Source organism: Microplitis mediator, chromosome 6 (genome assembly GCF_029852145.1).
Source record: "Microplitis mediator isolate UGA2020A chromosome 6, iyMicMedi2.1, whole genome shotgun sequence".
Taxonomy (NCBI): Eukaryota; Metazoa; Arthropoda; class Insecta; order Hymenoptera; family Braconidae; genus Microplitis; species Microplitis mediator.
Window position 1 is genome coordinate 8,166,486 of NC_079974.1, and position 143,231 is coordinate 8,309,716.

General features: G+C 32.6%; 3 protein-coding genes across 6 annotated transcripts; 2 read left to right on the plus strand and 1 right to left on the minus strand.

The window, feature by feature from the left end:
• Nucleotides 1-40,189: 40,189 nt before the first annotated feature.
• LOC130670477 (uncharacterized) lies at nucleotides 40,190-40,756 on the plus strand. Its single transcript, XM_057473884.1, has one exon. It carries the CDS (start codon nucleotides 40,190-40,192, stop codon nucleotides 40,754-40,756), a length of 567 nt encoding a protein of 188 aa, XP_057329867.1.
• A 27,479-nt stretch (nucleotides 40,757-68,235) lies between these two features.
• LOC130669489 (uncharacterized) lies at nucleotides 68,236-104,824 on the plus strand. 4 transcript variants are annotated; one of them, XM_057472429.1, is made up of 4 exons: nucleotides 68,236-68,634; nucleotides 70,479-70,720; nucleotides 84,916-85,106; nucleotides 104,327-104,824. In XM_057472429.1, the coding sequence occupies exons 2-4, from the start codon at nucleotides 70,540-70,542 to the stop codon at nucleotides 104,762-104,764; spliced, it is 810 nt and encodes a 269-aa protein (XP_057328412.1). In that variant the 5' UTR covers nucleotides 68,236-68,634; nucleotides 70,479-70,539; the 3' UTR covers nucleotides 104,765-104,824. The 4 variants fall into 4 exon arrangements, with proteins under 4 accessions (XP_057328412.1, XP_057328410.1, XP_057328411.1 ...); XM_057472427.1 differs by lacking the exons at nucleotides 84,916-85,106; nucleotides 104,327-104,824 and adding an exon at nucleotides 83,884-84,761 and having other exon boundaries at nucleotides 68,277-68,634; XM_057472428.1 differs by lacking the exons at nucleotides 68,236-68,634; nucleotides 84,916-85,106; nucleotides 104,327-104,824 and adding exons at nucleotides 69,805-70,043; nucleotides 83,884-84,761.
• Nucleotides 104,825-109,254: 4,430 nt separating this feature from the next.
• On the minus strand, nucleotides 109,255-112,207 carry LOC130669614 (uncharacterized). The gene is made up of 4 exons (XM_057472601.1): nucleotides 111,564-112,207; nucleotides 110,901-111,470; nucleotides 110,520-110,803; nucleotides 109,255-110,258 (listed from the first exon to the last, which is right to left on the minus strand). The coding sequence occupies exons 1-4, from the start codon at nucleotides 112,090-112,092 to the stop codon at nucleotides 109,419-109,421; spliced, it is 2,223 nt and encodes a 740-aa protein (XP_057328584.1). The 5' UTR covers nucleotides 112,093-112,207; the 3' UTR covers nucleotides 109,255-109,418.
• Between the last annotated feature and the right edge of the window lie 31,024 nt (nucleotides 112,208-143,231).

The following is a 143,231-nucleotide window of genomic DNA, read 5'->3' on the forward strand; positions in this document are numbered from 1 at the left end:
AGACTGGTGCTCTTGTTTAAGCCAAAGTATTTTATGATGATAGAAAAATAGTTCTTTCACCTACCTTTCGATGTCAATTCTTCTAGTGCGGCAGCTATTATCCCTCCAGGACTAAACAGCTCACTCGACCTTCCTGAGGGTTGGTAGAATGGGTGCGGCTGGGTTGGTAGGATGATATCTTATGTACTACTTTCGAATGAAACCGCAAGGTTGAAGTGATGAACTTGATCTTTTATTAATTATTTCAAATTACAACGTTTTTACTGAACGTCACTTAATCACTCTAAGTTTTCACAACTTTATATTTAATTTATATTATAGGATTATTTATCCTTAACAGATAATTTTATAAGATTTCAATTTATTTTTAATGCGTCCTTTTTCACACCCGAAAAGTGGTTTTATGCGCAAATTAACTCGGCACGAGATGGAATCGCAAATTCACGTGATTTGCGTCACTGGTTCGATCGTACCGGATGGTTTTTATAATCCGACAAATATTGTACTAGACGAACGATTACTACAGTTGCGTCAGATCGAATTTTAGATCAATATTTGAGGATTTGTAATATAAAAATTTAAATCCCTTACTGACTTTTCGACGCCTAGGGCGGATTCCTGCAGTAAGGTTAATAGAATTTAGCAATCTTTGACTATTTCTTATTGACTTTTCGACGCAGATGCGGATTCCTGCAATAAGAATTAGCCTAGATTATTTAAGAAGTGCCCTATTGACTTTTCAACGCAGAAGCGGATTCCTGCAATAGGGTTTAAGTTAAAAATTATTAAAAATCCTCTTATTGACTTTTCAACGCCTAGGGCGGATTCCTGCAATAAGAGTACACGAAATTTCAACGTTCGAATATTCGCGGACCGTAAGTTTTATGAACCGACTAGCCCTGAGCTATGAGTGCTCAGGCTTTTTATAAACTTTGGTTGGTGATTTGATGGGGAATTTATAATCATTGTCATTGGTGGAAAGTGACGACAGTTTATTATTTATTTGTTAAACTTATTGCAGGTGTCTTCCCACTATTCTTTGCCGCATAAAAAGGTGAAAAAGCTGACGCTGCGTTTTCGCGCGCTTTTCAAAGAGGAGCTCAGAAATAATTATTTTAAAAAAGTTTGGAAAATCCAAATGAGCATGCCTTAAGCGGTCGTGTCATACACGAATTATTTAGATTAAATGTTTACGTTACGATTTATTAATTTTTTCATAAAGACTCCTATTTTTCTCTTTTTTTTTGCTTACATTGAAGGAATTATTAAACTATTTTATTACAATAGAAAATTATTATAGAAAATATTTAAAAATTCCCGCGGATAGAATGGAAATCTTTGCTAACGCCATCTAGCACGCTCCGATAGAAGAAGCAGGTCTTCACTAACTCTGTTTATATATTTTTTTTATATATGGCAGCCTGAGATGTAAATTTTTGAGCTTCGACAGTGCACATTTTATTATTTTATAATTAAACGAATAATGATAGAGTTGTGGATTTTTAATCAGTTTGTCACAATGAATTTACGGATATATTGAAATAAAATTTGAAAGAATTCGTTTTGTTTTTCGAAAGTTATGGTGATTACAAGAAGAGTGTTACACGTATTTTACAGGATTTTTTTCTGAAAAATTCATTTTTTATCTAAATTGTGGGTTGGACCAGCTGTTTATTGGTTAGAAAAATGACCATTGATCTTTTCATTAATTGTGGTATGAAGGCTGACCTACTGTGACCACTATATTATTATTTATTTAAAAAAAACTCTGACGGAACCCAGTTTTTAATTTTTAGGCGAGAGTAGAGCATACCTACGCTCGCGCTTAAGGCATGCAATAATGATAAAAATGAAAAAAAAATTATTTGGACATAACAATCCCCCGGAAAGTAAGAGGGTTGCAAAATTCTCTTGCTTTCCTAAACATATGTCCTCTCTTTTAAGAAGCTCGCGATAACGCTTACAAATTTAGTTAAAAAGAACTTACAACTAGATATATGAAAATATTTAAAATATAGAAGATTACATTTGAGTTTCCCAATATTTATGGTGTATATGTATGTATATATATGTTAATATGAATTTTATATAGTTTTTTTCTTAAAATATATCATTTCCCATTACCAAAATAATTATAATTATTCTTAAATATAAGGATTACATAGTATGATTATCCCAAATTAGGATTACAATATTATTTATTTCAACTTTTCACACGCATATGATGCGTACACTTAAGCATATTTATGACCTTGAGAAAATAAAGGCAAAGTGAATTTCAACATGTTTTACAATTTAGTTTAATAGTTTTAAGAGTGACTTTTATCATTTTATTCATAAGTTTAATTCCATGTGATTTTAACAAACACTCTCACAGCTACCGCGTCTTATTACCGCTGACGGTGCGTTTATACGTTAAGTCGGGCATTCAGTCATCTGATTTGGAACTGGCACAATGTGCACGTCTTTCGATCAAAAGTATGACCTTGGGGATCCCATTTATTATTTTATAAGATTTTACGCCGAATTTACTTGTATTCGGAGGAATTTTTTTTTCAATTTGGGATCCCAGAATTCACATTTGTGAGTGTTATTACTCGTGTGGTGTGTGTAATAATCTGTTACACGTAAGTGTTAAAGTGTCAAGTCTAGTTGATTGTGATTGTAGTGTTTATTAATTCGTCTATTTATCCAGTTTTATTCAAGTCTGGGTTCTCTACCGTGCTGTCCATCCCGGCTAAAGCGTGAGCTTTTCCTGGCATGGAGTAAACATCTTTGGAGGGAAAAGGACGAGGACTTGGATGATTGGATGAAGGACTGGATATCAATTTCCTGGCTTTTTAGGGAAGATGGAGGTGATGAGCCAGAAGAGTAGGAATTCGAGGTAGCGGAAGAAAATGGGGCAATTCGGCCATCACCAGCGTTCGCTGGGTAACCGAAGTGATGTTACCACTTGCAAGTCAAGTTCACCTGTCGGTTTTCTCTTTTTAATAAAGAGAAAATGAGCTTAAAGATCGTGTGTTCCTTCTTTTAACTCAAAAATTCGCCCATTCCGTCAAATAACCATATACAACTTGGATATGGTTAAATATGCAAGTGTATACGTCAAGAAAACTTGGTTTTCCCGTTTCTTTTTGAGTTTAAAGTTTTTTTTTTTTTTTTTTTATTACGGCGCAATTATCTAAATTCGCCAGGTAAGTGTTCTTAGTTTATTATGGAACTTATGACTAGTCTGAGGTGAGTAACATCCTGAAGTTGGTTTTTGAAAGAAAAATTTCTTTCTATTTACTGCTTCCATTTTCTTGTTATAGGTGGTGAAAAGGAGTTTTATTAAGGAGTTTCCATGGGGTTTAAATTTTCAAAAGGAGAATTTGGCAGAGAAATGGCGTCCTGTAAGAAAATTTTTGTTAAGGCTGTGATAATATTTGTCAGCGGCTGTCATCTGCGTTTGGATTCGCGCATGCGCTATGAAAGGTAAACGTTTAAATAATTTGCTTTAATTTCAAAAGTAATTTCGCGGTTTTTAACAGGAATTTACCAATTATCCTGTTTCCTCGAATGTTCAGGTGATTTTAAATTTCTTTAATAGTTAAAATGTAAAAATCTGTTATTAAATTTTCCTTTCTTTTTCCAAAATCTATCTGGTAAACTTAAGTCTAGTAGTATGTTTCTTAGTTAAAATTTTTTCTCTTTTTTTAAAATAAAGTGGAGGTAAAATAGGAATCTTCCTCAAAGATAACTATAGATATGTTTAAATGAATCCAAAAATTTGTAAATGTTTTCAAAAATGGCCCCGAAAATTAGTTCGGGATCAGTTCCTAAATAATTAGAAGAAGATTGCTATTTTTACCACGTGAATTTTTTTTTGGTTGATTATACATTATTCTTATCTTATTTAGGTTGATTATATTGGTGCGTTAAAGTCGGAAAGACGGAGACCTCTGGATGTACGAGTTAGAGTTGTTCGCCGATTTGCGGAGAAGGAGACATGAGTTGGTGTCGACGGATGATCTTGGAGTTCGATGACCTCTGGTTGGTCCTTAATTTGGACTGCCTTTGGTTTGAGATCGGAGGTACGTTTGGCTTCTGTTATTGTCTTATGAAGTACCTCGACTGGCTGCTTGTTTTTCTTGTAGGTGAAGCAGCGCCTCTTGCCTGAGCAGATACAAAACTTGAGGAAAACTGGCACGATGAGAATGACACACAAGATGACGAGGATAGACATATTTCCCGCCGTCATCGTTCGTTGTATCTCGTCCTCCTGATGATGCAGCGCTATTTCAGACATCCGGTTTTCTGTTTCTTCTAGTCCTGCTCCCCAGGGTTGAAATTTATCGATTGTGTTTAACGGGTCGATGGTCTTTTTGAAGAGAAACCCTGAGACTTTGGGCTCCGCTGTTAGATTAGTTGACAGTGCTTCCAAGGTTAAATTTAACTTCGGCAGCGTGATATTCAGCTGGGTGATTTCCTCATCTATACTTTTGATTAAGTATTTTCCGTTTTTCATTTCGCATCTGCCCTGGATATGGATCATCCCTGTTCCATTGATGTAGTAGTCTTTTTCGACTGGGTCCAAACATTTGAGACTTAATTTTTCCTCTTTGCAGGTCGAGTAAGCCCAAGAGTTTGGTTGATTGAGCTTTATCCATGTAGCTTTGCAATCGGGGATAATGCGGATGTTGCAAGTTCTCGAAATGTCTTCTGTCGATTTCAAGAGCAGCTTCATGTCGCAGTCGACTTCTTCAGGATCTTCTGTAGATTGAAAAGGAATATCGGGACGACACGATAGATCTTCTCCGATGGTTCTGCATTTATTTATATATTCAGAGTCTGCCAGGAAAAACCTTCGCAGGCCTGGATCTGTAACCAAGAACCTTTTGGATGGTAAGATGGTCAAAGTTTGAATTTTTCCGTTCACGTTTTCTGGTTTTGGCAACGGTCTCATTTCATACGATAGTAGCGGAATCTTGTGGAACAGAGGCAAGGTTACTATAATGAGCAGATAACCTTTTGCCCTCGCTACCTTTACTGTCGATACTGCTGACAAGGTTGAGAGGTCCATCCTGTCAATCGGCTAAGGTGGATTAAAATCAGGATGTTTCCACATGATGTCGATCGTTGCTTTGTAAAGTTGTTTTGGCGATATCGCTTGAGGAGAGAGTCTGCCGGCTTTTGCCTCTTCAATGATGGTTTCGGCCTCTCTCAGGACTCGTAGGTGGTGATTGGCGACTTCTAAGCGCTCATCCCCCAGCATGAGAACTTTCGTGACGTAGACGACTTTTTCTAAGGAGTTTAGCGTTGCGTTTATGAATGCGTGAGTGACGTCCGCGAGTTTGTTCAGATTTGACTGCATCTGAGCCTCACTCTGAGGGATGGTATTAATCTCACTCTTGACGATGTGAGTGGCGTTCTGTACCAGGTGCACCATTTCGGCATTATCTTGGTATAACTTGTTGATTTCCTTATTAATGTGTTCCTTGTCTTCATAATCCATGGTCCCAAACAATTCTCGAGAAATCGTGCCTATGAAACCGAACCATGGAGCTCTCTGGTTACGGTCAGGTGGCGGTGTTTGGAAATTCGTTTCGTCGAGGAGTTGGTCTAAGCGATGCATGGTCTGATATGTTTGAACCTGTACCTCATTTATCATGTCGATTTTCAGATAATGCATGCAGGACCCGACGTCGATGATCTTGGCACAAGCGAGCATGGTTGAATGTATATGTTCCAACTCGAAGGGGTACAGGTCTACCAACCCTTTGACGTTAATGGAAGAAATGATGCACCAATTTTCTTCAATCAAGTGAATCCTCTTAAATGGGTCATACAATAACCCTGGGTTGTCCGCCAATGGTTGAATGGTCATGACGTCCTTGGATTGGCTGCCTTCTATGATGATGATCAAGAATATCAAAACCGCCTTCATGGTGGTAAATTATTTCCTTGGATCTGAAACAGAGAACTTTATAAAGGTTTAGCCTTTTGATCGACAGCAGGTTTAGCCTTATTAGGGTTGACCAGTTTTCGGTTCCCTTTGTCATTCAGGTAAATAAGACTTCCAAATTCGTTAATTTCGACAATTTCATAAGGCCCGGTGTAATAAACATCGAGTTTATTTTTCCTCGGCTCTTTTAGAACATAAATAAAATCACCTACTTTAAAGGTTCTGGCATGTATGTGTCGATCATAACGAATTTTGGAATTTTGTTTTGCCTTATTGAGACAATCAGCAGCGATTTCTCTAACTTCTGATAATCTTCCCATAAGGTCAGCGAGATAATCAGAATACGTTTCGATTCTGGAATAATCAGGGAATTGGGTTGGCAATCGAGCTCTTCGACCAAACATCAACTCAAATGGAGTGAATTTGGTAGAGGTGTGCACGTTTGTATTGTAACTCAACGCAGCAAGACCCACATATCGATCCCAGTTCGGATACTTATCTGAAATTACTCGCAAAAAGTCTATTAATGGTTGAGGGCTCCGTTCTAAGGACCCATTCGACTGGGGGTAGTAACCCGAAGTCGTTAATCTTTGTATTTTTAAAGCTTTTGCAAGCTGTTGTATTATTTTCGAGGTAAATGACGTACCTTTGTCTGAGAGGATGACTCTCGGACACCCATAGTAACACATATATCGATCGACAAGGGCTTCTGCCACTGTTGTCGATCGGATATCGGGTATTGGGATCGCGGTTACGGCTTTTGAAAAGTTATCCTGGATCGTCAGGATATGGACATTTCCACTTCTGGTCATTGGAAGTGGTCCAACGGTATCGATGGAAATTATCTCGAAGGGCTCGAAGGGAGTATCGGTGATCATCATTGGTTGTTTAGTTTTTATTCGCGTGAGTTTGTTTTTCTGGCAAATTTCACATTTCTGGATAAATCTATAGATTTTTTCCTTCATGCCGGGCCAGTAGAATCTCTCGCGGATTCGCCAATAAGTTTTCACGACACCTTTGTGGCCTGCTATAGGGCTACAGTGGTTTTCTTCGATGATTTTATCTTGTAATTCTTCGGCAGGAACTTCTATATTTCCTTCGCAAAGAGTTACCTCGATTGGACAATCGCCCAATTCTTGTATGAGATAAGGCTTTATGTTCAAATCGTCGAAGTCATCCCCCTGTTTCGCTATGCGGAACGTATAAATCTCATGTTTGAACATGGATGCTCGTAGATTTCGTAGTCCTTTGATTAAATTTGTTAAATCAATTTTTTCGAAATGATTCTTCTTAACGAAGACAGTAAAGATAAGGCATTGACCCAATTTAGTAACAAGTACGTCACCCATTTTTGGTTTAGCCACCTTCAGGTCTTCCCGATTGATGAAGGTAAGATCTCTCAACAGACGTGAAACTGGTTTCATCATCTCGCAATCCAGAGACAGGAAATGCACCATGTGATCTCTCACATACGTGATTCAATCTCGACTGTCTTTGAATTTAATTCGATTTTCAGGCAGTTTCTGAGGTCTGTCAGATTCAGAACTAGATAAAGAGGAAACTTCAGGCGGTGAGTAGTTTTTACCACTCAAATCTTCGGCTATGTCTGAAGATGGAGGGTCGAAGACGCACCATGGAGCTTGATTCGGAAATTTAGGTGGCAAATCGTCATTCACAGCCGGCTCATCCCCCAGTTGTTCGTCAACAACTTCCGGATGTGTCACATGGCGAGGATCAGATTCGTTTGCCTGCTCATTTCCGTCGTCTTGTTTTTGGTGTACTTCTACTTGAATCACCGTGGCTTCGTCATCTTGTGTGGTCTCTGATCTGTTTGATTGAGAGGAGCTCTCTTCCCTTCTCGTTAGATCATCTGTAGAATTTTTATCTGGTGATTTGGGTCGCTGGTTTTCGTTCAGCAACGTTTTTCATTTTCATTGGTTTTTGGAGAAATTTCCTTCATTCGCTTGGGAGTTTCCTGGTGTGCTATACTGGAAGATGCAGCTGGAAAATCTTCAGTGTTTAAGGTTTGAGAAGTAGAAGGTCTTGCTGTGATGGTAGAATTTCAATTGTCTGCTTCTACATCGTCATTCCAATAGAAGGTTTTAGAATGGTCATCGTATTCCAGCCCTTTATGCTCTTTCTGTGCAGCTCTCAACACAGTGTGTTTCCACATGGGAGTAGATGGGCTTGAACCACCACTTAAATATTTTTCGCGAAGTTGGGTAGCTCGCGACAACGGTGGAGTTGCTGGATTTGTTTCAACTTGGACTTCTGGTTCAGAGCAGCTGGCTTGGCTGGAGTCTTCATCTTCTTCAGTATTTTCATTATCTCGAAGAAATTCGTCTTCTTCTTGTTCTTCTATTTCTTCGGATTCGTCCGGGTCTTTGTTTTCATCGTATTCGTGCGGAAGGTAACTCTGTTCAAGATATTCTCTGACTTCCTTGGCCACCTGAGGGCTGACTACTGGCAGTGGATTGTAGTAGTCGTCTGGATGGACAGAGCAATCCGCTTCTTTATCTGGGATGTTAACGGTTCGTTGTTCAAGAGCTCTGTTGAAACGTTCGAATGATTTTCTCAAATCTTCCCGCAATTGTTGTCGATCTATAGCCTCGGGCGAATTTTCATCCCCCTGATCGCTGGAGCTTTTATTCTGTTCGTTCATCAGATATTCTTCGTTCATGAGTCGGACTGCTTCTTCTTCCTCCTCGTCTGTTTCTTCAGAATTCGTTTCAGGCTCTGGTTCTGGAAGCACTGGAACTTGAGGGCCTGATGATGGTACAGGTTGGTTTGCTTCGAATACGTCGTCTTCGATAGACCCTGAAACGTTAGGTTCAGCAGTGCTTATTTCGCAATAATTTACCTTTTTCCGATTTGGGTTCAATTCTGTGGCTCGTCTCATTCGTAGACGAGATGCAATTGTATCACGAGGTTGCGGAGCGCTGTTAACACGGGGTTTATTCTTGCTTCCCGGTTTTCGACCTCGTTTTACTGCTGCTATTGCTTCGTCGTCAGGACAAGAATTTTTCCTGAGCGGTAACATTACAGCTTCTTTGATGGGTGTTTCATCTGAATTAATCTCTGCCGGAAATCTTCCTTCGGGATTGTAAGATAATCCTTCGGCATATTGCTCAGAGATTTTATGACGAACAACAACAGAGAATCTATATTCACTTAATTTAGATCTCCATTTGATTTGGCGTTCTGTAACGGTTTGGCTATCCTTTAACCAGGACATACAAGGACTGCTTGTTTACAAGGCGAAGGGCTTACCATAGAGGTAAGGCCGGAATTGTTGCACCGCATACAAAACCGCCAAACATTCTTTTTCGTTATGTGTATATCTGGTTTCAGTTTCTTGCAAAACTCTAGATGTACATGAGACAATTTTCTCGACATTTGCATCCGGGTTTTCAGGAGTTTGATCTTCGTTATCGAGTTCTTGGCTCGAGATACCCGAGATGCCAAAATCGGATGAACTAGTTGCTAGTATAAACGGTCGATTAGAATCTGGGTAAGCGAGGAATGAATTCTCGCACAATGCATTCTTTATGTCATCGAAAGCTTTTTCAGAATCAGCTGACCAGACGAACGGTTTAGTTTTTCTGGTAAGGTCATTGATTGGTTTCGCTCTTTCAGCGAAGTTTTCGATGAAACGTCGGTAGTAGTTAGCTAATCCCATAAATTTGCGCGCCTCCGTATGATTACGGGGGTGGGACGCATTTTTAAGGGATGAAATTTTCCTTGGGTCGGGTTTTACGCCATCTTTAGTGATAATGTGACCCAAATATTCCACCTCGGGGCAGAGAAATTTACATTTCTCGGGCTGAAGAGTTAGCCCAGCCTCTCGAAGGCGGTTGAAAAGTCTTTGCACTCGTACTTCGTGCTCTTCAAGTGAAGATGCGTAACTTACGAAATCATCCAGGTAAATGAACAATTCGGTGCCTTTTAAATCACTCATAGTGGAGTCCATCATGCGTTGGAAAATTGCCGGAGCGCACTCAAGCCCAAAAGGCATGCAGCAATATTCCCAATGGCCATCAGGGGTAGAAAACGCAGTTTTCTCAGCATCTCTGGGATCCATTGGTACTTGATGGAAACCGCTTGCAAGATCAAACACGCTGAAATATTTCGCTCCACCGAGTTGATCTAGAATGTCAATTATGAGTGGTAAGGGATAAGCATCCCCGATGGTTATTTTATTCAAATTTTGGAAGTCGATAACCATTCTCCATTTTTTATTACCTTGCGCGTCAGATTTCTTAGGGACGATCCACAAGGGCGAATTATACGGAGATTTTGATTTACGTATAATTCCTTGTTTAAGTAAATTATCGACTTGTTTCTTAATTTCCTCGCGATGTTCTTGAGGGAAACGGTATTGTTTGATTCGGACTGGCGTATCACACGTGGTTTCGATTTTACAAGTGAACTTTTTAGATCGTCCCAGGCGATCGCCAGGAAGGTGAAAAATATCATGATTTTTCTGTATGAGTTTAAATATTTGTCTTTTTTCGAGTCGATTGAGATGGTCCGTCGGAATTTTATTAAGGATCGCGTCGATACGCTCCCTTCTGGAAAAGGATTTCCTTTCAGGTGAGGAATCAGACATCTCCGAATTTCCATCTGAAAGATCTGGATGGTCGTATTCGAATTCTTCGAGAATCTGAGGCTCGATGTTGATTTCTGCTGGGTCCAATGTCGTGTTGATCACCATACACATCGCCTGGCCATCATCCACAGAAACAACGGCTTCGCCCATTAAGAGTCCTTCTTTAAGAGGAATCTTACGGAGGTAGCCTTGTCTGATTTTTGGATTCAAGACAGGTACGGAGACAGACATTCGCATACGGGGTGGAATGACATACGAACGTGATGGCTTTACCCCTAAGCTGAAGTATAGGGGTCGGGAAGGTCTGGAAAATAAATTCAGAGATTGATGATGATACGAGATTTCGGCCTGTTCCTTTCTCAGGAAGTTGTTTCCCAAAATGCCCACGCCATTGATGGGTAAATTACCCTCACAAACGTGAAATCGAATTTTGGATCCCAAAACTTTCAGTTCGACAGAACCGATCGTCTCCATGGGATGCCCATTTAAACCTCGGAGTAGCATCGTGTCACCACGATCCACTCTAATTTCGGGTTTAAGGGCAGAAGAATTTATTAGACATACGTCCCCCCCTGTATCCACGAGGAAACATTGTAGTTCTCCATGAAGAGAATTACATGAATCGAATATTTTTGGGCCTGTCCCCAGCGACAGGATATACCCTCCCTCAAGGTCGTCTTCCATTGTGAAAGGAATAGGACGGGTAGGTCGATTTTTGAGGACCAGCGTATTCCAGTAAAAGGAAATGCCAGCTCGATCTTTGATGAAAAATTCGTTTCCAAGGATACCCGGGTAACCTCCAGATGATCTGGGTACAACCTGGAAACAGACATCTACTTCAAAGACGTTGAGTGTCACAGTTCCGATGATTGGCATACTGCTGGTCGCTATGCCGCCCACTTTACCTCCGTTTTCGGGGTAAAAGATGGTGTTATCCCCCAGAGCGTCGATACAAAGGAGGTTCAGATCAGAACCTGTATCCAATAAAACTTCGCAACCACCCTGGGAGAGGTCTGGAGATTTCATTCAGACTCTCGGACCTTTACCGATTACTAGTGCGAGGGCTTCGGGCGTTGAAGGATTTTGAATTCCTTCGCGGTCTGAGGCCTCTGCTGGACACTCGTGGATCGGCGAGGCTCGCGGGGCATACTCGCAGTCGCCTCGACCTGTCGAGCACCCATTAAGTTTAAATGATCGTCGTTGTTTTTCCTTGGGGCGGATTTATTCGAATCGCGGTGAGGGCAGAACGGACAGTCGCAACATGGAGCGTTTAGTTTCAGGTGCTCCAGTTTTTCAGTGTCTATGTCATCGGGATCAAACGTCACAGTCTTTTGTCTGGCTGGAACTTGCTCATCTGTACGTGAACGTGGAGGGCTTTTCTTGTACGTTCGTGGAGTCAAATCATCGTCCCGGTTCTGACTGCGTCCCCCTTTACTTGAGGTGTAAGCGTAAGTTAAGTAGTCTGCGGACTCTGCACTGGCGTCAGAGTCTACACTGTCTTCGTCGTCTGTGTCATATTTACTCTGTCTGTGGTTATTTTTAGAGTAACTAAATGTTCGCCCTCTAGTCTCTCTACGATCGTCGAAATCGTCATAATCCCGACGAGGTCTCTGATAGTCGTCTCTCGGGTAGCGTCTGTTATAGTCTCGGTCATAGTCTCGACGGTCTTTATGAGGATTACGTGAAAACTCGTTAGAATCGCGTTTCCGAGCAGGCCGCAAACATTCGCGAGTTCGCTCTTCCTTAATCGCCTTGTAAAGCTCTTCTAGCGTTCCAGGGTTTTTTAGACGCGCAAGACATTTTGGGAGGTCAGGCAAAGCGGAGTAAAGAAGGTCGAATGCAACCTTTTCTTGTTGCGACATGATGGCATCTCGATTCTCGGCTGGTAGTGCAGCTTCCAGGCCTTTGATCATTCTGCGTAACCTGAAATAAAAATCTTCGATGGTTTCCCCGTCTTTCGGGGACGCTGCAGCTAGACGTTTGTGCCAGATAAGGGCAGGATCACCGTGACGAAACCTTTCGCCCAGAGCGTCGAGAAGTTCTTCAACGCTGTGAATCGGAGTATATTCAATGATGCTCTTAGCACGACCCGAAATTCTCTTTGCGATTTTTGCAACGAACATGATATGGTGGTCTGGGAGGATGCATGGTAACCAGCTTCGTACGATTGCGTCAAATTCTCTGAAATCTAGTTCGCAATTTGGGCCTTCACCGTTAAATTTAGGTAGCTCTCGATAGAGATCTTTGGCCGTATCGTACTGGGTTGGTGGGGTGTTTGCATCGTGCAGAGTAGCATCGAGCCGGATGAGGGGTCTCTCGTTATCAGGCATTTCTGCTTGTAAGCCGTGAGCTGGGGGAGGCGTTAGATTTCTTCGCCTCCGGTGTTGTTTATTACGAGTAATGGTGGTGACCACACCCTAAGGTGTTGGTGAAGCGACAATTTTATGAGTCGTTAAACTCGAAATGTAAATTGCTGACTTAGTCAGACAGAGAGAGAGAGAGAATTACTTCCAACAGCTCGAAGCTGTGACAATAAAGTCGATGTTTGACTTTTCGCTGACTTTGCGGTTTGGTCGCGAAGTCGCGGACTATGAACTCAGGTGTTTCGCAACTCGATTGAGGGGCAGAAAACGCTGAGTTCGCAATACGTGGAATTGCTAACCGTTAAGGTGTGGCAAGTACAAGAAAACAGGGTGTGGCACTTGCAAAAGGGCCACGAAAATATAATTTTTAAATTTTTAGAATTTTGAAAATAGGAAAATTACCACAAATCTACCTTTAATGTCAAAATTGGTAGAAAAATGATACCTGTGGCTCAAAAAGAAGGATTTTTAACTTAGAAAATCCCACCGCTGCCACCAGTGTTCTTTATGTCATGTCCGCCGCTTAATTTTTAATTATTTATCCGGGATTTCTCCCTTTGGTAGCGATAGTAATTTTTGGACAAGCGGGTTGGAGGGTGCGGACAACAATAAAGAATACGAGGAAGAAATTATCTTCCTATAATTTATTATTTATAGTGGATCTTTTCGAAAATTAAGAACCCAAACGTCTTCGAAGAGACTGGTGCTCTTGTTTAAGCCAAAAGTATTTTATGATGATAGAAAAATAGCTCTTTCACCTACCTTTCGATGTCAATTCTTCTAGTGCGGCAGCTATTATTCCTCCAGGACTAAACAGCTCACTCGACCTTCCTGAGGGTTGGTAGAATGGGTGCGGCTGGGTTGGTAGAATGATATCTTATGTTCTACTTTCGAATGAAACCGCAAGGTTGGAGTGAAGAACTTGATCTTTTATTAATTATTTCAAATTACAACGTTTTTACTGAACGTCACTTGTTCACTCTAGTTTTTCACAACTTTATATTTTATTTATAATATAGGATTATTTATCCTTAACAGATATTTTTATTAAGATTTTAATATATATTTAATGCGTCCTTTTTACACACCCGAAAAGCGGTTTTATGCGCAAATTAACTCGGCACGAGATGGAATCGCAAATTCACGTGATTTGCGTCACTGGTTCGATCGTACCGGATGGTTTTTATAAATCCGACAAATATTGTACTAGACGAACGATTACTACAGTTGCGTCAGATCGAATTTTAGATCAATATTTGAGGATTTTTAATAATAATTTGAATTCAATTACTGATTATTCAACGCCGAAACGGATTTCTGCAATAATTGGATACAAAAGATTTTAGTTTTAAATGCCTTACTGATTATTCTACGCCTAGGACGGATTCCTGCAGTAAGGTTAGTGATAAATTCACGATCTTTGACTATTTCTTATTGATTATTTCGACGCCGTAGCGGATTCCTGCAATAAGAATTAGTCTAGATAAATTAAGAAATGCCCTATTGACTTTTCAACGCAGATGCGGATTCCTGCAATAGGGTTTAAGTTAAAAATTATTAAAAATCCTCTCATTGACTTTTCAACGCCTAGGGCGGATTCCTGCAATAAGAGTACACGAAATTTCGAGGTTCGAATATTCGCGGACCGTAAGTTTTATGAACCGACTAGCCCTGAGCTATGGGTGCTCAGGCTTTTTATAACCTTTGGTTGGTGATTTGATGGGGAATTTTGTAATTATTGTCATTGGTTGAAAGTGACGACAGTTTATCATTTATTCGTTAAACTTATTGCAGGTGTCTTCCCACTATTCTTTGCCGCATAAAAAGGTGAAAAAGCTGACGCTGCGTTTTCGCGCGCTTTTCAAAGAGGAGCTCAGTAATAATTATTTTAAATAATTATTAAAATAAAAAAAATTATTTGGACATAACACCTAGAACAAACTGGGAAAAAATGATTTTGCCTAGTTATATATAATCACTTATATATGATCAGATCCAACAATTGGCCAGATCTGATTATATATGATCATTTATGATTATATACAATTATATATGATTATATATGATCATTTAAGATTATATACAATTATATATGATTATATATGATCATGCATGAACGAATCTAGTCATTTTTAGAATCTCATTTAGAATATTTGTAAATTATTAATTAAGTAATTTAGTTAGGATTTATTGTCTTCATCAATATAAATGTCGGTTAAATTTAAATAAAAAAAAAAAAATTATTATCTACTATTTTACTATGAGGTCAACCGTCCAATTAATGACCTACGTCAATGCTGCTTAACTTTGGTTATCGCGGGATTGTAGTCTGATCCTTTTGTCTGTTATACACTTATAAATAGAAAGAGTTTATGGCATTACTTCACTCAAATAATCAAATTGATACATCCTACGTAAATGATGCACCCTATGATGAATTTGGTTTTGTACATAAATTACAATAGAATTCATTAGATAGACATAATCAAATCTCTTTATCTATAAACATAAATATCCATATATAAATTGATATCGATTTATACTTCTAAATCGCTGCCAAAACCTTCGATTATTATTTAGGTATTAGGGATTTAAGTTTAATTGATAGTTGACAAAATAAAAATTTAATAACATTGATATTAAAAAATTGTCATATTATATGATATATATATATATATATATATATATATATATATTATGACGTTACATTGCCGAGGGAGTGGAGGTGAAGGTTGGAGTAAGTGTGAGCCTGTGTGTTAGTGAGAGAAAAAGTGACTGTGTGTGTTGAGTTGAGTGTAGTAGAGAATGAGTTGAGGATATGAAGTATAAATGTGTATGACCAGTTAAGTGTGTGATAGAGTACGTGTACGGTACGGAGTATGTTTTTAGAGTGTCTGTGTGATGGAGCGTGGATTTAACGGGGGAGGTCTAGCTGTGTCCTGGATAGTGGCCAAGATAACGTGCCTCCCGACCAGTGATGACGACTAGGCCCAGGCTTAGCCCTCGGGGTTGACGTGGTGATCACGGAGGTGCGACTGAGATGTCGCCGCCCCTTCGTGGCGGTACCCGAAGTTAGCTGGGGTACGTGTACGGTTATTGGGGGGATGGCAGGCCTCGTTTGCGATGCTCGAGGAAGCCAACAATTCGCTAACTTCGGATATCACGGGGAGTGACATTACGGGAAGGCCCCTGAGTCCACGACTTGTATGTTTGTGAAGGTAAGAATGGATGGAGAAGCGAGAATGTAGGATTGAAAGAGATGGAGTAGAGTAAGCGAGTTAGAGTGGGAGATTATCGTGGAACAGTTGTGCGAGTATCGTTGAGGAGGAGAGTTGAGACCTGGCGTCGCTCGTGTACGAGTCGACCCAGTAGTCGAGTTTGGAGTTTAAGGGTAAGCGGTGGTGAGTTGGAGAGTCGCCATGATGGACCTCGACCGCCACCCTAGACCTTTCGTCGTTTTGGAGCTTGTGGCTCTGTGTTTATTTACTTATATTTTAGTTTATATTTTACCTAGTAGTGTATTAAGTTTGTGATTCGCCGTCGTCTAGAGGTTCCCGATGTCTTGCCCAGGTATTTATTTGCGTGATGTACCGAGAGTATTGGACCGCGGGTCGTTTGGGCCCTACGCGTCACTCTCGCGTCATCTTTATGGTATTTTATTTAGTTTTGTTTTGTTATTTTATGTCTTTTGTATTAGTTAATTAATCGGCTTCTTTCGCATTGAAAGAACCGCGACCCTCTCTCCACAACCTAGCATACTGAGCGCACCAGGACATGCCGCTACCACCGGTCATGTCTCTCATCTCCAAAGGGTATAGTTTATAGGTTTTAATATACGTGTACGTTTAGACCGGTTGCCGATATCGGGGAAATAAAAGTCGGCTGGCGCCCGTCAGGATCTGAAGGAGATGAGAGGGGTGATTGGTGGGCGAAGTGTAACGTAGCCCGATTGGGAGTAATTTGAGTTTTGAGTTTTTGGAGTAAATTTATCGAGTAAGAATTTTGTGTAATTATTGGGTTTAATAGAGTCTTAAGAAATATTACGTTACAATATGTATATTAGGGTGCTTCATTTCAGAGCAACATTTTTTTTTTAAGTGCTTGTGGAAAAAATCATAGTTCAACATAAAGAAAAATTTTCGCGCAAGAAAAAAAATTCTATGTCGATTGCAGACCTAGCTCATCGAAAAATTCGATTTTCCTATTTGAATAACACGGGAAAAATTTTTATTTATTTTCAAGTATTGTTAACTCATTAAACAAATCAATAGATCGAATAGACTGATACATATTTTCGTAGGAAATTGAACGCTTCACAAAAACGGTCTTTTATCATTTTTTGATAAATCCATCTGTTCAAAAGTTATTGGAGGTCGGAGTAAAGTTGGAGATCTTTTTACTTCTTCGGCGGAACTATCAGTCTTATCACAAAATGTTGTAGAATCTTTTTTTTTTTGACAATTTTATTCTCTACAAATTACCATCAGTAAAGTTTTTTGAAATACAGCATCGTTTTTTAGTTATTTCCATTTTAATGTCGAGCTCTTAAAAAAGTGGTTCTGGTCGATTTCAAGAGCTTGATATTAAAATGGAAATAACTAGAAAACGATGCTAAATTTCAAAAAACTTTACTAATGGTAATTTGTAGAGAATAAAATTGTCAACAAAAAAGATTCAACTACATTTTGTGATAAGACTGATAGTTCCGCCGAAGAAGTAAAAAGATCTCCAACTTTACTTCGAGCTCTAATAACTTTTAAACAGATGGATTTATCGAAAAATAATAAGAGACCATTTTTGTAGATCGTTCAATTTCCTACAAAAAGATCTATTAGTCTATTTAATCTATTGATTTGTTTAATGAGTTACCAATACTTAAAGCTAAAAAAAAATTTTTCCCGTGTTATTCAAATGGGAAAATCGAATTTTTCGATGAGCTAGGTCTGCCATCGACATAGAATTTTTTTTCTTGCGTGAAAATTTTTTTTTATGTTGAACTATGATTTTTTCCACAAGCACTTAAAAAAAAAACGTTGCTCTAAAATGAAGCACCCTAATATATATGTATATATAAACATTTATAGGTTTCATATCAATTGAGTCTGATCAGATCTAATCATCCATAGACATATATATCTGCATATAAGTTTATTTTATTCATGTCTGATCAGATCTAATCATATATAAACTTATGCACGACTATACATGAATTTATATCGGCCATGTCTGACCAGATCTAATTATATATAGGTCTATATCTTATTATATATGGGTTTGTATCAGTCATGTCTGATCAGATCTAATTTTGTATAGTCTTATATCTGATTATGTATGTGTTTTTATCAGTCAGATCTGATCAGATCTAGTTATGTATTAACTCATATATAATTATATATAAGCCTATATATGATCATACATAGGCAGATATAATTCAGATCTGATTATATATAGACCTATATATAGCTTTATACATGGTTCGAGACATAATGTATTAGTCAGACATGATCAGATCAAATTATATGTATCGTCGTGCATAATTATGTTATGTCCGACTTTGCAAACTTTTTAAATTCATGTTGAACGCTCCAAAGGAATAAATATTCCATTTTCTCATAAGAGAAACCAGGATGGGTTCAATTGAGCGATACAGAATGTCATACCAGATTTCTTTCTTCTGTCTTTCATTCCCTTATCCTTCTTAAGTTCCCCACTTACTTTTACAACAATTATTCTAATGCGTGGTAACACCCACAATTAGCATTGACTTAAATTAAGTTCTGTCAACGGGACATCTCACACTATGAAAGATATCAAAACCCCCTCTTTTCCAAACTCGGACCTCCATGGTTGCATCTACAAAATTTTTCAAGAGCAATCACTCTACCGAGCACCGGTTTGCTTTTCGGTTATCAGTTGATTAGTTTCAGCGAAGAGTCGCAATTTGGTACATAGTATCTTTTCAAATCTCTCAAATAATTTTATTCGGGAAATAAAATTATCAAAACCAATTAAATAAATATATATACTATATATTTATAACAAATATACAAAACAAAGCAATCACTCTACCGAGCACAGGCTTGCATTCCGGTCACTAGCTGAATTCAAAGTTTTCAGCAAAGAGTCATCATTCGGTACATAGTATCTTTCGAAAAAAAAACAAATCGCGTATAATTTTATTCAGGAAATAAAATTCGCAAACCATTAAAAATAAATATATATACCATATATTTATAACAAATATACAAAAGTAAAAAGTCAAGAAGTGTTATAGCAGTGAAATAAAGAAATATATATCTATATAAAATATACTGCTCAAAGAGAGCAAAATAAAATCGCATCGCGAAGAAAATTTTATAAAGAAAAGAAAAGTTTAATAAAGAAAAAGTGTTATCGGTTGTGAGTCAGTAGTTAAGTGTTAATAGCACTGCTCAGTGCATTAAAAATTGAAAAGCAAATATTGTAACTTAAAGTGAATACATGCTCAAAAATAAAAGAAATAACCTTTAAAGAGTATCATCTCTAATTCCTTCGGGAAAATTAAAGGAATTTAGTTCCATTAGAACGAAAAAAAAAAATTAACCTAATAAAGAGTAAGAAAATATCAGTGTATACTAAAGTGTAACAAATGTTTATGCATAAAAATAAAAGCCTTGAAAGAGTATCATCTCTAATTTCTACAAAGAAAAATAAAGGTATTTTTGGTTTGTAAAGGATTAAAGTTTAATAGTTAAATAAAAGGAAAATAAAAGTGAAAGACCGTTTTTGTGCTTCATTAATTGAAAATAAGTTAATATTGATCACCCTTTCTCGCTTGTTCATCGCTTGCACGAGAGAAAGAGAAATTGTCAACCAGTCCAAGGAATACATCTCAGGAGTCCAAGGGCCTACTACAAAGGAGTCTTCAAAAGGTGAAAAATAATCAACGAGAACTATCACAGCAAAGGTAGGAAGTTTTTAAGTGACTATTTTATCTTTTAAATTCTTTAACAAATTTTCGATCGGCCTCAAAATTTAATTGAAAATAAGGATGCTATAAATTCTAAATCGTATGTATCAATTTGCATATTCTATATTTATCGACTTATGAAAATTAACTCATTTTTACTTAACAAAGAATTAAAGGAAAAACTTACATCGCAACGTATCCCTAAAATAAAATAAAATAAGGCTTGAATTAAACATTTAAGCCGAAAATTGCATGTGTTAGTCCGAACGCCCCCAATCCACGCAACCAAATATTAATTAAAAAAAATAGTCGGACATAACAATTATATATGGAGGTAGATATGATTATATATAATCATACATAAATTCATATATATTCATACAAAATTATATATAATTATACAAAATCATTTTTTCCCGGGAAGGTTCGCCTTTATTTTAGAAGTGGAAGTGAAAAAAATAAATTTTCGACCACGAAGGCAAAAATTATTTTCTAGCTTCCGTAATATATAAACAGGAAATAATTAACTCATGCAACTCTATGAATTATATGAAATAGTCTTTGATCAACCCCAAAGACGAAAAAATATTTAAAACATTGTTTAAAAATATCAAAAATCATACTTAAAGAGTATCATCAAAGCTAGTATTGGAGAGGAATACATGTAAAGCATCTTACAGGATACGAAAAATTAATCAAACTTTTATCTGCTTTGGTACGACCCCTACGCATACCACAAAGACTAAAAAGATAAAAAAAATTTTTGGTAACAATTTTTTAAACAAGTTCTAGTCAGTGTTACGATGTGGGATCGTGCGCCACCGTTTAAGCTCGGGTAGTGATTGTCACGTGCTCCAATATGGCGTTGCCGCCTATATAAGCACGTGCAATCAGTACCCTAGTGCTTTTTACTTCCGGCTTTTGCTATAGGTACTACTCGCAGTATATATTGCACAGTAGCTATTTGTCGTACGTGCTTTTGCTGCCACCGTATCAGAGTCAGAGTTAATTGATGTTATAGTTGATTACAGTTAGTTAATCAGATCAATTAACCAGTATAATTATTACATTTAGTTAATAGTTATAGTAACCAGTTAGTGTTACACGCGTATCGGTGAATTATCCGATTATTTGGAGTAATATTGGGTAGGAAGCCCTGTGTAGTTAGTCACAGTAACTTTGATATCACACACAGTTAATTGAGTGATTATCAGGATTGTACCAGTGTGCTTGTGTTGTGGCAATTAGATAATTATTAGTTAAATAAATAATTATCTAAACTATAAACTGAACCAGTGTTTGAGTGAATTCACCTGATCCAGTCCACACTCCTATAATTAAGTATAAGAGAAGCAGCACCAGGTCAACCACGGATCCAAGGAGGAGATTTCCAAGGGTCAATCAACGCCAGTTCACGATCATCAAGAACGTCTACACCGAACATTGAGATTAGGCTAAGTACCTAGGTTTAGCTTTTAGTCTTGTAAGGCCAGTTCGGGTAAAAATTTAAGAAAGACGAGTCTCAAATTGAGCTTAGCTGGGTCAGACTCACGAAAACTATATCCAACACCAAAAATATAGTTTGTACGTTTACCCCGACGTTACAATGGCGCCCAACGAATTTTAATTAGTTAATTAATTAATTAAGCCTAAAATGAACATCTTTTAATTGCATAAACTTATGCTAGTCACTTTGTAATTAAAAACATTCCAGACGTAAAAACCAGTAAATTCCAAGTCATAGTCTGCGAAATAAAATAAAACATCGGATAAAATTTATCAGTTATCCAGCAGGTTCAATTACAAAAATTGTTCCCGGAAAAATTCCTAAAGCCTTGACTTTTTCCGCGTTTTATCAGAAAAAAAAACGCGCAACAATTATTTTTATGTAGAACAGTTTGTTTATTAATTATAAATTTATTATTTTTATTTGCATTTTTTTGTATAGTTTTTGAAAAAAAACTAATTTTTTTTGTTTTATTTTTATTTTAATTTCCAAAAAATTGGAAATAACAAAAGAAAAATTACCCGGGATTAATTTTTCTAAGAATTTCTTTTTGCCCGGGAACAGAAAAGATAAAGATATTGTAACAATAGTTACAAAGTGCACATTCCTTCGGTAAGGAATTAAAAGAAAATACCAGAAAAATAATAGATTAAGATTGTTTAATTTAATATTTAAGTGTATATAAATAATTTTGTAAAATTAATTATAAGTGATATTTATATGTAAAATTAGTAATTAAGCATATTTAATTTATAAGTAAAAGCTAAAAATACAAAAATTTATCGAATAATTGATCAAGAGATTTAGTACATAAACCGAAAGTGACAAAGCAAAACTTAAGTATTATAAAACAAGAAAGTTCTGAGGTAAAATCTTTGTGAGAAAATAAAAGTCAATAAGGATTATAAATCCATAAATAGATTGAAAATAATAATAACAACTCGCTTAGTAACAGAGATTTAAGAAAAAAAAAAAACTTAAGTTTTGAAGAAAATAAAATAAAATAAAATAATAATAATAATAATCCGCTTAGTAACAGAAAATAAATCAAAACGACAAATACCCGGACAGCCAGGGAGACTCATTGTCGCGATCGAATTATTATTACTATACACGAATAACAGATCATAAAGAATAAGTGATAACCCGCAAAAGCGGCAAAATTTTTAATTTAAAATTGTTTGTTACAGAAAACTGCCTGAGAATTCATCAGCCTTACAGTCGGTAATACAGAAATTACCAGATCAAATATCCACCTAATAATTTACCGCCATCTGTAGAGTCAATAAATAACCAGACTCGATAAAAAGAGACGCTAGTAAAGTTGTTGACAGTAAAATTTATTACGCATCACAGATTTGCATAGAGAGAAATAAAAGTACAAAGTAAATAAATTTTAATATAAACGTTTTGATATAAAATGAAACTAAAGTTATACAGTAAAGTATATAAATTCAAATACCAGTAAATAAAAGGGATATAAGAGATATACCCAGAGATAAAAAATTTTAATAACAGGTTATCTACGCACATATATACAAGCATTGGTTTTAATATATTTTATATTCAAGTAACAGAAATAAATAATAAATTACTAAATTTTAAATATTCAAAAAATAGTTAGTATAACATTTTGAGAAAAAAATATAGTTTTAAAAAAAAAAAAATCAATACATTTAATCCCAAAACGTGACCGCGAATAATGATACTGATTTATTGTAAGTCAACAGGTGTAACAAGCGGCAAGCGGAGGATTCTGGTCATCGTATATCTTGTTTGATTTTTATTTTTTACATTTTTATTTTTTGTTTTTGTTTTTTTTGATATTTTTTCGCTTGTCCAATTTCCTGTTTATTCTCTCCCCACGGGTAAAAAAAAAAAAATATCAAGATGGTCAAAACAAGAACGCAAGTGGGAAATCTTCAAAAAGAAGTGCAACAGTGAAACGAAACAGTTGGTAAACTACAAGAAAAATTATCAGAGAGCCAAAGGCAAAACCAAGAAAAAAATGAAAATGCCAGAACACCGGAAGAAATTAAACAAAGTTGTTTGTGGGAAAATGTTCCCTTTATTTTTATTTTAATTTTATATTCTAAAACTAAATTTACCTGCAAATGAAATTGAATTAATGATCTAGTTTTTAAAATTAAATAATTATGAGGATGGATAGGATGAATAGGTATTATTCAATGAAAGTCGTGGTTTGGGTATATCAAAAATGAAGAATATATTTTGACCCAAAAAATTAGGGATAGCACTACGGCATAAAACCTTTTAAAGAAGTACAATGAGAAAGATTAAGAAGATTGAGCTATGATAATGAGGGTAACTCGTTGAACAATTGACACAAAATGAAATGTAGAGATGTGTGGGTGTGTGTGTGTGTGTGTGAGTGTGTATCGTGATGATATGCACGAGAGTTTAAGTATAGTTGACGTCTATGTGATGTTAAATCGTCCGAATTTGTTGTGAAATTGTATCAGAATATACGTCTGTGTATGCGATGATAGAGAGTCCACTGCGGGACAGTTAAATAGTACTTGGTACTAAAGAGCGAGTGAACGAGTGAAAGCTTTCAATGCGCTGAAGCAATGTTACCGATTGATCAGATCGGCGATATGAATTGAAACGTCAAAATTGTAATGGGATATTCCAAAGACAATATGACGTGACTAGTCGTTAATTTGAATGAAATTGGTTTAAATTGGACTAATCGCCGTTGTCATTAAATTGAATGAGAACTGTTTAAATTTTGACTATCGCTGTTGTCGTTAAATTAAATGAGAATCGTTTAAAATTGAAGTTAAATATCAATTAAATTGTTAGACGCCATTAGCCATGCGGCTATTGTATAAATGAGGTTAGATATGCTATCTATATGACAACGGCAAAGTGTGTTGAGCATAATTAAGGCGCGGACAAATATCAAATTTAATTTTGTCTGGATTATGATTATCGCGTATGTATAACAATTATTTATGTTTAATCACTGCAAGGTAATTAATATTTAAGATGTAAACGAACAAATCGATGAATTGACTGAATTTAATGCAAGTTAATAATTATTAACTATTCAATACCATTCGAAGCGATTATTATTTGATATTAATATGAATATTAATATTAAATATCAACTTCAATCCTATTGAATAATTAATAGTAACACGACTAAGTATTTGAGATTTAATGGGTGAGACCCACGCGCAACAAGTCCCGGCTTGTTTTTACTACGACGTAATAAAACACCCGGTCTTTATTCAATTCCTGAAATATTATTGAAACTCAACAAAATAATTAGCAAAAATTATGAAACCGTATTAATTAATACTTATCTTGGCACGATGGCATGAAATCGTAATTGATAATCAATTAATTAACAATTATTGTTAATTTTAATATTGGCTTGGCAATTTAGCGGATAGAATGTTCACAGCAAGTGTGTACAGTATGAAGACTTGTGGTCAACTGACGAAAAGACGCGGTGACGCCGGGTCGTCGTTTCGACGGAACGGAAAAATCAGACACCCAAACGACAGAGATATACTGAAGGCGTGAGTGCAACGAAGATGCACAGAGAAACCGACGCTATGTTTAGCGCGCGCGTTCGCGATGCGACCCGAGTTGGCAACGAGATGAATTTTAGCACCGTTAGATGGAGACCAGTTTAAATATTTAATTTTTAAATATAATTATGATGACAATTCATTTTAGGACTTCCGTTCTCGACGGAACAAAAGTAAAAAAACAATACCGGTAATAACACAAGATAAAATTCTAAAAAAACGACTGGAAATAAGAAGGGACAAAATTGAACAAGGCTGGAAATCGGCAGAAAAATTCGACTTTGGTGAAGAAGCTGACGATGAAGAAGGAGATGTAATAATACACCAACAGCGAAACCAATACGAAGAACAGATGAAAGGGAATATCACATTTCTCACAAAAGAAGAAAAAAAATGGTTGCTGGATGAATATAAACGTAATATATAGTGCAATGTTATCAGTGTTTTAATCTAATTATTATTTAAGTTTTAATTTTCGTTGTTCGAATATCTTATCCCAAATTAAATAATTAGTTTTTCAATTTTAAACTAAACATTTTAGATTAATTTGGTTAAAAAAAATTAAATTTATAGTCTACTGCTTAATTTTGTTCACTGAGCAATAATTTAAAATAGCACCAATTTTTCATAGTTATTTTTAACAATAAAATTAAGCTTAAATTCAAACAAATTATTTAAAACCTGCAGTTACCATCAAATTATAAATAAATGATTAATTGCTTTCAGTGCAATGTTATTAGTATATAAATCCAATAATTTTCAATTTGTAATTATCGATATTTGAATATCGACAATTAAATATCTGCATCAACTGACAAAACATGTTGCCTGCATAGTTGGCAAATGAATATCTTGCCCTCATTTTTTGCAGTAGCCAGCATCCTGTTGTGGCACTGAAAACAAAAATTTCGATGTTGGCATGGTAAATAAGTGACCTCAGGAACCCCATCCATGCATATAATGCACATATCATCCACTGAAACATAACAATAAATGTTTGAAGTTTATACTTGAATATATACTGAAGAATACTCTCTTCAGTATATATTTAAATGAAACTTACAGACATCTTACTGAACATTGGTGTCGTCTACGTTTCCATCCTTCACTTCTGCTCTTTCTTCATCATTTAGAAGTTGCTGTAGGTGTAAATCTAGAAATAATATACAATGTACATAATGTACTTATGTAAGTTATATATAATAATAATAATAACTATTATGATAATAATAACAATGTATATAACACTTACGTATACGGTTTTCAACGTTGACTAATTCAACAATTTTGAAGTCCGTTCTTGCCGGTGGATTCATATGTATGATGTCATTTATGACAGGAGTAACCAGGATGCTACACTTGTCAAAAAATCTTGCGGCTGTTATTGTATTGTCTTCTGAAGCTTGTTTCAGCCTTTCAAATTTTGTTAAATGAATGAGCTGGCTTGCTGGTAAAGTACAATTGATGGTTCTTGATCTATAACCATTGGAAAGCTTCAGAGAATCTTTGTAGTTGTCACCATTGTTTTTGTGACGCTGCCTGTAATTAAACATCAATTAATTTAATTATGCTAACATGTTTAGAATCGCATTTGTTAATTTTTTAATGTAATGTTTCTGGGGTAAATGGATTCCAAAATTTATTTGATAATTACAAGTTAAATTGTTGGCCAAATTTATTTTTAAGAACATGATGCTTAATCTATCTATTATCTTAAGAAATCTACTATATCCTTCGTATCGGAACATAGCTACTGTCGGTACTATGAAATGAATTTCGTTTCAAACCGCAACTTATTCACCATTCTACATGTTGCAAGGTAGTTTTTATTGATAGTAACTATTTCTTCCTGGTTACTTTTCCAATTGTGACGTTGGTATGAACAGTCATTTAGCTAAACAGTCGAATTGACAAATGTTTATTTTAATAAACGTCATTTTCTAAACACTGTAAAATATTCAAAGTATGCTTAATACAAAAGGCTACATTTTTAAACGTATTTTTATATTAATGGTGTGATACACACATCTCCTTTTTGTTACAGTCATATGTTTTTCAAACTGTCCGTTAGGACTCTCTTATGGCACCTGTAAAATATTAACTTAAAAACTACATTAAATATTTAGTTTGCTGGATCGGGATGGTGAAAGAAATAAAAATTCACTTATTTGGTGTATTGTCCATATTTAATAAAAATAAATCACAGATAATAGCGTAGAGTACAAGAGTCGATCACGAGTTCATATTAGAGCACTTATTAAACATAATTCGATTGTAGTTGAATGTAATTGAGTTTTATATAAATTGCATGGCACCGTACACATGAACATTATATTATATACATATAGAGCGTAGTTGAAGATCGAGTTTGTTGAGTTTAATGACTACGAGTTTATAAATTTACACGGCACCATACACGTGAATTAATTTATACAAAAGAGCGCAATGAAGAGTAAATTATTAACAATTAATGATTTACAAATATCATCAATAGTTCGAGTATACATTTTTGTCACAATTAATTTTGATACGCGACATTGAGAACGAGTAAGAGCCGAGTATGAACTTAATAGATGCTTAGCAAGCCGAGTCTGAACGTATAATAATTACTTTGCAGTCACAAATAATATTTGATATTGATTTTTGAGATTAAGATTACTGGATGACTGAATGATGACGTCAGTCATACCAGTTGACATCGAGTACGAGTAAATAATTAAGCAATGAGTAATAAAGTAAATTGCAAATTGCAATAATTATTTGTGGCTGCAAAGTCACGTGATGGCGAGTATGTGAATGAATATAGCCCGCACGTTAGTTTAACACGCGGTCACCACAGCAATGAGCACAGAGTTTATATATGAAAAACCGGATATAATTGAAGAATATAGATGATAACAAATACATGGTGTATCAGCGAGTTACAATTAGAATGATGTACTTGATAGTGTAGAGTAATTAACACGATGTAATTGAATTACAATAAAAACTGGTAGCACGTGGTGTTCTATCACAAGTGTTGTAGAGTAATGCCAGTTGCCGCGTAGCTGGCTATCGAGTTGAAATTCCGAGTATCAGAGGGCGCGTCGATAGCAGCACCTCTGGTATAGTAGAGCGTAGAGTTGTCAAGTGTTCTGGCGCGAACATTTGAAATTTACGCAACAGCACCCATTTAACAGATTGCATCAACAGGCGGTAGAAGTTTTTCAAAAATATCGTAATCCTCTTAAGGGGAAATGCCAACAGATTTAGATACCGCGGTCGGTAATCAATTTTTCAATACAATTTTTTTAAAGTTGTAATTAATTTTATGCCATAAAACTTTGTAAGAATGTTCAAAATAAAGTAGAGAAGTGCTAAACAATTCAATTTTGTTAATTTTAACAATAAAATTTACAGTTTCTTATACCGATCGATTGGCGATTTACTAATTTGTAGTTATTTAAGCATTTTCCACTTGGAACGTAGAAACAAAATTGTTTAGCCCTTCTAAATAATTTATATTATCAAAATAATGCCTCATTTACTAAGTAACTACTTTAAATTTTATAAAAACTTTAGAAAAAAATTATATTATAGTTTTGTTACCAATTAATTGATGAGCATCAATAGTTTCGTTCTGTTATGACAGAGAAATGGCTGTAGTAGTAAAAGCCGCTCGTTTAGGCTTGATACTATAGATGGCAGCCACAATGTCATATAGAGAGAAATATAAGTTTTACTGATTTAGACTCAAAACAAGCACGCAGGATGAAGTACGCCCCCCCCCGTCATCTACACATACCACATTGGCTGTGTAAATTATTTATTTTCAAATTAAGAAATTATTTACAACTTTACGTTGCGTCAAAAAATTAAAAAAATGTGAAAATTTCTCGTCAATCTAACTTTAGCTTCGAATTACTTTTAAAGTAATAAAAATATCGAAAAATTATAAGAGACCTTTTTTGTAGAGCGTCAAATTTCCCATAATAATATGTCTTGAACATTCAGAAGTATTGGTCCCACCGTGAGTTACAAAATTCCAAAGCTTAAAAAATAAATTTTCTCATGTTATTTAAACGGGAAATAGAAAATTGCAATGCGGCAGTTGTTAATATTAATGTTAAGAGCTCAAACATTCACAGTATTTTTTTCTCGTCATTACCAACAATGTTTTCGATATAATGAAGAAAAAAAAATTAGTCGATTTTTTTGAATCATTCTAATATATATATGTACAAGATACACGTCTGTTTAAGATGGTGTACTGGTAGGAACTAACTACTATAGCTAAATGGACAAAGGCCATTAGTATATGCTAATACATTTGGGAACATTCGGGAATATACAAGCGCTATGAACCTTGCTCCTCAATACTTTCTCTCAAGGTACGTAGTGCGTGCACACTAATCCAAGCTCTCACACACACTATTTACAATGCCTATGTTACTCACACATTTTTTGTGTTTACTATTGCTCAGACCTTTCGTAATCATATCCGCTGGCATTCTTTCTGTACACAGATATTTTACATCTATCACTCCACACGTATACTCATTCCTTAGAAAGTTATGTCTACATCTATATGCTCAGTACACTGGTGATACATATCGTTCTTGACCATACTGATCGCACTCTGGTTTTCATTTGGTATCGTGACAGTTTCTGGGTCTTCCTGTATACCTCTTTAGTAGCCTCTGCTACTGCCATATACTCTGCCTCTGTACTTGAGAGCGCCACTTTTTTCTGTTTTCGCGCCTCTCAACTAATCACAAATCTCGCCAGAATAAATCCATACCCCGTATACGATTTACGATCCGTTGAGTCCCCTCCCTAGTTAGCCTCTACAACAGCGAATAGAGCTAGTCTGGTCTGCTCAAATCTCAACCCGTAGTTGACTTAAATTTCAACCCGTAACTGACTTAAATAATTAACCGCGTAAATTCTATCTGGCATAGTAGTTATCGCAAGATACAATAACGTTCCGAGCAAACTCTAGTACAGATATTTATTCATTTCTGACTCACTCGCACATTCTGGTTTCACTAAATTTCGTTTAGACTCAATTGGTGTATCTATCGGTTTACACTCTTCCATCCCAAAACGTTTAAGTACGGCTCTAGTATACTGTCTCTGTCTGAAGAACACACGTGACTTTTCGTCCCACTTAAACTCGATACCTATACAACTTTTAGCTAATCCGAGATCTTTAGTCTCAATTGACCTTGACAACGCTTTTTTCATTTTACCCATCCAGGCCTCGCCGTCATTAGCTAATAATATATCATCTACGTATATTGCTATAAGCATCATTCTGCCACCTTTCCGGTTAACAAACAGACATTTGTCCTGTGGCACTACATTAAATCCTAATACATTTAGTCTATCTTCTCATTTTCTATGCCAGTCAGCCCTGGCTTGACGCAACCCATACAACGACTTTTTCAGAGCACACACACTGTCACTCCTCGCTTTCAAGCCCTCTCTCCAGCGCTTCGCGGTTTCTATTATTTTTTTGTGGCGTATTACCTTCTCGCCTAAACCGATGGGCTCACCCATAATTATCTTTTCAATAATTTCATGCATACACTCGGGCAATTCCATGTATACGCTTTCCCGCAATTCACCATTTAAATACGCGGTCACTATGTCCATCTGGTAAATTTTCAGATCGTATTTCACTGCTGTCGCAGCCATGATCCTCACAGACGTTGACCTCACTACTGGTGAAAATGTCTCTGTGAAATCTTCTTTTGGTCTCTGAGAACATCCTTTTGCTACTAATCTGACTTTTCTTTTGCCATCAGATTTAGTGCAAAATACCTAGCGACTTCCGATTACTTTTCTATTCCTGGGTCTCTTTTCGATTTCCCATGTCTTGTTCTTTATCTGGGCTAGCATTTCTTCTTCTTTTGCTATCTTCCACGAGTCAGCATTTTCTGTCTTGCTCGCCTGTTTCCACGTCGTCGGATTTTCTGTCACTGTCAGATATGCAAGTACATCTTCGTCCATTGCATCATTTTCTGTTCTTACATTCTCTTCTTCGCTACCAGCTCCGTGGTTTTCCCAACTCTGTTCGTCTGGTACTGTGACATACTTTCCTCGGTCTTCCTACCGATCCTGTCTGAATATAGATCGGACGTTCCCGGCCTCTTTTGCTGGGTAAATTTACGCCTTCCCAAGATTTTGTTGCCCCTCTCTCTCTCTCTGGGGTCTCTCTGGTTCTCTTGCTGGTTCGGGCTTCTCCAGCTCTTCGCTCGGCATCTCGAGTTCTTCGCGCCGCTCCTCAATTACCTCAGTGTTTCTCTCGGTCTCAAATATTTCCTTATGTTCACCCTTAAAACCAATCTGGTCGACAAACTTCACATCCCGTGTAGTTTTAACAAATTCATCTCACGGAAAGTAGATACGGTATGCCTTCAAAGTAAGTGCATATTCTACGAACGCCCCTGGTACTGATCTGGAATCTAGTTTCCCACGCTGTTGCGTCTTATCCAAGACGAAAGCCTTTGTCCCAAAGACTTGCATGTGTTAAACCGTGAGAGGTTTTCTTTTCCACACACAATAAGGTATTTCTACGTTTAACGCACTGGTCGGATATCTATTCTTCGTATAATTCGCGTTTTTTAACGCCTTGACCCACAGGTAGTGGGGTGCCCCTGCCTGCCGCATCATACATCGTACAATCTCTATCAGTGTCCGGTTTTTTCTCTCTGCTATGCCGTTCTGTTCGGGGGTATGAGGTGCTGTCAATCTTTTCCGAATTCCATTTTTCCGTAGATATTCGTTGAATTGCCCGTTAAAATTCTCCTTTTCGTCGTCCGATTTTAACGCCTTTATCCTTTCTCCAGTCTGGTTTTCCACCTCCCCAAGTAAAAACGCAAAATAGCCGCATCACCACTGCAACAGCACTGCACGGACTCTTTATGCCCGCAACACCACATCAACACGTCTGTGATGATTGTAAAAAATTTATAATCGCCGCAGCACCGCTGCAACACTATCACGCCACAGCAATAATATTTAAAAAATATTCTTGTCGCTGCAACACCACCGCACCATAGCTGTGACACCCAAAAAAATAATCTTTGATTTTAGATATTACATAAAATAATACTTCAAATTATATAAAAAAAATTAATACCACTGCACTGTAACCACACCATAGCCGCACGCACAAATCACGACATATATATTGTGACATTTGAAATTTCACTTTATAATTCGACGCCGACACGTGGTCACTTTATTTATCTAATCCTTACATTATTATTAAATAATGTAATGTTGTGGTTGTTTTGACAGCTACCGTATTTTGACTTGACCGATCACGACTGTTGAAACAATTTTCACGCGTATATTATTAATTTCATCGTCCAGTTGGCAGCTTGGTACGAGAAAGATCCGATATTCAAAATACTGATAATAATAGCAATAGTAATAAGTTAGTTAGTAACTAAGTTAGTTCAAGTTGGTATTCACGTAGTTTTAGAGATTTAGGTACTCGTTTGCTGGCCACCAGAGCCCAAGAGGACATGACCGATCCGACGACAATATTCCCAACGCTCAACCCGATGACAACAGCCGACAATGGCCGAGAGACGACTTCCTGTATTATTACCACCAGCGAAAATTTCTGAAGTTGACATCGTCCAGCAAGTTAGCCGGCAGGACGACCAAACATCCGAACAAATTGGCCAATGTCCACAAACAGTCGTAGCAAAGGTTTATACATCATATAGGACACTTGCACGACTTATTTACGGTTAAAACCAGACTGACATCGAGCAGCTCAATTAGTATGGGGCATCGTGAATTCCCAATGGACTCGAGACGCTATCGAGGCGCCATCGAGTGTAGGATCCTGGAACTGAGAGCTAGATTAAGCAAAAAGAAACCTACGACGCCATTCTGAATCGTACCTCGTTGTGACTGTTTTTTTTTATATAATCAATTATCCAAATTAATTACTTCGTAATACGTTTCGAAATTTAAAAAGTCAGCAATTAAGTATTCAAATTTTCTGAGACTTAATTTAACGTTCTCCGACTCAAAATTAATTATTTATTGGGTTAAATAAATTTACAAATCGACGTGAGAAATCCGTGCAGAAGATTTCTCGTACGACACCGATACCGGTGATAAAACTTTCCGCGTGCGGATATACATTTTGGATTGATACTTGGTCAATTACTTGATCATCACCGACGCAGTCTAGTGATCGATCAAGCTTAATACGTCGATCAAGGAGTTGTTGGGGGTTATCCATTACCTCTTGGACATTGCGACGCCGATCCCGGTCCGCTATATTCTAAATCACTGACCGGGTGGAGACTCAACAATTGGACTTTGAGAACTTCGACCGGTGAGCAAGTCTAATTGATTTATTTCGAGGAATAACTCGAGGTGACGCCTGATTTCTTATTGTCGTGTATTAACTAATTAAAGTTAGACTTGTTAAATGGGAATTGTTGCGAATTTACAACTCGAGTAATTCTACTGGTACGACGTTTGAGTATGAGTAAGAACTGAAACTTTACATTGATTTGATACAGTGATTGTATGTAATTGACAACGTTAGTACTTTACGTTGTGATTTTGATATTGATTTGTTATTTTTTTTTGTTATTATTGGTTACTGCGTATTTCTAGTCTCGTTATTCGTGATATTCTGGTAATGACCGAAGCCGGATTAGATAGTATTACTATTTTAGTTTTTAAGGATAAATATTTTGGCGTTAATTTGTTTTGCGAACGCCGAGTTACCGACGGTTGCGGATGGCAAGTGAATTGACATCACTTTGCCGTCAAGTTGCGATACAGGGTAATACCCTGGGTTTTTTTTTTCGTTTACATTATTTAACTCGAGTCATAATTATTATCGATATTTTTATTTTGTTATTGTTTAAATTATACCGATGCAATAAAATTCTTTTTTTGGTTTTTCCATTTGTAATCGAGTCCAGTGCCGAAGCCGGTGTGTAGTTATTTGTAGCGGGTTGTATCGTTATTCCGTGCAACTACGACATATTACTTTGTTTTCTTTGAATAATTCGATTTATATTATCTCGAAGATACCAACAATTTACTAAACGTAGTTTATGTTCCTATCTTACTTCCGATCCGCCACCCTGAGCCGAAGACAACGACGAGCGAAAACTTCGATGAATAAAACTCACCTAGCGCCCAACCACCGCAGAATCCGATTAGGTAAGCCAATTTTTTGTAAGGGGAATAGTTCACCTGACGGTTACCGGGCGAATTAAATAACCGGTCACAATATATGGGGCATTCCACGCCGAATCAACCACTTCTGAACCCGACCCCTTTAGATTTGACTGAAAATTTTTTCTCTTTTTCTATCCCATCAAAAACGTTTCTCATAATTTTTTCAAATTTTTTCACCCAACCGCAAAAAAGTTGTAAATTTTTGAAAAAAATGGCTTTATTTATTTTAAATAGCTATAACTTTTTCCAAATTCGACTGATTGAGACGTTTTTTTTTTCAAAATTTTTGTTTTTAAATGTGTTTTTTGAAAAAAAACACAAAAAAATTATTGCAACTTATCTTCATTGTTTTTTTGTAGATTTTTAGGAAAAATCAAAAATTGTTCGATGTTTGCCGATTTTGATTTTTGATTTTATTTTTTTATATAAAACTTTAACATTTTTGCAGATCCTCAATTTGAAAAAAAACGTCCCAATCAGTCGAATTTTGAAAAAGTTATAGCTATTTAAAGTAAAAAAAGCCATTTTTTTCAAAAATTTATAACTTTTTTTCGGTTGGGTGAAAAAATTTGAAAAAATTATAAGAAAAGTTTTGATGGGGTAGAAAAAGTGAAAAAATTTTCAGCCAAATCTAAAGGGGTCGGGTTCAAATTGGTCGATTTGGCGTGGAATGCCCCATATATATTATAGTATTTCAACTTATAAATCAATATCACTTATACACTACGATAATAACACACTTAAAATAGAAATAACGGTAATGGTCTATAATCGGGGCTCCACCTGTTTATATCAAGCAAAAATCCAAATATAGACAAATCGCTTTGAAACCAATTTCATTCTCAAGCATTTGTCGGCGGATTGAAGATATAATTGCATCTTTAGGTGTTATTTGAGCCTTAATAAGTTATAAGTGTATACCAAAGGTATAAATTATGCTTGATTTAGATGTTAGATCATGAATTTTCAGTTCCGTGCAACACTGCATTATTTGACATATTTTTCATTTCATTCTGTGTATTGACTCTTAAGTCAAACACTAAAATTTAAGGCATATGCCTAATTGCCATAATTTCTGTAGTTTCGTCCTAAGTACGTTAACGGACTCGTCAGTAAGGCTATGTTAACGCACTCTTGCCTTAGACTACATCTCTTACCAGTACGAGCCGGCGTAAAATTGTGTTGTGGGTTTCAGCCAGACACTATACTAGCAAAGGAAGGCGGATACCGTCCAAACTACTTGCAACTAAATGTTAGGTGAGCTGTTGTACACCGTTTAAGTATTGAAATAACAGAAATATGCCAATTTTCACTGTACAAGAGTTCAAAAAATCTTTGTAGCTCTTAGTTAGACCTTTCTATCACCACCGTCCATCTTACGGTATTAATAAAATTAATTATTTATATTTATTAGAAAATTTATTAAAATTTATTTTGGAAAATTTGCATGATTTTATGTTATCAATTTTGTACACTCTGATTGCAAGGTTCAGATAGATATCCAGTGTTGGAGACAAAAACACATACAGAAAATTTAATCCGCCGTGTAGCTGAACACGTGGAAAAAGTTTAATTATAGATATTTAAGGTGTAAGCACTTGGAACTTTGAAAAATAGCTGGAGCCCCACTTCTAGACCATTACCTTTAATTCCTATAATTAATAATTATTTAATTAATTAGTTATTTTAATAAAGTGTGCAGCTATGTTGCGGCGGTGGTGCAGCTGTAAAAAAAAAAAAGTGTGCAGCTGTGCTGCGGTCGTGGTGCAGCCATGCTAAAATTAAAATAAATATCGTGCAGCTGTGTTGCGGCGGTGGTGCAGCTATACTAAACACTAATAAAAATTTTGCGTGCAGCGGTCTTGTCCTCCAAACGGCTGTGGTGTAGTGGAGTTGCGGGAAAAAAGTGTGGGCGCCGTGCAGCTATGCTGCAGTGATAAATAAAAATTTATTTTTTTTAAGATGAAATTTTTATTTTTACTCGGGTCGTTTTATAATCTTTGAACTTCTCCAGGACTTCAGATTTATTTTTCATAAAGTATATTTGACACCATCTTGACTTATCATCAATGAAAGTGACGAAATATCTCTTCCCTGAACCAGGTGCATGTCACATTGGTTCACATACATCTGAATGAACTATTTCTAATAATTTCTGAGTTCTCTATTCACTGGTCTTAGGAAAAGGTAATGTGGTCTAATTCTCTTGGATGCACACCTCACACTCTGATAACTTTTCACTGTCGCTTATTTCCAAGCCATACACCAATATATTTTTGGCATGTGACAGAGACTTTGTGACTGATTTACCGATCCATCATACAAAGAGAGTAAACTGCAACTTTAATTGGTCTAAAATTGACATCGTCGATGTAACTAAGAGCCTCCACCTAACTTTGTCAAAATCTAAGGGGAAAAGCCTGGATGAATTAGATCTAAAGTGGCTGAAGGACCATTTTCCGCAAATCTCTCTTTATCTACCTGCTGTCTTCAATCGTTCATTGGATTCTGGTATTTTTCCTGAGGCTTGGAAGTCTGTTTTCATTATTCCATTAAATAAAGTCACTCCACCTAAATCTATGTCGGACACTCGACCCATAGCTAATCTGTTGCATGTTGCCAAAGTTTTTAAACGCTGTGTTGCTAATCAAGTGGTAGACTATCTTGAAATAAATAACTTGTTGTATGAATACCAGTCTGGATTTCGGAAACATCATAGCACTCAGGCCGCACTTCTTAGATTGACTGATGAGATTCGTAGAGCTATCGACAATGATGATCTTACGTTTCTAATATTATTGCACACCTCAAGCGCAAAAGCGCAGGTGTGCTTTATGGACGGTTTTTTTTCTTCGACTATTTTACTCACACAAACCTATTTCCACACTCTTTTAATTACACCACAATAACTCAAATTGTATACTAGCATATAGAAAATTTAATAAGGAAAAATTTGAACCTAATATTAAGTCCATTCGTTATTTTATTAGTTTAAAATAAATTATTTTAGCTAAAGACATCAGTGCTGTCAATTGTTACGTATGAAACTTCGTAAACACGATAAATTCCGAAAGACATAATCAATCGGCGTAATTTTTTATTTATTAGCTTTGTAATTTTTTTTTGCAAGAACCCTTATGAATATCACGGCCTAAATCTGTCCCGTTAAATTACAATCAATTTAAATTCTAATCAGATAATGCAACATTAACCCTTCGTTACTCGCGCTATACGGCGATTCCCTGCACAACACTACTCAACCTATTAAAGTTGGCGTGAATACAAGTAAGACACTAGAGAAAGTGTGTGGAACGGAAGGTTAACAGTATGTATACAAAAAAAAAAAAAAAAAATGTTAATGTCTTCTCTTTCTAACATATATTCATTTCTGTTTTTTTTCTCTTTTCTTGCTATTTTCTTATACCTATCTGTTTATCTCACTAGTACTGACAATAAAAATTGGCGTGACAGTCGTTTAAAAAGTTGTGACATCTACGAAAAAGGCGGCCTATTAAAAAAAAACATTAGGTATCTGGTAATTACCGTTCTTCTACTTTAGCCATTTTTTTTTTTTATTATAATTTAATGTTGTAATTTTGTTCATTCTAAATTACTAGAAACATAAAGCAAAGAAAATGAAAAAAAAAAGTTTAGAAAAATCAAGAAATAATAATAAAATTTAAAAATAAAAAAATAGAATAAAAAAAAACCTAAAATATAAAATTTAAAAATTACATCGCGATAAGTCAATAAAGATTAAGAAGTCGTTGATAACAATAAGAAATAAAAATAAAAGAATAAAAAAAAAATTGGAATAATAAAAAAAAAATAATCGAAAAGTAAAATGCGGTGAATTTTTTTTTTTCATGTTTTTTTTCTTATTACCAACAGAACTGATTGAATAGTTTTATTTGTATCATTGGTCGGTAAGACAGACCATTTTTTGTTAAAAAGTTCATGCTGTTCAAATTTTCCCTTAGAATGACGCTCAATGTAAATTCACCACCTATATTTCATTCTCGGAACTCCCAGATATTAGATGCCGCGTTATATATATTGTTTATAAGTTGACCATGCGCCATTTTTTGTGAAGCAACTGTGTTTTTTTTAAGTTTATACCGAAACCGGAAGTGTTTGATCAACGAACACGGGTAAGTAAAAAATTTTTTACAGTAAAAATAAATGTCCTGAAAATAAAAAAATAAAAAAATTGAAAAAAAATAGAATTTTTTCGTTTTATCGATTTAATAAAAAAAAATACAAACATTACTAATTATTTGTTAATTTCAAGATCATTTATTTTAAACAAACTGAATACAACAAATTCTTTGATCAAACTTTAACCTATAAAATTCCTATTTCTGGTTTTTTTTTATTATTTATTTTTTTTTCCAATATATTATTACTAATAAAAATTAAATAAACAAAACAAAACCAGAAGTACAAATTTTGTAGGTTAAAGTTTGATTGAAGAATTTGTTGTATTTAGTTCGTTTAAAAGAAATGGTCTTGAAATTAACAATGAGTGTGAATGTGGCAGACATGAGACAAATATTAAATTACAAGTAAACGAATTAAGTAATTGAAAATATGAAATAAAAAATAATGCACATACTCATTTTCAAACTCTATTGATGTGGATTTTTGTTTTAATTTTATTCGATTTTTATTTAATTCATTTATGTCGAAATTTTGAAAATTTACATTTGTCAGTTACATTCACACTCATAATTAACAGACAATTAGTAAAAACTGGATTTTTTTTTATCAAAATCGATTACAAAAAAAAAATAGAAACTAAAAATATTCACTTCAAGGAAATTAAAAAAATGTAAATATGCAATTTTTTCAAATATTTTTTTTTTTTTACTATAATTTATCGTTTTTAAAAAATCGGAAAATCATTAGACGTTGGCTAACTTCAGTATTATTCAAAAATTGTGAAATTTTTTTTTTATTGTCTATATCTTGGCATAATTGTATTTACGTTGCTCTTTTTGAAATAATGCTTTAATTTTTTTTTAAGACTTTTTTTAAGAAAAAAAAAAATTTTTCGAAATTGCCTACGATGTCGCATTAAAGTAAGTTTATATATACATATATATACAATTATTGATGGTGACCACATTTTTGGAAAACTTGGAAATATCAGGGAATTTTAAATATACTGGAAAAAACAGGGAATTTAATTACAAAGGTGGAATAATTTTTTTTACTTTCTTTTTTTGATTGGACTGAAAAAATCTGATAGGTTTTTTTTTTTTGTCAAAACTGTTTGAAAAGTGGCACGGCGCAAATGCAATTGTAATGCCATTTTGGAAAAAAAATAAGTAAAAATTGATTCCTATAGCGAAAATATGAAGCAGTTAGAATTTGAAAGGCTGTTCGAAAAAAAAAATATCCCACTAGAAACGAATCGTCTGGAATTCCAAGCTACTAACATGCATATTGACATGATAAATAACCAAATAGTTTAAAAATATACATAAGTGATTGAACTAACAAGTTTCACTATATTTATTATTCGCGTATTTCATTAACGTTTCATTAATATTCTATAAAATGTTTTTATTTACGAAATTTACTCTACTGAAAATGAACATTTTTTAAATTTTATCATAGAGTAAGTTTTACGAGAATATAGATGTCAAATCAAAAATAAAAAATTATTCATTCAATAATTAAAAAAACATATGATGATTGACAAATAATAAAATAACGTTGTATTTAACGACAATGACTGATAATTTATTGAACTGAGTTATATCATTTAATTTTAAATTAAATAAAAATATTTCTCATGATTTAATATTACTACATATATTCAGGGAATTTTTGTTAATTATTTGACTGGGATACCTAGAAAAAGTCAGGGAATTTCAGTTTAAAAAATCCATGGTCACCAAGTTAATACCTTGCAATGCATATACTTTTAAAAGTTCTCAATAATTATTAATTTTTTTTATTATCATTTAGATAACGTGACCCAGCAGCTCAATAACCTGAGGCGCTATGTAGCTCAGTTGGAAACGGAAAATGTACGTATGGAACAGCGATGGGCGCAGCGTGAGCGGGAACGACTTGAAAATTACAACCAAGCAATGGACAGGCTACGGCAACCTCCAGCTGCACTAGTAGCTCCACCAGTAGCTCCAGCCGTACCGATAGCTCCAGCCGTACCACTAGCTCCAGCTGCGCCAGTAGCTCCGGCTACGCCAGTAGCTCCAGCCGTACCGATAGCTCCAGCAGCGCCAGTAGCTCCAGCTGCGCCAGTAGCTCCAAACGTACCAGTAGTTCCAGCCTCACCGATAGCTCCAGCCGTGCCAGTAGCTCCAGATGCACTAGTGGCTCCACTAGTATCTCCAGCCGTACCGATTGCTCCAGCCACACCAGTAGCTCTAGATGCACCAGTAGCTCCAGCAGCACCAGTCGTTCCAAACGTGCCAGTAGCTCAAGCCGCACCGATAGCTCCAGCCGTGTCAGTAGCTCCAGATGCACTAGTAGCTCCAGCCGCATTAGTAGCTCCAGCTGTACCAGTAGCTCTAGTCGTACCTCCAGCAGCTTCAGTTAACTATTCAAGCGATGACGATGGCAAGCGCGAGGTCATATAGCTTGGACCATATTTTCTTTTACCCAGAAAAAAAGGATTTTTTGATACAAGAATTCGTTTGCACCATGAATTTAAGACAAAAATTTTCTTAAAACTAGAAAAAATGTCTTGGTGCAAGAATATTTTCTCGCCTTAAAAATATTTTTGACGCTCCAAAAAATTTTTCTTGCCTCAAGAAAGATTTTGTTTTCAATTCATAATGCGAAAAATTTCTTAGGGCAAACAAAAATTGTATTAGGGGAATTAGAAATTTTTAAGCCCAGAAATTTTTTTGTTGTGGATATTTTTACACCAATTTTTTTGTTTACTTTTTTTTGTGATTTTTTTTTAATTTAAAAAAAAATTTTTTTTTTATGTTCTTTTATAATATCTTTAAAATTTTTTAGACAAAGAGTCACAAAGAAATCTAAATAATAAAAAAAGAAGAAAGAATGGTGGGAAACAGAGGCAGAATTGGCGAGGCGGTCGCGAGAATAACAAGAACTACAGAGGTAGAGGGCGTGGTGACAACGGTAGAAGCTTCGGCAATTTTAATATCTATTACAACAATAAATATTAAAATTCATGTTACGGTGTAACACTTCAGCGATAGTATTGCACCCAAAAGTTCCCATTGAATCGACTTGAATCGGTCAAAAATCGGATAGCAACCGATAGATTTGGTTTCTATACGGTTTCTGACCCAATTGATTGGATTCTGTGGGAACTATGGCATAAAGTATTACAAGTAAAACATAATCTAATAATATCGTCAATTACGTATCGATAGTGATTTGAATTATGATTATCTTCAGTTACTTCATTATTTTCTTTTATTTTTTGTGAAAATTATTTTTTTTTTATTTCCATTATTCAAAGGCACTTTGTAGTGTATTTGAGTAGTGGTAAAAGTCATATACTGTTAATATTATGTCAAATATTTATTGAGAATACAATTCTGTAAGTGGTTACGCTTGTTGTGTAAAACATAACTCGAAGTGCTTTTGAATAACTGAAATAATTTTTTTGTTTAAAATCACTTGATTATGATTTTAAATGAAATATAATTACATGAAATTTTAATAACATCACATTACAATCAACTGTAATGACAAATAATTATTCAATTTGACTGTACGCTTACCCGAAAGTTCCCATAGAATCCACTGAAATCGGTCAGAAACTGCGTAAAATCCTGTAGACCTCTTGATTTCTGTGTGGTTTCTGACCCATTTGATTGGATTCTATGGGAGCTTTCGGGAAAGTTATCGCGATGAATTATGTTGATACATACTCTAATAATATCATATATTACATATAATTATTTAATTCATTTAAATTATAATTATCTTCAATGATTTAATTATTTATTTTTTATTTTTTGGTGGAATTATTTATAGTTTTTTCATTTTTCCATTATTCAGAAGCACTTCGTAGTGTATTTGAGTAACAATAAAATACGTGTATTGTTAATATGATAAGTTAAATATTTATTGAGGATACGATTATCTATGTGGTTAAACTTGTTGTGTAAAACATAACTCGGAGTGCTGTGGAATAATTGCAATAATTTATTTATTTTTTTTTTTGTTTATGATTATTTTTTGTTTATGACTACATAATTATAATTTGAAATGAAATATAATAACATGTAATTTTAATAATATCACATTACAATGAACTGTAATGACAAAAATTATTCAATGTGACTGTACGCTTACCCGAAAGTTCCCATAGAACCCACTAAAATCCATTCGGGTGCGCACCCGAACCAGTCGTTTCTAGCACCGTCCTCAGTCTGGTGCATCACCCGAATTGCAGCACCGTAATCAGTCGTGTGCAGAACAATACTAATTCGTGTGTGCACATGAACCAGTCGTGTCTAGCACCGTACTCAGTCTGGTGCTGCCGTTGTTGCCATTCGGGTTGCGCACCAGACTGAGTACGGTGCTAGACACGACTGGTTCGGGTGCAACACCGTACTCAGTATGGTGCTGCTCACGACTCATTCTGGTGCAACACCGTAACCACTCGTGTACTACACTCGAACAGTTACTGTTCGAAATTATAGTAATCTACACAGTTACATGATTAACAGTATGATTTTTGCAATTTTCACCAGCAAAATTTAACACTGCCTTTTAGTAGCGTTCACGATTATTATATAAAAGAGGTTTTTATGATAGGAATTAGATGAAGAAAATTGACTTAAACTAACTAATTGTAATTTAGATTGTTTGTCATTGAAATTTATTCATAAAATACATAAGATTATTACAGTGTTGCACCAGAATGAGTCGTGAGCAGCACCAGACTGAGTACGGTGTTGCACCCGAACCAGTCGTGTCTAGCACCGTACTTAGTCTGGTGCGCCACCCGAATGGCAACAACGGCGGCACCAGACTGAGTACGGTGCTAGACACGACTGGTTCATGTGCACACACAAATCAGTATTGTTCTGCACATGACTGATTACGGTGCTGCAATTCGGGTGCTGCACCAGACTGAGTACGGTGCTAGACACGACTGGTTCGGGTGCGCACCAGAACCAATCGTGTGCTTGCCCTTTTTTTTTCTTGCACACGACTCAGTCGTGTGCTGCACACGAACCAGTCGGGTTTCAATTTTTCCGTGTACTACTAACTTTTTTTTGAACCGTTTTAAATTCAGAATTATTGATTGCAGCAAGTAATTGCATAGTGCCGCTTAAAGCCGCAAAATGAATTTTAAAAAATACAACAATAGGATTATTTTTATCGTTACAAAAAATGTTTTTCTTTACGTCTTAAAATACTCTTCATTTATAGCTGAACTAGCTGTCATTATTGAATTAATATTAGTTATTTTATTTTTATAAAATAATCTTGGTTCAATAGCAGTCCATAAAGTAAAATATTTACATAACTCTAGAAGTCTATCTCCAAAATCTCTATTAACATATTCATTAATAATTGAACTTTTTATATTTTTATCGCATTCAATTTTCAATTCCATTAAAAACTTTTTAATCGGTCGCACTATATTTTTTTTTTCGCACCTTTATTATCTTTTTTTTTATATTGCTCATCTATTGACGACATGTTAGCAAAGAAATGTCCAGTAGAAATCTCAGGTAATTCTCCTGATCCACTCTTCATGAAATTCAATAATTTATTCTTATAGTAATAACATGGATTAGTGTAATCATTTTCTTCATATTCAGAGTAACAAACAGTTAATGTAGCTATCAAGTTTTTTTTTAAAGTTTCGAAATCAACAGAATCACGCAATATGTTGAGAGACCGCATATAAAAGTCTTTCAGATGAAAATTGTTTTTGTTAAAGCAAGGCCATAGCGAAACAAATTTAAAAAGATGAGCAACATCAATTCTGAGAATAGTTTTTTTATTTATTGGTAAATTATGAATTAAATTCTGAAAACTCTCATCATAGTACTGCTATAATGACATGTTATTGAAAGCTAACGATCCTGCATTAAGTAAAGCTAATGAAAAATTAGTCACAACCTGCTTGGAAGCTTCAATTCCACAGCGCAACCATTCCCTTAACCAATATGATAAAGTATTGGAATCATGTTTCTCAGTTATCAATTGGTGAAGTGGTAGAGATGATTTTTCATATGAAGCAATCACTTGATAGTATAACAAAACACGCTTTGAATTGTCATTTGTTGGTAAATTTTTCACCAAACTGCCAGTTGCATCGATGCAAATACTGCCAACAGGATCTTTTTTCATAAAAGCTTTGTAGAGTGCAATTTGTTCCGGTAGCCAATACATTAAATACATTTTATCTGCACAAACTTCTCTAATAGTCTCAAAGTATTTGGGATTACTTTTCAGATCTAGTAGAGCCAAAATCGGATGAGGAAACGACTTTAAACTTAAATCTTTCTTTTTTTCAGTGTATTTAGCGATTCTAACGGTACCTTCTTTCGGTAAATCAGCAGGTTCATTATCACCAAAATTCATACAGCAGTTAGCTTTTTCCCGGCGCCACATATATGTTGATTTGCACTTTACTTTGTTCACAGTATCCACGAGAGTATTTCCACGTAAATGTCTTTTTTTTAAATGTTTTATATTTTTAGTATCATGCGTAGATACATGGATATCAACTCCATCGTCTCCTGGTTCTTCGTAACTGTATAAATGAATTTCATTATTACACTCACCACAAGTGTCTTTGATTGAAAGAAAAATATTTCCGTCTCTGTTTATTTTAGGCGATTGGAATGAAAACGGACAAGAGAGTTTAAAATTATTCCAAACAGAACAATAAATTTTGTCGGTCCAACCGGGTTCAAAAGTTTCATACTCTCTATCGTCATTGTAACATTTTACTTGAAGACCTAACTTCTTCCATTCAGATCCAGTTAAATGAATAACCTCATTAATAGGAGGTGAATGTTTTGGAATTTGATCCATTGACCAGTTAGAATGATTTATGGTTTTCTTCTTTTTTTTTTCGCTTAATAGGACCGTGGATTCGTACTGAAATATTGTTACGATTTCTTGTGATGTATAGCCAAATATGTTCCATAGTCATTCCAGGTAACAATTTTAAAGCATCTTTCCATATTGGATTTTTATAATCTAAATATTTTCCATTTTCCATAAAATTAAAGTTCTTCAACTTTTTGTACATATCGTCAGGTGAATATAATGGTTTTCGTGGCATTTTGAATAAAATAATCAAAATCCCCGTGTCAATGAATAATTATAAGTATTCATTTTGTTAACCCTGTAAAAAAAGAAATTATTACAGAAAATGATTTTATATTTCATTGACAATGTATAAACAAATTAAAAGAAAATTTGTAAAAACATTTTAAATGTCTGAAGTTTTTTAAGAGTATTTTACGTCTTCGAAGATATTATTCATAATTTAACTAATCATTTCCAACATTTAATTGAATCAATTTGCAGTGATTATTGTTGTCTATGCAGATTATATATAAGCAATAAGAAAATTTATAAAAGACTGTAGCAAATAATTCCATCAAGAATGATCAAGTAAATAATTCAATACTAAATAAAAAAAAAGTACATTAATTACTTACCTATAATTTTATAAATTTAAGAATATTTATTATTTAATCATCGTAATTACGAATTGTATTACAACATTGAATAAAAATCTTGATGATGTATATAACGTAATACAAATCTTACGGTTTTAACCTTAAAATAAATTTTCTCCAAACGTGAGTATTATTTATCATCACATTATTTTTTTTAACTTATTAGTAGAGTTAAAATAAAACTGTCGATTAAAATAATTATACGTGATTATGGCTTCAATTACAAAAATGTTGAAAGAACAATATCAAGTTGATAATTAGTCAAGAATAAAACGATGTATTACTGAAAGGGGAAATATGAATAATAACATGAACACATAGAGGGCACCACCTTGGTGTTTCAAAGCGGAAATTATAGTACGGAAAGCTATTAATCCATTTGCAATCGCTAACACAAATCTTAAAAATATTCCCCTTGAACAATTAACCCTTTAATAAAAAATACATAAAAAAAGTATAAAGTCACAATATATTGACACCACCTAGGAGGAGCATAACATATTAATATACACAATTTACACGATAATATACATTAAAATTATAATATGTATAGATGGCAAGCTTACAACGCGTGTCAGCGCGCTCAAAAAAATTATCCAGTCCGCGGTGCAGACTAGTCATATTGTATGACAGTACTATGCAGTTATACTGAAAATAAAAAATACATTATATTTGATCTAAGAAAGATCCTGTGGGGCAGAAATCATCAATATTCCTCAGGTTTCACTTGACACTGAGTCAACCCTAATTCAACAAAACGATTCATTCAATAATGAATGTATATATATATATATATATATATATATATATATATGTATATAATAGTGAAATAGAATTGGTTTGAATTGATTTGAATCGTTTCTATTATTCAGACGCGCAGCCAGACACACATACATATCTACACAAACATACGCACGCACATGAACACACAGAAGCATGCATACACAAAAATATTCACACACATGCATGCGCAGACAAATAAGAAGAGACACAGACACACATACATCCATATCAAAGATCGAATGCACTGGTGTTCAAAGTTACCAGAAACTTCTTATTTATGCTTTTGTCACTACATTAATCTACAAACGATTGTGAAAATAACTCAATAAATGTTGAAGTTTGATTGTTCCATTATCAATGCGCTGCTCTTATATACGTTAGTAGTAGCTGCTCGCGGACACTACAAACAAACGAACGCTACTCCAATCATTGTCCTTGTTTCGAGTTTTCAACCTTACCATAGCATATTGCGAATACTATTTTAATCCATAGTTCACGCGACCGCGAGTCTCCAATGGAAATAGAGAAATAAAGAAATTGTTCTTACTCGTTAAATTAGGGCTCCTCTCTTGCCCCTCCCTCTTCTGCGTTAGAAAGCGAAGTGCCGGTGTAGGGTAAGCTTAAACCAAGAGTAAGTGTATCTAGTGTATACGTAGATTTGAATATGGTATTACTCTGTACGTATCAACAATAAAGTATGTATATTTAGCGACGATACTTTAGGATTAGATTGCAATAATCACTGCCTAAGTCGCCAACTACCAAAGAGTGAAACGTTGTGATAGATAATGAGAAGAGATAGAAAAAAGTATTTGTGGGGAGAGAGGCGCTTCGTCTAAGTATACGATAGCTGAGACTCCTCAGTTAGGTGTGTCTATCGTATACCCCACCTAAGACGCCATGTTGGAAGTTACATGTTACCACCAGTTATATATATATATATATATATATACACTAATGGAAAAAATTAAAGGATCAAAAAAAAATTCTAAATTTTTAAGCGATTTTCAACAGGCTCTAACTTTGAGAGAAATGGTCGTACAAGAAAAGAAAAAAAAAGGAAATTGTAGCTCCAAGTATCTACTTTTTGGATTAGAACTTTAAAATTTTTTAGCGTCAGCAGTATTTGAGTAATCTTAGAAAAACCAACGACAAAAAAATTTTCAAATTTTTTTAATTTTTTTTTTTTGGTCTCCGGGCGTGGAAAAAATTATTTTTGCTTAACCACTATAAGGATCAGATACCTTCATTATTCAGCTTTAATTTCTTTTTTTATGGACCTTGATACGTCCACTTATCGCCGAGATATCGGTCTTCAAATGGAAAAGGATCCTTTTGTCTTTGATTATCGATATCTCAGAAACCAATGATCGCACAAAAAGTTAATGGTGGGTTTTAAAAACTTGAATAAATTCCCTTCAATGATTAGTCATTGCTTATTCGAAAAAAAAATTTTTTCCTATCGTCAGATGAATTTAAAAATGCAACAAAAAAAGGGCTTTTTGTGGTTTTTTGGAAAATCAAGCGCTGAAACGAAAATATTGTGGAAATCGATAATGTTGACTGTGCATTTTATAGTTCAATATGTCCACAAAAACCCTGCAGAAAGCCAGATTAATCCAACCAGCCGTTTTTTTGTTTTACGCGATCAAATTTTTAAAAAAATTAAAGGATCACGTTTTTTGCTCTGAAAAGCTCATAATCTTTAACAAGATGAAAACAAACATTTCTTCGGAGCTTTGTCCACAATTTTATTGCAGACAGTGCTTTAATTTCCAAAAAAAAAAAAACTTTTTTTTTCGAAACAAAATTTTCAAAAAAAAAATTTTTTCAAAAAAATTTTTTTTTCCACGCCCGGAGACCAAAAAAAAAAAATTAAAAAAATTTGAAAATTTTTTTGTCGTTGGTTTTTCTAAGATTACTCAAATACTGCTGACGCTAAAAAATTTTAAAGTTCTAATCCAAAAAGTAGATACTTGGAGCTACAATTTCCGTTTTTTTGTTTTCTTGTACGACCATTTCTCTCAAAGTTAGAGCCTGTTGAAAATCGCTTAAAAATTTAGAATTTTTTTTTGATCCTTTAATTTTTTCCATTAGTGTATATATGTATATATATGTATATATATGCACTTACGATTTTTGGCAACCTTGTTCAAAATTATCAGTTGGGCGCCAGGTGATGTAATAATCACCAAATAAACAATCATCAAAATCGGCTCAGGGTGGCGGATCGGAGAAAGGTCAGGCACTTAAGATTACGATAAAATAATTGATGGGAATTAACATAAAACAATAATCAGTCGTATATTGAACGCGCAAATTTTCGTAAAAAGTAGCAATTTTTACTTTAAATGACCATTAAAAAATACAAAAATAAAAAAATAAAAAATCTGAAAACCACCTGACCTTGCGGGCCAGCCCCAAAACTTTCCGCTCATTTCAGAACTCTTTGAGCTCAAAAATTTGTTAGGCCGGTAAACCATACCTTCACTGAAATATCATAATTTTTGTCCGATGATATCTTTAAAACGAATGAACCGATTTAAACGTTCTCGGTGGAAATCGAAAGGGCTCAACAAGACTTAAAACTGATTACATTTTGAGGTGAATTGGGCAAGCGGTTTATAAGTTATACGCAAAAAACCAAAAACAAAAAAAATTTTAATTTTTATTCTTCGTATAAATTGTAAACTACATGACCGATCTACCTCAAAGTCTAATCAATCCTAAGTTTTGGTAAGCTCTTTCAATTGCCACCGAGAATTTTCAAATCGGTTGATTCATTCCAAAGATATCTCCGGACAAAAAAAAAGATCACACACACACACACACACACACACACACACACACACACACACACACACACACACACACACACACACACATACACACACACATACACATACACACACACACACACATACACATGCACATGGACGTCCATCCGGGAATATTCATAATAGCTTCCTAGGACCTCAAAACGCCGACATCTGATGGAAGTTCGATTTTCGAAAATCGCACCAAAACCAATAACTTCCCTTTTTTTGAAAATTCGAAATTTTTTAAGTGGGAAGTTAATAGTCAGGGAACGTTGGGGGGAGGTTTTAATAATGCTTTGACTCAATTTCAATGATTCTTTATTTCAGATAATTTCTAGCTGAGATACACTGCTGTTGTAATAATAATTAAATAACTAAATTCCAGGACTGGTTGGTGGTTGGGTTGTTGGAAAAATACGTATATTAAAAAATATAGCAATATTTTTATTTGTCACAGCAAATTGTATCACTGGGTTACAAAATTAAATCGTTGATTCAATTTATTAATACTGTTGATTGTTTGAGCTCATGAATACTTTATAAATTGAATACAAATTCTAGAATTAAACTCGAGGTATTAATTGAAGTAAATTGAGATAATTAATTTGAGTCTACTTGAACACTCTTTGATTGTAAAAATGTCATGAAAATAAGCAACATGAATTCAGAGGTTACCAAGCGAAGTTAATGATTGAATACTTAATAATTACTTCTAAGAGCACCAAACGTATGATATGTGAGTATATTAAATCTCGAAAAAATTGAACACTAAGTTTAATTGATTGCAATGAGTCTAATAATAATAATTTACACTGATTTTAAATTGGTTATGAACACGTCGTAGCATGATAACAGAGACTACCGAACGAAAATAATATTTCAATTTGATAGCATATTGATAATTAATTAATAATAATATTGAGTCTTTCATTTATATGAACACTTGAATTAATTGATTGATGAATAATTAAGCATCTGGAATTGTTCCCGTCGAAGTAACCTCTTCAAAAACGTGGTCGTTGATCACTGGAATTCTGAGTTCTTGATATTCATTATTTTGTTGAGTTCTGATTTGTGAATTATATAAATAATTATATAATTTTGGAGCTCGATGATTTCTTGATTTATTTAGATAATTATTTCTATTTATTTTCTCGATCTGAGTGCGCAATAAAAAGATTAATTGGAGCACGTGTTAACACTTAACAGTATATATAACGAAAGATAATGGCGTCGGTCTTCTCGACACGAGGCCGGAAACAGCAAATGCGCAAACGCCGCACTGCGCATGATCGTTTAAATTTATGGAAGAGGCCCCAGGAGGTGCTGTCTCTAACTGCCGGAAGTGCAACTACATTTAAACTCAAATGTAGTTGTGATTACGCAACATTCAGCCCACCATCAGCAACAGAGTTGATGATTGATGAGGTCTTGAGTACGTGATCTTTCGTTGAGCATGTCATTGAACCATTTGAGTTATTTTTCGTCATATTTTTGAGGTTCTGGTCCAATTGGTAAGAGTGCAAGCTTCGTAATTGGACGAGTGAGTGTCGAGTTCACTGTTTTGAGTGTAGCAACCCTGGTCAATCCATCTTTGCCAAGGTGGAGTGCAATGATACGAGCCAGAGGCCATCTGGTTGGTGGAAACCTTTTGTCGGTTAGTAATACAAGTGATCCAACTTGAATTTGATGAGTTGAGCTTTAATAGGCGATTACCTTAATCAAGTTCGAAGATGGGCTGAATCGTTCAAATAGTTTTGAAGTTGTGGCTGTTTGAAATTTTCATGATTTTTCGTAAAGATCAGTTTTTAATCACTGCTAAAGCTTATATCACTGTAAAACTCATATTCATACACAATTTCCGTAAATAGTTTCTAAAAGCTTGTCGAATTATCTTTCATTTATGACCTTAAACATTATGTTTTGACCATTATTTCGAATAATTTGATAGCCTTGAAAATTTTAATGAAATCAAAAAATGTTGAAAGTATGGTTTTCATTCCACATAACTTGAGCATTTCCCATTATAATCAAATTTCGTCAGTTTTTTCTTTATTGTGAACAAAATAACCTGTAAATTTCACAGCTATTTAATATTTTAAAAGTATTTCTATTATAATTTATGATGTTTCAATCGTACCCGTACGTCCTATAATTATAACTGGTCTTGACATCGTAATAGCGATTACAATTATGATCTCATACAAATTTAATTTTCTATACTTTGTTTACATGAAGGTTAGTTTGGTACATTACCTATATAGTGTTTTGTCAAATCAACTATCTGAATTTCCCTATCGAAAATAGTCGTTGTCTTTTTTTACCCTCATTCTAAGAAAACGAGCCTAATTTCATATCATGACTATATACTAGGGTGGTCGTTAAAAATTAAATTGTCTCAGACGCCTCATAAGAAGCTTCTTTTCAGTGAAAAATTACGTGGGGAATTCGGTTTTTTCGTTTGAAGTAAAAAGAACACGTGCCGTAGGACGATCAAAGTTTATTTTTCGATGCAATCGCGGTTTTTTTAAATATCTCATGAAATATGCAGTTTAAAGGAAAAAATCGTAGGATCAATTTTGTAGGAAATTAAATTTTTGACAAAATAGGTTATATTCATTTTTTTGGAACGAAGTTCCTTATGGCGCGTTGCGGAGGGGTACCCTAGCCGGCAAAAAAACGTCCGTAACGCGAGAAAAAATATCGTAACCTTTTTATGTATAGTTTATGTATGGTGGCTATACGCTGTCTAATGTATAGTCTATAGGATGACTGTTATTATTATTGCCGTTTGCTATTATTATTATATCATTCGATAATTACACCATCTGGTAGTCAAAAGTGGAACCATCTGATCATTATTACTACGTTAAACGCAGGGAGGCTATACACAGGGTTGCGAATTCTTTAATGAGAATATTTGGAATCAAAAATTGAATTTTCAATCCGTAATTGAAATTATATCGAATAAAATTACAAAGTTAATTTTTAATTCAACAACTTGAATTGAAAAATTGAAAAATTAATTTAAATATAAACACGTGGGATTAAGAATCGAAAAACCAATTTTTAATAAGAGAAGTGAAATTAAAATTTAAAAAAGTAGTTTTTAAACTGACACGTGGATCTAAAATTTCAAAAATTAATTCTAATTCAGATACGTGGGATTAAAAATTAAAAAATTACTTATTAATTCCAACACGTGGGATCAAAAACTGAAAATTACTTTTTAATTCAGATTCGGTACGCAATCAAATAAGTAATCAAGACAAAAAATTTGACAGCACTTATAACAGGAAAGAATACTGTTTTACTTGATCTTCAAGTTTGAATATTTTTAAACTTACTGTTGATCGTCAGATATAATAGAATTTGAATTAAGAAGATCATGCATAGTTAAGACATTTGAGCATTAAATTTTTTGAATAATTTTCAGCGTAAGCAGAGAATTTAAAATTAAACCAACGCCAATCCGATGTTCGGAATAAAAAATATTTTATTTAATTTTTTTATCCAAAAATAGAAAATTTAGAAACAGAATGTAATTTTCTAATCCCCTTTAGCTATGGCTAATTAAAATTTTTGATTGACTTTTTAATTATTAGATATGGAATTAGAGATTAGAAAGAAATTTTTTAATCTGGTTTTCCGAATTGAAATTTTTTATTTAATGTTTTATTTGAAAACGTAGATTTGAAAATTAAGCCATTACATTTTAACGATACTTTACGAATTGAAAATTTGAAATTTAATTTTTAATTGACAAATGTTGGATTAAAAATGAAAAAATTATTTCCAATTCAAAGATATTCAATTAGAAAATTACAAAATCATTTTTAATTTGTTGTTTTTGGATTATGAAATATAAAGAAAAATTTAATTGAAACACGAATGCAGTTATAAATTGAATGCGCTATTTGCAACTCTGGCTATACACTATGTATAGGAATGTATTAGACTGGGCCAAAAAAAATCGACTATACTTTTTTTTTTTCGATACTGTGAAAATATTATTCCTGATGACTAAAAAAAATTACTGTGCAAGTTTGAGCCCTTATTATTGATATTAAGAGGTGTATCGTTACGACTATTAATTTTTTGACAGAAATTTCATTTTTTACCCAAAACTCGTAAATCACCTATCTGAAAAATTTAAGCAATGTATATTCTTAAAAGAAATTAAATTCCCTACAAAAAATTTATCTTAGTAAATTGACGTCAAATAAGCCATTTCCTTGTAACCGTGCCTTAAACATTGATTTGTTTTTTGAATCCTTTGATTCTATTTTGGATGTTTGTAACTACTAGAAATATTAAAATTTTTTTTACGCAAGATTCATATTCTTGAAGAAAATTTAATGCTCTCCAAAAAAGGTCTTCTAACATTTTTTCTAAATTCACTACTTCGAACGTTATTCAGGTTATTGACCTCGTTTTGACTCAACTTCAACCTTGAATAACTTTCAAAGGAGTGAATTTAGCAAAAAATGTTAGAAGACCTTTTTTGTAGAGCATCAAATTTTCTTCAAGAATATGAATCTTGCGTAAAAAAAAATTTTAATATTTCTAGTAGTTACAAAAATCCAAAATAGAATCAAAGAATTAAAAAAACAAATCAATTTTTAAGGAACGGTTACGTGGAAACGGCCCGTTTCACGGCAATTTCCTAATAGAGATTTTTTGTAGGGAATTCAATTTTTTCAAGACTATACATTGCTCAAATTTTTCAGATAGATGATTTACGAGTTTGAGGTAATACATGAAATTTCTGTCATAAAAATAGTCGTAACGATACACCTCTTAATATCAATATTAAGGACTCAAACTTGCACAATAATTTTTTTTGGTCATCAGGAATAATATTTTTACAGTATCGAAAAAAAAAAAAATAATCGATTTTTTTGGCCCAGTCTATTGTGTATGCTTATTCTCCACAGCATACACACCTATCGAAAGAAAAATCATAATAAAAATGTATACCCCAATAATCATTTTCTTTATACTTCGAATAGAACTTGAAATTAATATTTTTATAATAAGGAACTTCGTTCCTATCTGGTGTCCCACGGCACCACGCAATTTTTATAAAATGTGTATTTATGAAGATATTTTGAAAAAACTTTTTTTATATCTTATCAATCGAGCGTTTTAAGGATTACAAATTTTTAAAATGACATTTTTCTAAGTATATAAAAACTATAACAAGCATTAAGAATTAATATGTCACGAGTAACGAAGTTTTCATATTTAAAGAAAAACGCTATTTTTGACATTTGTTAACCTCAAAATGCTCAATTGATAAGCTCTAAAAAAGTTTTTTTAAAATATCTTCATAAATACACATTTTGTAAAAAAATTAATGTGACCTATTTTGTCAAAAATTTAATTCCCTACAGAATTGTTCCCATAATATTTTCCTTTAATGTGCATATTTTATAAGATATTAAAGAAAAAACCGCGATTGCATCGAAAAATGAACTTTGATCGTCCTGCGGCACGTGTTCTTTTTACTTAAAATGAAAAAACCAAATTCCCCACGTATTTTTTCACTAAAAAAAAGCTTTCCATGGGGCGTCTGAGAAAATTTAATTTTTAACGACCAACCTACTATATACTAACATGTATCACAAGATATGTATGTCTGAAACTTTTTATATAGATTAATTGAGGAATCTACCTTCCAGTTCGGCTGCCAAATGGCCTTTTTAGGTAGATTTTTTAAAAAATCTAGGTATTGTATTTGTCCTCATAGTCGATTTTTCAAGGAAATTTGTCACAACCTATCATCATTAGTTGATTAGAGTTCGAAAATACCATTCGTAGAAAAATTTATATATGTATGTGCGCACTCAGGTCAACGATTTTGATGCCGATTTTTTTCCTCAAAATTACACCTTAAAAAAAGAAGATCCTGAAAATTTGGACCCGATATAATCAAATCTGGCCGCTGGAGAATTTTTCGAATTTTTAAAAAAGTCGATTTTTCACTGATTTTCGAATATTTGTATCTCAGCTTCTATATAACTTAAAGACTCCCGTCCAACGGCATTTTTCTCAGTAGACTCTCTACTTTTAAGAAAAAAATAAGTATTTGATCGAAACTCAAATAGGGCTTAGCTGACAGCCTCTAACTAACGAACTGTTTTGGTTAAATTTTACCTATTTGTAAAACACTAGTATACGTAGTGTTCGAAGTTGAGGATCGACCAGCAGCTAATGTCTTCTATTGGGGTATACTTTAGTAGAATCTATGCAATTTTTACTTTATTGCTTCTATTAAATAAAGTTATAGCCATCTGAAACCAATCAAATTTAAAAAAATTGCAGTTTTCAGATGGCTAGAACTTTTTTCTCGGAACTTCGATTTCCTTCAATCTTTCAGGAAAGTTGCTTTATTATGTTCCTAAAAAGCCCTGAAAATCGGGGCTAGGGAATCGAGCTTGTATTCAAGTTATGAATTTTTTAATATTGCCAAAATTGCGTTGTTGAATATAATATTTGCTGATAATTTCTTACATATCTATCGAATTATTCATATCTTATAGACAAGTGAATTATTAATATTCTCTGTACATAGATATAGCTGCTATCAGTAACCATTTGAGTAACGTCTCAAGTAAACATTTTACCCTCAAAAGCGCTATCGTTCTTATATTGTTTGAATTTGTTTCAAAAGTCGCACTCGGGCTACTCTGTTACTCAATTTATCCGCTTCGTGGCGTAACTGAGGTACCAATGTTATCATACGCTCATGAAAGCATTGCAATCTACGTTGAAGTTCTCTAGGTATGAAGGTCTACAGTATTTAGAAATTTTTATGTTTTTAATTTGGAGTGTTTAAACTATCAAAACTTGAAACAATGGATAAGTGTTATATTGGTTTATTACCTGATTCAGAATGTCATTTAGTGACATATTCTGAAAATAAAATTCTATATAATTTAAGTGAATTGAGTGAAGAAAATATTTTACTTTTAAAGTTGAGGTTACAAGACGAACAATTTTATGAACAAATTTCAGATGGGAAAATTTGTCATCATCATAAGCTCTGATTTTTAGAATACTTTTCTCAATATCAATACAAGTATTGTGATCCTTTAAAAAAACATAAAAAAAAACATAATTAATTATCTTAGAACAATAAGTTTAGAGACTTGTGAAAATTTAAATAAAATTTTAACAGAAATCCATTCAATAAGCTTAATTCCTGGGGATAAGTGGTGCCGAACCTGTGAAACATCAATAAAGCAAATAGTTGAGCAACATTTGGATAACTCGGAGCCTATGGAAATTGAAAATTTTGAAGAACAGAACATTGTAAGAGGCGATAGCTCGACTTTATCACGAGGAAATTCAATATTTGAAAGTTTAACTTCACAACCGTGTTCATCTGGATCCTACTATCAATCTAATTCGCAAAATGTCAATTCAATCAACAGTATATTGAAAGAATTAGATATAGATCCTATAAATAAATGTAGGATTGTAAAATATTTTAAGTGCGCGTATATGTGTTTTTCTTATAGATTCTAAGTATTGGTTTATTTTATTTTATTTCATTTTAGAAACTTTCACTAAAGGACACTTAAGTAATAAATGTAAGAGTATGATTTATGGTGCGTAAGGATTAAGATTTTAAAATTTGTGTTTATGAGTAAACCCTCAACATCTGTTGTTTTATTGCAGTGCAAGAAAAGAGCCAAGAGTCCCAAAGAAATAAAAGTGTGAGAAAAGCAAATGCTGGGGCTTGGCTCTTAACTAAATATGAAATGTAGTTAGTCTGTAAGTTGTAGTCGACTCAGAAGGTCACATAAGTATTTATGTATTTCATCTTCATGTTCATTTTAAATAAAATTAGGAGTTAACAATATACACCCTCATAATTAATAAGACTACTATACCCTACATATTTTGGGGGCTCGTCCGGGATATAGTGCGCCATTTAATTGTGATCCGTGTGTATTGAGTAAAAGTTGTGAACAATAAGTTGAAGTGTCAGTTGTGTCAGTAGTGCTTGTGACCAGTGTATAGTATTAAGACCAGTTAAAGACATTTTGAGCAATTAACTTATAAGTTGTGTATTAAAGTTGCTAAGATAATTTGCTGCAAAATAACTAAACGGTAATACACTATGGCTGATCAAGTTGACATTAACGGCTGTAATGTTGAAGAATTACGAAGAAGATTAGGAGAGTTGGGTCTTCCTATAGTCGGCAACAAGCCGGTGTTAAGAGAGCGGCTTCGTGCAGCGCTCAATCCACCGAATGGTAACAACGTTCAAGTGAATCCCGTAGGTGATGAAGAACACCTTGGAGATAACGCTGAAAATCACGACGAAAATAACGATGACGATGAAGAAAGCGACGACAGTAACTCTGAAGACAGTGAAGACGGTGCAGAGGAAGTTCCTCGGCGACGCAGAAGAGCTATCGGGCGTAGAGATAATTATAGACAACCATTGCTCACATTCAAAGATGTTGAAGAGTCAATGGAAAAGTTTAGTGGTGATGACCATGTGAATGTTAAGATATGGTTAAATGATTTTGAAGAGATGGCAGAGACGTGTAAGTGGGTGGATATCCAGAAAGTAACATACGCCAAACGGTTACTTCACGGCTCCGCAAAATTATTTGTTCGGTACGAAAAATGTGCAAAGACATGGATAAAACTAAAGAAAGCATTAAAAGAAGAATTCGAAGAAACTGTTGATGGGTATCAAGTTCACCGAGAATTGGCACAAAGAAAAAAGAAGTATGACGAAACGTTTCAATCATACATTTATAAGATGTTGGATATTGCAAATCAAGCAGATGTAGACACTCGTTCAGTAATCCAGTATATAATTGATGGGATTCCTGATGATTCGACTAATAAAGCAATACTGTATGGTGCGAAAAATATACGTCAGTTGAAAGAAAAAATGCTGCAGTATGAAGCCATGAAAAAAAGTGAGGTGAAAGGAAAATTTAAAAATAACGGACACAAAGATGAAAAAACGAAGAACATTAGTGGAAAAGATGATAAAAAGAAAAAAGTTATAGACGGTTACAAAAAACAGAGACGTTGTTTTACTTGTGGTGCATCTGATCATCTAAACGATACGTGTCCAGTGAAAGACAAAGGAATGAAATGTTTTAAGTGCAATGAACACGGCCACATTGCTTCGAGCTGTCCAAAGGGATCAACAAGGGCTGATCAGATTCAGGAGGCGAACAGCCTTTTCCAGTCAAGTAAGAAGAAGCATCTGAAGGAAGTCAGCATCGGTGGTACTCAACTCACAGCGTTGATTGATACGGGTAGCGATCTAACACTAATGCGTGCAGATGAGTATATTAAAATAGGTTCACCTAAGTTAGTACGTAGTAATTTAAGATTTGATGGTATTGGGTCATCGGGTAATGAAACGATTGGCGAATTTGTAACTGATGTAATGATAGATGATGTTAATTTTAAAGTAAAGTTTCATGTTGTCTCAGGTACAATTTTCAAACATTCCGTTCTTATAGGCACCGATTTTTTGAACCAGGTAGAACTAAATATTAGTGCAGGTAAAATTAAGATCTCAATGATTTCGGAAGATAAAGATAGTTCTGATGATTTGCCGGATATTTTTCAAATTAATGCTATTGACGAGAACAATGTACTCAGTGTAGACTTATCACACATAGAAAACATTGATGATCGAAAAGAAGTTGAAAAAATCATAACGGAGTATAAGCCGGAAAAAACGCGAGAAGTAGGTGTAGAATTAAAAATAATTCTAAAAGATGATATACCGGTTTATTCACGACCACGACGATTACCTCCGCATGAAAGAGAGGAAGTTGAAAAAATTGTAAAGGGTTGGATCGAAGAAGGGATAGCTCAACCGTCTGATTCAGAGTATGCTAGTCCCATCGTTTTAGTTAAAAAGAAAAGCGGTGAAATACGTGTTTGCGTAGATTATAGAGCGCTGAATAAGAAAGTCGTTAAAGATCGATTTCCGTTACCGTTAGTAGAGGATCAAATAGATTTACTCCAAGATTCTGAAGTGTATACCACATTAGATCTTAAAAATGGATTTTTACAAGTCCCTGTAGAAAAATCTAGCCGAAAATATACGTCATTCGTCACGCCTAATGGTCAGTATGAGTTTTTAAAAGCGCCATTTGGGTTTTGTAACTGCCCGGCAGTTTTTTCAAAATTTGTTTGTGCTATTTTTAGAGAACATGTAAGTAAGGGGTGGTTAGTAATTTATTTGGACGACTTAATTATTCTCGCAAAAAATTTAAGAGAAGCAATAGATAGGCTAAGAGTAATTTTAAATCATGCTAGCCAGTACGGTTTAATAATAAACTGGCGAAAATGCCAGGTACTGAAGGATAGAATAGAATACTTAGGACACATTGTAGAGAAAGGGACGGTTAAGCCATCCGATCATAAAACGAATGCAGTTGTAAACTTTCCAAAACCCAGTAATATGAAAAGTGTACAGAGTTTTTTGGGACTCACGGGGTATTTTAGAAAATTTATTCCGAGGTATTCTTTAATAGCTCGACCGTTAACAAATTTATTAAAGGCTAATGTCAAATTCGCGTTTGGGGTTAATGAAGTAGAAGCATTTAATAAATTAAAATCAATGTTGGCCAGCGGTCCAGTTTTAAAGTTGTACCGTCATAACACTGAAACTGAGTTGCATACAGACGCTTCGAGATTCGGATATGGAGCTATTCTGATGCAATTAAATATCGATGATAATAAATTTCACCCTGTATATTTTGCTAGCGGTAAGACAACCGTCGCCGAAGAAAAGTATACAAGTTATGAGCTCGAGGTGCTCGCTATTATAAAATCATTAAAGAAATTTAGAGTCTATTTACTTAGTATACCTTTTACCATTGTAACTGATTGCCAAGCGTTTCAAATGACAATGAATAAGAAAGATCTATGTGTGCGTGTGGCTAGATGGGCTTTACTACTAGAAGAATTTCAGTATACAATTGTACACAGGCCAGGTAGACAAATGTCGCATGTAGACGCGTTAAGTAGAAACCCACTACCAAGTATTATGTTGTTGAATGAGTGTGACGAAACCATTTTAACTAAATTAAAGAGAGCACAAAATGAGGATGAATATTTAAAAGAATTATGTAAGTCAGTGCATGATGACAAAACTAATGGGTATGAAATGAAAAATAATTTGTTGTACAAGATTGTAAACGACGAACCTTTACTTGTTGTACCTAAGGTAATGCAAACTCAGGTAATAAGACGCGCCCATGAACGTGGTCATTTCGGCATTATAAAAACCGAAACGTTAGTGAGAAAAGATTTTTGGTTTAATGGTATGCGTGAGAAAGTAGAGCAAGTTGTGAAAAATTGTGTTGACTGTATATTGGCTGAAAAAAAACAGGGTAAACAAGAGGGTATGTTGCATGCTATTGATAAAGGAAGTGTTCCATTGGACACTTATCATATGGATCATTTAGGCCCAATACCGTCAATTAAAAAATCGTATCGTCATATTTTAGTTATAGTCGATGCTTTTTCAAAGTTTGTGTGGTTGTATGCAACGCGTTCTACTGATACCGCGAGTGTGTTAGATCGACTTCGAAAACAATCAATGACATTCGGGAATCCAAGAAGAATCATCACTGATAGAGGGACTGCATTCACCTCTACTGCATTCTCTGATTATTGTAAAGAAGAAGATATTCAGCATATTAAAATCACAACGGGTGTCCCAAGAAGTAATGGTCAGGTAGAAAGAGTGAACAGAACAATTATACCTTTGTTGACGAAACTGTCTGCTCCGAAACCTGAAGAGTGGTATAAACACCTTAGTGTTGTTCAAAGATACCTGAATGCTACACTTCATCGTAGTACAGGGAAATCTCCATTCAAATTGCTGATTGGAACTAACATAAGATTAAAAGACGATCCTGAAATACGCGAGATCATTGAAGAGGAATGGGTAAATATGTTTGAAGAACAACGAGACGAACTGCGACGAGAAGCTAAAGAAAAGATTTCAAAAATCCAAAAAGAAAATATACGCAATTACAATAAGAAAAGGAAAGAAGCAACCAATTACAAAGAGGACGATTTAGTTGCGATTAAGCGTACCCAACTGGGTCCAGGTCTGAAAGTACACTCTAAATATTTTGGCCCTTATCGTATCGTACGAGTATTACGTAACGATAGATATGTCGTTTCTAAAGTAGGAGAACATGATGGTCCACGGCAAACAACAACATCGGCTGACCATTTAAAGATGTGGGCAAAGGACAACGACGAAACCGATTCTAATGCTAGAGAGTTGAATGTCAGTGACTCTGAAGTTGAGTAACGAAACGACGAGACATCTGGGGACAGATGTCAACCAGGATGGCCGAGTGTAGGATCGTAAAATATTTTAAGTGCGCGTATATGTGTTTTTCTTATAGATTCTAAGTATTGGTTTATTTTATTTTATTTCATTTTAGAAACTTTCACTAAAGGACACTTAAGTAATAAATGTAAGAGTATGATTTATGGTGCGTAAGGATTAAGATTTTAAAATTTGTGTTTATGAGTAAACCCTCAACATCTGTTGTTTTATTGCAGTGCAAGAAAAGAGCCAAGAGTCCCAAAGAAATAAAAGTGTGAGAAAAGCAAATGCTGGGGCTTGGCTCTTAACTAAATATGAAATGTAGTTAGTCTGTAAGTTGTAGTCGACTCAGAAGGTCACATAAGTATTTATGTATTTCATCTTCATGTTCATTTTAAATAAAATTAGGAGTTAACAATATACACCCTCATAATTAATAAGACTACTATACCCTACATAAATATAAATTATCTACGGAACGTTTGCAAAGAAAAGCAGAAGAAACTCTACTGGAAGTTTTAGATAAACTTACTCAAAAAATAAATAATGCATACGATTTTAATGTTTCAAGATTCAATAATCCAATAACACAGAATTTAATAGAAGATAGTAATACGCTTAACGACATTATATTATCTTTACAAAATAAATTTCAGCAATCAAAAAGTATTTCTGAAAAGATTCAAGTACTGACAATATTACCACTATCTTGGGAATTAAAACAAGTTAAACAATACTTTGATTGTTCTAATTATATGTTCAGAGAATTTAAAAAGATCAAAGTCGAAAACGGTACAGTATATAATTTGATATATATCGCAGTCCTCCTCCAAAAATTATAATAATAAAATTTCATTTGAGTTTATACTACCAATTTTATTTCAATTTATCAGTTCTACATTTATTTTTAATTTTTATTAAAATTTTAACTACAATTAAATTTTTTTTCAGGCTTATTAACACTAAGGGAGCGGAAAAAGTTTTGGAAAATACCAGATGAAATGAGAGATATTATAAAAAATTATTATTTAGACGAAAAAAATTGTTATATTTGTCCAGGTATAAAACAATACAAAAAAAAAAGTGGAAGTGGTTCCGATTCAGGAGAATCAGTGCAGAAAAAAATGTTGTTGTATACTCTTCGAGATTTATACAGCAATTTTATTAATGATTATTCAAAGTATGACAATTTACCGAAGTTTTCTTTCTTTGCTTCATTAAAGCCGGAGGAATGTGTATTCGCTGGTGACCCGGGAACTCATGAAATTTGTGTTTGCACCGAACATGAAAATGTTAAATTAAAGATATCGGCTTTGAAAACTAACATAAAATATAGAGATTTATTCGCAGTCGCAGTTTGTAATGTTGATAATGTAGATTGTATGTTACATAAATGTCATAAATGTCCTGGAGTAGCAGGAATGAAAAATTTATTGAATGAATCAAACATCGCTATACCTCATGATTTAATTAATTACAAAAAATGGGATACAGAAGGCAGTAGAGCAACTTTAACCACTCATAATGAAAAGAAAGAAATATTTTTAGAAGCTTTATGTTCTGATGTATGGAAATTGACTGTACATCATTACATTGCAGATTCACAGAAAAATTATTTATATGATTGCAAATCTAAATTAGAGCCCCATACTTGCATTATTACCATGGATTTTGCAGAAAACTATTCTTTTATAATACAAAGATCTGTTCAATCATTTTACTACAATAATTCTCAGGCAACACTTCATCCTTTCTGCGTTTATTATAAAGATCCTCAGGAGACCGATAAAGAAAAGCTCCTACAGATGATTTTCTGTGTAATAAGTGATACGACTGATCACGTTGCTTACACTGTTCATGCTTTTCGAGAAAAGCTCATGGAAATAATAAAAGATGAGTACCCATGGATAAAAAATGTTATTTACTTTTCAGACGGAGCACCTACTCAATATAAAAACAGGAATTTTAAGGAACATAATAAAGCAACTTTCCTGAAAGTTTGAAGGAAATCGAAGTTCCGAGAAAAAAGTTCTAGCCATCTGAAAACTGCAATTTTTTAAAATTTGATTGGTTTCAGATGGCTATAACTTTATTCAATAGAAGCAATGAAGTAAAAATTGCATAGATTCTACTAAAGTATACCCCAATAGAAGACATTAGCTGCTGGTCGATCCTCAACTTCGAACACTGTACGTATACTAGTGTTTTACAAATAGGTAAAATTTAACCAAAACAGTTCGTTAGTTAGAGGCTGTCAGCTAAGCCCTATTTGAGTTTCGACCAAATACTTATTTTTTTCTTAAAAGTAGAGAGTCTACTGAGAAAAATGCCGTTGGACAGGAGCCTTTAAGTTATATAGAAGCTGAGATACAAATATTCGAAAATCAGTGAAAAATCGACTTTTTTAAAAATTCAAAAAATTCTCCAGCGGCCAGATTTGATTATATCGGGTCCAAATTCTCAGGATCTTCTTTTTTGAAGGTGTAATTTTGAGGAAAAAATCGACATCAAAATCGTTGACCTGAGTGCGCACACTTTCGTCGAGAATTAATGGATCTGCCCATATATATATATATATATATATATGTAATAGAACCAAGTTTTGAGAACACGATTGCGCCTAGAATCCTTATCGGATCGTAATGAAATTTTTTACACTTATTCTATGGGCGATTACCACGGTTAAGTTCGAAGATGGGCTAAATCGTTCGATTAGTTTAGAAGATATGGCTGTTTCAAATTCCTACGATTTTTCAAAAAAAAAAAATTTTATCCAATTTCAAGTTCATATAACTTTAAAACTAAAACTCATAGATAATTTACGTAAAAAGTATTTGAAAGCTTGTCTAATAAGCTTTAATTTATGACCTTAAACTTGATGTTTTGACCATTTCTTCAAATAATTTGATAGTCTTGAAAATTTTAATGGAATCAAAAAATGTTGAAAATATGGTTTTCATTCAACATCATTTATGCATTTTCCATTATAATCAAATTTCGTCAGTTGTATTTTATTGTGCACAAAATAACCTGTAAATTTTACAGCTATTTTATATTTTAAAAGTATTTCTTTTATTACTTATGATGTATCAAATGTACTTCTACGACGTATGATTTTAACTGGTCTTGTCATTACGATAGCACCTACAATTCTTATCGGATCATAATGAAATTTTCCACACTTATTCTATAGGCGATTATCTTGATCAAGTTCAAAGATGGGCTGAATCGTTCGAATAGTTGTGAAGTTATGGCTGTTTGAAATTTCCACGAGTTTTCGAAAAAATCAGTTTTTATTCACTATTGAAGTTCATATAATATTAAAACTAAAACTGATAGACAATTCCAGTAAAAAGTATTTGAAAGCTTGTCTAATAAGCTTTAATTAAAGACCTTAAACTTAATGTTTTGACCATTTCTTCCAATAATTTGATAGCCTTAAAAATTTTAATGGAATCAAAAAATGTTGAAAATATGGTTTTCATTTCACATAACTTATGCATTTCCCATTATAATACAATTTTGTCAGTTGTATTATAATGTGAATAAAATAACCTGTAAATTTCACTGCTATTTTATATTTTAAAAGTATTTTTTTTTGTTATTTATGCTGTTTCAATCATACCTGTACATCCTATAATTATAACTGATCTTGCCATCGTAATAGTAATTACAATTATGATCTCATACTAATTAAAATTTCTATACTTTGTTTATGTGAATGTTAGTTTAGTACATTACCTACATAATGTTTTGTCAAATCAACTATCTGAAGTTCTCTATCGAAAATAGTCGTTGTCTTTTTTTACTCTCATTCTCAGAAAACGAGCTTAATTTCATATCATGACTATACACTAACATGTATCACACGATATGTATGTATGAAACTTTTTATATAGATTAATTGGAAAATCTACCTTCCATTTCGGCTGCCGAATGGCCTTTTTAGGTAGATTTTTTTAAAAATCTAGGTATTGTATTTGTCCTCATGGTCGATTTTTCAAGGAATTTTGTCACAACCTATCATAATTAGTTGAGTAGAGTTCGAAAATAGCATTCGTTGAAAAATTTATATATATATATATATATATATATATATATATATATATATATATATATGTAATAGAACCAAGTTTTGAGAACACGATTGCACCTAGAATCCTTATCGGATCCTAATGAAATTTTTCACACTTATTCTATGGGCGATTATCACGGTTAAGTTCGAAGATGGGCTAAATCGTTCGATTAGTTTAGAAGATATGGCTGTTTCAAATTTCCACGATTTTTCAATAAAAAAAATTTTTATCCTCTTTCAAGTTCATATAACTTTAAAGCTAAAACTCATAGATAATTTCCGTAAAAAGTATTTTAAAGCTTGACTAATAAGCTTTAATTAATGACCTTAAGCTTTACATTTTGACCATTTCTTCCTATAATTTGATAGCCTTGAAAATTTTAATGGAATCAAAAAATGTTGAAAATATGGTTTTCATTCCACATAAGTTATGCTTGTCCCATTATAATCCAGTTTCGTCAGTTGTATTTTAATGTGCACAAAATAATCTGTGAATTTCACTGCTATTTTATATTTTAAAAGTATTTCTTTTATTATTTATGATGTATCAAATGTACCTCTAATCCCTATGATTATCACTGGTCTTGTCATTACGATAGCGCCCACAGTTCTTATCGGATCTTAATGAAATTTGTTACAGTTATTCTATAGGCGATTATCTTGATCAAATTCAAAGATGAGTGAAATCGCTCGATTAGTTTTGAAGTAATGGCTGTTTGAAATGTTCACGATTTTTCGAAAATATCAGTTTTTATTCACTATTGAAGTTCATATAACATTAAAACTAAAACTGATAGACAATTCCAGTAAAAAGTATTTGAAAGCTTGTCTAATAAGCTTTAATTAAAGACCTTAAACTTCATATTTTGACCATTTCTTCTAATTATTCGATAGCCTTTAAAATTCTAATGGAATCAAAAAATGCTGACAATATAGGGTTCATTCCACGCAACTTATACATTTCCCATTATAATACAATTTTGTCAGTTGTATTTTATTGTGAACAAAATAACCTGTAAATTTCACAGTTATTTTATATTTTGAAAGTATTTCTTTTATTATTTATGATGTTTCAATCGTACCTGTACGTCCTATAATTATAACTGATCTTGCCATCGTAATAGCAATTACAATTATGATCTCATACTAATTAACTTTTCTATACTTTGTTTACGTGAAGGTTCGTTTGGTACATTACCTATGTAATGATTTGTCAAATCAACTATCTGAAGTTCTCTATCGAAAATAGTCGTTTTCTTTTTTTACCCTCACTCTTAGAAAACAAGCCTAATTTCATATCATGACTATACATTAACATATATCACAAGATGTGTATGTATGAAACTTTTTATATAGATTAATTGGAAAATCTACCTTCCATTTCGGCTGCCGAATGGCATTTTTTTATATTTTCTTTCGAAAAGTACATGAAAAAAGAATAGTTTTTTATTTAGTGAGTATTTTGATTTGAAACATTCCCTAAGAAGTTATCAGCAAAACACCATAAATGAGCGGTTTTTTGTCGAAATTCGATATCTTTTGAACCAGTTATCAAAAAAATCTCAATATTTCGGAAGAAGAGTTTTTTGACGGGTACAAAAAAATTTTAAAAAATCGAGGAAATCAAAAATTACAATTTTTTAAAACGTCCGATTTGGCGTGAAATGCCTCATATGTAAAGCCTATTTTTCGAATACCTGATTGGATAAAGATAACATTAAGTTGTACATAATTTACACAAAAATATCCACTAAAATGAATCTATAAAAAGCATTACGCGAGCACTTGTGCGTAAAAAAGAAAATCTATTTTGTTAATTAGCTTTGATGTGACATATGTTTTTAATTAAAGAGAAGATTCAACTTTTTTTGCAGGTAAAGACCTCGAAGCTCTAAACAATAATGTATTTTGAGCTTTTCGAGTTTGAAAGCCACAGAAAATTTTGGGGCTGGACCACAGAGTCAACATTTATTGACATTTCGTGTCTTTCATTTGTTTTATTTCTCTCGAAAATCGTTTTGATCTAACTTTATTGATGTTAAGTAAATTTATTCTCCTTTGGAGAGTTACGTTTAGATTAAATGACAGGTGGAAATAATAATGCCATGGTAAATTTAACGAAACAGATTAGTCATTTAATTTTAAAATAAAATAAACTAAATCTACTTAGATTGATTTAAATCTAAAAAACTTTTTTTATCTGAGAGATATATTTATAATAAATATCATAACTGTGATACCTTTTAGTGCGAATGTTCACAAGGTTTGTTCAGGCTAAATGTATGTTAAGTCAGCTGTTCTAAAAGTAAATCGCTCTGTCGTCACGATCTAGTTTATATCATGGTTAAAATAAAAATAACAGCTGAAATCTTTACTATAGTAGATTATTTTAGAATTTAATAATGAACACAAAGTTTAAAATGAAAATAAATATGATAATCTATAGAAAAGTATTTACTCTTATTATTTATAATATACAATAAGTCTTTTCGAGTCGGTACTACGAAGAATGCTATCTATCAGATCTCGTTAAGAAATTTTTGCTGATATATATTTGAAAGTAATCTGCATACTTTTTTGTATGAAAGCAGTATACACAAAAGCAAACAAATAGGAAATTTTTATAGAAATTATTTCGGTAATTATTTATGTAGTTCTACTGGAAGGGGTAATGACAAGGGAGTGGGAAAATGGAAGCAAGCGTCGCGACGTTCGTAAGAGTCGTGTTAACACTTCCGTAGACATCACATCTGAAGAAATAGACTCTGGAGAAAAAACAACGATAGCATAGGTAAGTGTATCTTGATCTGAGCTTCACTATTGTATTGAGCAAATTATACGATGATATACATAAGCTTCATTCCTACTAAAATAATATATCAATCACTTCATTGATATCAACTTTAACAAGATTTCATGCATTGAATAAGGATCGTATATCCGTCTTCAGTAAAATTCAATTCAACATGAACGTAAGATTGTTATAGTATGTTAATGGATTCAAATTCAGCTGGTATTTTATTACCTTGAAATGGTTCCTAATTTAAATTGTCGATATCTTATTTCGAGTAAAACCACCACAAAAAATAAATAAGTAGTTTCATAATAATTTCGTTGACTTCAGAGCTATGTACGGTATAATCAATAATCATGAAATGAATTTGACATCGACGACATGAAACAAATCTGATTTGATCAGTTCTTTGCTATCGCTTTTGTTTTGAGGACATTATTGACGTAATATAAATGATGCAGCAATAAACTGACAACACCCTGACTATGCTTTCAAAACTTACTACAAAGTAATGTAATGTTAAATTATAAAAATGATAATGTTCGTACTACTATTTTCACTAACTGACATTCAATAATGAGTGAATATCGACAAAAGACAAAATTACAAAATTGTAAAGTTGTTATTTTATAATACAGACAATGATTCAATCGATTCTAATCAAAAATAAAACTAGATTTTCATCTATTATTTATAGTCCAATGAAATAAATAACAAAGAATGACATATTATTAGAAATATTTCTAGCTAGTTAAATATTAAATAAATAAAAATCGTTAATATGTACAATAGTTCTGGTTTAATAATATTCCATTTGAAATGGACAGTAATTAGCAATTAAATACTTTTACTTTATCCTGAATAGTTAAACCTGCTTCAAAATAAAATTTATGTAATTCGATTGCTTTTTTATGTTTTACAACGTTTTGATTAAAGATAAAAAAAAAATCGAGGATTCAATTTTTTACTGTTATTAAATCATACATTGGCTGCCTAGCTACCGTAAGCTGTAAGCTGTATTGAAATATCACACAGTGGCAGTCTACAGGCACCGAATTAGATCGGAGCTATTTTAACGTCAAGCTAAAGCCTAGCTAGTTACTTATTGGTAGATTACAACTCGCCTTCTTCTTTAGTGTTTTCGTCTTTCCCAATTGTATATCTAAGTTACGTTGCGGAATACAGGAAAATAATAATAATTATACAAATAACAATTACTGCATTACTAACTACCTTCCATAATACTCGGTCTCAAATAGATATAACTTAGATACTACGTACAATATTCTATAATAAATGAATAATTAACATGTTATCTCACTCACATGAAATAATATGATGCAAAATTAATATTATTACATACACATTATTAGAAACATGCAACATTCTAATAACAAAAGAAAAAGGTAAATTATTTCATTTAACTCTATATAACCTCACCTCACTACAATTTGTTCTCTTATAGTATTCTAATTTCACATTTACAAGTGATAATTACTGTGATATATCAAAATAATGAGATACGAAAATGTATTTTACAAAAAAACATATAACAAAAAATATGAACTGTTTAGAAAAGTATTTTTATTAACATAAATTTAAAACATAAACGCTCATTAATTCATAAGGTAATAATTGTAATTTATTATAAAACAAACATTATATAAAATAATTTATATTGACAAACTTGTAGATTATCAGAGGATGCTATGAGTATATCATAAAGAAAAGTTATAAATAAATGAAAATCGAAATAGCCATACATAAAATAAGAAAAAATTCATTGATAACTAAAAAAAAATTAATAATAATAATAATAATAATAATAATAATAATTTCAGAAACCACATGATTGTAAGTCTAAACGTTTGATCAAAACAAGGGAGTAACCAATTGCACGCAATGTCGAGACCTATTTTAAGTAGACCGCGCACACGTGTTTACGACTGTAACTATGACAAAGGAGAATCTTACTACAAGCCAATGATGGATCATTTGGATAGAAAATACAGTGCACGACCACTCTTTCCGGAATCAAGAGCTTCATTTGCTGATGAGATTGCTGCAAGACGTAGCGACATCGGTAACATCTTTAGTCGTTTTCCAAAATGGTTTTGAATATTATGGAACATGTTTTTTATGAACATAATTAATTATGAATAGTTTTGCTAACAACCTAAATCTAAAAATATGAACTTAAATATTCTTTTGTATTCCTAACTCAACTTCGCTAATATTCTTTTTATGAATTTTCTAATAGACCATGTAGCAATATTTAATTAATGGTCTCCTTTCGAAGTTTATAGTCATTATATATAAATGAATACTACCTAAAATTCTATAAACAAATCTATTCAAAAATTAAATTTCTGAAACAGAATGCGCAGTTGAGTTAACTCAGTCGACGAATAATACTGGATGTATTGATGTAGAATTGTTCGATGATGAATATTATCGAAGTTATTCTATCATCAGTCATCTACCGGTTCTGTGTGTATGTCAAAATCTTTGTTTGCTTTCTTGGTTGCATCGTGATTATTGCATTTTGAGCGTTATACCCTTTTGTAACTTTTTTTTTTGTGTTTTGATTTGTTCCGTATAATAATTTGTGTCCAACATTGTCAATATACATATTGTGAAATAAATGCTCAAGAATGTAAATATCGTGAATTAGTTTATCGATAGTAATATCAATGTAAGAAAACAGTTTGTGAACAAATATATGTATTATTTAGATATCTATGCACAAATATTATTTTCTCGTAATGAACTACATTGACGAAGACTCGTTTTTACTAAAGAGGATTAATTAATTTTCAACTTCTTCCTAACAACAATTAAGGTATTTTATAAATTTAGGGGTTATTTCTGTAGGACTCATTTTAAAAAATCGAGTTTTCATCAAATGTCGACGTTTTGAGGTCCTAGAAAGTTATTCTGACATTTTCAGAGGCGTGTGTGTGTGTGTGTGTGTGTGTGTGTGTGTGTGTGTGTGTGTGTGTGTGTGTGTGTGTGTGTGTGTGTGTGTGTGTGTGTGTGTGTGCGTAAGCTCTCTTCAACTATTTAATAAAGCAACTAGTCGGGATAGTTCTTGTGGCATTCGGCAAAACTTGTCAGTCGTCAACTCTCATGAATATTCCAGATTATTCAAACAAATAAACTTTGAGATAATTTAGAAATATGAAAAGAAAACCATTTTCTCCAGTTCTTTGTTTTTAATTACTCAAAACAGACTCTATCAATCAATTCCAATATTTAATTAACTCTAAAATTCAATGACACGTTGATTGCTACAAGAATCATCTTAATGTTAATTCATTAAAGAGATATTGTTAGAAAAAGAAATGGTATAAAACTGTGTCTTGTAAAAATTTTTGAAACGACTAAACTGATAAATTTCATAATCATAAGAGCTTTAAAAGTTAATAATGCACTCTGATTGCCATATCAATCATCGTAATCGTTTTGTTTATTGGAAGATACTGAAGTTGATAAATTTCAGAAATCTCTCTTTCAATCACTCCATGTTTCTATAAAATTGGTTTAGGAAGTATCGTCAACGAAACATTCTAAAATAATGTTCGCTGAAACTTTTTAGAATACTTCATGCTGCAACTTTTCGATTTTATCTAAAACTTTTTTCACTTTTCACCATACACGAAAAAAAATGTAGCTCTTTGAACTATCTATAGTATAGATACTCGTAGATCATTACCACAACACTACGTATACTTATGGTAACTATACAGAATCATTCCTGTCACTATTTATTAGATAGCAGTGAGACGTATATAACTTTTCATAGTCATCACTCTATAAGTCATTGTAAGTACCGATTTTTGTCACTGCATAATCTGATTACACATGTAATCCTGAGTATGCTTTTAAAATAAGCGGAGGTTATTTGTTTGCCATTTATTGAAATGTTACAACAAACACCTAAATGAAATTTTAATGTCCCCTCCGGTCATCATAGAGAAAAGTCCCAAGTGCCATCTGAAAATACTTTTTTAGGAAACAATTAAAATATTATCAAAAAAATACGTACGTTAAATAATTAAAAGAAAACAAGTAAATTTTAGAATGAATTTTTAACAGTGACTCATTTCAAAATAAATAAAATAATGGCTTAATCTTATAAAACTTTTCCTTTTTAAGTACACTTTTGTAGAAACCTTTTGGTATCTACGTAAACGTAAAACAGATGCCCAAATATGATTTTAATGACAAAATAGTCATTAAGAAAATAAATTTAAATAAATAATTTTAAACGAAAGAATTTCAACTGAAAGAATGTTTAAATAAACAATTTTAAACGAAATAAATTTTAACTAAAAGAATACTTAAATAAAGAATTTTTAAGCGAATAACTTTAACTAAAAGAATAGATAATAAATAATAAATATTAACTCAAATAATAGTTTTGCCGAAATATTAAAATTAAAATTTATACAATTCAAATAATAATCAAATACTGAAATTAATAATTCTTAAGTAGTAAAAATTTATAACAATTAATAAATGAATATGCTCCACGTCATTAAATAGTAAATATTATATTCAAACATTAAAAATTTGTAATTATATAATATTATGAATAAATTTGAAATATTGTTTTAAATAAAATATTGTACATGTGAGCGTGTGTGATTGCGCACGCACATAGGCCCACATCGGGGCATGCCTTAACGCTCTCCTAAGGTAAAAATCATAGAGAAAGGGAAAGGACCCATAGTTAATCAATTCCTGACATAACATATGTGTCAAAAAATTCCACCAAAAGCTATTTAATTTCAATTTTGAATCAGTAAATAATTTTCCTTTTATTAATTTAATCCAGTCACTAAAATCAGAAGGGGTCAAATTGATGAACTTCGGAAAAATTTTTGACAAATGTTTTATTTACAAAATTACTAAAATCCCTATATCACGTGAACGAAGAACTTGAGCCACTTAACTAAGAGGACCTTTTTTGTAGCGAATAAAATTTCCTAAAAAATCGTTATTTGCGCTTTTTCTGTAAGTTTCGTTAGTCAGTGAATATCAACTAAAAACCCAAATTATTATTAAAAAAATTATTTTCAGAACCAATACAGGAGAAACAATTAGAGTCCTAGTACAATTATTAAGGAGACTTTTGAAGAGTATTAAATTACCCAAAAAATGCCGCAATCGACGACCCAATAACTTGAGATGCGGCTGAATTATAGGGAATTAAAAGAAAAATCCCAACTTTCCTATGTACTTTAAATGGGGAAACTTCAAAATCAAATATAAAGTACTGATAATTGAAATTAAGGGCTGAAACTTGCAGGGATTTTTTTCCTCAATGTCTATAACAAAATTTTCAAATGGGAGTGAAAAAAAATAGTCGTTTAAAACGAATCACCCTAATGGCCATATATGACCATACATAGCCATGTATGTTAATTGGCCAGGTATGGTCATGTATGCCCATACATAGCTTGATATGGCCATATATGACGATATGACTAGTATCGAAATTTTAACTAAATGAAATAAAATTTTCAATTTTTTTTTTAATTATTTTGGCGATGCAGAGATTATCAGATATGCGAATAATTGGATTTCTAATCGAATAGGAAATTTTTTATTCAGAGAAAAAACGCTAGACTAATGACCGCACCCGCTTCAGTAGGATTCGAACCCGGGACCTTCCGTATTAGAGACCGACGCTTTGATGACTAGGCTATGCGACCGACAGTTACAACGAAGCTTAGTTGTGCTACATAAGATTGAAAAAATAATATCCCTTACGAAAAAGCAAAATATAATCATCAATATGCTGTTAGTTATATCGAAAAAATTTCCTATTTTTTTTTACACTACAAAATCCTGTTTACAAGTAATTGTAATAATCAGCTCAAATTTTTTATATAAAAAATCTGTATGTCTATATATGGCCATATATGCCCATGTATTAACTATATACGGCCATGCATGGCCATATATGTTTCATTTTCACGAGTAAATATATGGTTGAAATTATATTCAATTTAGTTTAACAGATTTCCATTTTAAGAAATGTATATTATACACGGAAAAAACAATATACACGGAAAGAAAATTATGGCAGCGGTTTCCATAAGTTTGTGAAATTTTTTCCTATACCAACATAGGAATTACGACCATAAATTTTGGGAGCGGTTCCTATAATTATAGGAATGTTTCCTATAATTATAGGAATAGTTCCTATAATTATGGGAATGATACCCATAACACTATAGGAATGGTTCCTATAATTATAGGAATGGTTCCTATAATTTATAGGAATACTTTCTATAATATTATAGGAACCATTCCCATAATATTATAGGAATGGTTCCTATACCATTATGGGAATAGTTCCCATACTATTATAGGAACCATTCCTATAATATTATGAGAATGGTTCCCATATTATCATGAAAAAATTAATTTAAAGAAGTGTGGTAATCACTTCTACAATACACAGAAATATTATTAAACATAAAAACAAAAATTCAAAAATTGAAAAAAAAATCGTATTTGGCAAAAAAACATTAAAATTTTTAACAAGAATTTTTCGTCAGCACAAAACATTCAAGAAAATTCAAATTTTGGGAAATTTCTACACTATTGTGCAAAAAAAGAATTTTATGATATTATAGGGATGGTTCCCATAACATTATGGGAATAGTTCCCATAATATTATAGGAATAGTTCCTATACCAATATAGGAACCATTCCCATAATAGTATGGGAACTATTCTCATACTATTATGGGGATGGTTCCTATAATATATGGGAACCATTCCTATAGTAGTATAGGTACTATTCCCATACCATTATGGGAACCATTCCCATAATGCATAGGAAAACTTCCCATAGTTTTCTTTCCGTGTAGTAATGGCAACTCTCTGGGATAGTGCTGAGTTCTTTCTGTAAAAGAAAAATTTTAGACAGTACTGTATGCTATCTAGACTGTATCCACTACTGTCCGGAAAAGTACTCAACACTACAACTATGCATCACCGTACATGCCCATACGTGGACTATGTACGGCCATATACGACCATATATATTTAATTAATCACAGACATACATGGTCATATATCGTCATACGTTTCTATGAATGACCATATATGCCTATACATGGACCATAAACGGCCATATATGGCCATATATGTTCAATTAATCACGGGCATACATAGTCATATAAAACCATGTATGGCCTTATATGATTCATACATGGCCATGCATGACTGCATTAAAAGGTTGGTATGCCCAATGGGTGGTCCGTTTGGAACGACTATTTTTTTTTTTTCGCTCCCACTGAAAAATATTGTTGTAGACATTGAAAAAAAAAGTCTCTGAAATTTTTAGCTCTTAATTTTAATTCTAAGTACTTTACATTTGATTTTGAAGTTTTCCCATTTAAAATACATAGGAAAGTTGGGATTTCTTTTTTAATTCTCTATAACTCAGCCGCATTTTAAGTTATCGGGTCGCCGTTTGCGGCATTTTTTAGGTAATTTGATACTCTTCAAAAGTCTCCTTAATAGTTTTACTCGGACTCTAATTGTTTTTTCTGTATTGGTTCTGAAAATAATTTTTTTAATAATAATTTGGGTTTTTAGTTGATATTAACTAAATAACGAAATTTACAGAAAAAGTGCAGATAACGATTTTTTAGAAAATTTTATTCGCTACAAAAAAGGTCCTCTTAGTTAAGTAGCTTAAGTTCTCCGTTCACGTGATATAGGGATTTTAGTAATTTTGTAAATATAATATTTCCCAAAAATTTTTCCGAAGTTCATCAATTTGACCCCTTCTGATTTTAATAACTGGATTAAATTAATGAAAGGAAAATTATTTACTGATTTAAAATTGAAATGAAATAGCATTTGGTGGAATTTTTCGACAAATATTTTATTTACAAAATTACTGAAATCTCTATATCACGTGAACGAAGAACTTGAGCCACTTAACTAAATAGACCTTTTTTGTAGCGAATAAAATTTCCTAAAAAATCGTTATCTGCACTTTTTCTGTAAATTTCGTTATTTAGTTAATATCAACTAAAAACCCAAATTATTATTAAAAAAATTATTTTCAGAACCAATACAGAAAAAACAATCAGAGTCCGAGTAAAACTATTTAGGAGACTTTTGAAGAGTATTAAATTACTCAAAAAATGCCGCGAACGGCGACCCGATAACTTAAAATGCGGCTGAGTTATAGAGAATTTTAAAAACAATCCCAACTTTCCTATGTACACTGGTCACAGAAATTAAGGGATAGAAAAAAAATCCGAAATTTTTAGGTGATTTTCAACATGCTGTAACTCGGTGAAAAATGGTCGTATAAAAAAACTAAAAAAAGCAAATTGTAGCCTCAAGTTTCTAGTTTTCAAATCTGGACATCAAAATTTTTGATCATGTACGGTTCCGGAGTAATCATAAGAAAACCAACGAAAAAAAAATTTTCAAAATTTTTGCTGGTCTTTCAATACCTCTATGGGCGACAATAAATTTTTTTGAATAATCCGACTGTCTGACTTTTCTCGGAAATTTTATGCCCTTTAATTTGGTGGCCTTAAAAAGTCTCTACAACGATTTGGCGCCGAGTTATCATTGATCAAAGCAAAAAAGTCCATTTTGGCTTTGATAATCAATAACTCCGGATGTATTGGTCGTACAGAGAATGGAAGTAGGGTTTTGAAAACTGGAAAACATTCTCTATAAGGCATAATTAGTGGCATTTGATAGAAAAATTTTTTTTAAAGCGATATTGTTTGGTAAAAAACAGGTCAAAATTCACAAATTTAAGGATATTCGGAAATCTTGCTATAACTTTGGATATAACGGATAAACAAAGGATATCTTCGACTTTTTTTCAACCTCAAAGTGTCCTGAAAAAACCCTGAAAATTTCAAATCGCTGCGATTTTTCTTTCTTAGTACCCCGAAGCTTTAAATTTATCGATTTTGTCAAAAATCACCATAATTGGTAGTTTCTCGGTTTTTGTTCATTTTTTCGATTTGAAAATGTTTTTTTTACCGATAATCTTCATTTCTTTGATCAAAAAGATCGATTATCGAAAAAAATTGAAAAAAAAAAAATTTTGAAAAAAATTTTTTTTTTTTAAATTTTTTTTTCAAAAATTTTTTTTTTTCAAAATTTTTTTTTTTGTTGTATCTGCAATGATTTATCATTGTCAAAAAAAATTCCTAAAATTTTTTTTACCGCTGTAACTGCATCTGCTTCAAATGTCAACTTAAGAAACATACCCTTTGGGTAACTCTAATGCCGGCGGTAAAAAAAATTTTAGGAATTTTTTTTGACAATGATAAATCATTGCAGATACAACAAAAAATAAAATTTTTGAAAAAAAAAATTTTTTGAAAAAAAAATTAAAAAAAAAAAATTTTTTTCAAAATTTTTTTTTTTTCAATTTTTTTCGATAATCGATCTTTTTGATCAAAGAAATGAAGATTATCGGTAAAAAAAACATTTTCAAATCGAAAAAATGAACAAAAACCGAGAAACTACCAATTATGGTGATTTTTGACAAAATCGATAAATTTAAAGCTTCGGGGTACTAAGAAAGAAAAATCGCAGCGATTTGAAATTTTCAGGGTTTTTTCAGGACACTTTGAGGTTGAAAAAAAGATGAAGATATCCTTTGTTTATCCGTTATATCCAAAGTTATAGCAAGATTTCCGAATATCCTTAAATTTGTGAATTTTGACCTGTTTTTTACCAAACAATATCGCTTTAAAAAAAATTTTTCTATCAAATGCCACTAATAATGCCTTATAGAGAATGTTTTCCAGTTTTCAAAACCCTACTTCCATTCTCTGTACGACCAATACATCCGGAGTTATTGATTATCAAAGCCAAAATGGACTTTTTTGCTTTGATCAATGATAACTCGGCGCCAAATCGTCGTAGAGACTTTTTAAGGCCACAAAATTAAAGGGCATAAAATTTCCTAGAAAAGTCAGACAGTCGGATTATTCAAAAAAATTTATTGTTGCCCATAGAGGTATTGAAAGACCAGCAAAAATTTTGAAAATTTTTTTTTCGTTGGTTTTCTTATGATTACTCCGGAACCGTACATGATCAAAAATTTTGAGGTCCAGATTTGAAAACTAGAAACTTGAGGCTACAATTTGCTTTTTTTAGTTTTTTTATACGACCATTTTTCACCGAGTTACAGCATGTTGAAAATCACCTAAAAATTTCGGATTTTTTTTCTATCCCTTAATTTCTGTGACCAGTGTATTTTAAATGGGAAAACTTCAAAATCAAATGTAAAGTACTTAGAATTAAAATTAAGAGCTAAAACTTTCAGAGCATTTTTTTTTCAATGTCTACAACAATATTTTTCAGTGGGAGCGAAAAAAAAAAATAGTCGTTCCAAACGGACCACCCTAATGCCCATGTATGGCCATTAGGGTGATTCAAAAAACAAACAAATTTTTTTTTTCTTCCAAACAGGTTCAAAAGTTTCGTATGGATAAAAAAAGACGCCTGAGAAAATTAGAGCTCTTAATATTAATATTAACGTTGTCCGCATTGCATTTTTCTATTTCCCATAAGAATAACATGTAAAAAATTTTTTTTACTTCTGATTTTTATAAGTAGCTAACGATGCGTCATAGGAATAATTAGCAGTCATATTTTTGTACGGAATTGAATGCTCTACAAAAAAAGATTCTTATCATTTTTTGAGGAATTGCTTTGTTCAAAAGTTATTTGAGGTTGAAATTTTGAGATTTTCTTACTTTTTCCGGCAAAACTATCAGACCTATTACAAAATATCATTAGACTTTTTTTGTAGACAATTTTATTCCCTAGAAGTTATTCCGAATAAAGTTTTTTCGAATCCCGTATTGTTTTTCTAGTTATTTTCATTTTAACGTCATGCTCATAAAAAAATAGTCTTCTGATCGTTTTTAAGAGCTTGACATTAAAATAAAAATAACTAGAAAAACAATACGGGATTCGAAAAAACTTTATTTGGAATAACTTCTAGGGAATAAAATTGTCTACAAAAAAAGTCTAATGATATTTTGTAATAGGTCTGATAGTTTTGCCGGAAAAAGTAAGAAAATCTCAAAATTTCAACCTCAAATAACTTTTGAACAAAGCGATTCCTCAAAAAATGATAAGAATATTTTTTTGTGGAGCATTCAATTCCCTACAAAAATATGCCTGCTAATTATTCCTATGACGCATCGTTAGCTACTTATAAAAATCAGAAGACGTAAAAAAAATTTTTTACATGTTATTCTTATGGGAAATAGAAAAATGCAATGCGGACAATGTTAATATTAATGTTAAGAGCTCTAATTTTCACAGGCGTCTTTTTTTATCCATACGAAACTTTTGAACCTGTTTGGAAGAAAAAAAAAATTTGTTTGTTTTTTGAATCACCCTAATGGCCATATTTGCTCCACATATGGCCATATATGCATTATATATGAACTATATACGGCTATACATGGTCATATATGTTTCATTTTTACGGATAGTTTATTAATGAGCATATATAGAGCATGCATGGTCATATAGTCATACATGACTATGTATGCCCATACATGGACTATATACGGCCATATATGTTTAATTTATCATGGGCATATATAATCAAACAAAACCATGTGTGGCCATACATGGTCTTGTATGGTTCATATATGGTTATGTATGACTGTATTAAAAAAGTTTGTATGTCCATGTATGACCATTTCATTCATTTTTTACAGGCATATGAGGTATTTTCATGCGGGTTGCGACTAGTTTTTTTTTTTTTAGTAAAATCCAAAATATTGAGCTAATTCATGAAAGTTGTTTTGATCATTAGTGGTTAAAAAACTGCGTCGAATGTTGCCTTGAAGGTCAAAATCGGATTATCATTTCAAAAGATTTCGGTAATTAAACATGAAAAACCAACAACGATTTACTTTATTATTTTTAACTTCCCGCTAAGAAAATCGATGATTTTCGAAAAATAGGGAAGTTATTGTTTTCACCCCGATTAGCGAAAATCGAAATTTCATCAGATGTCGACGTTTTGAGGTCCTAGGAACCTATTCTGACTATTTTCAGAATGATGTCCGAGTGTCTGTCTGTATGTATGTGTGTGTGTGTGTGTGTGTGTGTGTGTGTGTGTGTGTGTGTGTGTGTGTGTGTGTGTGTGTGTGTGTGTGTGTGTGTGTGTGTGTGTGTGTGTGTGTGTGTGTGTGTGTGTATGTGTATGTGAGTATGTATGTGTGTGACCGGTCTATAACTTTTCAACTAATGAACCGATTTGGATAGCTGAGGCGGCAATCGAAAGAGCTTGTTGGCCATCAACTTTTCTGAAAATAGGGAAGTTATTGTTTTCACCCCGATTAGCGAAAATCGAAATTTCATCAGATGTCGACGTTTTGAGGTCCTAGGAACCTATTCTGACTATTTTCAGAATGATGTCCGAGTGTCTGTCTGTATGTGTGTGTGTGTGTGTGTGTGTGTGTGTGTGTGTGTGTGTGTGTGTGTGTGTGTGTGTGTGTGTGTGTGTGTGTGTGTGTGTGTGTGTGTGTGTGTGTGTGTGTGTGTGTGTGTGTGTATGTGTATGTGAGTATGTATGTGTGTGACCGGTCTATAACTTTTCAACTAATGAACCGATTTGGATAGCTGAGGCGGCAATCGAAAGAGCTTGTTGGCCATCAACTTTTCTGAAAATTTCAGATCATTCGATCAAGTAGACTCGAAAATATTGGCGAATTACGAAAAAAAAAATTTTTTTTTTTTTAGTTTTTTATTGATTTCTCAGAAACGACTCATACGATCAACATTAAAATCTAATCAGCTCTAGAACTCGTTCGAGAGTTATCGCGGGCAAAAGAAATAGTAAAAAACGGTTTTTTGCGAATATCTTTGAAACAACTGATCCAAACAATTTCAAAATTTTATCAGCTCTAGAACTCAATAAAATACGCCGATTGCCGCCCCAACCATCAAAATCGGTCAATTCGTTCCTGAGATATCGTGGGAGAAAGAGATGCTAATATCGGTATTTTTCGAAAACAATGGCAGACAAAAGTATTTTCGAGCTCGAAGAGCTCGAAAATGTATCCACAACATTGTTTTTGAGCTCGAGGAGCTCGAAAACAGCGGGAAGTTTTGGGGCTGGCCCGCAGGGTCAACCGATAGACAGATTTTTTTTTTTTTTGCTATGGCATATTACTTGAATTTTTGTAATGGAAGGTGTGACACTACTACTCTCGAGCCTGAAAAGCTCGAAAATGTATTAATAATAGTATTTTCGAGGTATACAATGATTCTCACGCCAATCAGCGCGTTTTTTGAAGTTTTATGGATGATTAGATTTTGGAACCGATTCGTCAAATTTTTTTAAGGAGAATCCCAAAGAACTGAGAAAATTGGTTAATTAGAGTAAAATCTTTAGAGCATTTACACACACACACACGCACGCACACACATACACATACATACAGACACTTGGATATCACTCTGAAAATTGTCAGAATAGCTCCAGAACCTGAATACGTCGGAATTTGATAAAAACTCGATTTTTGAAAATTAAGGTGAAAATACCAACATCCCGAATTTTTTAAAATTTTCAACTCTCTTAGTGGGAAAATATTATGAAAATAATAATAATAACATTGAAAAAATATTATCATTAATGTATGGTTCGGGGCAAGGCCTGGAAATTCGCTTTTGTGACTTTTGTTGCATTATTTTTTGATAAGCCTTCGATTTTTTTACAAACAAGCTATACTGTTTGCTTTTAAATAAGATTAACTACTGCCTGATTTAACTGAATGGCAGAGGAAATCGTTGAATCTCCTCCAGCAACTCAAAACAAATTAGATTGCATGGAATAGATTTCTATTCATTTGAGTTCGATCCCATTCGCATTGGTGCTAAAACTGGCATGAGTACATCTGGATTCAAAAGATTAAGTTATGATGGATAGAAATGAATTTACAATACTATAAAGTATGACGATACATTATTTGGATGGAGAAGAGATGAATAAGCCTGAATGAGAGAATTTGAAAAAATTAAACCAACTCGGATTATCGACTTTTTTGGATTGAATTTAATACGCTCCAATTTGTTTTTGGTTGTTGGGCAAAAAATATTCGTTATATAACGTTTGATATTGATAGTCTAAATTTAATTTGAATTATTATTTGTATGTAATTAATTACTATTTATCAATGTACCAAAAAAAAAAAAACGCCAAGGCTTTTGCTTCGCAAAAATTTTTAACTTTTCGCTAGAAAAATTTAGAATTCTCAAAAGTTTGAAAGTTATTCTGTCAAGTCTTATTTTTGAAAATTAGGCTAAAGTCAAATATCGACATTTTCTGGCCTTACTAAGTTATTTTGGCTATTTGCAAAATCATATTCAAGTGGTTATAAATATGTTCAAGCGTGTATTATTTTGAAACCAGCGGCAAGATTTGGAACTGACCTGCAAGATCAATCGCTTACCAAATTTTATTTTTTTTATTTTGCTGCAGAATTAAAAAGGGTTTTTTCAACTTTTATTCATTTCGGTGTTTCTCTCTGGAATTAACGAGTCAACTATTTCGTACGAAGGTGGCATTGAAACAAACCGGACTTAGAAATCAGTGACTCCATCACATTAATTCTGTTAATTTAAAAAGATTTTATTTTTTTACGTCTGCGATTGGAACTGATATCTAAAAACATATTTTGTACAATGAAAAAAGAATTTTGTTTAAAACATAAATATATATTTTATTTAGTTTTCAAAGGTGGTCGTTCTATGGGTCCAAACGGAATAGAATTTTAAGAATGTTTGCAGTGTGTTTGGTTAGAAAATGAAATAATAATTCTACTGTTAATTATCAATTAGTATTCAGATAGCATGAAAAAAAAGACAGAAAATGATTATCATTTTATTAATTTTAAATGCGCTTTTCTGAACAATCTTGAAAAATCAAATTCAATACAGATTGTGCTTTTAATACAGTCATATGTTTCGATATTATTTTATAAATTAATACGGAAAAACTTACTAAAACAAAACTAAAGTTATTATACAGAATGAGAATGTTTTACACAATAAGTTACATACTAATTAAAAACAAATTTTGATTAAATAAATTTAGCCATTGTTTATCGTCATAATTTGGTTATATATAGATAACGAATAATAAAATGGACCATAAAGGAGATTATGCATGTCATCTGTATGATTTGTATTGATCGATTTACAGGCAGCCGTGACTTGTCCGGATCTCGCAACTGCATCTCTAATTTTGACTTCGAATCTGATTTACCTCGACCTAGTAAACAACCTTCACTTTCTCTCTATGGAGGAACTTACGATGATGATGAGGAGAATATTGTTTATGATATACGCGGACAGCGTACTAATCGACTGAAATTAAAAAATGATTTTCCGAAGGAAGTCGCATCAACAACGCAACGGTTTAAAGCTCATGCAGCTAGTTTAAGTTATGATACTGAACATTGTGATGAACTACGAGAATCAATTAAACAACATTATCATGATATTGCTGACAGAATTATGAAAACGTCAAAATCAACTAAAGAGGAAAAAAATTTAACGTTCAACAGTCACTCGAGTAACAATATAGAATCTAATAGAGAATGTACTTCTCCTATAAAGTGGTCCAAGGTATCGACATTAGAGTCTGATTCGAATACGAACGCTGCCGTTAGAGCACGACAATCGAAGGCACGATTACAAGATTTAGAAAATGAAATTGAAGAAATAGCAGAGAGGCAAGCTAAGCGAGAACGCCGAGCGGTTGCGCTCAAAACTTTTGTTACTGATAATACTTTTATTAATAATAAATCAATGGAGCAAAGTGAAAAAAAAACTACTCTCAACAGTAGTGAAAAAAAAGACAAATATGTCAATTTTTAAACAATATATAATTTCCGAGTCTTTAATATATTAAATCATTGGCTTTAGATTTGTTTATCTTAATTTACCTGTCTCTTTATTTTGTTTTAATTTATTATTCCAAAAATGGTTCACTGATTTTACATATCCTTGTATAGTTGAAATATTCCTTCTTTGTTGTATCAAATCCCATAATATATAATAAATGAACAATCCAGTGTATTTTTTTTTCTTCATTAAGATACCTTTTTTAAATAATTTTCAACTTAAGCACATGCATGCTTTACTGCAAAAAGTCAGGTACGTTATTAAAATTTTTGAATGAATATCATCAGCATAATAGTTCGGTCGGGAGTAAATTATTTGAAACTTTTAGGCTCCCGAAATTTAGGTGGTTCAAAAGAGGATAATGATCAAAGAGTTATATTTGAGGGGTTTAGTCAAAGAATTTCTGAAGATGACATGGATGATAACTTTGTGTCCGTTCAGCGACGATTTAAAGAAAGAGCTGCTGAAAGTTTTGAAGAAGACCTTGCTGAACTACGCCGAAAACGACGTGATCTTGAAGTAAATATTTTCGAATAGGTTGATATTTATGTGATTGGCATGGTGCATGTGTATAATTTAATTTTGGAATCATGAATATTGAATATCTAGAGCCATGGTAGTTCCTCCTGCCTAGTATACGTAAGAATACATTTTTATGTGCGTGCATATGTGTGGTGAGAGACAACTGTATCTATCTATGTCAAAGTCAGATGCCCCTTGACTGCATCCAAATTTCAAACTGATATTTATTAATAAATGTGATTTACCATTGTTTTAAATAATTTACTAATTAATCATTACTTAACTTATATCGGATTTACTTGAAATTAAGGTAGTATCATGATTTATTGGAAAAAAAAAATAATAAAATAAACGTCACTCGAGCCAATCGAGGGATAGTGAAGGTAATTCTCGGTTATCAGCGTTATTTTTGGTCTTTAATCGTGTGATAATAGCTGCCTTGATAAGCATGATGCTGCATTTGAACCAATTTGAAAAATTGTAAATTGTATTTCATACTTGTTTATCACAAAATATGATTTTAAGGTATTCAATGTGATTAAAAAATTGTAATCATATCAAATGTATTGATTGGCATTTGATTGCTCATATACTAATTAGCTAGATTCATATCGTTTATAACGGTGGGCCCTGGCTACGTCGTGTCCAGTAGCCACGGACCACAGTTAATTAATTTTCCCGAATAAATATTAAATAATGAATTTTATTATAAATTATAAGCGTTGAAGTTCTCTGCTGCTGGTCCTGTAAATCGGAAAAAATATCAGGTGTAGGTTGACTCGCTCTCAGTCGGACACGCGGCTGAAATTTACTTAAAGCTATAAAGGACGCTGGTGATAAATGAAACTTTGCTGTTTTAAACTTAATAATAGTTTTTAATTTTATTTAACCAAATTCCCATATATACAAAGTTTTCCCCTTTACTTTAAATACGTAATTTATTAATGGAAAGGCGTCCAGCAAAATTTATAAATTATATAAACGCGCGAAATTATCGGAGTGAGATGAGGCAAATTTATTAACCAAATACAACTGGTCGCGTTGAAGAGAGAGAAAAGGAATTATAATCCATAGATCTATATAAAATTTGTTTAGAACTTATCAGAATCTTGATCTGCTTACTGACGATACTGGTCAACGATTCTTCTCGGCTTGGTCCTGGTGATCTTGGTGTCCAATAGGTTCCTCGGGCTCCTGGGATCAGCGTCGGCAGCTTGTCGCACACGAAGAAAAACCACACCTTTCACTTTGTACACTTTGGTTTTATTTATTTGATCAAATAAACGAACTTTAGGTGTAATATTCAATTTGGTGTATCAAAGCAACGCCACGTATCTCAATTAACAGGTTAAATTTTAATTCAAATAAATTATAAAAGAACCAAGCGGAAGGTTTTCGAATCACTTCTAATAAGTTAAATAAATTTAGTTTAATATATCAAAAGAAAAGTTCTAATAAATAATTACTTGAGCAGAAAGAATTTTGCGTCGGTGCGTTTTCGCTAACCGAACTCAAGTGTCCGTCTCGGATCAGTTCTCTGGGCCACCAACCTGCGTTGACCCCACCTAATTATGCGCAGGGACGACTTTGCGGTCCCATGCTGCGCGAAACATCCCCCAAATTCTAACGCAGACCCTAGACTGCTGCACTTGACTCTCAGAGCAAGAAGAGAGAGAGAGAGAGAGAAAATAATTGAAGCGAGAGAGCCACACTCTCACGTCTTACGCTTGCTGCACGGTTACACGTTATAATGAACCTAAAATTCGAATATTATTAAGCGATTAGAATGTATTTAGTAGCATTTGAATGCTCATATATTATAATATCGTTTATAACCGAGATTTTTTCGTATATATGTGACCTGCACGTCACAGATAAGATTGCAATAGCAACTTGATGAATTTAATTACAGGCACCATCAAGAGATTTCATTTTTTTGATAGTTTACCCAGTAAACACATTGACGCAAATTTGATGTCAGAGTGAACTTACGCTGTCATCATTTACGTAAGATATGAGTCATGAACGAGTCAGGTTTGACTCACTATTTCGCACTTATTTTGCACGACTCATGATGCGAAGCATCAGAGTGTGCTTTACGATCGAAAAATTTTTCTCGCCTCACTTCGGCAACTATTTCGATTGTTATACCCTTGTTAGTTCACGGAATTAAGATAGTTTGTATACTATTTTGAAGATAATTTAATGGAGATTAGTTCCATACTTTTCAAAAATTTATTTAGTTCAATAAAAACGGAAAAAACATCAAAATACTTTAAAAAAATTTCCTGTCCGTCAAGTATGGAACCCGTATACATATTAACTTGCAGAAAAATCCAGTAATTGAATCAATTTTTTTTTTTTTTAATTCTTTGAACGAATTGTAGGTCCCCAATGGCGAATGGCTCGGTAACTAATCGCCGTTTAATTACAATTAATAAAAAAATAAAAAAGGATATATAACTATATCTATAAACACTGGTCACAGAAATTAAGGGATAGAAAGAAAATCCGAAATTTTTAGGTGATTTTCAACATGCTGTAACTCGGTAAAAAATGGTCGTATAAGAAAATTAAAAAAAGCAAATTGTAGCCTCAAGTTTCTAATTTTCGAATCTGGGCCTCAAAATTTTTTATTATGGACGGTTCCAGAGTAATCATAAGAAAACCAACGAAGAAAAAATTTTCAAAATTTTTGCTGGTCTTTCAATACCTCTATGGGCGTCAATAAATTTTTTTGAATGATCCAACCTATGACTTTTCTAGGAAATTTTATGCCCTTTAATTTGGCGGCCTGAAAAAATCTCTACGACAGTTTAGCGCCGTGTTATCATCGATCTAAGCAAAAAAGTCCATTTTGGCTTTGATAATCAATAACTCCGGATGTATTGGTCGTACAGAGAATGGAAGCAGGGTTTTGAAAACTGGAAAACATTTTCTATGAGGCAAAATTAGTGGCATTTGATAGAAAAATCTTTTTTAAAGCGATATTGTTTAGTAAAAAACAGTTAAAAATTCACAACTTTAAGGATATTCGGAAATCTTGCTATAACTTTGGATATAACGGATGAACAAAGGATATCTTCATCTTTTTTTCAACCTCAAAGTGTCCTGAAAAAACCCTGAAAATTTCAAATCACTGCGATTTTTCTTTCTTAGTGCCCCGAAGCTTTAAATTTATCGATTTTATACCGATTTAAATCGATAACCTTCATTTCCTTGATCAATAATATTGATTGTCAAAAAAAAATTAGAAAAAGAAAGAAATTTTTTTTTTAAATTTAAAACGAAAATTTTTTTCATCAAAAATTTTTTTTTTTCAAAATTTTTCTTTTTGTTGTATCCGCAATGATTTCTCATTGTCAAAAAAAATTCCTTAAATTTTTTTTCCGCCGGCATTACCGTTACCCAAAGTGTATGTTTGTTAAGTTGACATCTAAAGCAGATGCAGTTACAGCGGTAAAAAAAGTTAAGGAATTTTTTTTGACAATGATAAATCATTGCGAATACAACAAAAAGAGAAATTTTGAAAAAAAAAAAAAATTTTTGAAAAAAAAAAAAAATTTTTCAAAATTTTTTGTTTTTTCAATTTTTTTCGACAATCAATCTTTTTGATCTAGGAAATAAACGTTATCGGTAAAAAAAAACATTTTCAAATCGAAAAAATGAACAAAAACCGAGAAACTACCAATTATGGTGATTTTTGACAAAATCGATAAATTTAAAGCTTCGGGGCACTAAGAAAGAAAAATCGCAGCGATTTGAAATTTCCAGGGTTTTTTCAGGACACTTTGAGGTTAAAAAAAAGACGAAGATATCCTTTTTTCATCCGTTATATCCGAAGTTATAGCAAGATTTCCGAATATCCTTAAATTGGTGAATTTTGACCTGTTCTTTACTAAACAATATCGCTTTAAAAAAATTTTTTCTATCAAATGCCACTAATTTTGCCTTATAGAGAATATTTTCTAGTTTTCAAAACCCTGCTTCCATTCTCTGTACGACCAATACATCCGTAGTTATTGATTATCAAAGCCAAAATGGACTTTTTTGCTTTGATCAATGATAACTTGGCGCCAAATCGTCGTAGAGACTTTTTCAGGCCACCCAATTAAAGGGCATAAAATTTCCTAGAAAAGTCAGACAGTCGGATTATTCAAAAAAATTTATTGTCACCCATAGAGGTATTGAAAGACCAGCAAAAATTTTGAAAATTTTTTTTTCGTTGGTTTTCTTATGATTACTCCGGAACCGTACATGATAAAAAATTTTGAGCTCCAGATCTGAAAACCAGAAACTTAAGGCTACAATTTGCATTGTTTAATTTTCTTATACGACCATTTTTCACCGAGTTACAGCATGTTGAAAATCACCTAAAAATTTCGGATTTTTTTTCTATCCTTTAATTTCTGTGACCAGTGTAAAAATGTCTCTATTTTGCAACGCGAGTACCAAGAGTGAATTCTTTTCTCTCCCAAATGATGATTCCGGTCACTCAAAATACAGCGTACTAACTGCGTAGATGTTAGAGAAATTCCAGGGCCCTTTGTTACCGAGATCTGCAACAACGTCGTGCGAGTTCGCTCTCTGTCACTCTATAAGGAAATCAATTCGATATTTTTCTGATTCACTCTTAAAGATGGTGGTATATAAGCCAAACTGGCCTCTATTATAAATAATCTAACCGCGAAAGTGTCTGCAACATGGTTTGCAGAACACTGGACCAAGGTCTGTTCACGTGAGTTGACTGACACAGAAGATATCCCAAGTGTCCCTCTCCTATTTCATTGAAACTGAGATATGTTATTCTCAGTCGAAATCTAACGGACGCGTATTTTTTTTAAGCTGTGGTAAAACCACTAACATCTAGGGGGTAAAACCACCCCTAAAAGTTTAGGGTTCAAAAGGGTGTTTTTCAAGTTTCGCATACTTGCAGCTTGAATAATCAAATGGGACCGAAAGCATCATTTTTGAGGTGAAAAATAATAAAAAAAAGCCATTGGTGTTATAATTAAAAAATGAAATTATAAGGGTTGAAATTTACAAAACTTTTATTTACAAAAAAACTGTCCAATGGATTTTAACAAAACAAACGGCGATCGAAAAATGAACAAATAGTAGAGGGTACATTTTCTTGGGTTTTTCTGAAAAATAAAGTTTTGGGACTGAACAAACCCTAAGTCCATCTGCATTGACCAACAAGAAAACACCAATATTTTTATTAATGTTGGTTTTAATTCATCGAGAATCAAACTATGAATAGTTTACCAACAACTGTGAATAATGAAGACACACGTAAAAAACAATTTGAGAAATATATTAATGTCTGCAATAAATGAATGTACAGAAATGAAAGTAATTCAAGAAGATTCTTTACAGTTCAGTGAATATTTAAAGATATGAGATGGAAGTAGTAGATAGTAAACTATTCATAGTTTGGAATGTAGCCAGAAGTAGTTGGATAACATTCATAGGAATCACTCTCATTTTCATGTGCGAATAAATTATAACACAGTTAAAAAAACCGTTTAGCTGCCGGGTATCATCGTGAAAGTCTGCCGAAATATTCTTCATGTATAGACGCGCACAAATTTTTAATCAGTAAGACATGTGCACATGTAGAACTACTATCTTATGATATTTTGCATATTGAATATGAAACTTGATAAATAGCTATTAATAATTAAAAAAATAAGTGATGTAAACATAAAATAAATATAATAAAATGACTTAATCACATAAATTTACGTTGTTAATAAAAAATATAGTCTAATTTAATTAATATGCAACTATACAGACCTATAGGAAACACATATATTTTGAGAACTAACGTAATTCTATTAAAACGTAGTTTACACCTCAAATCCATGTATATGTATTTATATATATTTACCACCAATACACGCATCTACTGTTTTTTTCTACTCTTTTGGAGTGCTAGTCTTTTAGAATTTTATGGAGAATAACATATTTCAGCAGCAGCAGAATCGAGGGTGACCACGAAGCATATCTTCCACGTAGAACTGAAAATAAAACGGTAAGTAAAATATAAAAAATAATATTATTATTATGTTCTCGCTCCTAAAAATATATTAGGATATAATTCTCGATGAATTAAAACCAACATTAATAAAAATATTGGTGTTTTCTCGTTGGTCAATGCAGATGGACTTAGGGTTTGTTCAATCCCTAAACTGTAACGGGGTAAATTGAATTTACCGCGTTCAAATTAATTCAAAATAAAATCTATTGTTCACACCGTCGATATAGTTGCAATACCACCCAGGGTTATCCGGGTAGGTTGCGACTAGTCGACCGGGGAGTGAAAATTGAAGGCTCGTCTGTCAGTCCCCAATTAGCGTTATGTAGGAGTGACTGATAACCGAAGACACCCGAAGTCATGCGGGGAGTAAGATTTTATAAACGGAAGCCGGAACGGAAAGCGGCACTTGTCACGAGAACGACCGGACCGTTAAGACGCAGGAAAAGAAAGTGTACAACAGAATAGACGCCATCAACAGACGCCGTAATTTATCTCAGGTTATTATTTAATTGCGACTAGGGTTCTCGATTGTGGAACCAAGCGATAATTATTTCTAAATTGTATATAAAATACCAGGCAGGTAGCCGGTATTCTCTTGAAAAAAAATACTTATTGTATCTGAAAAACAGGTAAAGGAGAGAACGAGGGTTTGATGCGAAAGAAAGAGAGTGAGAGGACAAATACAGGACAGAACGAGACAGTAAAACACTGAGGAAACGGACAAAGGAAATTATCCAAAACCCAGGACCAGATACTAGACGAATAACACGACGAGGACAAATCAGCGGAAAATTTATTGTTGTGAAGGTATTTATATAAATTTATTCCAGGCCGGAAGCCGGAAAAATTTATTGAGCATTTGGTCATATATCTGGTATCGTCCCGTCGTAGATAAAACTCGAAAACTAATTAATCAATTCGGGAAATTAAAATTTATAAATTGGCTAAAATTAAAATAGATAAATTAATTAATTTAATTAACTCCAGGCAGGTTGCCGGAGTCTTTGTATAGTAAAATATTTCCATGCAGGTCGCCGGAAATGTTCTAGACATTTCTAGGTAGATCGTGTAACCCACGCACCGGAAATTATTGAGTCTAGTCGATATTAGAGTCCGTAGAATTAATAAATCAATTAATAAGATAATTAAAATTGAATAAAATTAAAATAAAGAAATTAGTGTCTCGGTAATAATTATAAAGTCCGTAGTCAAGGTCACCGGTAGTGACAAGTCAATTTTAATTTAAGGAAAATTAATTTAAATAAAGGAATTAATCAAATAAATGAATAAATTGAGTGAAGGAAATAAATAAATAAATGGAAAAGAAAAATTAAGAATTTAACGCGGGAATAAAATATTTGAAAACTTGGAGGAATGAGATCCTGATAAGAGTTTGGAAAAGGTGACGGAATCACCAAAGTTATTGGAACGGGAAAATAAAATACGGAAAGGAATTAAGGAATGATAAAAATAAATAATTAATTAGTTGAATTAATCTCTTTAAATAAAATATTTAATTAATTTATTTATTTATTAAAGTTAAAAAGTTGTGGCGGGAAAATAAGTCAATGGCAGGACGCCATTTATACAAATTCAGAGTGAGTGCAAAATAGTCCAGGGGACTTAGTGTGAGTGAGTGTGTGTGTAAAATGGATCAGGATGATCATGATTTTAAAAACTAGAAAATAAGGTCTTGCGAAGGTTAAGCGATTTTAATTTAGTTACCACAGGTAGTTGGCTAATAAGGTCTAAAAGTGTGTGTGTGTGAAATGCCAGAGTAATGGCTATATTTTAATTATTGCGGGTTATAAAATAAAATTGGTTTTAAGTGAAACATTGCGGGTTATAAATATAATATAAAAAGGTTATAATAAAAGGTTTATATAAAAAGGTTGTAGGGTACAAGGTTTATAAGATAAAAAGTTATGATGTTTATATAAGTTATAAGGTTTATAAGGTTTAAAAAGGTATATAAGGTACAAGGTTTATTAGATAAAATATTGTCAAGGTTAATTAAATAAAAGTTGAAATTTTTAAAAGTGGAAAATCGAATTTATAATAAATTATTTGTAAATTATCCTTCCTCGTCCTTCTCTTACAATAAACCAAAATTACACCGACCCTGATGATCCAAGATCCGGCTCTAGGAGGCCGTTATAACTTCCAGTGGCGCCCTTAGTAAGGACGACCAGAGTAACAGTAATAGCCCTGTTATAAAACTTTATTTTTCAGAAAAATCCAAGAAAACGTACCCTCAACTATTTTTTCCTTTTAGTAGATTCCATAAAAATCTAACTATTATATTTGTCTTCATGATGGAATTTTTAAAAAATTTCGCGACCCCTAAACTTAGGTCGACGACCTGAGTCAGAAAATACATTCGGTTCAAAGGTTTATATGTGTATTTATATATATATATATATATTTAGTGGTTGAGGTGATAATACAAATTATTAAAACCAACTAATTAATTTAAACAAATGTTTTATTTAAATAAACGGAAAATAACGCAGTGATTGTAAGTATACAGTAAAGTAAAAAGCCTGGATGCGTGTGTACAATCCCACGGTCTATTACAAATTGTCCCCACCAATGTGGTAGAGATGGATAAAATGAAATAATCGATGTTCGACGGAAACTGTCGAATTTTATCGATCGCGTTACCTAGTAGCAACGCTACATATATATATTAGGGTGGTCCTTATTTTGGACATTTTCGAATTTTTATGCTCCCAGAGGCTTATGTGGTTCGAAATAAAAAAAAAAAAAATATTCTCAAAGTTTCAGGTCTCTATCTCAATTTTAACCCGTGCCGGACAGCGATGTAAGTTTCCCATTTAAATAACACGGGGTTTTAGGCATTGAACAATTAATTTCTTATTCCGGCTAAAGTAATTGTTCGAAAAATTTGAAACTCTGTAGACTTTATCCTTATATTACCAGCTACTCCTCAGAATTTTTACAGATTTTCAGCTACTGTAAATTTGGAAGTACAGCATGATGAAAAAAAAGAAAAAAATTATTTTTTTTATTTTTAGCTAAAATATTTTTCAAATAACATATCAAATCAGTCTGCATCCTTATCAGAAGTTCTTACTTTTTTTCATCCTCGCACCTAAGTGGGTGACGGTGTATCTTTGGTGCACTAATACAGTAATCAGGAGCATTTTTTTTTCAATTACAACAGAAAAAATTCCCTTGAAGTTTAAGCTTTTAATTCTAACGGGAGGAGTTACCGCAAAATTTTTTTTGTGATTATTTCAAGAAATATTTTTGTTTATGTTATTTGACTCTGTGTCTTTTTCAAAATTACATAATGCATTCAATTGATATCTGAGATCGGTATATCAATGCCACTAATCATATTATGTCTCACACTGATAGAAAGATTTCTTAGTATTAAACAAGATTTGTTAATATTTAACAAATGATTTCTTAACAGAGCCTTATTTAAGAAATGTTTATTAATATTTAACAAATTACTTCTTAAACATCATATTTTTGTATTTAATAAATGTTTCTTACCATCTAATAAACGATTTGTTAATATTTAATAAACGATTTCTTTCCATTTAAAAAATGATTTATTAATATTTAATAAATCACTTTTTAACATTTAATGAATCACTTTTTAATGATTAATAAATGAATATTCTATATTTAATATAGTTTTTGTTATTTGAACAAATTTTTTTTTATATTTATGAAATTATCTATTAACTTATTTATTAAAATTTAATTCATAAAATCACACAGTTCAAGAATATATATATGTATATATGTTTTTGCATGCAGCTACACACATTCATTAATATTTATATTTATAAACAAAAATAACTAAAACAACCATCGTATAAAATTTTCTATTCTTTCAATTTCAAAATACAATTTCATAGTTCATGGATATAACTTGTTTATGTCCCACAATTTTAACAAGGCTTCCATATTTTCATATTTATAATATGAATGACAATTTACAAAACACTTTTGATATAAATATTATTTAAGTACACGAGAGCTTCAATTGTAGGTAACGCTTAACCAACGATGCAAGCTAGAACGGAGTAAACAATATGGCGTCGCAACCACACACACATATAGCTTTTTTAATACGTGTACACCACTACAGGCTCGTGTGTAGCCCTCTACCGACAAATTCTCCTCAGAAATATTTATTAAATATTAACAAATCTTGTTTGGTGCTAACAAATATTTCTTTCATGTTAATAAGGCTTTGTTAGCATAAAAAATATTTCTTAATAATAAAGAAGTTACTTATTTGATTATAGTAAATATTGTTAATAATTACTAAATATTTGTTAAATCCAAAAAAGTCAATTGAGAAAAATTTAATAAATCAATTTATTACTCCTAAACAAATCCTTCTATCAGTGCAGTTTAACAGTTGATAAATATTATCAATAAATTAAATTTCTTTCAATATTTGCTTAAATAAGTTGGTCACCTTTAAGTTTATTATCTGTTTTAAGCAATAAATAATAAACAAAAGGTTGATAGTTTTGTGTATTATAATATCGAAATAATTATATGTTTACAATTTTTTAACTATAATAAATTTTTAATAAAATAGATCTCTTTTATAAATAAATATAATAAACTTAAAAAATCACAAAAACAAAATTTGCGACACGTGGTCCCGTTGGAATTAAGAGCTCAAACTTTAAGGGAATTTTTTTCTGCCGTAATTGAAACCGTTTGTGAGGTGATCATAATAAATTTAAAAAATCCATTTAAGGAACACTTTACTGCACACTAATGCAAAGTTCCTGATTACTGTATTAGTGCACCAAAGATACACCGTCACCCACTAAGGTGCGAGGATGAAAAAAAGTAAGAACTTCTGATAAGGATGCAGACTGATTTGATATGTTATTTGAAAAATATTTTAGCTAAAAATAAAAAAAATAATTTTTTTCTTTTTTTTCATCATGCTGTACTTCCAAATTTACAGTAGCTGAAAATCTGTAAAAATTCTGAGGAGTAGCTGGTAATATAAGGATAAAGTCTACAGAGTTTCAAATTTTTCGAACAATTACTTTAGCCGGAATAAGAAATTAATTGTTCAATGCCTAAAACCCCGTGTTATTTAAATGGGAAACTTACATCGCTGTCCGGCACGGGTTAAAATTGAGATAGAGACCTGAAACTTTGAGAATATTTTTTTTTTATTTATTTCGAACCACATAAGCCTCTGGGAGCATAAAAATTCAAAAATGTCCAAAATAAGGACCACACTAATATATATATCTATATATATATATGTTGTGACGTTACATTGCCAAGGGGATGGAGTTGAAGGTTGGAGTACGTGTAAGTCGGTGTGATAGAGAGAGATAACGTAAGTATGTGTGTTGAGTTGAGTGTAGTAGATAGTGAGTTGAGCATATGGAATATAAATGGGTATGGTAAGTGTGCGACAGAGTACGTGTACGGTATGTGGTATGTTTTGGCGTGTCTGTGTAGTAGAGCGTGGATTTAACGGGGGATGTCTAGCTGTGTCGCGGATAGTGGCCAAGATAACGTGCCTCCCGACCAGTGATGACGACTAGGCCCAGGGTTAGCCCTCGGGGTTGACGTGGTGATCCCAGAGGTGCGACTGACATGTCGCCGCCCCTTCGAGTTGGTACTCGGAGTTAGCTGGGGTATGTGTACGTTTATTTGGGGGGATGGCAGGCCTCGTTTGCGATGCTTGAGGAAGCCGAAAATTCGCTAACTTCGGATATCACGGGGAGTGACATCACGGGAAGGCCCATGAGTTCACGGCTTGTATGTTTGTGAAGGTAAGAATGGATGGAGAAGCGAGAATGAGAGATTGAAAGAAATGGAGTGGATCGAGCGAGTTAGAGTGGGAGATTATGGAGTAGCAGTTGGGTAACTTGAGGAAGAGAGTTGAGACTTGGCATTGTTCATGTACGAGTCGACCCAGTAGTCGAGTTTGGAATCTTGAAGTAAGAGGTTGTGAGTCAGAGAGTCCCCGAGGTGGACCTCGACCGCCACCCTAGACTTTCGTTGTTTTAGAGCCTGTAGCCCTGTGTACGGTGCTCTTGGAGCCGTCTGTCGCATTAATTAATGTCGCGAATTACCGCATTATTTATTTTGTTTTATATTTCATCTAGTAGTGTATAAAGTTTTGTGATTCGTGGTCGTCGAGAGGTTCCCGATGTTGTATTCAGGTATTTATTTGCGTGATGGACCGAGGGTACTAGACCGCGGGCCTTTTAGGCCCTCCGGGTCACTCTCGCGTCATCTTTACGGTATTTTATTTTGTTTTGTTTTGGTATTTGATTTTTAATATTAAATTCATTGATCGGCTTCTTTCGCGTTACAAGAACCGTGACCCTCTCTCCACAACCTAGCATACTGAGCAAACCAGGATATGCCGCTACCACCGGTCATGTCTCTCATCTCCAAAGGGTATAGTTTTTAGGTTTTAATTTACGTGTACGTTTAGAGCAGTTGACGATACCGGGAAAATAAAAGTCGGCTGGCACCCGTCAGGATCTGGAGGAAATGAGAGGGGTGATTGGTGGGCGAAGTGTAACGTAGCCCGATTTTGTGTAATTTAAGTTTTGAGTTATCGACTAATGATATTGAGTAAAGTTTTTTTTTGAGTAATTATTGGGTTATATCGAGTATGACGAAATATTTACGTTACAATATATATATATATATATATATATATATATATATATCTACGATACAACGCGCCGCTCTCCAACAATAGCGTCCACAATTCTACACCGATCTTAATTAAGGGGGTATTCTGGTCTAGAGGCATGAATTTTAGGTAATTTTTGAAGTGCTGTAAAAAAAAAGCAAGCAATATTTTAACTATCAATTTTTTTATATATTATTTATTCACATGAGAAGCATACAAAAAAAAATTAAAAAGTAAAAAAAATTCAAAATTCAGTTAATTATCAGCTGATGAAGTGGGGAGTCTCAAAAATTTGGTGCTTGACTATACCCACGATCTTAACTCTCCTAGCAATCTGAAACCAAAAAATAAGAAAGATTATTAATCTGTAATAATGTCGCAATGGCCGGAACTACGAAAAGTTGGAAAAAAATTTTTTGACAAAATGGCGACTGCCTAATGAAAAAAAAAATTTTTGTACCACTTTTTTGGACATTCTTCGATTTTTTAAAAATAGTAAAAATGAAAATTTGGGGATGGCCGTAGTTCCGACTATAGACAAGTCCCTAAAGAAGACTCTCTTAAAATTTCAAGTAAATCGGTTCGGTAGAACCTGAGAAATCATGGGTATCAGATTCAAGAAGACAGTTCTGAGAAAAACGTGTTTAAAGTTTCAAGTAAAATTTTTGCAGGTTAAGTCATAAAATTATATTTTTAACTTACATTTATTCAATCTGCCATTCCTGCTGCATACATCGGACCTTCCTCGTTATATATATATATATAGGAACAAAAGGGCTTACTAAGAAATATAGATTCAGGTAGTCGGAGAATCCATTATGTCTTTTGTTCGATTAGTTGCAGCCCAACTGGTTTGGATGCCAGCTCAGCAAAATACTTATTTCTCCGAAAATAATTTGAATTTTGAAAAATCTTCTCGTAGACATATTCTTAAATAGTTAAACTATGAAAACATGAAAAAAAAAAAAATCGGTTTTTTTTTTTTCTAGACCAGAATACCCCCTTAAACTTAGTAGACTCATTCTATGGACGATTACCTTGGATGAGTTTGAAGATGAGCCAATTTGGCCAATAAGTTTAGAAGTTGTGGTTAATTGAAATTTTGTAAAATTTTCAAAAAAAATTTATTTACTGATTTTACTAGATGTAACTGTAACGGGGTGAAATTTAGATCCTTTAAATTCAAATTCAAATTCGACTCGCGCCAAAACGAAAGCGACCTCCTCCTACATCAACGGCCGATAAACAAACAATCCACTCATCGCTGGGGTCACTGCTGTCGAGTTTTGGCGCAGTTTTGTTTTTTTAGACGTTGGCCAACCTGCGAGTGAGGGGTACGAGGCTCGGCGATTTTCGAGAGACGGTCTCTTGGTTTTTTGGCGTTCATCGGAGACGGACGCATTTCCCGCACTCATACACGTATATACTATAACACTTTTACATTCAACATCCAGTAAAATTATTCATACACACGCCATTGCCAAGAGTCTATAAGCCCAATGGTGAGTGGAAGCTTATTCTGGTTATCATAAATTATTGTGGATTTTTTGGAGGATTGGGTCTTGGAAGCGGACTTGGTACCTAGTTGACTGAGGATTGGGTTCTGAGAAACTAGAGGATCAGCGCAATCGATTGGAGTCTTGGTTGGAGAGATCGGCGGTGGTCTTAGGACCGTTGTTGGAAGAAAGTGTTGAAGTGAGTGGAGTTTTCTTGAGTAAAATTGTTAAAATAGAGCCATTGTAAAATATTGTTAATAGAGTCATTGTAAAATTTGTTAATAGAGTCGTTGAGAAATATTGTCAATAGAGTCACTTCTAGTATCAGAATAGTAGAGTCAGTATAAATATTTTCAAAGTCAAAATTGTCGAGTCATATTCATCATCCATTTTTAATTTATTGTTCACCGTCATTATAAAATTTTATACCCGTCTTGAATAAATGCCAGACTCATTTTCTTCTATAAATTACTTATTAATTATTTAAAGACATTTCCCTTTATAAGTATAAGCTATAGCGAATTTTCTCTCTCTTAAATTTTATTTTTCACTGCGTGGTCCAGTCGGGGTTTACCCTCACCTGGAGATACTGAGCATAGTTAGACAGGTTTGCAAAACACCTGAAGTTTTGTACATAAGTAGGATACTTATTGCATTGAGACCACGATTTAATTAATGTAATAAGTACACCCATTACATAACTTTTAAACGAAAAGAGATAGCTCATTTTTGATTGTTCTATGTGAAAGCTCATTTGATTGCCTTCAATTTTCACCATACAGCTCAATGATTTAACCATTTTTTTAAATGGATAAATAGTGTTGTACATTAACAAAATATTACAAAACTAATTTTATGCAGGTTTTCACTTTGATGATAGCCACAATTTCAAGCCTTAGAATTTTATTTTTATTACTGTTTTAATGTAACACCAATGGCACTTTTTATTATTTTTCTCACTATAAAATTATTCGCTGGACTAGATTTAATGTGGTTATTATAGTCGTCAAGGCCCTAGGGGTATAAGCATGGTGAATTTGCCCCCGAAAGGTATCGGCTTGGTACTGCAGGGATTTTTAGGTACTAATAAGATATTAAGATCCTGAGAGTTTCAGCTTTTGAAACCAATCGGTCTTCGAGAAAAAGCCAAATATGTAAAAATCAGATAAAATGAATATTCTCAGAGACTATTTTATCGATTGACTTATACTCGGGATATGTTTTGGGGGTTGATAGGAGCTCCTCGGAAAAAAATTGGGAGCTTGACCGGTCGACAACAACCTCGAAAAAAATGACTTTTTAGTTTTAATTTCGACTTTGTTAAGTGCTTTTAAAATTTTTAAAAAAGGTATGCCATATAGAAAAAAAAAAATAAAAACCACTTTTTAAGCAAATATTTACTTTATTTACATGTTTAAAGTGTGAATCATTATTTTTCTAGTTTGTATATGGGTCATTCCATGTCAAATCGACAAATTTTTTACCTGACCCCCTTTGATTTCGCTGAAAATTTTCTATCTTTTTCTACCCCCCGAAAGTTATTTTTCAGAATTTTTTCAAATTTTTTTTCCCGACTCAAAAAAAGTTATGAATTTTTGAAAAAAACCGCTCTTTTATTTTTAAATTGCCAGAACTTTTTCAAAAATTGACCGTTTGAGAACTTTTTTTTTTTCAAAATTTTCGTTTTTAAATGTAGTTTTCGAAAAAAAATATGAAAAAATTTTCAGAATCCCAGATATATGAAATATTTTAGTTTTTTTAAAAAAACCGTAATTTTCTCAAAGTCCGACCGTTTTTTTTTTTTTTTTTTTGCTCTAAAAATACTTCAACTAATTCTGCAATGATCCCCGTTAATTAAAAGATGTGACGACTATCGCTTCTAATTTTTTTTCTTAATTATAAAAAAATTTTTGTTGAATTTTTGCTGATTTTATATAACTTTGTTATGAAATTTTTTTCATTTCCTCGTGAAACCTCCAAAGTTGAAAAATAAAATTTTATTGGAGAATTTCAAGTGATTATCGTCCAAGAAATTGTTATTTTTTAAAAAAAAATAATTTTTTTTTCTCATTGACGTTATTTTTTTACTTTTATGGACTTTTTTTTTTGGTACTGAAATATGACAACTTCAAAAAACCATTGGAAGATTGTATGGTGCAAGTTAAAATGTTTTCTTCTTCAGAAAAATATTTAAATCACAGTACGATGAAGAAAAGAAGGGAATCATCCAGTAAAAAGAGATAATAAAAATGTTAAATTTTAGAATCAAGTATTATGTTAAATAAAAGATAATATAATTTGAACACATACAAAAAAATGTTATTAATTTATTTAGAGATGTTAAGAGACGGTGAATTTTTTTAAGAGTATGAAAAGTCCTTTTTTTTTACTTTTTTGAAAAAAATAACAATTTCTTGGACGATAATCACTTAAAATTCTCCAATAAAATTTTATTTTTCAACTTTTGAGGTTTCACGAGGAAATAAAAAAAATTTCATAACAAAGTTATATAAAATTAGCAAAAATTCAACAAAAATTTTTTTATAATCAAGAAAAAAAATTAGAAGTGATTGTCGTCACATTTTTTGATTAACGGGGATCATTGCAGAATTAGTTGAAGTATTTTTAGAGCAAAAAAAAAAAAAAAAAAAAACGGTCGGACTTTGAGAAAATTACGGTTTTTTTTTTAAAAACTAGAATATTTCATATATCTGGGATTCTGAAAATTTTTTCATATTTTTTTTCGAAAGCTACATTTAAAAATAAAAATTTTGAAAAAAAAAAGTTCCCAAACGGTCAATTTTTGGAAAAGTTCTGGCAATTTAAAAATAAAAGAGCGATTTTTTTCAAAAATTCATAACTTTTTTGAGTCGGGAAAAAAAATTTGAAAAAATTCTGGAAAATAACTTTCGAGGGGTAGAAAAAGATAGGAAATTTTCAGCGAAATCAAAGGGGGTCAGATAAAAAATTTGTCGATTTGACATGGAATGACCCATATGTTCTTGAATGTTATTTGCAAAAATAATCTCTGCATCAGCAGTTAAATTTTGTCATATCATAAAATATCAACTAAAATATTATAAACATTATACACATATAAAACAGGAAATAGATTTTAGTTTGTAAATTATAAATACATAACAACAAATGAAAGATATACTTGAGGAAAAAAATGTATAATCATATTTTATCAGTCTTCATCACTATCCTCCTTAATCACAGGTGAAATACTGTCTCTATCAAATAATTTGCTAAGTATTTCAGCAGGCCTTAAAATCTTTGTTAAATTTCTCCCGTGTGATAAATAGTAAACAACAGCAGCAACATGAGAGCAACATCCAATTGTTCTCAGACCATTTGCACAGTCACAACTATGCCTCAATATGCTTTTTGGACCAATAGCATTTTTTTTATACTCAATAAAACATCTATTAACTTTTCTATTAATGTGTCCGGATTGAACTTGAATTTTGAGTATATTTGACTGTTCGTTCACATATTGAATAGTGAGATTACCTGTTTCATCAAGCATTTCTGCTAAATAGGAAACAGCCTGTTTCAATTGATAGGAACCAGTGAAAAAAATACGCAGATCATTTTCTGTCATTTCTGGAAAGTCTTCAAGAGTTTCAGATGAAATTGTTTGAAACGGCAATTTTTTTCGCTGCCAGCCATTTTTTTGAACGTCGTCATCCGATGACTTCATCCGATGACTTCATCCAAAAACTCTGAGACGGAAGTAAGACGCTTACTATACATATTGAAACAGGCTGTTTCCTATTTAGCAGAAATGCTCGATGAACCAGGTAATCTCACTATTCAATATGTGAACGAACAGTCAAATATACTCAAAATTCAAGTTCAATCCAGACACATTAATAGAAAGGTTTATAGATGTTTTATTGAGTATAAAAAAAATGCTATTGGTCCAAAAAGCATATTGAGGCATAGTTGTGACTGTGCAAATGGTCTGAGAACAATTGGATGTTGCTCTCATGTTGCTGCTGTTGTTTACTATTCATCACACGGGAGATATTTAACAAATATTTTAAGGCCTGCTGAAATACTTAGCAAATTATTTGATAGAGACAGTATTTCACCTGTGATTGAAGAGGATAGTTATGAAGACTGATAAAATATGATTATACATTTTTTTCCTCAAGTATATCTTTCATTTGTTGTTATGTATTTATAATTTACAAACTAAAATCTATTTCCTGTTTTATATGTGTATAATGTTTATAATATTTTAGTTGATATTATATGATATGACAAAATTTAACTGCTGATGCAGAGATTATTTTTGCAAATAACATTCAAGAACATATACAAACTAGAAAAATAATGATTCACACTTTAAACATGTAAATAAAGTAAATGTTTGCTTAAAAAGTGGTTTTTATTTTTTTTTCTATATGGCATACCTTTTTTAAAAATTTTAAAAGCACTCAAGCCTATAGGAAATTAGATCAGGAATCAAAAAAAAATTATTTCATTATTGTACCAGAACCGTAACATCGTGAAAAGTCGAAATTAAAACTAAAAAGTCATTTTTTTCGAGGTTGTTGTCGACTGATCAAGCTTATAATTTTTTTCCGAGGAGCTACTATCGAACCCCAAAACATATCCCGAGTAAAAGTCAATCGATAAAATAGTCTCTGAGAATATTCATTTTATCTGATTTTCACATATTTGGCTTTTTCTCGAAGACCGATTGGTTTCAAAAGCTGAAACTCTCAGGATCTTGATATCTTATTAGTACCTAAAAATCCCCGCAGTATCAAGCCGATACCTTTCGGGGGCAAATTCACCATGCTTATACCCCTAGGGCCTTTGGGAAAAAAATTAAATATTTTTGCATATATTTTTTAGGCTGTTTGTGTTGTTATAGCTGTGTTAGTTTGAGAGAGTTCCAATGATTAGAGGACCACACCTGTGGATATATTTATATATTTATTGGCTTACTTATTTATTAATATTAAACATGATTTTTTTTTAGGATCATCTGTTTGACTTGATTGATGTTGATGCAGAGATAAAGCAAGCTAAACATACTCTGAAAAATGCAAATTCAGCTTTTCAAAAACACGCAACTAAATTCAATAATAATGAGGAGTCGGGAATGGAATCTCAAAATTTAATTGAGAGGTTAGAAAAAGTTCGAAAGCTGAAAAACATCGCTGACAACTCGGAATTCCAAACTGCTGATTTTATAAAAAAAAAAATTCCTGTATTCAAATGGTCTAAGTTTGCTGAGCTAGAAAATGAACTACCAGAATATATGGGTGACATGACTAAAGCAAGAATAATGGATGAAGTATCGACTTTTGGAATACCAGTGACAGCATCCAAAATTGATACTAATCAAAAACCTAATGAAAAGCGTCGGACTAAAAAACGATTTGTAACCAAACGTAAAAAATCTACAAATCATTAAGATTATCAACTGAATGTCATCGGCTGTAACAAAAATATCAATAAAAAAACTTTCCATAACTATTCAATTTTTCTTTTATATTGTAGTGACGTAGATATAAAGTAAGATTAATTCTATAAAACATAAAAATGGCTACAACAATTATAGTACTAAAGCAAGATATTACTGCTCTTGTAACCTAAAGTAATAGTGAGCGGGATTTTCTTTGATAGAAATAAATTTTTTTTTGCAAGAATACTGGGATACACGAAAAAAACGTATTGTGATTGAAATGATCTTATGGAATGCTGTGTGGATTTCGGGAAGGGAGCAATCTGTTTAGCTAATGTCATGATCAAATAGCTAAACGAGCATCGGGACAGTTAGAACATTGTGTTGAATTGATAACAATAATTTTTGTTCCATGCAACTCCTAAAACAATATCATCCAAGAGTGATGATTCTGTTTCTGTATCGAACAAACTTCTACCGACAATGGACAATAGATTTCATTATTAAAAAAAAATTTGAAAACCGATTTACCCTGTAGACCAGTTCTAAAACTTCCCGCTGTTTTTAAGCTTAAGGATCTCAAATTGCATGAAATCGAGGTTTGAACACTCTTTCGAATGCCGTAAGAATCATTTAGATAAGTTAATTCACAAAAAATATATGAAAGGTTTTCATTCACACACACACATATACAGACGGACATCATTCTGAAAATAGCCAAAACGGCATCCTAGGACCTTCAAACGTCAAATTTGATATAAACTCGATTTTTGAAAATCGGGATGAAAACAATAGCATACCGAATTTTTCGAAAATTGATAATTTCATAGCGGGAATTCAAAAAAAATTGCAAAACGGTTAATCCTGCGGACCAACCCCAAATACCTTCCAGTGTTTTCAAGCTTGATTCGCTCAAAAACGTTGTCGAATAACAATAAGCAACTTTATCGTCGACGGAGACGTCGTATCTCTCTACTCACGTGTCAATTTAAATAAAACAATAAATATTAGTAATTATACGAAAATAAATAAAAATAATAAACTGGTCACAAAAATTAAGGGATAAAAAAAAAATTCTAAATTTTGGGGTGATTTTCAACATGCTGTTACTCGATGAAAAATGGTCGTAGAAAAAAAAACAAATTGTAGCTTCAAGTTTCGAGTTTTCAGATCTAGACTTAAAATTTTTTTATCATGCACGGTGCCGGAGTAATCCTAAGAAAACCGACAACAAAAAAAATTTCAAAATTTTTGCTCGTCTTCCAACAAGTTCATGGGCTACAATAAATTTTTTTATATAATTTGATCTTATGATTCCCTTAGGAAACTTTATGCCCTTTAATTTGGTGGCCTAAATAAGTCTCTACGACAATTTGGCGCCGTGTTATCATCGATCTAAGCAAAAAAGTCCATTTTGGCTTTGATAATCAATATCTCCAGATGTTTCGGTCAATAACTCCGAATGTATTGGTCGTACAGAGAATGGAAGCGGGGTTTTGAAAATTGCAAAACATTCTCTATAAGGCCAAATTAGTGGCTTTTAATGGAAAAATTTTTATTGAAGCGATCATGTTTATTGAAAAACAGGTGGAAATTCGCGTATTTAAGGATATTCGGAAATCTTGGCATAACTTTGGATATAACAGATGAACAAAGGATACCGTTGTTTTTTTTCCTCGAAGTGTCCTGAAAAAACTCTGAAAACTTCAATGCGCTGCGGCTTTTCTGTCTTAGTGTCCCGAAGCTTTAAATTTATCGATTATGCCAAAAATCACCATAAATGGTAGTTTCTCGGATTTTGTTTATTTTTTCGATTTCAATAGTATATTACATACCTAGGCCAGTAAGATAAGAAAAGTCTCAGAGTACACGTAATTGTTGACCGAGGAAATTGAGATTATCGGTGAAAAAAACATTTCGAAATCGAAAAAATGAACATAAACCGAAAAACTACCATTTATGGTGATTTTTGGCAAAATCGATCAATTTAAAGCTTCGGGACACTAAGAAAGAAAAATCACAGGGCATTGAAATATTCAGGGTATTTCCAGGATACTTCAAGGTTGAAAAAAAAAACGATGGTATCCGTTGTTCATCCGTTATATCCAAAGTTATACCAAGATTTCCGAATATCCTTAAATATGCGAATTTTTACCTGTTTTTTAATAACCATTATCGTTTCAAAAAAAATTTTTCGATCAAAAGCCACTAATTTTGCTTCATACAGATTGTTTCGCAATTTTCAAAACCCTACTTCCATTCTCTGTACGAATAATACATCCGGAGTTATCGATTCTCAAAGCGTAAATGGACTTTTTTGCTTTGATCAATGATAACTCGGCGCCAAATCATCTAGAGACTTTTTGAGGCCAGCAAATTAAAGGGCATAAAATTTCCTAAAAGTGTCATAAGGTCAAATTATCCAAAAAAAATTATTGAAGCCCATAGACTTTTTGGAAGACGAGCAAAAATTTTGAAAATTTTTTTTTCGTTGGTTTTTTTAAGATTACTCCAGAACCATGTACGATAGAAAAATTTGAAGTCCAGATCTGAAAACTAGAAACTTGAGGCTACAATTTGCTTTTTTTTTCTACAACCATTTTTCACTGAGTTACAGCACGATGAAAATCACCTACAAATTTAGAATTTTTTTTCTATCCCTTAATTTTTGTGACCAGTGTAGATGTCCCAGGTTCAGTTCCTCAGGCTGGGTTAGTACACGCAGGTGCTAGTCTGTAATGGAACAAAAAAAATAAGAAAATAAGACAGAGAGAAATGCTGAGAATTTTACCCGAGTGAGGACGTTAGAGACAATGCGGGAATATAGCAAAATATAATATGCAAATAAACTTAGCAGGAAAAAGAAATAGCAAGCAATATATGTTGTGACGAGACGTTCATCATTATTGTGATTAATTATTACTTAACTATCCTCGTGGCCGTCCAGAGGAGGACTTCTTTATTACAGGTTATCTACGGACCCGGGCTCATCAAAAGAAATGTTTGTATGAATATTTCTCCAACGAGAGCCTCATGTGATGTGTTCACAGCCTTACTGGGACTTACATCGACTCGCCAATTCGTATCGTACTATTGGTATCTCTTACCATCAACTGATAAGTATATCTTTGATACCAGCTGAATCGCAGGAACGATACTGTGGAAGCCTATACGACATGCCTCCAAGGGTAGGCAAAGGTAATTAACTAAGCAGTCGATGACCTGCATTGACGTCAGATCATAGATGGTGCAACAATCATGTATCACCATGTGGAAAAGTGATTGACCCACGAAAGTAGCGGGTAGAGGAAAACTCCTTTTTCTCCGGGCCGTCATTACAGTGAATAGTCACGTTTTATTTATTGTAACCTACAAATCTAATTATTTTAGTCAAATTTTTACTGGTAAAGTACCGGTTATATTTATAGTCATTATTGCCGCTATTACGTTATCGTTTGAAAATATTATTTCAGTGAACTAAATGCCTGTGAAATTGGTATTTATTCAATTAAGTTATTCGTCGTTTCAAACATGTGTTGAGAGATTTATGTTACATGAAATTAATTCCTTATTTTCAATTTAGCATTATATAATTATTTCACATGGTAAACTGGATCATATGAGCCAGAGACAACACGATTAAGCCTTCAGTGAAGCTGTTTGTTCCTGCAAATATGGTTAGATTGAGTAAATACCAACGTTGAATCAAGTTGTTTGGTTTTCAGTCACCGTAAATCGTGGCTACCTCAGATAAAACACGTTATTGATAATCTAGTGGTAAAAACATAAGTAGCAATATCGACTCGAGTAAACTGTGGAGATTCATCTAAAGGAATAAATTTGTGAACGCGTACCTTGTTCCTTATCATCACCATGTGGAAAATACGTTGCACTATTTCAATAAATAGCAATATATCAAAAATTTAATTATGACATAAAACAAATCCAAGAAAATTAGATTGAACCAATCCTAAATCGCCAATGCCATCTCATAGAGTGGAGTCGAATCACCGCATATATATATATATATATATATATATATATATATATATATATATATATATATATATATATATATATATATATATATATTAGGGTGTTTCAATTAAAACTATTTATTTTATTTCTTCGCGGACACATGAAAATTTTGTTTTTCATGTTGAAAAAAAAATTCCCTTAAAATTTGAGCCCTTAATTTTGATTTTAAGTACTTCCTTTTTGGGTTTTTACGTTTTTTGCATATTTTTGAAAAAATCGAGTGAACAGCTGGTTTTCTTGAAAAACTTCCAAAGAAAAAGTTGTAGGAAATTTAATTTATGACAAAAAAAGTTTTCACGCTCATGTCATAAAAGTGCTTTGTTTCAGAGATATGAGCGATTTAATAAATAAAAGTAAAAAAAATATAGGTTTCAATGAAATTTATGTATCTAAAACTTGATATAATGTCTTAATGTTAATTTTTTTATTCACATCTAACACAATAAACATTAGAAAATTTGACATTCAACTCAATTGTTGTATGTAACGTTTTTTGATCATCATAAAAAGAAAATTATATTTAAATTAAAGACTTTATGTATTCAAATATTAAACATGTAACTTAAATCAATTATTATTTAGTTATTAATCGGATTAATATTATACTTGTAGAGCAATTTTACTTTTATCGGATTTTTAGTTCACTTTTGCTACAGTTAGGATAATTTTTTCTGTGATTATAAACAACTTGCAGAATATTTTTTCTCTCCTCTTCATCTCGCGTTAAACAATCATTATACTTCTCCGCCAAAGCTACACCTCTTTCAGCAACATCATTCACCACTTTCAAAGATGAAAAAGTTTTTAAGCATTCATTGTAGTCCTCATCGGATTCCCAACTATCGGGGTCATTATAAATAAACTCGTACGGTAGTTCGAATGCTTCGAAAAGAAAAATTGACTTTTTGCTAGCAAAATCACAAATTTCTTTTGTTTCCAATGTATCAAATAACTTCTGCGTTATTTGAGGACGTTTACCTTTTATATTAAACGATTTATTGGCTTTAGTGGAGTTTACAATTTTTAATTTTTGTTCTCGTGTCACATTAGAGTCAAACAGAGCCAAGCACACCAGTTCTTCGTGGAGATACCAAAGATGTAAGCTTAACTTTTCCAGTGCAGCTGCCGCAATTTTAGGTTGCACTTTTTGATATTTAAGCAAACTTTTAAACAGTTCGAGATCATTGTTAGAAGCTTTAATCGCACAGGGTGCTTCAAACCAAGCTTCAATGTAAAAGAACGTAAGAAAACAACAAATCTCACGCAGGGAAGAAATTTCTGACGGTCTCATTTGGAATTCACTTCTAAACATGTACATTTTGAAGCTGTAAAGAGCTTTGGAAAGCCACCTGGCATGGTGCATTGCACCAGGAGCTCGAAATTTCACTTCACTCCTTGGCACAGCACCCAGAAAGATTTTGCAAAGCATCAATAGTTCCTTGTAATCATCTCTTGAGTGGTTTAACTAATGGAGAAATTAAATAAAATTTATTATGGGTCTACCAAATTAAAGTTACTTTTTACAAATTTAAAGTTCTATTATAATAAAAAAATATAATGAAATCCTATTATCACTAAAATTCAAACAACAGTTGATTATATCTTCAAATCAATTTTGATTTACTAATATAACAATGTAATTAATTTATATCTGAGTTTCATTATATTTTGAATAGAGCGGCAATGTTAGATTTATTTCTATATAATTTACTCCTTGACAATTTACCTTAAGCTGGTCATCAAGAAAAATAACTTTTTCGTCTTTTATTTCAAGCAAAGTTATTTTTATGTTTTCATCTTCTACACCAATTTTAAACTTTGACTTGTCAATTTGTTCCCACGCAGTTTGAAATCGTTTGAAGATTGGCACATTGGGACTATTTGTTGCAGGCCAAGCAGTTTCTACAACTTTCCTCAACATTATTTCATGTGTATGGTGACGACAAGCAAAGTATAATACCTCTCTTCCTAATTTTTCCGTTAATAGTGTGCAAGTACCGTTCATACAGCCTAGAAATTATAATTCATGAAGATTAATTGAATATCATATTGATAAAATTGAACTAGTAAATCTTGAATCGAGTAGAAATAGAGATTTTCAAGTTACCGGTATTAACACTGGGGGTGTCAGAACACAGAGCTTTAATCTTGTCCTGCACATTCCATTGAAGGAGAACTTCATGGATCATTTCAGCATGTTCAACACCGGTTGATTCATAAAGTATTGGCGCATCCAGCAACATTTCAGTATTAATACCAGTGACTAAAATTGGAAGTTTCTCTACTTTAGATGTCGAAGAATTTGTCGAAAGTAATTTTCCATCCCAGTGCAGAGTTAGACATTTTGGAAAATTTGATTTTTCCTTTATCGATTCAGCGATAATGTTTCGAAATTTTTTGCGATGATTATGTATTGTACTATGACTTACGCAGTAGTCATCTACATCTAAGCCAAGACTGTCTAAAGTAGCACAAATGATAAACATTGCTTGTCTATCGGTAATTTGTGTTCTATCCAACGCTGCAACTAATTCCGGAGTGATGAAGCTGATTTTTCTGATTTTTGCTTTGGGTAATTCATCTTCAAAGTCCGAATGGACTCTTTTATTATCACTTATATCTGAAGACTGTTTGCTTTGAGAAGATAATGAAAATTGGCTCAACTTTCGACTCAAATCTGAAAACATCATAAAAAAATTATAGATTTTTATTTATCAGTAAAATTATCGATGAATAACTCAGAGAATTAAAACAAGATTCAGTTACTCACTCTTTGTATTGCAATCATTTTCATTATCGTCTTCTGTGTTTTCTTCGTGTTGTTCTGGAGGCTCCTGGTTGACATTTGATATTTCGTTAGTGACTAGAGTCGAGCATCTGTAACCACCTCTTTCACGACTTTTTAATAAAAATGATTTTATGTCACTTGGCAAATTTTCTACTTCAGATGATTGTGAAATATCGAACAATTTATCTAATTTAGTTTTAAAACCCTTTATTTTTTCGATATGTATTGGTGTTTTTTTTCCTCGTGAATTTTTCTTCAAATTTTGGTAGAGTTGATAGAAACTTTCCAATTTTTTTATGTTGTATTGGCAGCGACTAGTAGGAATTGAAAATTTATACCAAACGTTATTTAATTCACAAATAGTATTGGTCGAGCTCTGTCTGATTGTCAAATTTAATATTGTGTGCTTGTAAATAAAAAGATTAATGACATCCCGATATGTAGGTAATTTGTTGTCTCTTAATTCACTGATTGGAACACCAATCAAATAATTAAATATTTTTTTACTCATTTTTATAAAATGATGTTCAACAACCAAATTGCACTGTTAGAATTTTTTACAAAACAACAAACAACTGAAATCACAAGACTTTTTGTAGGTTAGAACTTTACATTTTACGCAATGAAATATATTAATCAATTGAATTATAAACAGAAACACTGAAACAATATAAGGATAAGTTAACGAAAATTAATGATGATTTACGAAAAAGTTTCGCATGTATTTGTTAAAGGTTCTATTTAATATCTTATAAGATATAGACAAACGTAATAACAACGTTTGGTAAATGAAGAACAATGCAAACTGATAATTAGCGCCAATTCAACTCTACTGGTATTTACGGTAATTAAAAAGCTTCTTCAAGGTCAACCAGAACGGTAAATAAAACAATCAAAGTAACTAACCAGAGGACGTGATAGGTAAAAAAGTAAAAAATTTTTAGAGTAAGATGAAAGACATCGATTGTTGATTTTTTTTATGATATTTGTGTTAGATTTAAATAAAAAATTGATATTGAGTCATCATATCAAGTTTTAGATACATAAATTTTATTAAAACCTATATTTTTTTTTACTTTTATTTAATAAATCGCTCATATCATTGAAACAAAGCACTTTTAAGACATGAGCGTGAGAACCTTTTTTGTCAAAAATTGAATTTCCTACAACTTTTCTTTCGGACGTTTTTCGAGAAAACCAGCTGTTCACTCGATTTTTTCAAAAATATGCAAAAAACGTAAAAATCCAAAAAGGAAGTACTTAAAATCAAAATTAAGGGCTCAAATTTTAAGGGAATTTTTTTTTCAACATGAAAAACAAAATTTTCATGTGTCCGCGAAGAAATAAAATAAATAGTTTTAATTGAAACACCCTAATATATATATATATATATATATATATATATATATATATATATATATATATATATATATATATATACACTAATGGAAAAAATTAAAGGATCAAAAAAAAATTCTAAATTTTTAGGCGATTTTCAACAGGCTCTAACTTTGAGAGAAATGGTCGTACAAAAAAAAAAAAAAAAAAATTGTAGCTTCAAGTATCTACTTTTTGGATTAGAACTTTAAAATTTTTTAGCGTCAGCAGTTTTTGAGTAATCTTAGAAAAACTAACGACAAAAAAATTTTCAAATTTTTTTAATTTTTTTTTTTTGGTCTCCGGGCGTAGAAAAAATTATTTTTGCTTAACCACTATAAGGGTCGGATAACTTGATTATTCAGCTTTAATTTCTTTTTTTATGGACCTTGATACGTCCACTTCTCGCCGAGATATCGGTCTTCAAATGGAAAAGGATCCTTTTGTCTTTGATTATCGATATCTCAGAAACCAATGATCGCACAGAAAGTTGATGGTGGGTTTTAAAAACTTGAATAAATTCCCTTCAACAATTAGCCATTGCTTTTCAAAAAAAAAAAATTTTTCCTATCGTCACATGAATTTAAAAATGCAACAAAAAAAGGGCTTTTTGTGGTTTTTTAGAAAATCAATCGCTGAAACGAAAATATTGTGGAAATCAATAATGTTGACTGTGCATTTTACAGTTCAATATGTCCACAAAAACCCTGCAGACAGCCAGATTAATCAAACCAGCCGTTTTTGTGTTTCACGCGATCAAATTTAAAAAAAAATTAAAGGATCACGTTTTTTGCTCTGAAAAGCTCATAATCTTTAACAAGATGAAAACAAACATTTTTTCGGAGCTTTGTTCACAATTTTATTGCAGACAGTGCTTGAATTTCCAAAAAAGAAAAAACTTTTTTTTTCGAAACAAAAATTTCAAAAAAAAAAAATTTTTTTTGAATTTAATGACTGAGAGATCAGTAAAATCACGGAATGCAGCGACGTAAACGTGTTAAAAATTATAGGATGTTGGTTTTGTAAATTTCCAAAAGTTATTCCAAAAAAAAATTTTTTTGAAAATTTTTTTTTTTTGAAATTTTTGTTTCGAAAAAAAAAGTTTTTTCTTTTTTGGAAATTCAAGCACTGTCTGCAATAAAATTGTGGACAAAGCTCCGCTAAAATGTTTGTTTTCATCTTGTTAAAGATTATGAGCTTTTCAGAGCAAAAAACGTGATCCTTTAATTTTTTTAAAAATTTGATCGCGTGAAACACAAAAACGGCTGGTTTGATTAATCTGGCTGTCTGCAGGGTTTTTGTGGACATATTGAACTGTAAAATGCACAGTCAACATTATTGATTTCCACAATATTTTCGTTTCAGCGATTGATTTTTTAAAAAACCACAAAAAGCCCTTTTTTTGTTGCATTTTTAAATTCATGTGACGATAGGAAAAATTTTTTTTTTTTGAAAAGCAATGGCTAATTGTTGAAGGGAATTTATTCAAGTTTTTAAAACCCACCATCAACTTTCTGTGCGATCATTGGTTTCTGAGATATCGATAATCAAAGACAAAAGGATCCTTTTCCATTTGAAGACCGATATCTCGGCGAGAAGTGGACGTATCAAGGTCCATAAAAAAAGAAATTAAAGCTGAATAATCAAGGTATCCGACCCTTATAGTGGTTAAGCAAAAATAATTTTTTCTACGCCCGAAGACCAAAAAAAAAAAATTAAAAAAATTTGAAAATTTTTTTGTCGTTAGTTTTTCTAAGATTACTCAAAAACTGCTGACGCTAAAAAATTTTAAAGTTCTAATCCAAAAAGTAGATACTTGAAGCTACAATTTCTTTTTTTTTTTTTTTGTACGACCATTTCTCTCAAAGTTAGAGCCTGTTGAAAATCGCCTAAAAATTTAGAATTTTTTTTTGATCCTTTAATTTTTTCCATTAGTGTATATATATATATATATACATATATATATATATATATATATATATATATATATATATATTGAGACAAATCGCTTTTTGTCTTGGCGATTCTAACCAGCAGCCACCAGGATTCGCGGGTTGAACCCTGGCTTAGACTGGCCTCTACGAAATTTTACATTATAAGATAGAGCAATGGGCTTGGGTCCTTGCAAAGTAAGAACCCGCACTTGTCCAAACTCGGCAACGTATAAAAAAAGCTTATCAACCTACCTCACGGCTTATTATAAAATTATAGATTATACTTATTAATAGTCGAGTTACTACTAGTAACTCGATTTATAATTGTTATTTCACACTATTCAGTAGTTTTACAAGTATTTTAGGATGAGGATTGGACGAAAGGCAATGGATAATGTAAAGGATTGATTTTTTAGAATTACGCAAGTTTATTGCCAATCGTAACAAAAATTCATCTACTCACAGTAAGGTTTCAGCAAAGTACAATAAATGCAGCCCTGGTTGGAACGCCGGATATACAATCCGTGACCACATGGAATAACGCCGTGTGATACACTGATTTTATTATTTATTCTTAATGTTATTTAATATGCGAGTGGATCACCGGTAACGTACAGTAAACTTATTAATTCTAACTTGATTTATAATAATTAATTAATACATAATTAAGTAGAAGAATATATGGCAAAAATATAGAAATAATAAAAATAAGATTGCCTGATTATTGATACTGAATACAATTAGGACGTCTGAGCGCTAGTTGATCCAGGATCGAAGTGAGTGACCGATAATTTAGGGTCTTGGACCTGCCGGTGAACTTTGTCCTCGCCTCACCCTTACGGACATGCGTCGACGTAGAGACTCGTCATGTAACCACGGCACTATGACTTTCAATATCAGACGGCAGCGAGACGGATAAAAACGGGAATCGCAAGGCTTAGGACGACGAAGACCATTCTCATTGTCTCAATATATATATATATATATATATATATATATATATATATATATATATATATATATATATATATATTAGGGTGGCGCAAAAAAACCGACTATTCTTTTTTTTTCCATCTCGCACGAAAATTTGTTGGTTTACGATGTTTTAAGAAGCCTCTCCACAAATCGACTCGATAAAAAATTTTTAAGAGGTCGCTCACGAATTTTGAAAATATCAAAAATGATCGAAATTCGGATTTTTATTTAAAATTTTTTTTTTTTCTCGTGGCAGCAATAGTTTATATTTGTGAAATCATGACTATGCTGGAAATTTCAGCCCAAAATTTAAATATTTAAACGGCGCTCAAGAATTTCGAATATTAACTGATAATATGTAACTAATAGTTTGAATTAGTTTTTATAACTCAATTATTGTTATTTCACTTAAATATAACTTTTGCATATTCAAAAATATACAGGACAGTCTTAAACAATAAAATTTGGTAAGTTTTGAATGAGCGAAAAAACCTACAAATTGGATTAAAAAATAAAAAAGTATGTAAATAACTTATTATTTCTACTTCTCGGGTTATATTTTCATTTATTGTCATGCAAATTGATGGTGAAAAAATCGAGAAGCTTTATTATTAATATTTAAGGGTCGCTCAAAAACGCCCAAGAGACTGCGCTTGAAAACATTCAAAATTCTTGAGCGCCGTTTAAATATTTAAATTTTGGGCTGAAATTTTCAGCACAGTCATGATTTTACAAATATAAACTATTGCTGCCACGAGAAAAAAAAAATTTTTTAAATAAAAATCCGAATTTCGATCATTTTCGATATTTTCAAAATTCGTGAGCGACCTCTTAAAAATTTTTTATCGAGCTGATTTGTGGAGAGGCTTCTTAAAACATCGTAAACCAACAAATTTTCATGCGAGATGGAAAAAAAAAGAATAGTCGGTTTTTTTGCGCCACCCTAATATATATATTAGGGTGATCCAAAAAATAAGAAACTTTTTTTTTTATCTTCCAAACAGGTTCAAAAGTTTCATTTAGATAAAAAAAGACGCCTGTGAAAATTAGAGCTCTTAATATTAACATTTAGAGGTTCCTCATCGCACTTTTCTATTTCCCATAAGAATAACATGGGAAAAAATTTTTTTACGTCTTCTGATTTTTATAAGTAGCTAACGATGCGTCATAGGAATAAATGGCAGGCATATTTTTGTAGGGAATTGAATGCTCTACAAAAAAAGATTCTTATCATTTTTTGAGGAATCTATTTGTTTAAAAGTTATTTGAGGTTGAAGTCGAATTTATGTTAAATTTTGAGATTCTCTACTTTTCCGGCGAAACTATCAGACTTATTACAAAATATCATCAGACGTTTTTTGTAGACAATTTTATTCCCTAAAAGTTATTTCTAATAAAGTTTTTTCGAATTCCGCATTGTTTTCTAGTTATTTTTATTTGAATGTCATGCTCATAAAAAAATAGTCTTCTGATCGATTTTAAGAGCTTGACATTAAAATAAAAATAACTAGAAAACAATGCGGAATTCGAAAAAACTTTATTAGAAATAACTTTTAGGGAATAAAATTGTCTACAAAAAACGTCTGATGATATTTTGTAATAAGTCTGATAGTTTCGCCGGAAAAGTAGAGAATCTCAAAATTTAATATAAATTCGACTTCAACCTCAAATAACTTTTAAACAAATAGATTCCTCAAAAAATGATAAGAATCTTTTTTTGTAAAGCATTCAATTCCCTACAAAAATATGCCTACCATTTATTCCTATGACGCATCGTTAGCTACTTATAAAAATCAGAAGACGTAAAAAAATTTTTTCTCATGTTATTCTTATGGGAAATAGAAAAGCGCGATGAGGAACCTCTTAATGTTAATATTAAGAGCTCTAATTTTTACCGGCGTCTTTTTTTATCTAAATGAAACTTTTGAACCTGTTTGGAAGAAAAAAAAAAAAATTTGTTATTTTTTGGATCACCCTAATATATATATATACAGTAGACTCTCGATAACTCGAACCTCGTTAAGTCGAAATCCTCGGTAACTCGAAAAAAATTTGTATTCCCTTCCGCTGAACCCTTAAATACGCGATATCTCGAATTATTTAGACTCTGTAACTCGAACTTAGTATCGTTTCCCTTCCGGTATCGATTAGGCATATTTATACTCTATAACTCGAATTTTAAAAGTGAATCTCTATAAGTCGAAGTTAGTAAAATTTAAGTACGTTTTTCTCCGTACTTTCCAGGCTTATAGCAATCAAATCTTAATTCCTGTAGGAATGTTCAATGCTTCTTACATTCTTGTTTGTAGTGTATATTTTCTCTCTAAATTATTTTCTTGCAAAGTTGTTGACTGCTAATCAGTTCGTATCTAGACATCATGAGTGCTAAACGAAAATTAACAACTTTAACTTTACAAGAAAGGTTCGATGTTTTTAACACGGTAAAAACTGGGATGAAGAAAAAAGACGTAGCAGCTCAATACGGGATACCTGCTAGTACTTTATCAACCATAATTAAAAATGAAGCTGAAATTTTATTAAGGTACGAGAAAAGTAAAAACATATCATACAAAAGAAGACGAGTGGCTGAATCTCCTGACCTTGAAGAAGGTCTACTGACCTGGTTTAAGCAGTGCCGCGACAAAAACATAAGTGTATCTGGTCCTGTTTTACGCGAGAAGGCTGAAGAATATTCGAAATTGCTTGGACACAATTCTTTTCGTGCTAGTAATGGCTGGTTGGAAAATTTTAAAAAACGTCAGAATCTTGTTTTTAAAAAAATTTGCGGTGAAAGTGCAAGTGTGAACAATCAGGTATGTGACGAATGGTTAATTGAATTGAAACGATTATCAAAGGATTACGAGCCTAAAGATATATTTAATGCTGATGAGACCGGCCTTTTCTTCAAGTGTCTACCTGACAAAACACTGATTTTTAAGAATGAGAAATGCTATGGTGGAAAACATAGCAAAGAGCGATTGACAATATTGCTAGCAACAAATATGACAGGATCAGAAAAATTGAAACCGTTAGTTATTGGGAAATCTAAAAAACCACGTTGTTTTTCTGGCTGTAAATCTTTGCCATTGGACTATGAAGCTAACACGAAAGCCTGGATGACATCTGAAATATTCAAGGAATGGCTACTGAAAATTGACAAAAAAATGATTAAGGATAAACGTAACATATTGCTTTTCATTGATAACTGTACAGCTCACAACGTAATTCCACCATTAAAAGCCATAAAAGTTAAATTTCTGCCACCGAATACGACATCTAAACTACAGCCCCTAGATCAAGGAATAATTAAAAATTTCAAATCCTATTATAGAAAGGAAGTTGTAAGAAAAATTATAGGTGATATGGAACAACATTCAAATTCACCTATTACTGTACTGCAGGCAATGAGGATGGCAGATAAAGCGTGGAGGAGTGTATCTGCAAGAACAATATCGAATTGCTTTAACAGTTGCAGATTTTCGATGCCACTTAATACGTCTACTCCTGAAGATGTTCTTGAAGAAGTTCTTGAAGATGCTAATTTAGATGAATTACAAGCAGATTGGAATCAACTTCAATACATAGAAGTTCAGTTCGAAGATTACGTGACTTGTGATGACGATCTAGCGACCACTGGAACGCTGACTGATGCTGAAATAATTGACATTGTAAATCAGAATGATACTGTTAATCCAGATGACCTCGATGACGCTGATTTATCTAATTCTGAACCAGCAATTACAACTAAACAAGCTAGAGAAGCAGTTGACACACTACGATCCTATGTCGAAAGATGTATTGACATTGAGGATCATGTATTCGATTCACTTTTTAAACTTGAAAAATTAATTGATAAAAAATCTGAGAATTCTTTACTTCAGAAAAAAATAACAGAATTTATGTAATATTTTTTTCCTCAATAATTGATAATTTTTTAAAATAAATATGCTTCATATAACAGAAATCAATTGTTTTCTTAATTTTTGGTCTAATCTTCTTGCAAATTTCGAACATCTTGTTAAGTCGAAAACTCGTTAACTCGAAGTTTTTATCACTTCCCTTGAGGTTCGAGTTATCGAGAGTCCACTGTATATCCCAGTGAACACATCAACGTAACAGGGATGTCACATTTATAGAACGAAAACTTCCGGTTACGTAAAATTATAAGTCACATGTACATCACATCTTCATAACATGTATATCACAATTTCACACTCATTTACGTAACATTGTTACGTCACATGATGAACGTAAATGTGATGTTAATGTGATGTACATGTTACATTGGTGATATAACTGTGATGTTATTTGAATATCATATTCACGTAACACAGAAGTCAAGAAAAAATACAAATTTTACGTTGAGGTTATATAACAGTAACCTCTAAGTGACATCATTTTCTATATATTAAATTGTACAAAGCATTTTTATGTGCTAGAAATTGTAATTGCTATATTAAAAAAAAAAATTCATAAAGAAAAAATATAAAAGATATTATGTGATTTATTGGCTGGAAAACATATATACTTTTTTTATACAAAAGTACATTTTTTTAAATAAATATTTTAAAATCTCCAAGTTCTTACTTTTGTTTATTTTTCTCGATACTGAAATATTATTTTTTTTTTGAGTATCGTCCCATATGGGTCGATACCAGACAAAAATGTATCCGTTGGACTTGTTACCTCGAATGTGCATTCGATTTGGGGATAAAAGGTGGATCATATGTATCCTTGGAGGAACAATTTACGCGCCCATGAAAATCTTAGCGGTGAATTCCTGAACTACAAAATATCTATTGTGCAGCGACTGCATGTTCTCACGTCAGACACTTTAATAATTTTTCCGCCTGCTTGTAAATAATTATTTTATAATTACTTTTATCGTTATTTATTTGTATTTAATTTAATAAAAAAGAATAATAACAATAAAAATAATTATTTCAATTATTTATAAGCAAATGAAAATACAGATGTAAATTTATATAAATAAAAAAAAATGTTACTCCACCGATTCGACATAAGCCTTAGCGGGTTTCAATATCAATTACTTTTTTTTACATAAATTTAATGTAAAAATATTAATTACAACAAATACATAATTTTTATGAATAACCCTTTTTATCGCAATGCCGTCGAAATACGTACATCATTTTAAAGTAAATTTTTTTTCATCAATGTGATAAAATGTTTCGATGTAAAAAAAATATAACTATTTTTCATGTAAGAGTGCTGTAACAATATGAACATATCCGAAACATTACATTGTGATGTAAATGTGACGATAAAATGGAATCACCAAGATTATGTCACTTATAAGTAGATTTTGTTACGTAATTCCGAGGTAATATCTAGCATGTAAAGCTAACGTCAGTATGTAATATAAATAGAACGTCACATTTAGGTCACCAATGTGATATCACTCGGTCAGTAACATGCATGTAATCTGAATGTCACATTTATGTCACAAATTTGACGTACCATTTACATTACAATTTATATCATCAGAATGTAAAATTTACGTTGAATTTGTTACGTTACATGTTCTCTAGATGTGATATCACTGTTACGTTGGTGTGTTCACTGGGATATATTAGGGTGGTCGTTAAAAATTAAACTTTCTCAGACGCCCCATAAAAAGCTTCTTTTTAGTGAAAAAATACGTGGGGAATTCGGTTTTTTTGTTCGAAGTAAAAAGAACACGTGCCACGGAACGATCAAAGTTAATTGGTCGATACAATCGCGGTATTTTTTAAATATCTCATTAAATATGCAGATTAAATGAAAAAACTATAGGAACAATTTTGTAGGAAATTAAATTTTTGAAAAAAAAGATCAAGTTCATTTTTTTTATAAAACGTGTATTTATGAAGATATTTTAAGAAAACTTTTTTAGATCTTATCAATTGGACATTTTAAGGATAACGAATGTTAAAAATAACGTGTGCTCTTTAATATAGACAACTTCTTACACATCAACTCGTACCACATCAATCCTTGATGTTTGTTATAGTTTCTGTATACTTGAAAAATGTTATTTTCAAAATTTGTAACCCTTCAAACGCCCAATTCATCAGATCTAAAAAAGTTTTTTAAAAATATCTTCATAAATATACATTTTATAAAAAAAATGAATAGGACCTTTGTTGTTGAAAATTCAATTTCCTACAAAATTGTTCCTACGATTTTTTTCTTTAATCTGCATATTTCATGAGATATTTTGAAAAAACCGCGATTATATCGAAAAATGAACTTTGATCGTCCTGCGGCACGTGTTCTTTTTACTTCAAACGAAAAAACCGAATTCCCCAGGTATTTTTTCACTAAAAAAAAGTTTTTTATTGGGTGCCTAAGAATATTTAATTTTTAACGACCACCCTACTCCGTATTGAAGTGATTTGAGCATTTTAAGGATTGATAAGATCTAAAAAAGTTTTTTAAAAATATCTTCATAAATATACATTTTATAAAAAAAATGAATAGGACTTTTGTTGTTGAAAATTTAATTTCCTACAAAATTGTTCCTATGATTTTTTTCTTTAATCTGCATATTTCATGAGATATTTTGAAAAAACCGCGATTATATCGAAAAATGAACTTTGATCGTCCTGCGGCACGTGTTCTTTTTACTTCAAACGAAAAAACCGAATTCCCAAGGTATTTTTTCACTAAAAAGAAGCTTTTTATGGGGCGCCTGAAAAAATTTAATTTTTAACGACCACCCTAATATATATATATATATGTATATATATTATCACACAAAAACTAGACGCTAATTTCTGCGTTACTTCGTTCTCTATAGCCTCCAGTCTCAATACGAATAGGGCGCCAGGTAATTTTTATCACTGGAATCACCAAACCAGTAAATCATGAAATTTGGATAATTTTTGACCTGTGGAATTATCACCGAAACCACGCATAAGCGAAACTAAAACTAAAACAACAACATGCTCAGAACTTACAAGCAAAACAAAACGGAGACTGGAAAACTAAAAACAGAGTTACGGTATACCATGGTGTCGCTCAGTGTGTAGGTTTATGGAGAGAGGGAGTGGCCCGGGTTACATCATTCCAAAGTCATGCAGATTCATTTTGAATTTGCAACTTTTATTTAACAACAATAATCTCAAAACTCTATTTAACAATAAACAAAATACAGTAGCTCAGTACAAATAATATTTTTCTCTATAACGACTGCTGAATGTAATAAAATTAATCTTCACAGAAAGTAAATTGACATCTAGATGCTACGTATCGATATTTTATAAATAAATTAATTAATTAACTAGAACTAAACGATAATCAAATAATATTTGGTAAACTAGAACAATAATTGCGGATTCGATACTCTAGAACGTTTTCTTTAGCAAAATCGTAATAATAACGTACATGGGTCTCATTTCGATGTTAATTAGACAATAATTGGTTCAACAATCAAACATATTTCTTCTAATTCGTTCATAAAATAATATTAACAATAAAACGTGATCATGGCTCTAAAAATGTAACACTATTCTCATAATTCTCTCAGATATTATATCTTTTCTTTAATTAAAACAGGAGCATAATACCTCAAGACTTTTGACTCGAACTCGATTGATTATATATAATAATTATTTCATACCTGATGTCTGGTGAATAAATATCAAGTAACGTTTTACACTGTTTTTAAATAATACTTCTGTAGCAATAATCTCAATCTATAGCTTTCTACATTACTTCACACGTCTACTCACTTCAAGCGACTAGAGTCGAATGCTCACGTCCGTACTCCTCGGAGGTCTCCCTTCGACTTCTTTCTCTCAATTCTCAATTCTAAAACCCCAAACTCAATCCTATCGTTATCAATAACTGACCTCTATATTCTAAATTCTTAAATCCAACTCAATCTTTACTATAACGGTAACTGGAGGCTCGAGTCCTCACCAAACGTACTCACTAAACCCATTCTGAGTATGGATATCCTTGGCAGTTGCTCTCCTGGATGACTCCAGCTGGGATCGTAAAACTTATAAACTAAGTAGCCTATGACTCCCTCAGCGGTACAAGTGGTCATGACTTGTCCTCTGAGGCCTGTCAGACTAATAATTTTAAAATTACCAAACGGCTTCCACAACAGCAACGGTCACAAAATTACTGTTGAGGCCTGCCAAACCAAAACTCCAAAACTGTTCCCATTCTGCATCCGTCAAATTCCTTATATACTGGAGCACTAGCATCTCAGCTAGACCTCTGTAATCAACCAAGAAGTCTCACAGGGATAGAACTAGGTTCTATCATCAGATGATATCGGGTGACTAATTTAAGTCCCGATCCACGGTGTTACGATGTGGGATCGTGCGCCGCCGTTTAAGCTCGGGTAGTGATTGTCACGTGCTCCAATATGGCGTTGCCGCCTATATAAGCACGTGCAACCAGTACCCAACGCTTCTTTGCTTTTTACTTCCGGCTTTTGCTATAAGTACTACCTGCAGTATATATCGCATCGTAGCTATTTGTCGTACGTGCTTTTACTGCTACCGTATCAGAGTCCGTGTTAATTAACATTATAGTTGATTACAGTTAGTTAATCAGGTTAATTAACCAGTATAATTATTACAGTTAGTTAATAATTATAGTAACCAGTTAGTGTTACACGAGTATCGGTAAATAATCCGATTATTTGGAGCGTTATTGGGTAGTGAAGCCTTGTGCAGTTAGTCACAGTAACAGTGACATCACATGCAGTTAGTTGTGTGATTATCAGAATTGTACCAGTGTGCTTGTGTTGTGGCAGTTTGATAATGATAAGTTAAATAAATAATTATCTAAACTATAAACTGAACCAGAGTTTGAATGAATTCACCTGATCCAGTCCACACTCCTATAATTAAGTATAAGAGAAGCAGCACCCGGTCAACCACCGATCCAAGGAGGAGATTTCCAAGGGTTAATCAACCACCAGTTTACCATCACCAAGAACTTCAACACTGAATATTGAGATTAGGCTAAGTACCTAGGTTTAGCTTTAGTCTTGTACGGCCAGTTCGGGTAAAAATTACATAAAGACGAGTCTCAAATGGAGTTTAGCTGGGTCAGACTCACGAAAACTATATCCAACACCTCAAATATAGTTTGTACGTTTACCCCAACGTTACAACGGTAACACTGACTTGTCCACATACTCAAAATACCAAAACTTTAAACCTAAAACTCAAACTTAATCATTTTCCCAAACTTAAATCTCAAACCGTATCCCATAATAATTTTCCATAATTCTGATTCTAATTCTTTACTATAATTTTTCTTATCCGAAAACCCATAACTGTAGCTAAACGTTACTCCATATTTAATTCTTAAACTATAACTTAATCAAAAATCTGTATCAAAATCGTAAATTACTGTAAGCTAAATTATAAGTCTTGAGTTACCATGCTCGTAAATACAATACAATTCGTTGGTGCTAGTGACGTTCAGTTTGATTTGACCCCCATACGAAAAATAACGTCACAGTACATATATATATATATATATATATATTGAGACAAATCGCTTTTCGTCTTCGCGATTTTTACCAGCAGCCACCAGAATTCGCGGGTTGAACCCTGGCTTAGGCTGGCCTCTAACAAATTTTATTTTACTTGGACAGAGCAGTGGGCTGGGGTTCTTACAAAGCAAAGACCCGCACTTATTCAAACTCGGCAACGTATGAGAAAACTTATCAACTTACCTCACGGCTTATAAAATAATAGAATATTCTTATTTATGGTCAAATTACTATTTGTAACTTAATTAATATTTATTTTATCAGACTATTCGATAAGCTTACCAGTAAAATAGGAAATAAATAGGATGAACAGATAAAAGATACAATGAATGATTAACAAGTGCAATGATTGTTTATTGCCAATTATAATAATAAAGATTACTTACAAGAAAGTGCAAGCGCTAGATGTAATGTCGACAGATGCGTGGCACAGTATAATTTTATATTGTGATTATATCGCCGGTAACGTACAGTAATATTTAATTGAACTAACTTTGTTTATAATAATCAGTAAACTTGGACAGTAAAGTATATCGCAAGAGAATTGCCAGTAATACAACTATAACGCAAGTTAATTTTTCGATTTACAAAGTAGTTATCCGTATTAACAAAGTCGCAAATAAATTGCTAGTATATGACAGTAAAACTAAATTATTCGTCTTATCGCTAATTGATCCAGCATCGAAGTGAAGTTCAATCACCGTAGGGTCTTAGGGCTGAGTTTTGGGCTCGCTCCCCACTTCCCCTTACGGTCATGCGTTGAGGTGATAATTGGTCATGTGACCATGGCACTATGACTCTAGCTTTAGGTGGTTTCAGACGGCAACGAGACGGGGAAAAATGGGAACCGCAAGGCTGAGAGAAAAGATGACAATTCACATTGTCTCAATATATATATATATATATATATATATATATATATATATATATATATATATATATATATATATATATATATATATATATATATATATATATATATATATATATATATATATATATATATATATATATATATATATATATATATATATATATATATATATATATATATACATATATATATATTAGGGTGTGTCATTTTAAGGCTACATTTTTTTTTACTGTTATACCAGAAAATCTGATAGTATATAGAAAATTAAAAATTATGCCGCTGGGCTCAAGGGTTTAAGTCCAATACCGGCTTAGCTCATCAAAAAATTCGATTTCCCATTTAAATAACACAGGTAATGTTTTTTTTTGTTTTGTCGATTTTTTGTTATTAAAAAAATTTTTTTTCGAAAAACCTTCTTATGGCGTTTGTAGGAAATTAAATTCTCTACAAAAATATTTCTTTGGTCGAAGACTGTAGAACCGCTAGTTTCGAAGTTATAGCCCGTCAAACGGTAACATTTAAAAAAATACACATTAAATTCCATTTAATTTTTAATTTATTACTCTTGTATGAATAATTCAATTTTATTGTACATTTTCGAGCATTAAAATTTTAAATCAAGGTATTAACTCGTTTTAATATAATAATCTAAGTCAAATTATTGTTATATAGTCATTACTTCTGTGAAATAGTAACACTTATGGATTGAAATCATATTTTCGCGCATATTTTCACAGTGTTTTTGGTTCGATATTTCGTATCGTAGCGCTGTTTCCGATTTCTGTCATTCTCTGCGTTTAAAATATATAAAGTTTTCGTGGCAACAAATATATGTTGTATTTAATATTAGTACTATTTGTGATTAAGTGTTATAATTAAATCAATAATTTCAGTGAAATGTCAGCTAGTAATTTTTCTGAAAATTTTTTTCTGCTTGGACACGAACGCAATTGTCTACCTCAACAAAAATTTCCTAATGATCAGGAAGTACTCAGTTATTTGATTTTTAATCATAAATCTCTAGGTAAATCACTTCAAAATAGTATAAAGACTGTTATTGATGAAGTGAATACTATTTGGAGTAAGACCAGGATTCCTGTGATGAAAAATCCAAATAATGCTAAAAAATTAGAAAAATTGTATGATCATTGGATTAAAATTAATAAAAACCGTACACGAACAAAATCAGTTACCAAAAAAACTAAAGAAGAGAATTTTTAAATTTTATCTCAAAAGTTATTTGATATAGCAAGTCGAAACAAGAATATCCACTTAACAAACGAGCAACAAACATTTTTGGAAAATGAAAGGAGCAACAAACGTCGTAGTGTTATACCATTTGTTTCAGAGAAAACAGATTCTGAATCTGAGCGATTATTGAAAAGTAATTTCACGTAATTTTATTCTGGTGATATTTTACATAATTTTCTGTTTAATTTTTTTGTAGAATTAAGCAAGTCAATTTCAAATGAATCACGCACTAATAGTTTTAATTCATTGCAACGAATACCCTAGCAGACCTGAGTTACCGTAAATTTACGGTATTTTTACCGTAAATCTACCGTAGAATACCGTAGAATTCGAGTAGATTTACCGTAAATTACGGTAAATCCACCGTAAATTACGATAAACCCACCGTAAATTGCGGTAAATCCACCGTAATTTACGGTAAATCGGTACTTTACGGTGGATTACCGTAAATTACGGCGGGTATACCGTAAATTTACCGTTAAATACGACAAATCTACCGTAAAAAAATTCGGGTGGATTACCGAATTACCGTAATTTACGGTGGATTACCGTATTTCCGTATTTTACGGTAAATCCACCGTAAATTACGGTAAAAACACCGTAAATTACGGTAAATCCACCGTAATTTACGGTAAATCGGTATTTTACGGTGAATTACCGTAATTTACCGTAATTTGGGTCCGTTATGGTACCTTTTAATTTCGAAGATGAACTGCCTATGACCTCCAAAAAACGGAAATTAAACCTCATGACACCTCTTGTATCTGCTGCGCTGGATCGAACTAATACAACACCAAGGAATGCAGCAATTACACCGGCACACAAAAAAAATTAAGTAGAATGTGCATTTGACCGATCCTACCTACGAGTACGTATTTTGGTCCGCTGAATCCGAATTCGAGGTCAGTTTGACCCCTACTCCCTCGAAATTTCGAGAAAACTTCGAAAAACCGTAAAAATGATGAAAATCGGCAGTTTTAATGATAAAAAAATGTTTTGGAACTAAACTAAGCGTGATTTTCATGTATTTCGATCCGCTGAATATGAATCGAAACTTTATTTAGACCACGAGCCGTTTTAAATGTAAAAAAATCACACAAACCCTCCAAAATTTCGAAAAAAGTAATTTTTTTGGTTTTTTTACTCTCGTTTTTGACTTTTGAAGACTTAATTGCTTGTGCCTGTAACCAGGGCACCTCCACGTGGTAACGGTGGGCAACAGAACCATCTGGCAGAGTCCCTGGGTTAACGGCGTGTGTGCCGTCATGGCAGGTACAAGTGATAAGTACTTTACTATGCAGGGAGTCGGAGCCCCAGTATCGGCGTCTGGTCGGGGTGAGAAAGCAGGCTCGCAGGCGTCGTCATCAAGCGACTGCAGCTCTTCAGAAGTGGGAAACTTGGCTACTGGAGAGTATACTATTAAAAGAAGTAATTCTCATCTGTGTAATAAAAGTCCTGATTCATTTTGTTACATTTGTGGAGAATTCCATTTGGAGAGGAATCGAAGATCGTTATCTGATAAGATCAAACAAATTTATGAAGAATGTTTTGGTCTCCAAATTACTAATTTGGATTCAGCATGGGTTCCACATACGAGGAATCCACTACGAAGATCATTTGAGGATAAAAGAGTGCGATACAAACGAAGGAAAGTTTAGGATTCGTAAGAATATTTCTTTCTATCTTTTTATGTCTTGTGTTTTTCATAGATTTCAAGTTATTTGATATATCTACGTTATAGAGTATTTATTTTAGGCATTAAATCATGTTCAATCAATTTTTTTTCTGTTATGAATGGTGATTTTTACAATTTTTTCGAATTTTTCCAGCTTTAGAGGGTGAATAGACTAAAAAAATTAAGATGCAAATTAAGGACATCAAAAGATATAAAATTTTATCTGAATCGGACCAGATGAAGTTTTTTTATCATGAAAACTATATTTTTTCGGAATTTTCTAGAGTTTTGTGTGATTTTTTCACATTTAAAATGGCTCGTGGTTTCAATAAAGTTTCGATTCATATTCAGTGGATTGAAATACACGAAAATCTCGCTTAGTTTAGTTTCAAAACCTTTTTTTATCATTAAAACTGCCAATTTTCATCATTTTTATGGTTTTTTGAAGTTTTTTCGAAATTTCGAGGGTGTAGGGGTCAAACTGACCTTGAATTCGGATTCAGCGGACCAAAATACGTACTCGTAGGTAGGTTCGGTCAAATGCACATACTACTTAATTTTTTTTGTGCGCCGGTGTTATTTTAAGTGCTGTTTTGCAAAGTTTGAGTTTTCAAATAGAGAAAGTAAATATATGCCCAAGTACTATTTACAGACACCGCAAACAAGACAGGAAAAATGTTGGAGAAAATATTAAAACCAATTTCAAGCCTACTAGTATCTTAACTGTGCATTGGGATGGAAAACTTTTACCAGAAATGACAGGTACAACAAAAGTTGAAAGACTCTCAGTGCTTGTAACGGGTGTCAATTGTGAACAAATATTGGGAGTGCCAAAATTAAGTGACTCACGTGCTTTAGGTCAAAGTGAAGTAATTTTTAAATTGCTAGAAGATTGGAATCTTAGAGATGGAGTTGGGGCTTTATGCTTTGACACTACGAGTGTCAATGCTGGTACATTATTTTTCAACGACATTTTCCTGTTTATCAATTCTATCTAATAAGTTCGTATTTTTGTAGGTGAAATAAAAGGTGTGTGCAAGTTGTTAGAAAAAAAAATGGGAAAAAGTTTATTGAATCTTGCTTTGTCGGCACCATGTTTATAAGTTAATCTTACGATGCGCTTTTGAGGTTTACTGGCCAGTTACTTCAGGTCCAAATGTGATGGCATTCAATAGATTTCAACTTTCATGGCCAAATATTAATAAAAATAACTATAAAACTGGATCAGAGGACGAAATGGTAGCTTCAATGATATACGACAAAAAAGATGGCATCCTGCTTTTCATCTCTCAAGAATTGCAAGTATGTAAAATGATTGTCTCATAATTTTCAATAATTTTACAGTTTAAGATATAACGGAAATATTAAACAAGTATCATTGAACGAAAATTGGAAATTTACATAGAAGAATAACATAATTGAATTAGATATTATCAAACTTCAAATTTCGAGTTTTTATTATAATATATTTGAAATATAAAACATTCCTGTTTCTCGGAACATCAACCACGTGATGACTATCGTGAGTTATTGGAATTATCATCAGTGTTTTTGGGAAATCGACCTACTGAAAATATGACCTTTAAATCTCCTGGCCCGACACATCATGCGCGATGGCTTTCTAAAGCAATATATTCCTTAAAAATTTATCTGTTTCAAGATCAATTTTCACTCAGCCGGGCAGAGGCTTCGGGACTCCACCATATTTGTATTTTCATCGTATTAGTATACATAGAAGCATGGTATTGTGCGCCTTCAGCGATCTAAGCTCCTCGACAGGATTTACAATTTATGAAAGATTTGCTAAATTATAAAAAAATAAATAAAAATATTTCAGAAGTAGCATCAAAAAGATTCAGCAATCACTTGTGGTATCTATCTGAACAACTTATTTGTTTGTCATTATTTGATGATAATGTTAGTGCAGAAATCAAATTAAAATTAATTGAATCGATTCAGAAAAACAAGAGTCAAATTAAAAACTTTAAACGATTAAATGTAAAAAATATTAATATCGATTCCTTCTAAACAAAGAATTGTATAATTTTGCGTCTGAAGAGTCGTTGATTATTTTTGAAAGGTTGAAACTTCCAACTGATTTTTTAAATTTTCATCCTGATGAGTGGATATCTGACGAAAGTTACAATTCGTGCTTAAAAATTTTAAAAAATCTACACATTATTAATGATACTGCGGAACAGGCGGTCCAACTGATGGAAGCCTACAATAAAAGCTTAACTGCTGATGAAGAGCAGAAGCAGCACTTATTGCAAGTTGTAGCTATGCACAGAAAAAAATTTCCAAATGCTAACAAGCAGACGTTAATGTTACCATTTTTAGAAAAATAAAAAAACAAAATGTTTTGTAATTATTTATTAATTACAGACTCAACAGCCTACTAGCCAATAACAAGGTCACTAGAATGATTAATTAATAATAATTTGACTTAGATTATTATATTAAAACGAGTTAATACTTTAATTTAAAATTTTAATGCTCGAAAATGAACAATAAAATTAAATTATTCATGCAAGAGTAATAAATTTAAAATTAAATGGAATTTAATGTGTATTGTTTTCAATGTTACCGTTTGACGGGCTACAACTTCGAAACTAGCGATTCTACAGTCTTCGACCAATGAGATATTTTTGTGGAGAATTTAATTTCCTTTAAAAGCCATAAGAAGGTTTTTCGAAAAAAAATTTTTTTAATCAGGAGACACGGTAGTGTCTCGCGCCAAGTACACGTTTAAACACACATGTATATGTGTGAAGTGTCATGGCGCGAGCCTGCCGTGTCTCTATACCGTAGACCGAACGGTATTTAGCTCCAATTTTTAAAAACTTTTTTAAAAAACAATATTTTTAGAAAATTCCTTTTTCAGTCGAAAGATGATTGATTGTTCGTCATAAAATTATGAAACTTTACCCATTTTAGTAATGAGAACTAATTTAAATAATGAAATTAGGCCAGCATATACTATAGCACCCCCATTTTTAATAATTTTACAATTTTTTTCATGCGAAAAGGGCACTGCCAGAGAATAAAAACTTATAAGAAATGCCATGATTCAGTAAATGATATATGTTTTTCTATAGCAATAATTAATTTTTTCGCCACCAGTGGAGCTCCAGTCTATATTTTTTACTATAGTTTGATATGAAATTTACCCGGATAGTCACCTCCACTGCAAATTAACTCCTCTAATAGCCACTTTAGCTTGAAATTGACTGTAACTTGACATCATTGAAATTACCTGCCCGAATTTGCCAATAATTTAACAGTAAAAGTTGAAAAGAAAAATTTGCGGTTAATTTTTGCTCGATTTAGAGGTAATTTTTTATAGAAAATAATTGTTGGTAACGTTCGTTCTTTGCATTTCAGATGATAAGCAAATTATACATAAAATGTCTATACAACTTGCTGTACAATATGACGTAAATTTACTACCCGAATTAGAATGCAAATTCACTTCCAAAGCTGACTAGAAAAAATTTTTCGTCAATTTTGAGGCAAAGTTTTACATCAATTTATTGTTAATTTGACTCAAAAATTGTTAAGATTTTTTTTTCCCTCAAATTGTAGACATATTCATGTATAAATTTGCTTTCCTTCTGAAATGATAAGAACGAATATTAGCGACTTTTTTTTTCTAGTAAAAAATTACCTCTAAATTTAGCAAAAATTAACCGCAAATTTTTCTTTCCAACTTTTTACTGTTAAATTGTCGATGAATTCAGGCAGCAAATTTCAGGCAATTTCAAGCTAAAGTGGCTCGGTGAAAATGTGCCACGGCTTGTCTAGGGAAACGTACATATTTCCCCTAGACAAGCCGTGGCACATTTTTGCCGAACTGCTAAAGTGGCTATTAGGGTTAAGCTTATTGAAAGTTTAACTTGAAATTAACGGTAAGTTTACATCAAGTTTGCATCAACCCTACCCTGATAGCCACACATTACTCAGTAAGGTCTACAGAGCAACACTTTCGGCTAACTCAACGAGAAAGTTTCTGGCAAACCTTAGCTGGATATAATACTTTCCATTGAGTTGGCTTCAAAATACGGCAGTGGCTTCGATGTAATTTGACAGAAAAACTTGTCGTCAACTTGAAATGAAACTTTCAATTAACTTAGCGTCAATGTCTGACAGTAATACTTGTAGTCAAAGTGAATTCAACTTAACAGACTATTTACTGTCAATTTGAAGATAACCTACTTGCTCTCCAACACTTTCCTTTAAGTTACCTATAGAATACGGCAATAGCTTGTAGTTAACTTACGGTTAGGGTGGCTATCAGGGTAATAGCACAATTTGCCTTAGCAAAAGTTTACTTACAAAAGTTTCCTTAAATTTTTCTCCAAATCCTAATCGCTACTTTAGCTTGAAATTGACTGTAACTTGACATCATTAAAATTACCTGCCCGAATTTGCCAATAATTTAACAGTAAAAGTTGAAAAGAAAAATTTGCGGTTAATTTTTGCTCGATTTAGAGGTAATTTTTTATAGAAAATAATTGTTGGTAACGTTCGTTCTTTGCATTTCAGATGATAAGCAAATTATACATAAAATGTCTATACAACTTGCAGTACAATTTGACGTAAATTTACTACCCGAATTAGAATGCAAATTCACTTCAAAAGCTGACTAAACAAAATTTTTCAGGCAGTTTTACATCAATTTATTGTTAATTTGACTTATAAAGTATTTTTTCACCCCCAAATTGTAGACATTTTTATGTATAAATTTGCTTACCTTCTGAAATAGTAAGAATGAACATTACCGACTTTTTTTTTCTAGTAAAAATTTACCTCTAAATTGAGCAAAAATTAACCGCAAATTTGTTTTTCCAACTTTTGCTGTCAAATTGTCTGCAAATTTGGGCAGCAAATTTCAGGCAATTTCAATGTCGAGGTACTTCAATTTCAAGCTAAAGTGGCTATTAGGGTGTGCTATTAGGGTCAGTAAGATTTAGTATAGAAATATACCCTATAAAAAGTGTGCTATTGCACAGTTTGCTTTAGCAACAGTTTACTTTACAAAAGTTTCCTTGAATTTTTCGTCAAATTTTCGTCAACTTTAGACTTTTCCATTTTTTACGTCAATTTGTGAGCAACTTGCTATTGAATTTGATGTAAATTTACTACCCGAACTAAAATGCAAATTCACTTCAAAAGTTAACTAGAAAAAAGTTGTCAATTTTCAGGCAAATTTTGTCAATTTATTGTTAATTTGACTGGAAAAATTGATAAGTATTTTTTTACCATGAAATTGTAGACAATTTCATAAATAAATTTGCTCACCTTCTCAAATGGTAAGAATGAACATTAACGACTTTTTTTTTCGTAAAAAGTTATCCCTGATAGCCAGAGTTTCTAATCAGAAAGTTGGTGTACCTGAGTTGCAACCAACTTGACGACAAGTTGTTGACAACTTTCAGCTCGTGTAACTGTTGACTACATGTTGGCTACAAGTTACTCAAAAACTTGGCGACAATCTACTGCCGCAACCTGTCACCAAGTTTCTGAGCAACTTGTAGACAAGTTGTCGGCAACAGTTACACAAGCTGAGAGTTGTCGACAAGTTCCTCGGAAAGTTGCCGACAACTTATGGAAATGCTAACTTTTGCGGCCAATCTGGCGACAGGTTGCGGCAGTAGGTCGTCGACAAGTTGCGGCCAACTTGGCTATCAGGGTACCTTTAAATTGAAGAAAAATTAACCGCAAATTTATATTTTCAACTTTTGCTGTCAAATTGTCGACAAATTTGGGCAGCGAATTTCAGGAAATTTGACAATTAAAATTACTAAAGTTTGCTGTCCGAATTTGCCGACAATTTGACAGCAAAACTAGAATAAAAGTTTTCTTGAATTTTTCGTCAAATATCTGTCAATTTCAGGCATTTTCGTTACTGACGACAGCTTGTATACAAGCTATTTATGTTTTTCAAGTTAACTAATTGATTGACAGATGGAGGCACTTGAGGCCACTGAGGACGTAACCACTTCCTTGAATTTTTTGTGAAATATCCGTCAACTTGAGGCTTTTCCATTTTTGACAACAATTACCCTGATAGCCACACCTTACTCAGTAAGTTCTGCAGTGAAACATTTTCGGCTACCTTAACGAAAAAGTTTCTGGCAAGCTTGGCTGGATAATGCTTTCTTTTTTAAATTGGCTTCAGAATACGGCAGTAGCTTGAAATTAACTTGCGGTTCAGGTGGCTTTCAGGGTTAAAATGAAACTTTTAATCAACTTAACGTCATTGCCTGACAGTAACCCTAATAGCCACTTTAGCTTGAAATTGACTGTAATTTGACATTGAAATTGCCTGAAATTTTTTGTCCGAATTTGCCGACGATTTGACAGCAAAAGTTGGAAAGAAAAATTTGCGGTTAATTTTTCCTCAATTTAGAGGTAAATTTTGACTACACAAAAAAGTCGGTAATGTTCATTCATACCACTTCAGACGGTAAGCAAATTTATACATAAAATTGTCTACAATTTTACGGTAAAAAATTACTTTACAATTTTTTAAGTCAAATTAACAATAAATTGATGCAAAAATTTGCCTGAAAATTGACGAAAAATTTTTTTCTAGTCACCTTTTGAAGTGAATTTGCATTCTAATTCGGGTAGTAAATTTACCTCAAATTGTATAGCAAGTTGTGTATAAATTGTCGTCAAAAACGGAAAAGTCCGAAAGTGACGGAAATTTGACGAAAAATTCAACGAATCTTTTGTACAGTAAGCTTTTGCTCAAGCAAACTGAGCTATTAGGGAAAAAGTCCGACGTTGACGTATATATTTGACGTTAACTTTAAAGGGAACTGTCGTTAAACAACTGCAGCTCCTTGTTTTATAAAAATTGATTAATCAGATTATGATATTTAGCAGTACAAAATTACTATAGTTGTTAACAAACAATTTTATTGTTTCTACAAAATAATACTATAAACAATATAGGCTCACGTGTCTTAAATTATAACTCGATTTCTAATAGTGTAGATTGAAATCATTCTCAATCAATACAACAAAAAAAAGACAAATCCTACCAAAAACAGATTCTCTGTATAAAATCGCGCCAAGTACACGTTTAATATTTTTTACAATTAAGACAAGATTCTTTTTACAAAAAAATGAATCAAATCGAAAAAATACCAAGTACCTAATATAATTCGAAATCATGGAAAACATTTTCATAGAATTGAACAAAAAATTGAAAAAAAAAAATTTCAATGTACTTGGTGTGCCTATAAACTGGAAAAAAAGAATATCATTCAATTTTATTGGAAAATAATTTATATGCGAAATCAATTCTAAAAATTTTGCTTGAATAAATTTAGTAACGCACACCAAGTACATTGAAATTTTTTTTTTTTCAATTTTTTGTTCAAATCTATGAAAATGTTTTCCATGATTTCGAATTATATTAGGTACTTGGTATTTTTTCGATTTGATTCATTTTTTTGTAAAAAGAATCTTGTCTTAATTGTAAAAAATTTTAAACGTGTACTTGGCGCGATTTTATACAGAGAATCTGTTTTTGGTAGGATAACGAAAAGTCCACTTAAAACAAAAAGCAATAATTCCTGTGTTACTTAAATGGGAAATCGAATTCTTTGATGAGCTAAGCCGGTATTGGACTCAAACCCTTTAGCCCAGTGGCATGATTTTTTATTTTCTATATACTACGATTTTCTGGTATAACAGTAAAAAAAAAATACAGCCTTAAAATGACACACTCTAATATGTATTGTAACCTTAACGTGCAATATACTTGACGTTTATAATCACGAATATATGTATTATTTATTAATAACCCACTACTCCTTATCATCATAATGAAATTGAAAAAAATGCGCCTACTGATTTTTCCATTACCCGATGAAAAAAGATTTTGTCTAATCATATATGATCATGCATAATTGTCTATATATGATCAGATCCAAAAATTGGCCAGGTCTGATCATACATAACTTGATCTGTTTATATATGAACAGATATGTTCATATATGATCATGCATGAACGAATATAGTCGTTTTTAGAATCTCATTTAGAATATCTGTAAATTATTAATTAAGTAATTTAATTAGGATTTATTGTCTTCATCAATTTGAATGGTTAAAATTAAATAATAAAAAAAAAATTATTATTCGTTGACTACTATTTTACTACGAGGTCGCCCGTCCAATTGATATCCCACGCCGATGCTGCTTAACTTTGGTTATCGATGGATTGTAGTCTGATCCTCTAGTCTGTTGTACACTTATAATTATGAAAAGTTTATGGCATTACTTAACTCAAATAATCAAATCGCAACTTTATACTTTTAAATTGCTGCCGAAACCTTTCAACATTTTTTAAGTATTGGGAATTTAAGTTTGATAGTTGACAGAATAAAAATTTAGTAACTTTGATATTAAAAAATTGTCATATTATTTAATATATATATATATGTATATATATATATATATATATATATATATATATATATATATATATATATATATATATATATATATATATATATATATATATATATATATATATATATATATATATATATGTATATAAATTTAGTGGAACGATATATATAGTTAAATATTTATAGGTTTCGTACCAATAAAGTCTGATCAGATCCAATCATATATAAACTTATGCACAACTATACATAAATTTCTATTAGCCATGTCTGATCAGATCTAATAATATATAGACTCATATATGATCAGATCTGATCATATATAGACTTATATATGGTTATAGATGGGGTTATAACAGCCAGGTATGATCATATCTAACTATACATAGACTCATATGGAATCAGATCTGATCAGATCTAATTATGTATGAGGTCATATATAATTATATATAATTATATATGACCCCATTTATAATCATGCATGATTATATATAACTTCATATATGATTATATATAATCATATATGATCATATATATGTACATATATGATCATATATGATTTGTAACGTAATATTTCTTGATATAGTCAATTAAACCCAATAATTACTCAGAATTCTTACTCAAGAAATTCACTCTAAAACTCAAAACTCTAATAACTCAAAATCAGGCTACGTTACACTTCGCCCACCAATCACCCCTCTCATCTCCTCCAGATCCTGACGGGCGCCAGCCGACTTTTATTTCCCCGATATCGGCAACCGGTCTAAACGTACATGTAAATTAAAACCTATAAACTATACCCTTTGGAGATGAGAGACATGACCGGTGGTAGCGGCATATCCTGGTTTGCTCAGTATGATAGGTTGTGGAGAGAGGGTCGCGGTTCTTTCAATGCGAGAGAAGCCGATTTATTAACTACTATTAAAGACATAAAATAGCGAAACAAAATTAAATAAAATACCATAAAGATGACGCGAGAGCGACGCGGAGGGCCCAAAAGACCCGCGGTCCAATACTCTCGGTCCATCACGCAAATAAATACCTGGGCAAGACATCGGGAACCTCTCGACGACGACGAATCACAAACTTAATACACTACTAAAAGAAAGATAATCTAAAATAAAATAGAAATAAATAATGCGGTAATTTGCGACAACTATCACGACAAACGGCTCAAAGAGCACCATACACAGAGCCACAAGCTCCAAAACGACGAAAAGGTCTAGGGTGGCGGTCGAGGTCCACCGTGGCGACTCTCCGACTCACTACCGCTTACTCTAAGACTCCAAGCTCGACTACTGGGTCAACTCGTACACGATCGACGCCAGGTCTCAACTTTTCTCCTCAACGGTACTTGCACAACTGTTTCACGATAATCTCCCACTCTAACTCGCTTACTCCTCTCCATCACTTTCAATCCTACATTCTCGCTTCTCCATCCATTCTTACCTTCACAAACATACAAGCCGTGGACTCACGGGCCTTCCCGTAATGTCACTCCCCGTGATATCCGAAGTTAGCGAATTGTTGGCTTCCTCGAGCATCGCAAACGAGGCCTGCCATCCCCCCAATAACCGTACACGTACCCCAGCTAACTTCGGGTACCACCACGAAGGGGCGGCGACATCTCAGTCGCACCTCCGTGATCACCACGTCAACCCCGAGGGCTAAGCCTGGGCCTAGTCGTCATCACTGGTCGGGAAGCACGTTATCTTGGCCACTATCCGCGACACAGCTAGACATCCCCCGTTAAATCCACGCTCCATCACACAGACACTCAAGAAACATACCCCATATCATACACGTACTCTATCACACACTTAACTGATCATACACATTTATACTCCATATCCTCGACTCATTCTCTACTACACTCAACTCAACACACATACTCACTTTTTCTCTCACTATCACACCGACTTACACGAACTCCAACCTTCAACTCCATCCCTTCGGCAATGTAACGTCACAGATTAGACAAAATCTTTTTTCATCGGGTATCGAAGTACGCATTTTTAAATTTTTATTGTAATAATGACATTTCATTTATTTATTCAAAAATTAAGGAAATTGCTAATTGTCAGCTACATTCACACCCACTGTTATATTTAGTTATTTTTTACAATTAGTATCACTAAATTTGAACACTTGTGGTATATTTAAATGATTAAAGTAGTAATTTTTAATATAAATATCCGGATAAATGTATTTACAGTTTCTAAATAACTTGCTTTAAAGAGGTTCATCGGATAATCACTTTTCTAACAATATTTTTCAATTTTTAAATACAAATACTTTGAAGTGTCCTGTATATGTAGGAATTTTTTAAAATAGTCCTTGCGGTACTAAATTCCGAAATATTAACAATCAAAAATCGTACATTTAACATGCGTTCCCTATGTTGACCGTAGTTAGAGTGAGAATTTTTTTAAATAACAATCATACTTTTCTTACAACATTTTTTTAAAAGTTGAAAATTATTAATTCAATTTATAACAAGTAATTTTTTTCGATAAAAACATTAACGAGCGGTATTCATTTTTTTGTAATCAATTTTTAAAGTTTATTACTTTTAATGATTTTCAAGCTTTCTCGCATAACCTGACAAGTGAGAGATAGTGACTTGGCAACGTTGCAGTGCGCGGGAAGTTTAAAACACAGTAGAAGCCCAACTGATTTAAATAATTATAAAAACTTTACGGATATGGGTTAAACACAAGGTTACCGTATAGGCAAGGGTATATATATATATTGTATTTAAAATAATAAAAGGTATAAATTACACAAGTCTACAAAAAAAAATTTTTTGTTTGGTGCCGCTAATTCTAGGTTATATTTTGGTTAATTAGCCCACAAGATATCGTGCGAAGCTGTCAAAATTATGAAGCTATGTTCAGGTTTGTATCGATCGATATCATAACCTAAAAAACGTATTTTATCATAATTAATCTCATTATAATCAATAAATTTTTTTTTAAAATAATTAATATTGATATGCCGTCGATATGCCACCATTTAAATATAATGGAAACCTAAACATGCAAACCTTCTCAATAAGACAATTTATAGATAAATTGAGAAAAATATAGATAGCCCGAACTGGGAATGGACCACAGACCAATTCGGTATCGCGCCGAGTGCTCTACCAGTTGAGCTATCCGGCACTATAATGAGAACGTTTCCATCAAGATTTAAAGGTGATGGAAGATAGATACCAAGGTCGCTGGGATGAGCTTATGATGGCAAATTACTGTTGGAGTATTACACGGGAATGTCCCGAAGACATCCATCGGAGAAAATCTACAAAGAGAAGCTTCTAACCTGTCAAATAAAATGTGTAATTAAATGTATTTAACTGTTTTGAATTAAATGTTCTTTTGTTTTTTAATAAATGAAAATCTCGGAAACTATACGTGGCATTAAAAAAGGAAGTATCACGTTTTTATCAGGGTACCGAATGTACTTGAAATCAGTTTTACTTTTAGCAGCACCAAAATCATTGTAGACCTGTGTTATAAATAACTGCATTACAAATATAATAAATATTTATTTATTTGATGATATAGATTTCGATAAATCTGTTAATAAGGCACTTATTTTCAACTTTGGAGAAACATTTAAATGCTACAAATATGTTAATTTTTCTCAGAAATTCTTTCTATCTTAGAATTAAATTCCTTTGGTTTATTAATTAGATTTTTTGGCAAGATTTCATTTGTGAAATAGTCTAAGACGTTGATTATAATATCTTTTATTTTGGTTATTCTCACCTTGTTATTTACTGTTTCAGTAAACAATTTCACCACAGCTTCATCACCTCCTTGTTTAAATATTTCCCTTAAATAATTAATTGAAATGTCATTCATAGCTAATTTCTTGCACATATTTAACGAAATAATATCTTTCAACTCTGTTAATACTTTTAAATTAAGATTTGTTTTGTTTGCATCAGATAATTCGTGTAAGTAAACGTTACATTCTTTGTAAGAGGTAAATGAATTAGTTTTTAAATTTAATACTTATACTCAATGCTGTAAAATCAAAACGTTATAAGCAGTATCATGGAATGATTGCTGCTCGTCATCTGAATTTTTAAAAAAATCTTGACTAAGACTCTCTAGTTTGAATTTACCAGGCCCATTTGTATCTCCTTGTGGAAAAATTTCTCTGTCAAAACTGAGAATAAGTCCGAATAACAGTCCTAGAATTTTTACTTTCACTTAAAAAGTTTAAGAAAGTCTTATAAACGCGGAATAACTTTTAATATGACGTACAAAGTCAGAGTAAGTCCAAGATTTCGGGCTCTTCCAGAAAAGTGATTTAGAGTTAATAAAACTTTCTCAAAAAGAGGAACTAAGACTTCTTAAGACTTTAAAAAAGTTTTTTTGTAAAAATTTGTGCGGCTGTGCAAAGAATTTTTCAGAGTTTTTCTGATTTATTAAATCTTCCAGTTGAAAATTTGTGCGGCTATAAAAAGAGTTTTATAGAGTTTTCTTACTTATCAAAACTTCCAGAAGAAAACTTGTTTGGCTGTAAGAAGAGTTATTTAGAGTTTTTCTGACTTATGAATACTTCCTGCAGAAAAATTGTACACCTGTAAAAAAAACTTATTTAGAGTTTTTAATATTTATTCAAAGGCCCTAGGGGTATAAGCATGGTGAATTTGCCCCCGAAAGGTATCGGCTTGATACTGCGGGGATTTTTAGGTACTAATAAGATATTAAGATCCTGAGAGTTTCAGCTTTTGAAACCAATCGGTCTTCAAGAAAAAGCCAAATATGTAAAAATCAGATAAAATGAATACTTTCAGAGACTATTTTATCGATTGACTTATACTCGGGATATGTTTTGGGAGTCAATAGTAGCTCCTCGGAAAAAAATTGGGAGCTTGATCGGTCGACAACAACCTCGAAAAAAATGACTTTTTAGTTTTAATTTCGACTTTTCACGATGTTACGGTTCTGGTACAATTATGAGTAATTTTTTTTGGATTCCTCATCCAATTTCCTATAGACTTAAGTGCTTTAAAAATTTTTAAAAAAGGTACGCCATATAGAAAAAAAATTAAAAACCACTTTTTAAGCAAATATTTACTTTATTTACATGTTTAAAGTGTGAATCATTATTTTTCTAGTTTGTATATGTTCTTGAATGTTATTTGCGAAAATAATCTCTGCATCAGCAGTTAAATTTTGTCATATCATATAATATCAACTAAAATATTATAAACATTATACACATATAAAACAGAAAATAGATTTTAGTTTGTAAATTATAAATACATAACAACAAATGAAAGATATACTTGAGGAAAAAAATGTATAATCATATTTTATCAGTCTTCATCACTATCCTCTCCAATCACAGGTGAAATACTGTCTCTATCAAATAATTTGCTAAGTATTTCAGCAGGCCTTAAAATCTTTGTTAAATATCTCCCGTGTGATCAATAGTAAACAACAGCAGCAACATGAGAGCTACATCCAATTGTTCTCAGACCGTTTGCACACTCACAACTATGCCTCAATATGCTTTTTGGACCAATAGCATTTTTTTTATACTCAATAAAACATCTATAAACCTTTCTATTAATGTGTCTGGATTGAACTTGAATT

Excerpts from the sequence above, each read along its gene's own strand:
- LOC130669614 (XM_057472601.1), bottom strand. The coding sequence starts at position 112,092 with ATGAGTAAAAAAATATTTAATTATTTGATTGGTGTTCCAATCAGTGAA. Across the intron at positions 111,471-111,563 it reads AAATGATTGCAATACAAAGA|ATTTGAGTCGAAAGTTGAGC; the intron begins GTGAGTAACTGA and ends TGATGTTTTCAG. Across the intron at positions 110,804-110,900 it reads CACCCCCAGTGTTAATACCG|GCTGTATGAACGGTACTTGC; the intron begins GTAACTTGAAAA and ends TATAATTTCTAG.
- LOC130669489 (XM_057472427.1), top strand. The coding sequence starts at position 70,540 with ATGTCGAGACCTATTTTAAGTAGACCGCGCACACGTGTTTACGACTGT. Across the intron at positions 70,721-83,883 it reads TGCAAGACGTAGCGACATCG|GCAGCCGTGACTTGTCCGGA; the intron begins GTAACATCTTTA and ends ATCGATTTACAG.
- LOC130670477 (XM_057473884.1), top strand. The coding sequence starts at position 40,190 with ATGGAACAGCGATGGGCGCAGCGTGAGCGGGAACGACTTGAAAATTAC.